The sequence below is a fragment of the Peromyscus californicus genome, unplaced genomic scaffold (assembly GCF_007827085.1).
Source record: "Peromyscus californicus insignis strain IS unplaced genomic scaffold, ASM782708v3 Scaffold_3__1_contigs__length_106647218, whole genome shotgun sequence".
Lineage (NCBI taxonomy): Eukaryota > Metazoa > Chordata > Mammalia > Rodentia > Cricetidae > Peromyscus > Peromyscus californicus.
The window spans coordinates 65,041,025-65,157,381 of record NW_026294551.1 but is presented as its reverse complement, the minus strand read 5'-3'; the positions used below and the strand labels follow the sequence as shown (position 1 = coordinate 65,157,381).

Sequence of the window (116,357 nt, the reverse complement as noted above, 5' to 3'; positions counted from 1 at the left end):
AGTATCTTAGTTTACTAGTTTATTCAGCCAATGAGCTTTCATTAAGTACCCTTTATCCACTCACTCTAGGAGATGTTGGGGTGAACAATAGAGGACACTGTCTCCCTCACTACAGGTAGAAGCCTACCTGTTACCAGACAGTAAATGATTTACACAAATACAACCTCAACTGTATAAGGTCACTGAGATTAAGGTTTAGGGAAAGGGAATTTTAGGAAAAAAATTTTAAAGCTGAGGTTAAGGGGTGAGTAACTCAGGCAAGATGGCAGCAGCTGAGCCAGATTTGATGCAGGGTGAGATGCTGAGAGGTAGGAAGTGAAGGTGCAGAAAGGGAGGGGATGGGCATAGGGAACAGGGAAAGCAGATCCAGTAAGAGGTGGAAGAGGGCCCAGTGGTGGCGCACACCTTTAGTCCCAGCACATGGGAGGCAGAGGCAGGCGGATCTCGGACTATGAGACCAGCCTGATCTACAGAGTAAGTTCCAGGACAACCAGGGCTACACAGAGAACCCAGTCTTGAAAAAACAAAATACAACCTCCACCCCCTTAAAAAAGAAAAAAGAAAAAAAAAAAAAAAAGACGGGAGAAGGTGCTGAGGAATATTATTTGAAGATGAGTTACATCTGTTTATGCTGTGGAACATTTGTTTGAATGATACAAAGATGTGTTATATTCTTTTATGTTGCATTTGTTTCATTCTGTGAAGCTGTTACTTTGCTTGTCTAAAACACCTGATTGGTCTGATAAAGAGCTGATTTGGCCAATAGCGAGGCAGGAGAAAGGACAGACAAGGCTGGCAGGAAGAGAGAATAAACAGGAGCAATCTGGGGAGAGAGATGGAGGCACAAGAAAGAGAGGAAGACTCCAGGGGCCAGCCATGCAGCTATACAGCCAGACATGGAATAAGAATGGAAAAGATGCCGGGCGGTGGTGGCGCACGCCTTTAATCCCAGCACTCGGGAGGCAGAGGCAGGCGGATCTCTGTGAGTTCGAGGCCAGCCTGGTCTACAGCGCGAGATCCAGGAAAGGCGCAAAGCTACACAGAGAAACCCTGTCTCGAAAAACCAAAAAAAAAAAAAAAAAAAAAAAAAAAAAAAAAAAAAAAAGAATGGAAAAGATATACAGGATAATTTGAGAAGCTGGCAAGAAACAAGCCAAGCTAAGGCCAGGCATTTATAAGAAAGAATAAGCATCTGTGTGTGATTATTTGGGAGCTGGGTGGCGGGCCCCCAAAGAGCAAAGAGCCAAAAGAGAAAAGGAGTTAAAAAAAAAAACAAACCAAAAAACCAACAGAAGGTAACTGGATGAGTCTAGACCAAATTACTTTAGATAAACACTGCCCCCTCCCCCCCAAAAAAAGGTTGCTTAGTAATACATGCTTTCTGCTAGAACCTTGAGTGAACACCTTTGCTTCTCTGGCTCTGTGGTTCTCATAACTAGGGATACAGAAATAATATTCAAGTGATAGCAAGTTGATAACATCATACATTATTTAAAAGAGCAGTTTAAGAGGAAAACAGCTGTCATTTTAATTTTCTATTGGGTAGTTCTATTTTAGGTTTCTTTTTGAATGTGTACATCTATGTACTATGTGCATGCCTGATGACTGTGGAGGCCAGAAAAGAGTGTTGGAGCCCCTGGAATGAAAGTAATAGATGTTTGTAAGCCACCATGTGGGGCTGAGATTGAACCCAGGTCCTGTGGAAAAGCAGCCAGTGCTCTTAAGCCATCGCTCTAGCCCACTGGATTATCATTACTATTTTTGAGACAAGGTCTTGCTTCATAGCCCAGGCTAGCCTTGAATTCAAATTCCTCCTGCCTCTGGTCTTTCCCAGTAGTAAGTGGCATGCACAGTGTGCAGGGTTGCTCCCAACGAGCACTGGTTTCAGTGAATCACAAGGGTGAGACTGTACTTTACCAGCTACTCTTTATTCAAGTGGAGGGAACCAACTTTTCCCATTCTGTAGATGAAGTCCTCTATGTAGTCAAGCCTACTCACATTTGTCAAGACTCTTGCCTTTAAGACCAATGTATCTTCCTAGAGTTCACACAATGGTACAGTAGTTCCCTTTTTTGGGTTTAGCATTTAGATTCCAAAGTTAAGCACACACAAATACCTCAAGATGCACGTCCCATGGAGTTCCAGTGGGGAATATTTCTTGCTGCCCACAGATGAAGCCTTCACATTGGACCTCAAGAGAGGCAAGAAGAAGGTCTGCTTGGCCCACCCAACCTGAGCATGTCTGCTTTTTCTGTTCTAGAAACCAGTGACAGTGGAGGCATCATCAGTCTCTGAGCTGTCTGGCTATGTGGTAACTAGCAGCAGGCCCAGAGCTGGGGAATAAATAGTACTGTAGGTTCCAGGGTGTCAAGTGAAGCCTAATGACCCGGGAGGCACTGTAAAATGAGGAAATACGCATTGTTCTCCAGGCTGGGTTTTAGTCGATCCTCAACCAAAGGGTTTTATGACCCCAAAGGATTAAAGACCCACCAGGAGTGATTTTTTTCCTGGGCTGTCTAATCACCCTCAGTCACGTTACACAGCCTGGAGGACAACATCAGCTCTGTTCTCAGATCGCCTGGGCCATCTGCCCACGGAGGCAACTCCATACAAATAAAATCACCGTTGACCTGATGTTCCGAGTCAACACGGTGGACGAGGCTAATTCCTTTACTCTTTGAGAGGTGGGAAAGCCCAGCTAACAAACCAATTAAGAAGCCCCGACCCAACAGTAATAAGCGTGTCAAGTGCCCCTCCCACAGAAGGAGACACTTCCGATGGTGGGGATTTATAAAGGCAGCTGCACCTAGGACAGACAGACTTGGGGTGAACAAAAGGCTTCTCTTTGGGGAAACCACGTAAGGCTTGAGACAGCAGTCTTGGTAAGGGCTAGTTCTGAGTGACCCTGCTGGCTTTTGGCTCCATTACAGGAAACCACTTGGGAGGCACCAGGCAGGCTCCATTGTGAGTGGATCAAGCTTCACCCTCAGCTGTCAGCTGGACCACAGCATCTTTCCAGTGGAGATGGGGTGGAGGCCTGGTGAGCTGTGACTGAGAAGAACGTTGTCACAGCCGTGTGACACAGCTTTATGGCCTCTGGAAGTTTATGTGCGCAGGCTCTGGCAGTGTCTTCTGTAAGTTCTAGTGTGGCCATACTTCTGAAGGAGCTTCTGGGCCTGTTGCTGCATCTCAGGGTTCACGGCGCCAGGACACTGGGACCCGATGTGAAGCAAGACAAGGCAGCACTCCAGCACATCTGGAAAGGGCCAGGCCTAAAACAACGACAAGACAAGGCAGTGTCTGCAAGGGCGTGTAGAAGGACAGACGGATGAAACTGGTATGTCTACTGGCATGTCCTCGTGGGTGAGTCTCCTAGTGTCCCCAAATCAACTCACACAGCTGCTCCTAGTACCAGTCACAGCCCAACACACTGCTCCTCCAGAGTACTGGCACCTGCTACCATCTCCCATCTGACTTGAATGGTTTCCCTCTCAACCATACCTAACTCTTGTTTGGTTTTCCCTAAGACCGAGCGGGAAACCTATGGTGTGGTCAGTCCTGCCACTGTCACAAATTACTACAGCTAGGCAGAGACAACTGCATCCCAAGTGCTTTCTTCTTCCTTTTTTTTTTTGGTCTCTGTATACCACTAGCTGTCCTGGAACTCGCTCTATGGACCAGGCAGCCCTAAAACTCAGAGATCCACCCGCCTCTGCCTCCCAAGTGCTGGGATTAAAGGTGTGCGCCACCACCTAACTCTTGTATCCTGAAACTTTAAGCACACACAATGACAGTGGATGTAGATGACCTTCAGGGGTTGGTGTGAAGCATCTTCAAACACCCTTACCTTTATACTCTCCGGAAACTCAGCTATTCTCTCATTGGCCTCCGTGAGTCTTCGGGTTAATTCAGGGAGAGAGACTGATGCATTCCCTTCTTCTCTGCTAGCGAGAGTAACAATACACTGAAGTCACATATGGTCACCTAACTTCTACCCCAAATGTTTCAGTTAAAGAAAACCTTTTGTCTATTGTACATACATATGTGCGATCATGGCTGCACTTGCATCCACAGTGTGTACACTTGGAGGTCAGAAGACATTTGGGAGTTGATTCCCTCCTTCCATATGTAGGTTTCAGGAATGAAACCCATATCATCAGGCTTGATGGCAAATGCCTTTACCCACTAAGCAACCTGCCAACCCCCACTGTTTTTATTGTGGTAAAATAATTGTTAAAACCATTTCAACCACCTACAAACATACTTCCACTCATCATGCTGTGCGATCATCACTACCATCCAGGACCACAGCTCTTTTTTTTTTTTTTTGAGACAGTGTCTCACTGTGTGACCCTGGCTGGCCTGGAACTTGCTTTGTAAACCAGGCTGCTCTCTTGGTTCTGGAATTAAAGGCATTCACTCCCACACCTGCTCAGGACCAGAGCTCTTGTGAAATGGGAACTTGCCTTGCCTATCTCTGCTGGTTGGCAGCCCACACTTCCTGTCTCATGGCACCATTATGCCACCTACCTTGTAGTAAATGTAGTACAGGCTAGTTTCCTTCGTTTTCAACATGGAAACACTGAGTAGTATTTCACTGAATGAATATACCATTTCTGCTAATCTACCCACCTGTCCTTGGATACTGGGCTGCTTCCCATTTTCAATGCTATCATGCACAGTGCTGCAGATGCTTACACAAACAGCGGGATTTCAATTATTTAATCATCCCTGCATTAATTTATTTAGACAGATTTTGCTGTGTAGCCCAGACTGGCTAACTTGGGGTGCTACGTGCTGGGATTAGAGGCATGCAGAACCATGCCAGGCTGCCCTGCTTTCAGTCCTCTTGACTGAGGAGTAGACCGGCTGGATCTGAGAGTGAAGCTCATTTTCTAATTCCTGAGGAACTCCATAGTGTTCCCACCTAGGACAAACACTCAAGCTGTGCTGCACCAATCTTGGCAGCAGCCACAGCACATTGGGTATGAAATAGTATTTCACTGTAGATTCATTTTATTTTTAAAGGCAGGGTCTCACATAGGCTGGCCTTGAACTAGACAATGTAATTGAGGATGACCTTGAACTCTCGATCCTCCTGCATCTACCCGACCAGTGCTGGGATTATAGGCATGCACCACCATGCCCATGATGGTGATGGAATCCAGGGTTTCCTCTTGTTGGGGACAGACTCTCCTTACTCAGTTCTGTACCTAGCCCTTCACTGTGTCATGGTTTGCATGTCTCCAGGGATGAGTGACTGGTCATTTGTCACATCCTTCGTACTTTCTTGAAGCCAGGCGCTTGTTATGCCTAAGTAACTCCAACTCAGAGATTGAGAAGGCAACAAAATGGGATGAGACGCACACCTATGAAGCTGTGGTGGTCACTTTTCTAATACCTGAGACAGGAGATAGGGCTTTAGAGGAAAGACTGCAGACAAGTGTGACAGCCTGGGGTCTCCAAGGAGTAGAGAGGCAGCCAGGATCGGTGTCTTAAGGTCCTCACAGGAATCTTGTGAGCCAAAGGTAGGAGCCGATCTGAGGGCTTTACAGCATTTTTTTTCTAAAAGCAAACCTGGCTGGGCACATCTATAATCCCAGCATTTGGAAGGCTCAGGTAGAACGGTTGCCACAGGGAAAGAGCATGTCTTACACAAATAAAACACAAACCTGAACTGCCTACAGCAGTGGCTGGGATTTCTTCTAATTCCTTTGGAGACAGTCCCACATTTCCTAGGTAGCCATACATTCAATGCGACCTTGAACTACTTCTGAGCCTCCTGCTTCCAGCTCTGGAGTGTTGGGATTACAGGCATATAGTTTTTAATTTTTTCAGATTACTTATGTGTATGAATGTGTTTCTATGAGTGGGTATGCACTTGAGTGCAGGCACCCATGAAAGTCAAAAGAGGGTGTTGGATCTTCTAGATCTAAGGTTAGAGGTAGTTGTGAGGCCCTGGGTAGGTGTTGGGAAAGGAACTTAGATCTTCAAAAAAAGCAGGCGCCTTTAATTATAATCTGTCTCTCGAGCCCCATAATTTTTTAAAGTTAATACAACCTCTGTAGATTTCTGAACTAACTGGTATTTCTTAGATTCTAGCCTGGGGAATGTAATCAAGGTGAAAGGTACTAGAAGCATACGTAGTAGCACACACCTGTAATCTCAGTCTGAGCGCTATTGTAGGTGTACATGGAGCACTGAGTGGCTTCAGAAGGGCTGGAATTAGCTGTCTGACCTAGGTCTGCTGCTTCCCAGCGGCCTAGTCAATGGTATCACATACTTATACTGGACACAGTTATAGGACAACAAGGCCATCCATGGTTCCAGACCTGAATTTACCTTGGGCTCTGAGGTTGCGAAGGGGCCTGCTCTGCTTCCTGGCCAGGGTCATCTCTGGTGGGGCCGTTGGCCGTGGCCTTGCAGAGCTGACTCTTTTGGTGCTGGCGGATCATTTCTGCCAGTGTCTCTTGGACTTCAGCAACAGTCCTCTGGGAGGTCTGGAGGCTGGCATGCCTTTCTGAGAAGAGCTCTCTGCAGGCACTAAGTAAACGCTCACTTTCTCCACTGAGCCTGAGGCCTGGGCCTGGAGGCTGACTTGACTGTGGCTGAGCAGTAGCCCCAGGCTCTGTGTCTTTATCACTGGCACTGTCATCTGGCTCCCTCTGCTCCGCAGAGACTGTGCTTTTCACCCAGATGCTGGACTCAGGGCCAGGCCCACAGAGTGACCACCAGACTTCATATAGTTGCCCATAAATAAAAAAGGCCTCTAAGCTTTTGAAAGCTGCAGTGGCAAGAGAGAGGTCTCCCAGTTTGTCTCGCAGGTGGTCACAGCCTAGAAGAAAAGGATCCTGGGATATGTTATACATTTCTCTATCTGTGAGAAACCTGGCTTCTCACCCATGTGTGGTCACCCCAGGAGAAGGGGCAGCAATGTAACTCTTGGGATTATATCCTCTGCCCAAAGCCAACGGAACCCATCATTTCCTTTCCCGCCTTGGGACAATGCAATCCTTGTCACAGGTGACATCACTCACAGCATGACAGAAGACTATTATTAGTAGCTCCAGGGACACACTAATGTGGTGGGGGTAGGGTATGAAGCACATTGTGCTCTGAAAACTGAGATGAATTGTAGGGACTAATCACATAGTCAATGCCTAGCCGGGTATGGTGGTGCACACCTTTAATCCCAGCACTCAGGAGACAGAGGCAGGCGGATTCAGGAGGCAGAGAGATCCAGGACAGCCAGGACTGTTTCACAGAGATGAAAGAAATGCCTAGCTTTCCTCATCTTTCCAGCTTGGAAAACCACATTTATTTATTTATTCACTCATTATTTATTTATTTTCAGTTTTTTGAGGCAGTGTTTCTGTGTAGTCTTAGCTGTCCTGGAACTTGCTCTGTAGACCAGGCTGGGCTTAAATTCACAGAGATCCACCTGCCTCTGCCTCCTGAGTGCTGGGATGAAAGGCGTGCACCACCACTCTGCTGGAAAGTCACATCCCCCGCCCCCCTTTTTGGGTGATGGTTCAACAGGGTCTACGTAGCCCAGGCTGGCCATAAACTCACCACATAGCCAAGATTACCCTGAACTGCTGCTCTGACCACCCCTCGCCCATGTTGGGATGGCAGGTGCATGCACCCCACACCAGCTCTTTTTCTTTCCCTCTCCAACTGGGCTTTAAGGAGAGAGCAGGCAGGTAAAGACACCGGTGCAGGTGCTTTGGTTTGGTCTGGCTCTCTCTGTAACCTATGCAGCTCAGAGTTTGTGGTGATCCTCCTGCCACAGCCCATCCCCTTTTAATGACGCTGCCACTCCCAGTACAGTACCATCGGAGGTGGTTATACTGAGCTGTAACGGGAGGACCCAGGCAGCGATGTGTGTGTGGGGTCACTTACCGCCTGGGAGAAAGGCTGAGTAGATTTCCTGCATGAGGGTGAAGTTCCCTGAGGTGTAGCTCCGAAGCACGGCCTGCAGCAGAGCTGGCACGGCCTCCTCCCAGGAGGCAGCCTGTTGGCTCAGCATTGCTAGGGTCAGGTCATGGCAGACATGAAGCAGCAGCTAGAAAGAGGCCAGAGTCTCACTCACCTGCTAACACCCTCCTGTGGCAGAGACTTGACAAGCCTGGTCCCATAGCTAGGAACTGTACCGGAAACCAGTCACATAGAACAGCTACTCTGGAAAGCCTTTACCTCCCACCCATCAATCACCCTCTGTCTGGTGGTAAAGTCTGAGCTTTCTGAGGAGATGCACTGACCACTGCGCTAACAGTGAAGGCAGCTGGCATGCCCAGGGAGCTAAGGAAGGAGGGTCATGAGATCAAAGGCAGACTGGGTTATACAACATCCTGTCTTTAGACTGCAAACAAAAACAAGTAAGTGAAGTTTCTGGATCTAAAAAGCCATAATTAGAAAAACAAAATGGGGGGTGGGTGTTATGCGTAATTGGCTGAGTGCCTGCTTAGGACGCACAAGGCCTTGGGTTCAGTCCTCAGCATCACATAAACTTGATGTGGTAACACACACCTGTAATCTTAGCACTGGAGAAGTGGAGGCAGGAGACCAGGACTTCAGGGTCATCCTCAGCTATCTAAGAAGTTTGGGGCCAGCCTGGGCTATATGAGACCAATCTCAAAACAAAACAAAAAGAAGGAAATCAACAGAAATAACGGGAATAGTTGGTACCAATCCATTTTAGCGTGTGGAGGTCTGAGGTACAATGTCAGTTGTCTTTCTCAATCACTCTCCATTTTATCTTTTTGTCTTCTTGAGACAAGGTTTCACTATGTAGCCCCGACTGTCCTGGATCCCGCTCTGTAGACCAGGCTGGCCTCAAACTCCAGACCTGCCTGCCTCTGGCTCCCGAGCGCTGGGATTAAAGGTGTGCGCCACCACCACTCGGCCCCATTTTCTCTTTTGAGACAGGACAGTCTCTTTTCTCACAGAACCTGAAGTTCACCAGCCGGGCTAGACTGTCTTGACAGCAAATCCTTGGGGTCTACCTGCTTCTGCCTCCCTAATCCTGGGACATGGGTGTCAATTGCCATGTTAGCGATTAAACCCAGGGCCTCACGCAAAGCAGTTTACCTACTTGACTGAACCGTCTCTCCAGCCCGGAGGTTACTAAGCAGCTTGAAGCATTCTGACAAGCAGTTTATGGCTACCACCAACATGAAAGCACAGAACACCTTTGTCACACAAGGCCGTCTGACAGCACCTTCCCAGCCACCCCCCTCACGTCACACTCTCAGAGCTCCTTGTTATGCTGCATGGTTTTTTCTAGAATCCATGTAAATGGAGTCACAGTTTCAGTGTTCTGGGTCTTGGTACTGTCAGCCTGTTGCTGGGGCTCACTGATCTGTGCAGAGGTCTATTCTCCCCTTGTGTGGCTGTTTGTTTGGGGCTGTTGTGGGCTAAATGTCTCCAAATATTTGTATGCAGGTCTTTGAGTGGCCTCCTGATTTCATTTCTTGTTGTGAACCACCCAGTCACTTGGCTGGCTGGGCAGGAGTATGCTATCTTTGTAAGAAACTGCAAACCTGCTTTCCATTTTGTATACCATTTGAGGAGGTCTCCTTACTCAAAAGTCAAATCTTTTCATTTAAAAATTTAAAAGCAGACAAACTGAGGCATGTTCCCAAGATGAACACAGTAGTTACCGTACTTCAGCTTGACCCCTCGGCATCAGCATGGGTAACCTGGAGGCAGGGACTCTCTCAGGTGAGTGAGGTAGGGGAAACAGCAGCAGGGAAGACAGGAGGACCTCAGCTTTGCTGTATGTAGTATTTTGCCTACATGTATGTCTGTGCATGATGTGTATGCCTGGTGCCCATGAAGGCCAGAAGAGGGTGCTGGATCCCCTGGAACTGGAATTCAGATGTGTATGGGTGCTGATAACCCACACTGACCCTTCTCCAAGAGCAGCCAGTACTCTTAGCCATGAGCCATCACTCCAGCCTCAAACTTCCTTGTATTTTAAAATTAAACAAATGAGAGTCTTGAATGAATACACAGCTCAAGGCTTTCATCTGAGGGGCCTTCCCAAGGCCTGGACTGCCTTGTCTTTTTCAGACACAAACTGTTTTACTTATTTTCCGAGCGATGAAGAACACTGTTAGGGCTGGGTCATGGCGCACCTGTCTGAAGGGGGTGTTACTTGTTGCAGACGGGTACTTGACATCCTGCAGCTTCTGCAAGGCGGCCCGACACTGCTCCGGGGTGTCCACACTGAAGGCACTGCGCCACACACTGGTCACTCTCTGCACCAAGGTTCCTTCAGAGCCCGTGGCCCACGGGTGGTAAACAGAAGAGGGGCTTCTGACCTCTGGGGGCTGCTTTTCCTCCAAGTGCCGGCACAGAAGCTCAAAGAGGGAGAAGACCAGTCTCTGGCCCTGGGTTCCAACAACACAGAGGTATGACACAGGGAAACGAAGATGACATGCACACCCATTTGAGCCTGCTGCTCCACTGGAGTCACGTGAAGGGGAATGTGCAGCAGCCACGAGGGGCCTCTGTAGTCCAGGGAACGGTTGTAACAAGGATCCTGACTGACATCCACAATCTCTATCCGGGAGCCACACCGAGGTCCACCCTTCAGCCCTATAGCATCAGGCCCTCTCCTGCCGACAGCGCAGTGGTGTTGGAACAGACAAGCTTGGCACTCAGGAGCTGGGCAGGCAGAGGCCATGTCTAAGCAGGTCTGACAGGGAATCCACCAACAACAAAAGTATCAAAAAAGCTCTAGAAAAATCTTTATTTGTTGGATTTCTCATTGCTACAAGATACCTAGCACACCCTGGGAAGTCCTCAGTTAAGCCTAGAGGGCATCTGCACACCCAGTCAAAATGACCCTCACCAGAGTGTGGACAGACCAAAAGGCTACAGCGCTATTTTATTTTTTGCTTTGTTGAGGATGTTGCGCCAGGGAGAAAATGAAGTGCTCAAGAACTACTTTTCTTAGCTGTAGATAATGACTCTGCCCAGACTTGGTCATTTTATAACTAACACACTCTGTGGCTCAATCTTCCAGTTCTCAGGAAGCTAACCACCTATGTATCTTCCTTGGGCTCTGAACACTCAGCTGGGCACTGTTTTTCGGCCTTATTCCTGTGCTAGGGAAAGAGGAGCTTAAACAGTCCAGAAATGTCAGAACTGGCAAGGTGACTCACACCCGGAATGCCAGCTCCAGGGAGACTGAGACAGTAGGATTTTGAGTTTGAGGCCAGCCTGGGCTGCAGAGTACATTTATTAAGCATGGACTACAGAGTGCACCTCAGTTCTCATGTGTCAGAAAAACACAGTGACGGCAGTGGGAGTCTGAGTATGGCCACGGCACTTGACACGCAAACACGAACATGTCAGTGAAATCTGCTGTTGGCACAACTGGTAGGGTTCTTTAACTGCCGTTATCTCCTGAAGTGCTGGGAATGGAACCTGGGACTCGTCGGGGAAGTGAGCGACCACTGAGCAAAGCTTTCCAGAAACCAGACATGCCTGCTACTTACACGATCTTTCTGTCAGAGGCTAACCATCTCCCCGGAGGGAGACAGTGCTAATGTAGGAACCCTGGGCACTGCCCAGGCGCTGCCATACCGGCGGCTGTTCAGATGGTTGGCACAAACTTGTAAGCAGCAGAAATCACCGAAGAACAGTGGTCTATCTCTTACCCCAAACACAGTAAGGAGCAGGTTGTAGTATTTCAGTGAGATAGGGTAGCCACCACGGCTTTTGGATACTTCCAAAGAACTTACTGAACTGGAGATTTGTCTACTGGGGGTTAGTTTGACCAGAGAGGGACCTAACCCACCCCCTGCCCCCCATCCTCAGGCTCCAGAGACTGACCTGCAAGCTTTCATGCAGCCCCAAGGCTTCCTGTGCGCCCACCCAGTTCTTCACCAGAAGCAGCTCTTGGGCACATCTGAGAGCCAGAGAAGCAGCCAGCTCACTTTCTCCTGCTATGGAAGCCAGCTCTGCAGCGGTCCTGAGCGAGGCTGCATCTCCTTTTCTGGCCAGAACTTTGGCTGCATCATAGGCGGAAGTGGCTCCTAAGTAGCTGTGGCAAGAATGAAACCCAGTCACCAGCCGTGCCGCCCTCACACACCTCTCCTGTCTCTGTGACTGCATGTGCGTCCTGGTGGCCCTGCTCTGGCTGTCTCTGTGGAGGCTGAGGTCGGGATGGCTACATGCTGTTGAGTTGTACACCGTGCTGAACCTCCACAGGTGCTGACTGACCCACACAGAGGACCCCCTCCCACATTCTGCTTATCTCATCAATGGAGACAGGTGTAACCTTCAAGTCTGCCCCTGAGATCGACTGCCTGCCTGCCTGTGCCAATTCAGGTAACTGGAGCATGCGGCTGGGCTGAATCTCTCCTTCTTTTTACATTTCCGGTCGCTGTACCCATTTCGACACTGAGCTCTTCCATTCTGTTGTGCTCCAAGCACACACTAAATTAGCCTCTCTGCTTACCACTTGGCTGCGATCGCATAGTGGCCATCTCTCTCCAGGATGGACCCCCAGCTGAGGTACAGGTCCTTCAGGACAGGGTCTTCAGGGCGTAGCCGAGCCTTGGCAACTGCAATAGCTTCTCTAAAGGCAAAAGCAGGTACTTCAGTCAATCTGCAAAGGTTCCTCCATGGGAGGCTACAAATGAAAACAGTGAGTGCCCTGGGGAGGCAGCCAAATGATTAATTTCCCTAATTCCCTCCATCAGCATTTTCGACCTTCACCATCACAAAATGGCAAGAATGCTTTGTTTCTGACATTATTCCAAACCATGTCAGTCATCTCTGGGGAAATATGTATGAGTACACTACAGGCTGACTAGCTGCCTTTACTTTCAATATTTGTGTATGTGTGTGTGTTGCACGTGAGTGTCTGTGCCTGTGTACATTGTACACACACTTCTTTAAAAAAATATTTATTTATTATGTATGCATACATTGTTCTGCCTGCATGTATGCCTGCATGCCAGAAGAGGGCACCAGATCTGATTATAGACAGTTGTGACCCACCATGTGGGTGCTGGGAGTTGAACCTAGGTCTTCTGGAAGAGCAGCCAGTGCTCTTAACCTCTGAGCCATCTCTTCAGCCCCAGACACTTTTTTTTAATCACTCTTCACTTTCCCTTTTAGACTCCGTGTGGCTGTGCGCGCATGTGCGTGTGCGTGTGTTTAGGCCAGGTAACCTACAGGAGGAGTTGGTTCTGTAAGGCTTTCCACTGCATGGGTTCTGGGTATCAAACCTGGGTCCATGGGCTGGGCAGTAAGAGGCCTTACCTGCTGAGCTACCCCATTTCTTTCAAGATAGGTTAGGCTGGTTGGTCAATGAGCTCCTGGGATCCTTCTATTCCCACCTGCTGACACTGGGGTCCCTGGCATAGGCAGCCATGCCCAGCTTTTCACTGCATCTCCTGCTTGCAGGGCAAACACTCTTACTCACCATGCCCACACAATCATTTCTCCAGCCCCAGCTAGCTGCTCTCTTCAAGAAAACTCACTTATTTCTTACAAAGCACCGGCAGTCTCAGTGGTGCTCACCATTAGTCCCAGCACACAGAAGCAGTAGCGGCCAGATCTCTGTGAATTTGGGGTTAGCCTGGTCTACACAGTGAGTTCCAGAAAAGCTCCAGCTAAAGTGAGACCCTGTCTCAAGACACAAATAAAACTAACAGATAAGCTATTTTGCTTTGAGTATTTTACAGATATTTTCTCAAAAATGGACAAAGTAAAGCACTTCACTTTATGTTTCCAATGATAAAGTTTACACATTCCTGAAAATTGGGATTTTCAGAAAAGTGTACCTGCCACTGGGGACTCAGAGCTTGAAAACCCAAAGTTGAAAACCGTTCCAGTGAAGGTGACCCGAGACTAAAGAGTATGACTCTTTGGGACTTCTAACAAAGCAACTCAGTATGTGTCACTTGGCAAATATCTTCCAAGTGCAGCTCAGCATGAGCTGCAGCCACTGTACAGCCTGGTCTACAGAGTGAGTTCCAGGATAGCCAGGAATGCATAGGAAACCCTATCTCGAAAGAAAATAAATAAATCAAAGAAAAAAGAAATACTTGGGGCTTTTACTTCTAGGCATAGTCCTTTAAAGCAAAAGAGGAGAAAGCAGTTCACACACAGAGAGGTGGCCAGGGTGAATCCTGCTGGGTCTCTGGCCATGCTGGAAACTCTGAGAGGCTGAACAAAGAACAATCAGGGAGCTTGGAGCTGAATGATGCCCAGAGCTTGTTGTGACTTGCTCACTAAGCAAAGCCTGCAGCAGGGATATCAGAAGGTAGGAGGCCCTCACCAGTCCACAGTGTGGACTTCTCTGAATCTGCCCTCCTGAAGTAAGGGGAAGGCTTACAATCCCAGCATTCCAGAGGCTGACAACACGGCCACAGATGTGAGGCTAGCACCATTAGACTTTGTTCCATTTCCACAAAGATCAAGGTGAGCCACAACGAAGCTTAGCACCCTTGAAGGAGGACAACAAAACCCAGACAAGGTAAACAAAAGGCCAACCTCACCACAGTATATCATCACATCACTGAAAATCAGTGATAATGGAAGGCGGCCTGGACAGAGAGAACTCCACTGTTTTCACGCAGCGCAGATGAAAATACAACCAGTGTGGAGAGCACGCCTGTAACTGAAGTCCCAGAAAACTGAGTGTGGAGAGCACACCTGTAACTGAAGTCCCGGGAAACTAAGTGTGGAGAGCACGCCTGTAACTGAAGTCCCGGGAAACTAAGTGTGGAGAGCACGCCTGTAACTGAAGTCCGGGAAACTAAGTGTGGAGAGCACGCCTGTAACTGAAGTCCGGGAAACTAAGTGTGGAGAGCACGCCTGTAACTGAAGTCCGGGAAACTAAGTGTGGAGAGCACGCCTGTAACTGAAGTACCCGGGAAACTAAGTGTGGAGAGCACGCCTGTAACTGAAGTACCCAGGAAACTAAGTGTGGAGAGCACGCCTGTAACTGAAGTCCTGGAAGACTAAGTGTGGAGAGCACGCCTGTAACTGAAGTCCTGGAAGACTAAGTGTGGAGAGCACGCCTGTAACTGAAGTCCCGGAAAACTGAGTGTGGAGAGCACGCCTGTAACTGAAGTACCCGGGAAACTAAGTGTGGAGAGCACGCCTGTAACTGAAGTCCCGGGAAACTAAGGCAGGAGTTTCAAGGCCAGCCTGGGTTACATAACCAAAAAGTATCGACATCAACAAAGATAGAAAGAAAAGATCTTTTCAGATGAGTGTGAAATTATAGGCTTTCACACTCAAAACAAGTTTTGGGAATTATCACCAGTAGAATATACTATTAAACAAACAAATCAAAAACTGTCAGCGGCTGGAGAGATGGCTCAGTGGTTAAGAGCACTGGCTGTTTTTTCCCCAGAGGATCTGGGTTCAATTCCCAGCATCCACACAGTGGCTCACAAACCATCTGTAACTCCAGCTCCAGGGGACACAATGCCCTCTTCTGGCCTCTTTAAGCACAAGGCACACACACTGTGCACAGACAAATATGTGGACAAAACATCCGTACACATTACAATGAATAAATAAACAAATAAATAAATTTAAGAGGACATAGCTAGAAAGTCAGTAATGGAACCTGACAAAAATAGTCAATCCAAAATAAAACAAAAAAGATATACTTGACAAATAAGAGAGAAACACCAAGGTGTGCAGATACAAGCCAAGGACAACAAACGAGTATTAAATGTCACTGATTCAAACACCCCACTAATGGCAGACATGATGAGACAGGGAACCAAAGGTCTAGCGCATGCCGCCTAGAATGGTCTTCCTCCACTGTGGCTGACATACAGGGTTACACTGGAAAGAGACCTCACCAGTCACCCCAAACAGAACGGAGGACGGCCCTTCATCTACACTGAGAACTGTGTTGGCTGGTTTTTACCAACTCGACACAAACCTAGACAAATCGGGGAAGAGGGGGTCTTAACTGAGAAAATGCCTCCAGAAGACTGGCCTGAAGAAGGTCTGTGGGGTACTGTCTTGATTAATGACTGACATAGGATAGCCCAGCCCATTTCGTGTGGTGTCACCCTGGGCAGCTGGTCCCGGGCTATGTAAGAAAACAACACGGTTTCTGCTCCAGTTCCTCCCTCCCAGTTCCTGCCCTGAGTTCTGGCCCCGACTTCCCTCAGCAGTTACAACTACAGCTGGAAGCTGAAATCAGCCCTTTCTTCCCCAAGTTGCTTTCGGCAACGGTGTTCACTACAGCAACAGAAACCCCAAGACAGGAATGTTGGATTTTCCCTAAAAAAAAAAAAAAAAAAGTGGTGGTGGTGGGGGAGCCCCAGAGAAACTGCTCAGCAGGTAAGAGCACTCACTGCTCTCCTGTAGAAGACCTAAGTTTGGTGCCAGCATGCTGGGTAGCTCAAAACCTCCTGTAATTTCAGCTCTAGGGGGATCCACTGTTCCTGGCCCCCATGGACAACTGTGATCATGTGCACATACCCACAACACACACATAAAGATAATCTTTAGGGGAGTCATCAGGCCCCCAACTATTTTCTCTGTTCCCACTGCGTCATCAACAAGTTTAGATCACAGTACGTCAGATGCTGGTTAAGGCCCAAACTGCACAGACCTGTAGAAATGATTTGACTTGAGGAGTTCCACAGCTTCATACACTTTGTGGATGGACAGCAGGTAGGAGGCAGCCTTGACATACTGATCCTGGAAACATAGCTGCTTGGCAAAGGCTTCCACGGCCCACAGCCACACATTATAGCCAGCTTAAAGAAAAAAAGGAAGGAGGAGGGTGTGTAAATGGAGGTACATTTGAGTTAAAATGCCGTTTTTATCCCTCCAGTAGGCAGAACAATCAGGCACTACTTCAGATGCGACCGTAGCCCTTCTGCTCCACTTCCCTCCCCACACCCATACCCTGAAACAGGATTTGTTCCTTTGACTTGCTCTATCACACAAAAGACGAAGTTCAGGGAACACTTCTGGGTAGGAGTGGACAGTGACAGCGAGACTGTGTGGCCATGCGTGCCTTCCGCTGAGGGTGTGGTCCAAAGAGAGCTTCTGTAAGAGCACTCACTGCTCTCCTGTAGAAGACCCAAGTTTGGTGCCAGCATGTTGGGTAGCTCAAAACCTCCTGTAATTTCAGCTCTAGAGGGATCCACTGTTCCTGGCCCCCATGGACAACTGTGGTCATGTGCACATACCCACACATGATGAGACCCGCCACGCATTCTGATCTATGTGACCCACTTACGTGTTCACCACAGCATCAATGGCTCCACTTTGTAGCCAAAGAGATGTGTCAATCATGGCGCCCCCACTCTAAGCTATTCATTCATAAGAAGATTTTAATATATGGTTGCTTTTTTGCTGTCATTTCTCAGCAGCTATTTCTTCTGAGACAGGGTCTGACTACACAGCCCTGGCTGGCCTGGAACTCACAGAGATCCACCTGCCTCTGCCTCCCCAGAGCTGGGATTAGTGTGCACCACCATGTCCAGCTGGCACCATCTGTTTTACAACATCTCCAATAGAGTCGGCCATGTTTGTGGGGGAGGAATGGTGGTCTTTTAAGGACATTTATGGGGACTTTTTCTTCTTGCTTCTTCATTTCCTAATCACGGTGTACTTTATCTACCTTTACCATTTCAACAAACTTCAATTTCTCCTGGCCTAGCTTTGTCTTTCACCTCTCGTAGCACTTAGAAAACTCTGCAAACTGACTAGGATGTCTAGATTTTCCTTATGTACTTTTCTGCACATCTGCATAAGGAAGGCGTAGACAGACATCTTGCCATTTGGTTTCTTAGGGTCACCTAGCCATCCGGACTGTATTGTTAGGCACAGCACGGACCAGTGTGCCCAGGCCTCTGTCAGCTGCCTCCACTGAGAACCCCCTTGATTCCTCTCCTATATTCCGGGGCTCGCTCGTGTTAGAGTGTACAAGGCTGCCTCAGTCTCTGGGTATTTGTAAGGGTTTCCACTCTGTGTACATGACTTCACAGGTCTCTTACTTATAGACATGCAGGTAGGTCCTTACAGTCTTTTGTTATGTCCACGAATATGAGTGTAGTTTAATTTCTATCATTAGAACTGCTGGGCCAAAGGCTTTAAGCATTTCAAATCACACAGTCCAACTGGCCTTCCAGATGTGCTTTGTCCATCAGTGGCTTACGTGCTAGAGGCATGGCCGAGCTGGGCCTGGGGACAGTAATTACAACACAGGGCAGCGGTCCTGAACAGACTAACTACTGCTGACCTATGGAGTCGACTAATTCCCAGGAGCTGTTAGAAAAAGAGCAAGCTTTGCTTGGTCTGCCTTACCCACGAAGCCAGCCTGTCCTGTCTTCCCTACATTCTGACCTCTGTGCTGCCCATGCCACCACTGAGCAATGTTGGCTCTGGCTCCCAAGCTCCAGAACTGTGAGCAGAATGAACCTGCTCCTTACAGAGCACAGGGCTGCAGCTACTCTGTCCTGACAAAACACAATGGTGCCGGGCGGTGGTGGTGCACGCCTTTAATCCCAGCACTCGGGAGGCAGAGGCAGGCGGATCTCTGTGAGTTCGAGGCCAGCCTGGTCTACAGCGCAAGATCCAGGAAAAGCGCAAAGCTACACAGAGAAACCCTGTCTTGGAAAACCAAAAAAAAAAAAAAAAAAAAACCACAATGGTGATGTGTCCCCAGCCTTTGCCACTGCTGCAGCGCCAGCTTCTGTAAAACTGTCTACTTGTAAGTGACTTTAAGCCCAAGGCAAGTGCTGCCACGTCATCTTTTCTCCTTTGTGCCCTGAACTGGTGAGTCCTCTGCCCTGCCTCCCAGCTGCTGGCTCTGCACCACCACACCAGTGCCCCAGCCACCACCACACCAGTGCTGGGCATCTTTAATGGCACATTCTGGAAGGCCACACACTTTTTCAGGAAGCACATACCTACTGGTGCCACAGCCACGAGGCTGTCTGTAAGCTCTCCTCTCTCTGCTGCCGCCTGGAGAACACCTTTCAGATCTCCTTTCCAGAGCATGAGCTGGTGAAAAAGCTCAGGGTGGCCACTTTCCAAGTGACCTTTTCCTGTGTAGAAGAGACAGTGTAGGAAAGCTGTTTTGACCTTTATAAAACAGGAGTCAAAGTAGAAGAGAATATATAGGCACCTACTAAAATGATTTTAAGATTTTTTTTTTGAGCTGAGGGTCGAACCCAGGGCCTAGCAAGCGCTCTACCACTCAGCTAAATCCCCAACCCTAAGATTTTTTTTTTTTAATTAAAAAAAATTTTATTTTATGTTCATTGGTGTTTTGCCTACATGTATGTCTGTGTCATAACCCCTGGAACTGGAGTTACAGACAGTTGGGAGCTGCCATGTGGGTGCTGGGAATTGAACCCGGGTCCTCTGGAAGAGCAGTCAGTGCTCTTAATTGCTGAGCCATCTCCCTGGCCCCAATTTTAAAATTTGAAATATGTCCTTTCACTTTACTTCAGAGACAAGGTTTCTGTCTGTGCACTATGACACCTGCTCCAGCTCATCCTCTTGTCTGTTTCCATTTTGTAGCTAGGTTAGGACTGCAGTGTGAGCTGTGTGTTCTGAGGATTGAACTCAGGTCAGGACTGCACTTCGACCTGCTGAGCCAGCACTCTGCTCCCTGGCTTTTTTTTTTAAAGACTAAGTCTCCTCATAGCTCAGGCTGCCCTAGAACTCACTGGATGGACATATAGGATGGCCTCAATCTTGTGATACTCCTGCTTTAGCCTCTAGAGTGCTGCGATTGTAGATGTGAACCACAGACCAAACCCAACATGGATGAATGGGTCTGGAGCCCAGCTGATCACTGCCACCAGAGGCCTTCAAGAGCATTCCACCAGTTAGTGGCTGCTGTTTGGAGTCTGACAACCACATAAAGGACATGTGGCAGTAGCCAAGATGGCAACACATCTGTAAGCAGAAAAGCTGCATAGAATGGCAATGCATAGGCTGGCAGCCACCCAGAGTGAGGAGAGACAGGGCTATGTAGACGGTGACGACGGAGCAGGCCTCACCTTCTGTTTCCATCATCCTGTACAGAGTAGCCCTGTCTGTGAAAAGGCCCAAGTGGAACCGTTCCTCAAGGTCGGCAGACACATCTTCATTTAGCTCTGTGAATTGAAAAGGTCAACAGGGAACTGACAGCTATTGCTTTCTGTCCAGTCGTTTCGGGATACATGCCCCAACACCTACTCCAGAGACAAAAAACACACTCCAGGTCCTCACTGACTCTACCTCCTGTTAGTTACAGACACAGTTTGGAATCTTTAAAACTCAGCTTGGGCAAAATCCAACGAGACAATACCGTTTTGTACTTTGTGCCGACAAAGGCTTGAGGGAAAAATATGATAAGAGGATTCCAAATGCAACATGTCTTTTAAATTTACTGCTAAAAAATTAACCAAAATTAACCAGAATGGCCTAAGAATTCCATAGGAGCAGGCATGGAGCTGAACACCTTTAATCCCAGCACTCAGGAGGCAGAGGCAGGAGGATCTCTGTGAGTTCGAGGCCAGCCTGGTCTACACAAAGGGTTCCAGGACAGCCAGGACTGTTACAGAGAAACCCTATCTCGAAAAACCAATCAACCAACCAAACCAAATCAAAACAAAAACAAACAAAACTGAAACAGTCAATGGTGTTTGTGTACGGCTCAATGGTAGAGGACTTGCCTAGCACGTGCAAGGCCCTGGGTTCCATCCAGAGTACACACCCCACCTGAGAATGTAAAAAATCCTGATTTCCAGTAAGTTTAACTGTTGTTAACCAAGGAGGCTCTAGGCCATCTCAAAATTCCAAAAACAAGCCATACCTATAAAAAGAACAGGAGAAAACAGTGGTAGCCAGTAGAGTGGGCAGTAGAGGGATTCACTCTCTTAGATTCTTTGAATTGTGCTTTACTGTGCTATTCTTTTTAACACATCAAATTCATAATAAAAACAACAAGTTGCTCAAATACCAAAATACTGGGCTGTGACGAACAAAACCAAAATCATTTAAAAAACAAAACCTCCATCAAATACATCAAAGTAACTGCCACACGTTATAGGGCATCTCTAGTGAGGATTTTTTGTTTTAACCTAAAGACACTGGTAGGGAAGAGTGGAAAGCAGATTTACACGGAGATGTGTAGAAGCCCTGCCTGATGTGGCACAAAGATGGCTGGCTGGGTAGCAGAGTGACAGATGGGATCCTGGGAGCAGGGACTGCAGGACAGGGGCACGGCAGTGGGGCAGGGGGCCAAGGATAAGGGAAGCTGGGAGAAAAGCACAGGCAGTGGTAATCTGAACATTTGCTCATTCACTTAACACACAGCACCATTATCAACTGCAAACGCATGGTGCAAGGCGCAGTGCTCAGTACCTTTGGCGTGAGTTGCAGTTGCCAGTACCAAACAGTCTCGATGGAGCTCCTCTTTGGACCTGTGGTCCAAGCTTGTGCTCAGGGGAAGCATGGAACGAGCCTTCCTCTTCTTGAGCAAGGCTTCTGAAATGCAACAACAGCGGCACATGGTTTCAGAAAAAGAGATCAGAGAGGGAGCCGAAGGAATGCCAACGTGGGCAGTGTGGATGTGGTCCACAGGAGGGCGGCACTGAGCAAGGGACTCTCAGAGGGCAGCTCTCACACCACGGTGGTCCATGCTCCTGCTGACACTCACAAGTGGTATCAACAACTACAAGACATTGCATGTGCTGAGCAATACATGAGAACAAAACAAAAACCCAAACAAAACTCAAACAGCCTAATCAGACCATCCCACACCCGGGCAAACGCTCTCTCGTGGGCACAGAGGGTCTCAGGAATACTTGGTAAAATGTGCTCATGAAAGATACTGACCTGGCTTCTCTTTGGGTGGCTCCTTTTTCAGTGAGGTGGCTTTGCTACTAACTGTAACTTTTGACTTTTCAAAACCTAAGGAAACGGCAGTGCAGGAAACAGCTTCACCAGAAACTACATCAAGGAAAAAAAAGAGACAAGGTTTGAGACAAGAACTATATAGAAAGGCAGTAAGTAGGCAAGGGAGCTCAGGCCTGTAACCTCAGCATTCTGGATGCTGAGGCAGGGTCACTACAGGTTGAGGCCAGCCTGAGCTACACTGTGAGTCCCAGGACAACCAACTGTGGCTACAGAGTGAGACCCTGTTTCAAAACCACTGTAGTCTAGCTGCTGTTTTCAGAGCAGCAACAGGCTCAGCAATGCAGGTCTAGCAACCGTGCCCTGGATGAGCCGAACAGGTGCTCTGACCCCACCCCACTTCACAGACTGGGCTTCCGGAGTCTCTAAGCTTATCATCCAGAACTCCAAGACATTTGATTTGGAAACTCTGCTCACATGGCAAGTCACTTGTCAGATAACTTACACTTCACTGTACAAAGAAGAAAGGGCTTCACTAACAAAAAACAACAGGTACACAGGACAGTCACAATGCTAGGCGCACAAACTGTTTTCTGACCTACAATGGCAAAGGATATTTTGTGTAGCCCTTATTGATACAAAGGCATTTACAATTACTATCATTACTGCATGTGTTCTGTTGTGTTCTGTGGAGGTCAGGACAATTCTCTAGAGTCAGGCTCTTCTTCCACCTTTCCATGGGTTCCAGAATCGAACCCAGGTGTAGACGAATTTCTAAACAGTCTAACTAAATAAGAACCACAGAGCCAAGGACACAGGACAACTTCAGCTACACCCAGGACTCTGTGGCAAGCGCTTGACCCACTCAGCCATCTCATCATCCCCCAAGATAAGAGCATTTTGATAAACCTAAAGAATAAGTCGGGGGGTAGTGGTGGAGCACACCTTTAATCCCAGCACTGGGAGGCAGAGCCAGGTGGATCTCTGTGAGTTCAAGGCCAGCCTGGGCTACCAGTTCCAGGAAAGGCGCAAAGCTACACAGAGAAACCCTGTCTCGAAAAACCAAAAAAAGAATAAAAGAATAAACATGGTAAGCTTTTACTAATTTATCTATCCAATCATGGGTCCACCAGACAGTCTAGGATGGAGGGTCAAGGGTACCTCTGCTTTGGCTATTTCAGTCACGCCACATCGAAATCCCGGAGTTCAGCATAAACCAGTTTCTCCCCTTTGGTATTTACTCATTCATTTTAACAGGTATAAATACAAGATACTTAAGGTATAAGAGAATAAAAGTGCTATTCTGATCTATAAACAACCAATTCTCTTCAAACATGCACAAGATTATAACATGAGAGCTAATGACACATGCGGTCCATGAGAATCTGAGATAGGATATAGCAGAACTGAGAGAAAGGACTGACCCTCTGTGGTGGTTTGAATAAGAATGGCCCCCATCGGCTCATAGAAGTGTGGCCTTGTTGGAGGAAGTGTGTTGCTGGGGGGGCTTTGAGGTTTCAAAAGCCCATGCCAGGCCCAGTCTCCCTCTCTCTCAGCCTTTGGATCAGGGTGTAGCTCTCAGCCATTGCTCCAGAGCCATGAGTGCTGCCATGATGACAATGGACTAAGCCTCTGAACCTGTAAGCAAGCTCCCAATTACATGTTTTGTTTTGTTTTTAATAAGACTTGCTTTGGTCATGGTGTCCCTTCATAGCAACACAACAGTGATGAAGACACCAGGCTGGGCAGGGGAGACTTGCTTGTCCCCATATAAGTCGGGGCAGTTAAGGCCAGCTGTTCAAGGGACGTGCTTTCCTTCCCAGATGTGTCCTCATCTCCACCCCTGCCTCCGCTCACACACTGCCCTGCTGTCTCACTGTGCCCCATGGGCCTACCCTGAACAGCTGAATCTTTCCTGTGTATTACTGACTCCACCCCAATCATGCACTACATCTCTTCTAACACTTCAAAGTGGCATTTAGACCTTCTAAAGATGGAGAGAGAGATGGCCCAAAGGTTGAGAGCACTGGCTCTTTTTGTAAAGGACCTCGGTTCAGTTCCCAACACCCATATGGCAGCTCACAACTGTGTCTAATGCCAGTTTTAGGGGACCCAGTGCTCTCTTCTGGCCTCCATGGGCACTGTACTCTTTGTGGTACATAGTTGCAGGCAAAACACTCATACACATGAAACAAAAATAAATATTAAAAATGGCACCAAACAAACCCCTTTCAACGATGGTAACACGGTCTGCAAAGTCTCGATTGACACAGAAGCTCCACACGGAGGAAGGACCTGCTACATCAAGACACCAGAGAGACGGGGTTTTCGAAGCACCTACCCACTGGGGACGGCGGCAGCTCCGGCTCCTGGGCTTCCTCCTCAGCATCCTGGTCCGACACACCGTTCTCAACAGGTCCCGAGTTCTCCCTCGCACTCTCCTCTTCATTGCCAATGGCGGAATCTTGCTTTGCAGGCAGTCGCAAGGTGGGCTTTTTCTTCTTTTTAAGCTTTGGCTTCGGTTGAGAGAGCCGTTTTTTCTCTAGTTCAATACACTTTTTCCCTACAAAGACCACAAGAAAAACAAGAATAGACTAAAGTACACACTGTGGGTCAGAAGCATCCTGGTGGAATCCTCCCAAACCACACACCACCTTCTGACAGTCTTCACACTCCCTCCTGCCTTCTCCACGACTCCACAGCTGCACCTCCATCAGCAGTCAACCCCCTGGAATTTCACTAACCCCACTCACGTCTGCCCACACTTTTCAAGGGATGCAACTGGTGAGACACTGCTCCTCTGGGGTACCTGGGAGATGTGATCAGAGGGTGTCCTGACAGTGTCTGCTGCTGTCCATTACCACACTTTTGGACTCCCTAGTTCCAGCACCAGACTCCTGACCGGAACTGTCACTATGCCACCAAGTGGGCACTTGTGACTTCCCTGGCTGGAATGCACTGCTGGGCAGAACCAGTTCTCAAGAGAGGCCCATGTGATTCTGGCACCTCAAGAGTACACTTCCCATGCACCTGGCACTTACTAGTTTGCAGCATCTAGCACTACCCTCTTCCTTCCTTAAAGCGTTTATCGTTTGCTTACAGTCATTTTTATCTTCTTCACATTTCAACTGCTTTTGACAGAGTCACAGTACCGGAACCCAGCACTCGCAGCACAGACCGGATATGAAGCGTCTTCTTGACCTGAGACCCCCACCTTGTAGATGCCCTGGATCTGTGGCTCCAAGTTTGAGTTTTAGCTGCTCTAGGGTTTCACAGAAACAGTACATACCCTGTGCAGTCCCCTGGGCCTGGCTGCATCTGCTCAGTGTGACCTGTCAGAAACGCACCCATTTTGCTGCATTCATAGTAGTTGCTCTTTGTTTCTGTTCTGGGGGCTGAAGCAGTTCTGTATACATGGGCAGTCTACACCTTCCTTCTGACGCCTATGACCATTTCCTCTGTAAGGATACACTCAGGTCCACTAGCATTTGAGCAGTTTCTGACCACAGACAAAGCTAATTTGAGCATTCCTTTATAATACGGTAGGAGGATGGGGAATGTCATAGGTGGGGGTATATTTCTTTATCTCCTGTTTCTAGTTGTTTATGGTAGGGAGACATCATGCTAGGCATCAGTTAATCTTTGGTAGCTGCAAATACAATTCCCTTGATTTTCTTTAAATAAAAAATATTTAAGATGGGTGGTGATGGCGCACGCCTTTAACCCCAGCACTCGGGAGGCAGAGACAGGCAGATCTCTGTGAGTTCAAGGCCAGCCTGGGCTACAGAGCGAGATCCAGGAAAGGCACAAAGCTACACAGAGAAACCCTGTCCTAAAAAAAAAAAATTAAATTTATAAAATTTACATTTATTTTTATAAATTTATGAAATTCACATGTAAATGATAAAAATTATTTTTATGAATGTGTATCTGAGGGAGAGATAGCTAGATAGATAAATAAACAGATAGATGGGGGAAGGAGGAGAGAGGTTAGAGGATAGCTTGTTAAGAGTTGGTTTTCTCCTTCCATTACGTGAATCTTGGCGATCCAACTCAGGTTGCCAGGCTTACCAGCAAGCACTCTATACCTAATGTTGTGTAGCAGCTTCCTCTAAGATTGATACACTCCATTCCACAGGGAAGCCCTTTAAACAGGAAGGTAAAGAACTCAAAAAAGCTTCAGAAGTCCCTGAAACCTGCAGGATTCACTAGGTTCCTCCCTGCCAGAGTAAACAATAAAGCTGAGAGTCCCCCTCAGAGCAGGAGAAGCTGTACTGCCAAGACTCTGGGATTAGCCCAGCTGCCTGGAACAAGCAGAAACTAGCCAAGCTGCCTGAAAGAGGTTCAGAAGAGTCACCTGGGAAAGACACCCTTCAACCTGTTGAGCTGCCTGCAGGCCATGCAGTGTGCTGCAGGTTCCAGCTTCTGTGAGCTGTCACCCATGCTGGGGTGGGCTTTGGTGATGCAGCTGTCTTTGAGTTATTTCTGCTCCTGTTAGTAACCCCTCACCCACATTCTTGTTAGTAACCCCAGTAAAACTCATGGTTCACCAAGTTGGATTTTGGTGGTATCCATACATTAGTCTGTTGTGGGCTCTATATACATATTACTAATTAGTGTGTACGCACATATATTACTATTATTATTGTTGTTGTTATTATTATTTGTTTGTTTTTTTCAAGACAAGGTTTCTGTCTAGTTTTGGTACCTGTCCTGGATCTCGCTCTGTAGAGCGTAAAGGCATAAGCCACCACCGCCTGGTGCACATATATATTATTAATTACTGTGAGTTTGAGAACTCATGACTACCACACATGCTGTCAAAGGACAGCTCTGGAGTCAGTCCCCACTTCCCACTTATATGTGGGTTCCAGAAACTGACCTCAGGTTGACCCAGTACTACCCAGACCACACTTGTTGGCAAGTCCCTTTACCCCTGTGACAACCAATCTAATTTTTTTTCCCTTTGTGTTTTTTTTTTTTTTTTTTTTTTAAACAGGGTTTCTCTGGGTAGTTTTGGTACCTGCCCTGGATCTCGCTCTGTAGACCAGGCTGGCCTCGAACTCAGGGATCCACAGGCTCTGCCTCCCGAGTGCTGGGATAAAAGGCATGCGCCACCACAGCTTGGCTGTGACAACCAATCTTGATTGCTAATTTGACCAGTCCATGAAGTGGAGACACACCTGTGAGCAATGTTCTCTTTCTATTTTCTTTTAATTTGTCTGAGTATGTAGTCCTGACTGTCCTGGAGCTTGCTATGTAGATCAGGCTGCCTCTGAAGTCACAAAGATCCTCATGCCTCTGCTTCCCAAGTGCTGAGATTAAAGGCTTGCACCTCCTCTAGGCTTTTTAAAGGGATTTTCTTGACTGGATCTGAGGTCAGAAGATCCATTAAAATCCAGGCCACACTTTCTAGTGGCACCCTATATAAAAGGACATGGAAAAAGGAGGCCTTTGCCTTTTGCCTGCCTGCCCTCACTCTTGTCAGTATTAGAACCTACTTCTTCAGGATTCCAACACAGACCGAAGACCAGCAATTCTCTAGGAATCTTTCCAGACTCCAGCACCAGATTTGAAACTTCTGAGACATCCAGTCTTGTGGACTGAATAACTACTGGATTTTTGTCCTTTCCATCTGGAGACAATCATTGCTGGACTACTCAGATCACAGCTTGTAAGCCACTCTAGTAAGTCCTGTGTGTGTGTGTGTGTTCCATTCTGTCAGTTCTGTTCCTTTAGAGAATCCTGACTAATCCCCCCATCTTAGACATCTTGCTGACCCCTCCTGTCAACAGCCCCCCTTTTGTTTGGCAGGGGCCCTTCAAGCTGCTCTTTGTACTTGGATTTGAGCACACCTTTCTTTCTGGCCTGAGATGTTGCAGGTGCCTTCATTCCCAATGTCCTCCTAGTGAGTCATGAGGTCTAACAGCCCTGATAAGAGCTCAGCCACGCTTGCTACAATTTGGAAGTGATGGGCGATGCTGGGTGGAGTCAGAGCCACAATTACTAAGGCAGAGTTGAAAGGGATTCAGAAAAAACAGTGTGGGTTCCATAACCTCAACCTGACCAACCTTGAGGAGGCCGGGAATGGTCCTGCATGGAGGTCAGCCATCTGTATACACAGAAGTCATCTGCACCTGAGTAGATGCATTCTGGGTCCACTGGGGACCACGCCACACATAACAGCCGGCCTCGATGTCCTCGGAAATTGAACAAAGGCTCTTCCCGGAGGGCGTCCCACACCTAGAACCAATAGTAGTATGACAGAACAACTGATATACTGTTCTGGAGCATAAGTTGCTCAATTAAAAATAAACTCATGACAGGCTTTTAATTTTCACATGATTTGCATTTATCTAAAGCAGTCATGTGACAATACTATCTCATGTGGCCCACACCTACAGTTCCAGCATGGAAGGGTGAATGAAGCAAGAGGATTAAAGCTTTGAGGACAGGACGGTGAGATGGCTCAGCAGAAAAGGCACTTGCTGTCAAGGCTGATGACCTGAGTTCAATCCCTAGGACCTACATGACGGGAGGAGAGCACCAACTCCTGTAAGTTTTCCTGGACACACACACACACACACACACACACACACACACACACACACACACACACACACACTGTTAATTTAAAAAAACAAACCAAATCAAATTACAAAGAGTTTGAGGACAGCCTGCCTTGCATAGCAAGACCCTGCAGCAAAAGCCCAAACAACAAGAAAAAGAATGCCTACAATTAGCTAAAATCTTTGTGTTCATTTGGTAGAAAGATATTTTTGGGGCCACTTGGGTCCACCACACTGAGAGTAATCAGAATTCCCCACACTGACAGTAAGTCACAAGTGACCTGCTAAGTGTCTTCTAGCTCAGACAGCCCTTCTGTAGATGACAGAAGAGGAATGAGACAACCCAAAACAGAGGGAAGAGGAGAAAGTGTAGGTTACAGCAAGCTGTTCCAGGACAGCTACCGCTGTTCCAGAGAAACCCTGTCTAGAAGCCCTCCCCCACAAAATAAGTCAAGACCTCAGGCTCAAGGACATACAGTACCTGAGCTGTGCCATCATAGCAAGCAGATACCAGCCTTCCATCATGATGAGGGCTCCACGCCAGACTGGTGACCTTGGCTGTGTGCCCCGAGAGGGTCCGGAAGGGCTCTGTGATGGTCACTGGGGACTCAGGATTGCTCTCTAGAAGGCAAGGGGAAGAAGTCACAAATAGCCACAGAAAGAATGTACAGATGACAGGACATCCCAAGAAGCAAGGAAGGCTCTGTGAGATCTCAGTGATTAAGAATGTAGTTTAGCCGGGGTTCAGAGGTTAAGAGCACTGGCTGCTCTTCCAGAGGTCCTGAGTTCAGTTCTCTGCAACCACATGGTGGCTCACAACCATCTGTAATGAGATCTAGTGCCCTCTTCTGGCCTGCAGGCATACATGCAGGCATAACACTGTATACATAATAAACAAATCTTTAAAAAAAAAAAAAAAAAGAATGTAGTTTAGCCGGACAGTGGTGGTGCATGCCTTTAATCCCAGCAGAGGCAGGCAGATCTCTGAGTTCAAGGCCAGCCTGGTCTACAGAGTGAGTTCCAGGACAGCCAAGGCTACACAGAGAAACCCTATCTCAAAACAAAATCAAAAACAAACAAAAAACCAAACAAAGAAATGTAGCTTACAGCTGGGCAGTGGTGGCGCATGCCTTTAGTCCTAGAACTCTGCAGGTAGAGGCAAGCAGATCTCTGTGAGTTCGAGGCCAGCTTGATCTACAAAGCGAGTTCCAGGATGCCAGAGCTGTTAAAACAAAGAAACCCTGTTTTGAAAAACAAAACAAACAAACAAAAAAGGGTGGGGTGGGGTGGAGAGATGGCTTAGTGGATAAGAGCATTGACTGAGTCTTCCAGAGGACCTGGGTTCAATTCCTAGTACCCACATGGCAGCTCAAGCTGTCTGTAACTCCAATTCCAGGGAATTTGATTCCTTCATGCACATAAAATAAAGTTAAATAAATGACTAAATAAGTAAATAAATAAATACTTTGGGGGGGGGTAAAGAAAAGAAAAGAATGTAGCTTACTAGATTATAAGAGCCAGAGGATTGGGGAATCTGCTGTGAGGTTGGGTCTCCTTGAAAAGACCATAAAGTCTCATCAATATGGCTACCTAAACATGACTGAACAAATACAACACCAATAACTAATGGAGAAGGGAGAAAGCTTATGAGGCCTCAACGCTAAACAACCACAGGCAACTAAGAACTACTGAGAAAGGGAGAGACAGTCTTCCCCAGGGAAGAATCCATCGATTGGTTATCTAACACTAAATCGTCAGCCCTAAAAACACAGGCACATAAATAATATTAAACGGACTGGGAAGAGTGCAATTATGTATTTAGGAATGTATATATAACAATAAAGAAAGACAAGTCCATGAATCTGAAAGAGTGAGGGGGTACACGGAAGGGTTTGGAGGGAGAAAACAGGAGAAAATGACACAAGCTCAGAAAATGATACAACAACAACAAGAATGTAGCTCACTAACAGGGCCTGACACACAGGCTACCACAGGAGGTGTGGAGCTAAAGGCCAACACAAAAGCACCTCTTTCTGGACATGCCTGCACTCACACAGTAGTAACAGTAGGTAGGGAACAGATCTGAAGCTACTCATGAGAAAATACCGGATAAAACCAAACTGCAGGACAGTGACCAACAACTGTTCTGTGTTTGAATCTCTACAGCTCAATGACAGTGTCTGACTACACTGTGCTGGCTGCTGGAGTCTCGCTGGGGTTTGTCCATTGTTCACTACAGTCACAGCCCTTTTTCTTCAGACATTAGTTCATCATTCTATCAATTTCTTTACCTGAAGAAATCCAACATAAATTCCCTCCTCTTTAAAAAAAAAATCTATTTGTGACGTCTATAATTCACCTTCACTTTAAAGGATCTCCCCCTAGGCACAGAATCCAGATTACTGTCGGACAGGGAACGCAAGGCTGCAACCCTGTGCTCAGCAGGCACAGGCAGGAGGGCAGGCTCATCTCAAAGCCTGCACCACCCCGCCCAGAAGTCAGTGTTACCTAGGACAGTTCTCAGGTTGTGCACGTAGATGACAGCGTTGTTGGAGCCCGAAGCTAGGAGGCAGCTCAGCTCTGGACGGCTGCCGTGCTCATGGTGCCAGACTATGGCGTTCACCAGCTTGTGGTGCTGCTGGATGGTGCAGAGCAGCTTCAAGTTGGGAACCTGGAATATTTCTATGGACCTGGAACAAGATGCAGCAGGATGAGAACGATGGCCAATCAAGTCACAAGCCCCGCGCCCCCCCCCCCCCCCTTCTCAGTCCAGGGAAGGAGACAGAAAGCATGGCACTCTACCCCTGGCAGAGGCCCTTCTCTCACAGCACCAGGAATTAGCTGAGGGTGGAGGTGGGGGTGAGAATGATGAACTAATGTCTGAAGAAAAAGGGCTGTGACTGTAGTGAACAATGGACAAACCCCAGCGAGACTCCAGCAGCCAGCACAGTGTAGTAGTCAGACACTGTCATTGAGCTGTAGAGATTCAAATAATTCTGTCTTCACAAAGACGGAGAGTCCAGATCAGCTGAAGCTATTCACAGTGAATCCTAACACAGAACACAATGGGACTGCCACTGGGCACTGCAGAAAGCCTTGGCCAGCCAGGGAATGCTACAGCAGTAGAACTTTTTGTAAAGGACACACTCACCCATCTTCATTGCCAAGAGCCATGACTTTGCCATCTCCTTTCCAGCTGATCTCTGTGTGCACAGGCAGCTTGTACTAGAAAGCAAAACAAGCCAGGCACGGGTATAAACATTTTCTTTCCACTCTTCATCTTATAAGTCAATGACATCATGAGGGGAAAAAAATCCCTGGGGTTAAAACATGTTCTAATTCCGAAGGGCAGTTTTCTAGACTAACACCACATTCAGCCAAAGAGTTACTGAGAACAAGTACTCCGACTAGAGCTTCTCCTTCCTTCTACCCTGACAGTCCCCTTAGCAAAAGGCAGACTCCCCAGCATTTCCCCACAAGTCTACTGCTCAAAATCAGATCAGCTGTTCCTCTGGGGCCTGTCAGAACCTTGTGCGCATGCTTCTTTTTCTTAAAAATGTGTGTGTGTGTGTGTGTGTGTGTGTGTGTGTGTGTGTGTGTGTGTGTGTCGTTCACGAGCACAGGGGTGTGTATGTAGAAGTCTAAAGACAACTTTAGGATTAGAGTCTCTCCTTCCACTTTTATGTAGGTTTCTGCACAAAACTCAGGTTTGGTGGCAACCACTTTTATCTGTTGAGCCATTTCATTGGCCCCATGACCCTATTTTTCTTACTTGTTTCTTATGTCTACTGCATATATGCCCACAGCTTTTTCAAAGTCATCTATGTGAAGGGATTTCAAATTTCTATTTCCTGTGCAGAATCCTCTGAACTCTAATACAGAAACTCAGTTGTCACTCAACTAAAATCTTGTCAGGACAGGAATTTTGTTCATTACTGGATGTTAACATACAAACAACATTGAAGAAAATGAAAGAATACAATCAAATATGATTTACGATTATGTTACCTTGTGGTAAGCATACAAAAATGAGAAGCAACAATTAAAACTGCTTATTTGCAAGGGTAAAGAAACCTCAACATTTCTGATTTGACTTAAGGACAATTGTGGAAGCCAGGCATTGTGGTGCACACCTGTAATCCTAGCACCTGGGAGGTGGAGGCAGGAACCAAGCTTGAGGCCAGCCTGGGTTATGTTTGATCCTGTCTCAAAAAAGAAAGAAAGAAAAATAGCTGAGTCATACAAATAAAGTGACACAAAGTTAAAGCAAATGTGATTAAATGTGAGATCCAGGCAAAGGACCCGAGAGACTTTTTGTATTGTTGTGCATGTGTGACTCTGCGTGCGTAATCCAGCACTTGGGAGGCTGAGGGGGAAGGTCAGGAACTTGAAGTTAGCCTGGACTAACAGGAAGTCATCCTGTCAAAAGAGAAGACCAAATGAGGCCTGAGCACAACCACAGGAAGTCATTGTCAACAGGGTTAGCTTCCAAAGGATGCACACCTTTACTCCCAGCACTTGGGAAGCAAAGGCAGGTGGCTCTCTGTGACTCAGAGGACAGCTTGGTCTACATACGGAGTTCCAGGCCAGTCAGGACTACATATGGTTCACCCTTTCTCAAAACAAAAACCCCCAAACAAAAAAGGATGCTTTACAGTGAAGATATGGAAGGTTTTTTTTTTTTTTTTTTTTTTTTGGTTTTTGAGACAGGGTTTCTCTGTAGCTTTAGAGCCTGTCCTGGACTAGCTCTGTAGACCAGGCTGGCCTCGAACTCACAGAGATCCACCTGCCTCTAGTTTTTTTTATCATTACCACTGCAATTAAGTCCCCACATCCTCCACACAGTTCTTTGCTTTACTCAATGATAAGTATCTCCAAGGTATAACAGGCAAGCCATAAATTCACCAATAGCTTTATCAACTATCTGAGAAGTCTGGCTAAGCATGATGGCATCTTTACAGACGGCCTGAATAAGGAGAAAAACCAAAGGAAGCGGAAAGGACTCCAGCCAACTGGAACTTACTCTGATAGAGTTGGTGTCCCTCACGAGCTTGTTGATGTCGAAGGCCTCTCCACTGAGCTTCCAGGGGTTATGCTGCAGCACAATGCCTTCCCCTCCACAGCTGTACAGGGTCAGGGAAGGCCTGTCTCCTTCCCCTCCTGGGAAAGAAAAACTCTTTTTGAGTGTCTCACTTCACCAGGGTAGCTGCTTCCTTCCATAGCAACATCATTAGCACACACACCATACTGTTAACATCCGCCTTCATGTCCCACCCAAAGGTGGGAAATGATCTAACATGTTGAGAAAAAGCCACTCACCCTCCTACCAACCTGGAAACTATGGGCAGAAAAAGGTATTGTTAACTTCTGAGAGACTGTGTTCACTGCAAAGGCTCTTCTGACATTCAAGAGCAGTGACATGTGATCAGAGAAAATGTTAAGGTCTCCAAAAAAAGCATGTGGTTTTTCTTCCAGAAACGAGAATCTTACTGCTGGTGCAAACACAGAGTTCAGGACCCCCATGACCAAGGAGGGTCCCAGGGCACAGCAATTGCTGTAAAGCTAGCCTCCTGTCTGTCACACAACTCTCTACTCTGGACACAAGGCTAGTGCTAGGGAATCCACGCACAACGAGTGTGGAAAACTTGTGACTCATTTGAAAAGATAGTAAGAAGACACATTACTTAAGGGAAAGCAGCAGCAGCCAGGGTAGGAAAGTGAGGAGAGGCAGGGCTACAGGAGAGACAGACCTTAGCAACCCAAGGCCAGCACCCAGCCTGCAGTTACTCTGTGCAATGGAAAATGAGCAATATTTCAGAGCTGGGGGAGGCGAGAGTCAAGGTTTTCCTTTATCCATCATGATCACCCACCTCTGCTGCTCTCACAGACTCCTGGAGGCATGGTGCACACATGCACACAAACAGACATACACCAGCTTTCAGACTCTAATTAGAATTAAAGGGGAAGAATATACTCATGTATGTTAAGAATGACTCACACTTACCAAGTGACATTGGGGGGACTGGTGGCCCCCAAGCCAACCTGTACACAGTCTTCTTATGATATGTGCTTGAAATCTGTGGAGGTCTGTGGATGGGGAAAACAGGATGACTTGAATAAAGAGGCCCATTAGAAAACAGACCATCTTTCTCTGAAAAGTGCTTCCTGTACATGTGGTTGTTGGTATCAGAGAAAAACAATTTAACTTTGCCTCAAATAGTTGGTTGTTAAAAAGCAAACACTTAACTTACTATGTAATAATGTCCACCACCAAAACAAGTCCTGAGTGCACTGCCCACCCACCTGGCCAGCTAGAATCATTTTTCTCTTCTGTTTCTCTAAAGAGCCCATAGTAAAGCAACGCCTAGCTATTTGGCAGTTCTGAAGCTACGAAGGAGTACAGAGGCTATGATAACCATAATCACTCAACCTGAGGGATGACAGGCCACCCCTCCCCCCTGCCCCCCCATAAGACAGGGCCTCACTACATGGCTCTGGCTGCCCTGGAACTTAGAGAGATCTATCTGCCTCTGTCTCCTGAATGCTGGGATTAGAGGTATGCAACACCAAGCCAATTCCAGCCAGCACCACATTCTTGTTTTGTGGATATTTTTTCTGCATGTATGTCTATTTATCATGTGCGTGCCTGCTGGCAGAGACCGGAAGAGGGTATAGGAACCCCTAGACTGGAGTTACAAAGTTTTAAGCTGTTGTGTAAGTGCTGGGACTTGAACATGGGTCCTCTTGAAGAGCTGCAAGTGCTCTTAACCACTAAGCTATCTCTCCAGCCCCCCAGCACCACATTCTTAAAGTGCAATAAAACCTGAAAGAAGACAGATCCCTAAAGCTTTTTACTGTATTCCAAGGGGCTCTTGCTCTTAGGGGCATCCAGGCTTGACTTCTTGGGAAAAAACATCACTATTAGGACTTTTAGAGTCAATCATAGTCTAGGTATGGATTTAGAACTCCAGAACCTGCGTGGAAGGAGGCATGGTACTGAAGTATCAGACACACTTACAGCACCCACAGTACAAATCCCTTTGGCTCAAAGCAACAAAATAAACCATCCTGACGCCTATCAGTGACACCTTCAGTCTTCCCTCACGGCTTAACTTCTGGTAGCATGACTACTCAGCTTATGGGATGACTTAGTGCTACTTATATCAACATCATTTTGTTTGGTTATATACTCCTTTGAAAGAGTATTTCAGCAAAAATGGAGAACTAGTCAAGCAGTTGCATATAGACTGGGGAATTGACTTGGATGATTTAGCATTCATGAGGCCTATGGTGGTTTGGATGAGAGTGGTCCCAATGGGTTCCTATGTTTGAATTCTTGGTCCTGTTTGGGAAGGTGTGTCCCTGATGAAGGTGTGTCTCTGGAGATGGGCTTTGAGGTTTCAAAAGCCAGCACCATTCCCAGGTTAGTTCTCCCTGCCTCAGCTACTGCTCCAGCGCCATGCCTGCCTGCTGCCATGCTGGTCATGAACTCACCCCCTGGAACTGTGAACCCCAAATTAAACTCTTTCTTTTGTAAGTGACCTTGGTCATGGTGTCTTATCACAGCAGTAGAAAAGTAACTAGGACAGATCCCTAGCACAGCAAAGAAAAGAAAGAGACAGAGAGGTATGGCAGAGGGAGGAAGGACACGCAGAGAGGGTAGCCCTGTAGTAGAAATGGCTCTTGTATCCTTTCCCAAGAGACACTGGCAGGTCAGGCGTGGCAGCCATGTGGGTGCTGTGGTGTGGAAGCAGTCAGCAGGATGTAATCAGTGAACATGGATAAATTCCTGCAGAATTTTATTTACACACATTGAGACCACCATCCAGCTTCTTCCTATGCCATGGAACACTGACTCTATCCCATTCCCACATTTAGAAAGGAACACCCTGAGCCATATGCTACTCTTGTGATTTGAAGTGCGGCCAGTGTAAATGAAGATTACAGCCGGGCAGTGGTGGCACAGGCCCGTAATCCCAGCACTCAGGAGTTTGAGGTCAGCCTGATCTACAAATCCGGTTCCATTACACAGAGAAACCCTGTCTCCAAAAACCAAAAGTTACTCATAAGCTACTTTATATTCTTTTTTAAAAAAGTTATTTTTGACTTTAAGAACATGGGCATTTTGTATCCATTTGTGTACCAAATATGTGCCTGGTTGCCCATGGAGGTCAGAAGACAGCATCAAATCCCCTGGGAATGGAGTTACAGACAGCTGTGAGCCACCATGTGGGTGCAGGGAACAGAACCCGGGTCCTCTGGAAGAGCAGCCAGCACTCTCAAGCCCTAAACCCTTTCTCCAGCTCTATTTTACACTCCTTAGAAATGCTGAGACCATATATGACACACACAGCATATCACACTTGGGCTCATGGCTCTTCCAGAATCCGGACACCATGCTAAGGATTACTCAGAGACAGGCAGCTTGTGCAGTAAGTAGTAGGGAACAGAAAAACTGGCATCAGGAGATGAATTCCAGCCAAAAAGAAACAGCCAGACAAGTACAAGATGAAGAGGTTAGAAAATGCGCTAAGATTTGGAAATGCACCCATACTATTGAAAGAAGTGGGTATTCCAGAGAAAAGGACAGCTAAGAGACAACCAAAACCCAACAGAAATGATCTCAGAAAACAGAAAATATCCAGAATATGTCTAATTCCAGATGTCAGCGTATCACCAAAGTCTGAAACTTTCTCAGTCATAACAGGACTTTACAACTATACAGAATGCCACCTTCACATTGTGTTTGCTTTTGGTTGTTTTTGTTTTGAGAAAAGTGTCTCCTTATACATACCAGGCTGGCCTCCAACTCAAGAGTTATATACACCTGCCTCAGCCTCCCAAGTGCTGGGATTAAAGGCGGGCACCACCATGCCCAGCCTCATCTTTGTTTTGTATTTTTTGGTGCTGGGCAGATGCTCTACAAGTCAACTATATCCCTATCTCTGAGACTGATCACAGGAGACATCAAAAACCACAGATAAAACAGAAAAGGCACATGTCCACTAGTCTTGCAGCTTTGTATGTATCTGGAAACTTTTGTACAAAAAGCCACTGGTTTATCTTGGTGGCTTTTTAAAAAAAATTATTTAATGGTTTTTGTTTATTTATTTTACTGATGTTTTGCTTGTACATATGTCTGTGTGAGTATCAGATCCCCTGGAAGTGGAGTTACAGACAGTTGTGAGCTGCCATGTGGGTGCTGGGAACGGAACCCAGGTCCTCTGAAGAGCAGCCAGTGCTCTTACCCGCTGAGCCATCTCTCCAGCCCACGTTGATAGTTCTTAAATACCAGTCAGGCTACACTGTCATCACCTGGAAAACTCATTTTTTCTCATTCTTTTTCTTCCTTTTTGAGACAGGGTTTCTTGTGTATATCACGCTGGTTTGTAACCCTTGATCTTTCTGCCTTTACCTCCCAAATGCTGGAAGTAATGATGTGCACCCCATCTCTCACTTTATGAGTCTTAGATATTAAATCCAGGACACTGGGCATGCTAGTCAAGGTCTCTCCCACTAAGCTACATCCTCAGCCTCTCAAATAAGTTTTTAAAGAAAATTCCGAGTTCTGAACCTCAGTATCAGAGCCAAAAGATTCTACTCTATAACAGCTTTATTGAGTGCCAGGTTTCTGACAATCTGACATCATAGGTGCCCTGCTCACTGAGCTGAGGGAGAGTCAAACTTACTTGTTGGAACAGGTGTCATACAATCCCACTTTCCCGTCATCAGTTCCGAACGCCAAGCAGCCCTCCTTGTTTGGGTGCCAGCATAGCTACAAGAGAAGTTTCCAGATGAGAGAGGAGTACCCATAAAGGAGTCAATCTGCAGTCCTGACCATTGCATGGAAAACTTTCTTGCTCTTCATTTAATTCTCATTGTTTAGTAAGAAAAAGAAGGATTAAAACAAGAAGGGCCAATAAGGACTCAGCAGGTAAAAGCACTTGCCTCCAAGCTTCACCACCTGAGTTCAACCTCCTAAGACCCACATGAAGAAGGAAGAACTGACCCCCAAAACACAAACTGTGGGAGCCCACAGAGGCTTCCTAGTGATTCTCAGGGTCAGAGAATCTGAGCTTGCTTTACCTAGCAGGGTTGTATAATGGATGATTTGACCACGGGCGTGGTTACCAGGTGTTTGGAAGGGTCTACATTTGGCTATGTGGTGTGCTTGCATGGGGGGAGGAAGTCTTTTGCCTCTCCCCTGGGCATATTATAAAAAGCCCTTTTCAATAAAGGACGAGGCTGGTGGGTATTGATCCAGGCCCTCCCAAAGCTATCCTTTGTTTCTGTCTTTCCTCACATCAGCTAGGTCTCCCTTTCTATCATTTCCTAATTCCTTTCTCCTCTACCTAAGAACTCTTCAAAAGGTGGGAGCTAGACTCCCACAACAAACAAACAAACAAATGCAGTAAGAAAAACAGCAACAGTTAAAATCACTGCATTCTGACTGTTCAACACAACCCAGGGCCAATCCCACACACCTCAAACATTTAAGCCATCTCACAGTACTCTGAGCTGACGAAAGAGTCTAGACCATTCAGAGCTTAGACAGTGAGAAGTTCTTACTTCATGACAGATACCTTTAAACATCCTTTGATTTCCAGCAGTATCTAAAAAGAATCTGAAAAAAAATCTCCAAGAAGTCTCCTTACCGCTGTAACCTTGGACTTGACTCCTTGCCAGAAGTTTTTCACATCATAGTTGTTCTTTATGGAGAGTGTATTCCACACCCGGATCATGCCGTCCCCAACACCTATGGCCAGGCAGCCCATGTCCACAGGAGAAAAAGCCAGGCTGTAGGCAAAACCTCCAAGAGAAGGCAATGTCCAGCAGCACTCCAGGGTGGCCATGTCCCAACATTTTACCTAAAAAAGAGTAAAGGTTCAAAAAAGCAAAGAAATGGGGGTTAAGAATTAAATATTTCAAATGAGATTTAATTCTTCCAGAGGGAACTGTAAGAAGCTTCTCTTATGAGCAAACAAATCTGCAATTTATCACAAAGCTCAAATCTCTCTAGGAGCACATCCACTCCCAGGCATGTTCAGTGAATCGGCACCCTGCAGCCCAGTCAGTAATGGAGAACCCAGGCTCGCCATCTCCCCAGGTCATGGTACTGCTAACCCCCTCTCTCACAACTCTGGAAGAACGTGCATGGCCTCCATCAAGAGCTGCTGACAAGTCATGCACTTCACACCTGGGGGCGTGCAGGAGAAAAATGATGCCTAAATCCAGGACTAGAGCCGCAGTTCAGCTCGTAGAGCATCTGCTTACCATGAAGCAGTGGCTCCAATCCCCACTACAACCAGGTGTGGTTACAGCACTTGGAAGGTGGAGGCCAAAGGATCAGAGGTTCAAATTAATGGGGAATTCAAAGCCAGACTAGGCTAGAGACCTGTCTCTAAAAAGCATCTCTAGCCGGGTGGTGGTGGCGCATGCCTTTAATCCCAGCACTGAGGCAGAGCCAGGCAGATCTCTATGAGTTCAAGGCCAGCCTACAGAGCAAGTTCTAGGACAGGCACCAAAGCTACACAGAGAAACCCTGTCTCAAAAAACCACACCAGTGCCTCTGGCTGCTCTTCACAGCCTCTGCTGTTGCCATATGCAGTGTACTTGATAGCAGGGGCTCTGAACTGGAATGTGGAGATGTGGGTGAGGACAGACACCTTCCAACCCCGGCCCTGTGACTCTGAACAAAAGCAGAAACGACTTCTTACATCTCTGTCCATGGATGTGGACAGTAGCAGCTGCTTGCCATCCTCAGTCTTCAGAGGACACAAATTGAACACAATTCTGGAGTGATTCTGCCCTTCTGCTGAGGTGCTGAAGAGCGTGTACTTCCGTCTCCATGACTGGGTGAGGTCCCACAGCAGCAGCTCGCCTCTGAAAGAACAAGAGCACACCTCTCACCAGCTGTCACACTGTGGTTGTCTAGCCAGCTCTGGAACCTCAGTGGTAGAAGAAAGTGATAAATGTTCCCTTGGTCACTTGCAAGTCCAAAAGGTTAGTATGGTTGAGGAAAGAGACTAAGTCCTTTTCTCAGCTCAAGAGGCTCCCTGACAGGAAGCTCTCACAAGGAAAATGGAGTCTGCCACAGGGAATACTCTTCCAGAATCTACAAATGGGCTGAGGAGTTTCTGACAGAGCTTACAACCAGCTTAAATTGTCGGACCCAACTGCTGGGCCTGCTGCATGCCCCCTCCCTTGGTGGCCACACTTCTGTTTTACAAGTTCAGTGTATGCCCAAACAGATCTGTGGTGGCAGTGGTGCATGCCTTGAATCTCAGCACTCAGGAGACAGATGTGGAGCCTTGTGAGTTCCTGGTCTATAGAGCAAGTTCCAAGACAGCCACAGCTACACAGAACCTGCCTATCCCCACCCCTGAAAAACAAAAACAACCAAACCAAAACCAAACTTTTTTGTGTTGGGTATGGTGGTGTGCACCTTTTTGAACTCAGTTATTGGGACAGCTGAGGCAGGAGGATCACAAGTTCAAGGACAGCTCTACCACAAAATGAGAACCTTCAAACATTAAACAAGGGCCAGGTGTGGTGGTGCATACTCTTGATGCCAGCACTTGGGAGGCAGAGGCGGTAGAGCCCTGAGTTTGAGACCCTCCTGATCTATATAGAGTTCCAGGCTAGCCACTACTACATAGTGATACCCTTTCCCAACAAACAAGTATCAACAACAAATATAAACAAAGGGCTGGTGATGTGGTTCCATGGGTAAAGCACTTCCAAGTCTGACCTGAGTCCTATCTCTGGAATCCACATGATGGAAAGAACGAACCAAGTCCTCAAAGTTGTCCCCTCAACTCCACACACATGCCACGGCATACATGTGCAAACACATACAATAAATAAGGAATTCTTTGAAATATTTAAAACGAAGCAGAGATACTGCAACATGCGCCCTTTACTCTTCTCTACAGGAGGAAAAAGAAGCCTCTGGAAGGTAGTGGAGGGAAGGACACAGGTGCTTTTACTCTTGAAATTTCAATGTACAGGACTACTTTTTTGAAAAATTTTTTGAGGGGCTGGAGAGATGGCTCAGTGGTTAAGAGCACTGGCTGCTCTTCCAGAGGACCCAGGTTCAATTCCCAACACCCACATGGCAGCTTACAACTGTCTGTAACTCCAGTTCTAGGAAACCTGGCACCCTCACACAGACATACAGACAATGCAGGCAAAATACCAATGCACATAAAAATAAATCTTTTTTTTTTTTTTGGAGAGAGAGTCTTGCTATATATCCCAGGCTAGCCTGAAGATGGTTCTGCCTCAGCCTCCAGAGGACTGATTATTTTAGGCATGGGCTACCATGTCCATGTACTATATTTTAAAGACATTTCTCTTCATATTTAGCTTTAATTTATAAAAGTCAACCAAAACTTGCAAACTTCAAGATTTATCATTTTTGAGGTGGTAGATGTAAGGAGGGGATGTGGCTAACATTCTGGGTAGTTTGCAAGTTTTTCTATATGTCTTATTTAAAATAAAGGAATTAGCCTGTGGAATTCTCTCAGTGTCTTTGGCACTGTGAAATATATAGTTCGTCTTTGCTCTTTTCCGGCCTGCATCTCTGAAGCAGTATCTTTTGCACATGAAGCTGATAGCTGCAGCCTCAATGTGGCTAAAAGATGTAGGCTGGTCACTCAGCAAACCCAGGCAGGATAAAGGAGTGACTTGCAGTCCCAGCCCAATGTTAAGAAAGGGGAGGGATCAAGATAAGCTGGTCACTAATGGCTTCATCAATTACATGTGTGTGCTGTGGATGGTCTGTATGGCAAATGTGTTGCTGATTAGTCAATAAATAAAACACTGATTGGCCATTGGCTAGGCAGGAAGTGTAGGCGGGACAAGGAGGAGAATAAAGCTGGGAAGTGGAAGGCTGAGTCAGAGAGACACTGCCAGCCGCCACGATGACAAACAGCATGTGAAGATGCCGGTAAGCCACGAGCCATGTGGCAAGGTATAGATTAATGGAAATGGATTAATTTAAGCTGTAAGAACAGTTAGCAAGAAGCCTGTCACGGCCATACAGTTTGTAACCAGTATAAGTCTCTGTGTTTACTTGGTCGGGTCTGAGCGGTTGTGGGACTGGCAGGTGAGAGAGATTTATCCTGACTGTGGGCCAGGCAGGAAAACTCCAGCTACATGTGTGTAACAATGATTCCATAAAAGTCAAAGGAGGACTGGAGAGGCCTCTTCTCTCCCACATGCTGCCCTGCGAATCTCAACTGTATCCTCTCGAATATCAATATAAATAGGTGAGTTTTATCAGTGGCTTACGCCAATGAACTGAACCAGGGAACACAGAGCAGCTCAAGTCAAACCACCTAGGGTTTTCAACTAGCACGTATGTGGTAGGAGGGGCGGCGGTAGGCAAGGCAAAGAGATGGCTCAGCCTGTAAAGACACCCCAGGGAGCCATGATTCTGTTAGTAAACAGCACAGGCCTCACAAATTTTCCCATCTATCATTTCATTTATTATGCCAAGATGGCTGGGCAAAGTGAGGCACTTGAGAAGCTGAGGCAGGAGGATCCTGAGTTCTAGGACAATCTGTGCCATAAGTAAGACCCTGTCTTTAAAAAAAAAGATGAATTGGGCTGGAGAGATGGCTCAGAGGTTAAGAACACTGGTTGGTCTTCCAGAGGTCCTGAGTTCAATTCCCAGCAACCACATGGTGGCTCACAGCCATCAGTAATGAGATCTGGCGCCCTCTTCTGACCTGCAGGCATACATGTAGGCAGAACACTGTATACATAATAAAATAAATCTTTAAAAAAAAAAAAAGATGAATTATAATGATAACATAAACCCTGGCTATTTCTCCATTTTCTTTTCTTTTTTCCAAGACAGAGTCTCTCTGTGTAACCCTGGCTGTCCTGGAACGCACTCTGTAGACCAGGCTGGCCTCGAACTTGAGATCTGCTTGCCTCTGCCTCCCCAAGCGCTGGGATTAAAGGTGTGGGCCACCTATTTCTCCATTTCCTGAATATACAATAAGCCTGGGGAATTTCCAAATCTGAACAGGAAAATAGTATTTACTAGAAAGCACAACCCCAAGACTTACCCAAAACAACTGGATACCAGCTGTGTTGGCTGGTTCTTAGGCCAATGAAGTGTCAACCAAAGACGTTCTTTAACTGTTGGGTCCACACCCCCTCCTCTTCTCTTCAGAAAGGGCAATTTCAAAACCATTATACCTGTCGATTAGAAGAGAGTCAATGCTCTCTCCAAACAGTGAAAAAGGAAACTCACCCTCCCAGAAATCCTCAATTCTATGGTCTACAAGCTGTTTGGTTAAGTTATAGTAAAACCCAGGGGCTAGGTGACTCAGCGAAGAGCTTGCCATGCAAGCTTGAGGACCTTAACTCAGGCCCCCAGCACCCATTAAAAAGAAATATGCTGCAGTGTGGGCGCAGACCCAGGCAGATCCCGGGAGCTTGCTGGCCAGCTGCTAGTCTAGCCTCATCACTGGGAGGTAGGTTCAGTGAGATCCTGTCTCAAAAAACAAGGCCAAGAGAAACAACAACAACCAAACATGAAGAACTGAGGAAGACACCTAACATCACCTCCAAACATGTGCGTACACAAGGAACACCTCCTTTTGTTATGGAGACACACTAGATAGAGGTTAATTCCAATCTAGCTATTTAGGCCAAATGAGCTTTTACAGGCTATTCGGAAACATGAAAAATCAAGAGTATCTTTGTCTGGGACAGCCTGGGGAGACAGCCCACTTCACAAAGTGATTGCCTTGCAAGCACTGAAACTTGACTTTGATCTCCAGGACCCATATCAAAACCAGGCATGGTAGCATATGCCTGTCCACATGCTAGGGAGGCAGAAGCCGAGCTCTCTGGCTAACCATCCAGCCTAGCCGACTTGTCAAGTTCCAACTCAGTGAGAAATCGTTTTTTTAAATGGCACCCGAGAAATAACACCGAAGGTTATCCTTTGGCCTGCAGATGCATGTGCACACACATAAACATACACACATGGGAACATTTTTGTGTGGAAAAATGAGTTCCTAATTAGAATGAGAACCTAACTGAGATTTTCAACAATTGCAGGACAGTGGAATTCTCCTAGAGCAGTGGTTCTCAACCTTCCTCATGCTGTGATGATCTCCAACCATAAAATTATTTTCATTGCTACTTCATAACTGTAATTTTGCTACTGCTATGAATCATAATGTAAATATCTGATATGAAGGATATCTGATATGCAACCCCTCTGAAAAGGTCATTTGCCCTTCAAAGGGGTTTGACCCCCAGGTTGAGAACCACAGTCCTGGTTGGCTATAACTCTAACGGGCAAATTTGGCAGTCGACACACGGTGTCAGGGAAACCTCCACCAGTACTGACCCAGAGACCTGTACTGTTCATCAGAACAAGCACAGTATTACAAACACACATGCCAGGGTCTGAGTTCAGAGATCCAATTCAGGAGATCTCAAGTGGAGTCCAGAAAACTGAACTTCCCAGTACTCTCCAGCAGGTCTGCTGTACAAGGGGAATCCAGGACCACTGTGCACAGCCATCATGTTCAGGGATCCTCAGACAGGTGTCCTGGGAGGTCCAGTCAGGGAGGTGTGTTTAGGTTCATTTGAATAAAGTGGTGATGCTGGCAGGATAGCTCAGTGGTCAGAGTGCTCGCCACACAAATCTGATGACCTGAGTCTGATCCCCAGAACCCACATAAAGGTATGAGGAGAGAACCGACTTCAGAGCTGCCTGACCCTCAAACACACATACCCTCTACCCAACAGCCATAAATAAAAATGTGAACGCAGCAAGCTTGTTCATGTGCACAGTGGGCATTCTGGGTCTGTACCACCTGCCCTGCATCTGTCTCTGGGAGTTACAACTCGGGTTTTTTCCATTCTTAAGAGTCAAGGAAAGCCCATTAGTCCTGTTCTTACAGTAAAGATCTTGCTCTCCGGTGGATCTCTGTGAGTCTGAGGTCACTTTGGTCTACATAGCAAGTTCTAGGACAGCCTTGCTTTGCATGGCAGGCAGGACTCCTTCAGCAAAGCAGGGGTCCTTGCCTTCTGGACGACACCAGAATACAAAAGAAACGAAAGCCAGATGTCCAGAACAGAGAGCTCTAACCAGGACACAAGAGACAACAACTTTCTGGTAACAGATCTTGGACAGATGATGTTCTTGGAATACGATGAACAAGCAGCTAACTCGACTGCAGCAGGACAGGCTTTCACACCGAAGGAAGAGACACCGAGACAGAACACAGAAGACCTGGGAGAGAGTCTCGACGAGGTATTATCTAGGTTAGTTTGGCCTCTGAGCATGTCTGTGGGGGACTGTCTAGATCGACAACAGATACAGGAGGGCCCAGCTGACTATGGGATGTATCCTTCGGTAGATGGTCCCAGGCTGTACAAGAAAGCCAGCTAAGCATAAGCCAGGGAGTGAGCCACCATGTGGCATTCCTCCACTGAATGGTTTCTGCCCCAAGTTCCTGCCTTGACTTCCCTCAATGACAGACTGCCACCTATAAGCTGAAATAAAATCGCCCCTTCCTTTTATCAGAGCAACAGAAAGGAAGCTAGAACACAGCCTACGATGGGCGGCACCATCCTTGGTTTAGGTCCTGAACTTCCTTACGGGCAGAGAAAGCTGAGCAGTAGGTGTGCAGGCATCTCCTCCCACCCCCAACTGTGGATGTAATGCTTCAAATTCATTCTGACTTCTCTAAAACAACAGAAGGTAGGTAAGGGAGCTGGAGAAAAATGGCTCATCAGTTAAGAGGACTTGCTGCTTTTCTAGAAACGCCACGCTGTTTCCAACACCCACATGGTGACCAAGAACAGTTTATAACTCCAGTTCCCAGAGGATCCAATGCCTTCTTCTGGTCTTCATGAGCACATACATAGTACACAGACATGTGCGTGCAAAACACCCATAGACATAAAATAAAAGCCAATCAATCTTTAAAATGAACGCAGGACAACACTGGGCATCAACCTTACCCCGTCCTCGGGAGCAGCTCCAGATTCGAATGGTCTGATCCTTGCTTCCCGTGGCTAAGTAGCAGCCTTTTGTAATGGGGGTTTCTGTTATCAGTTTCCCATTGGGAATGTTGGGTTCTTCTAGGAAAGAGATGGCAATTTTATTTTTAATTTACAGTGAACACACACTTGTGACAGAAAAAAGTTACTTCCCAAAACTCAGCTCTCCCCTTCCTAGTCTGATCTGTGCGGCTCGAGTTTTACATATAATTTAGAAGTTGCAATCCTACACTTAGTTGTTTAGGTCTAAAGAGAACAGAAGCTCCTTCGATCGTCTTACCGGAGTTTTCCTCTTGGTGTATGGATAAGCAGTCTTCACCAGACAGAGGACACCAGGCTATGGAGTGGATTTCATCATCATGACCTCGAAGCCTGTGAATGACTTCTCCTTTCTTACTGATGTCAATGATAACCACTATACCATCCTTGTAGCTGAAAAGTAAGGTAGAAATATTGCAGGGGCCTGCAGATTCACACTGCTAAGCCGCTCACCTTTCTGAGCTCTAACCCAAGCAGCAGAATCTTCCCTTTTCTTCCTTTCTGTCTCTTCAGATACCAGCTCAAATCCTACGCATGCTTGACCTGGGTCTAGATTCCGCTCTCTTCTCTGAAGACTCCTTCCCACCATGCCCTGCCTCCTTGTACAGCCATTTGCAGACCTCCAGGGCTGATGCTAACTCAAAAGACATGACTTTCCCCTCTTCTCCGCCCCTCCTCCCAGTACCCACTGGATTTACAGCTTGTATGTATTGCTGCTGCCCGGAAAGGTGAGACAAATTATTTAGAAATGTTACTAAAAAATAAAGACAGCTCACTAATCAACTTTTCTTCTTCTTTTTTTGAGATAGCCTCATACATCCCAGACTGGCCACAATCCCACGATGTGCCAAGGAACTTCTGATTTTCCTGTATCCACCTCCCAAGTGCTGAGATCACAGGCATGAGCCAACATATTTGCTTAATGCAGTACTGGGGACTGAACCCAGGACTTTGTACATGCTAGACAAGCACTCTACCAGAGGAGCTCCATCTTTAGCTCTACAATTGGTAATACTTTCCACTTACAAACCTAACAAGAACTGTTATACTATGTGGTGGTTTGAACAGAAATGGCCCCCATTGACTCAAGTGTTTGAATGCTTGGCCCACAGGGAATGGCACTATTAGGAGCTGTGGTCTTGTTGGAATAGATGTGGCCTTGGTGGAAGAAGTATGTCATTGGGGGTGGGCTTTGAGGTCTCAGATGCTCAAGCCACACCCAGTGTGGCAGTCTCTTCCTGCTGCCTCCAGATCAAGATGTAGAGTCCTCACCTCCTTTTCCAGCACCATGTCTGCCTGCACATTACCATGCTTCCTGCCATGAGGATAATGGACTAAACCTCTGAACTGTAAACCAGCCCCATTAAATGTTTTCTAAGAGGTGCTGTGGTCATGGTGTTTCTTCATACCAACAGAAGCCCTAAGACGTACTGTACTCTAGAGCTGTATTTGTCCTACACATTAATCTATGAATTGATAAGAAAATGAGAAATTCTAATAGCTTTTTAAAAAGTGAATTTTTTTGGACACATTAAAAAGTATCCACTGGGGGTTGGAGCAATAGCTCAGCAGTTGAGAGCACTGGCTGTTCTTCCTGAGGACCTGAAGTCCCAGCAACACAAGGGGGCTCACAATCATGTCTCTCATCCTAAAGGATCTGCTGCCCTCTTCTGGTCTCCTAGAGCACTGCAAGCACATGGTGCACAAACATGCAGGTAAAATATCCATCCATGTTAAAAACAAACAAAAACCAACCAGCAAACCTTACACCAGCAGTTCTCAATCTGAATCAAGAGCCTTTCACAGGGTAGCCTAAAACCTTCAGATATTTACATTATGATTCATTAACAGTGGCAAAATTAGTTACAAAGTAGCAACAAAAACAATTTTTGGTTGGGGGTCACCACAACACCAGGAAGTGTATTAAAGGGTAGCAGTATTAGGAAGGTTGAGAACCAATGCCTTAAAGTATCTACTCCTAGCTTAAAGAAAAAAAAAAAAATTAACCACCCAAACAGCTTATACCTCCTCCTACCAAATTTCTGCTTTGCTTTCTGAGAGGTAGCCAATGTTTCTGATTTGTAATCTATCATCCCTAGACTTTCTTTATCAATGTTTCCAACTAAGAGACAATTTTATTTTGTACATCCAAAAGCTTCATAAATGGTATCATAAAGCTGGCTTTCTTTGTCTGTTCTGTTTGTGAGGTGCATGTTAGGATACATGTATCCCTAGTTCAGGTTTGTGGTGCCAGACCCAGCACAGAGTCATGCGACACTCTGGAGTTAATGTCACATCCAAGGATAGTATAAGTTAGCCAAGAGAGAAAGAATATGCTCCTAACATTGGGAGGGTGACTGGAAAAATTAGATGGAAAGAGGGGAGAAAACATAGTATCATGGTAAGAGGGAGAAAAGCATGGATCTGGAGATCACATGACACCAGGACAGAAGGCTTCCTCTGAGGACTGAGGCATACAAGGCAAGGAGAATGAAAAGCATGACCATAAATTAAACCAAACCATCAACAGATAAACCATCAACAGACAGCACAGTACTTGGTACTCACCCAATGGCTACTAAATCTTCATGATGAGGCGAACACGTAAGACAGAAAATGGTCCTGGGCTCCGTGAAGAGGTGCTGGCTGTCATTTCTGTTAAGCCAGTAACAGAAAACAACTCCTTTTTCATCCCCAGAGACTATTAAGTCCTTAACCGTTGGAGACCAATGCAGTGCTGATATTGTATGCTTCAAACAAAGCAAAGCCAGATGAGTCTCACCTGTCAATGTAGTACTATAAACTAGCCCAATGTTAGGCACATTACAGGCACTTAGGAACTGTGCTAGAACTACCTGTAGAGTGATATATTGAATCCAAAGTGAGAACTTTTTGTGTGTTTTTGAGACACAGCCTCATTCTGTAGTCCAGGGTGGCCTGGAACTCAGAGTGATCCTCCTGCCTCAGTCTCCTGAGTACTAGGATTGCCATGCCTGGCTTTCTGGGCACACACGCACACTTTTATTTATGTGTGTTTCTGCAAACTCATGCGCCATGCATTTGTATGTGGAGGAGGCTGCCGGAGGGCACTGAGTTCCCTGGAGCTAGTTGTGAGTGATGAAAATCCAACTTGGGTCCTTTGGGAGAGCAGGAAGCTTTCACCCACGAGTCCCAAAGTTGCTGGGTTTTTTTTTTTGTTTTGTTTTGTTTTGTTTTTTAATGGGCTGTGGAGAGCGTGTGCCACAGCTGAGCACATGTCGGTACACTCATGGAGCTAGTAGTCTCTTTCTACTTTTATGTAGGTCCCAGAGATTAAACTACCTAGGGAGCTGGAGAGATGGCTCAGTGGCTAAGGGTACTTGTTGGTCCCAGCACCCAGATGGCGGCCAACAACCTTCAGTAACTTCAGTTCTCGCCTCTTCTCATCACCACAGACACCAGGCACACAGGCAAAATACTCACACACATACAAAATAAAATGAAAGAAAACAAAATATCAAAACTCAGGTCATCAGGCTTATGTGACAAGCACTTTGCCCTGGAAAGCCCTCTTATCTGCCCAGGTGTTTATGTTATATAAAACTATTGACTCTGTCAGACTTTGTAGGTCATGCTATAGGACTGTCACTGCTGAACTCTGTTATTCTATCATGAAAGCAGCTAGGGGCTAGAGAGATGGCTCAGCGGTTAAAGGCATTGGATGCTCTTTCAGAGGCCCTGGGTTTGATTTCCAGAACTCACAAGGTAGCTCACACCTGTCTATAATGGGATCTGAATGCCCTCTTCTGGTGTGCAGACATACACATAGAAAAAACTACCCATGCCAGGCAGTGGTCGTGCATGCCTTTAATCCCAGCACTCGGGAGGCAGAGTCAGGTGGATCTCTGAGAGTTCGAGGCCAGCCTGGTCTACAGAGTGAGCTCCAGGACAGGCTCCAAAGGCTACACAGAGAAACCCTGTCTCGAAAAACAAACAAACAAACAAAAAAAGAAAAAGAAAAACTACCCATATACATAAAAGATGTAGTGACTACATGTAGCCATACTTAGTATTAGCTTTATAAATAGGCAGCATAGTTAACTTGTGGTCTGTCTGCCCCCCTCACCCCCAGACAGGATCTCTCCTGTAGACCGGACAGGCCTTGAAATCCTCATCTTTCTGCCTCCATTTCCCAAGTGCTAGGATTACAGGTGTGCACCATCATGCCCACTTATGCAGTTCTAGGGGTTGAACCCAGGGCTCTGTGTATGCTAGGCAATCACTCTACTGACTGAGTTATATCCCCTACTTTAAGCTCTATTTTCAAAAGAAAAAAATGCATCTTTAAAAGGTTTTGGAAGACCTTCCAACATATCTAACTAATGAACACAAATTATTAACATTCCTTCACATGGATGAGACGTATTAAAACACTCTGAGGACTCAGGATGGACCGTTACCTGATGGAGTGAGTGCTCTGTCACCACTGCCTTAGTCTCTACATCCCAGATTTTCACTGTCCCATCATCTGAGCTGGTGGCACAGAGGTTGTATTGTCCAGGGTGATGAGAAAAAGTGAAGCCGGATACTCTTTCGGTGTGTCCCACCAACTCTCCTACAACTGGAAGTAAAACCAGACTTGTTTAACTAAACCACTATCCAGACAATCGGACAGCATGCTGCTGGATGAACAACACGCAGATGAATAGTTGGGCCAAGTTCGCAGGCTGAGGACTAGTCTCAGTCCACAGGTGAACGTGAAAGCTGTTTTTACTTAATCTTGCCATAGGTCATCAGGAATAGAACAAGCTGATATTTCATAACACAAGGCATTATCAAACCCTGATTTGTGTTTGCTTCATTTTCTTTTGCGTCAGGGTCTTGCCACGGTTGGCCTGGAACTCACTTATGTAGCCTAGGCTGGCTTTGAACGCGCGGCAATCCTCCAGCCTCAGCCTCCCATGTTGCTGGGAATCACAGGCAAGCATCACCGCATGTGGCGCAAATTCAGACTCACCCCATTCATCCTACAGAAATCAGCATCCTGTAATCACCCAGCGGGAGCAGGGAACCGAGAACAGACCCCAGCCTAAGGGGCGTCCTAGGGGCCGGCGGGGCCTTGGCAAGGGAGGAAGGCCAGGAGCGCGGTAAACGCCGGGTCTAGCCCGGGCCAGCCCCTCCGAGCGTAATGGTCCCACGTGCGCCCGTGGTACGAGCCGGCGACCTACAAACCCCGGAGAGCAAGGCAGAAAAGACGGCGCCGACCCGTGGGGGGCTCACCGCGAAACGGGGGTGCCCCTGGGCTCGCGCCCGCACCCGGACCCACGCGGACGAGGAATACGGAGGTCCGGGCAGCGAAGCCAAAGATGCCTCCGGGCGCCGCGTCGCTGCAGCGCGCGCAGTACCAGTTGGGGGACGGCGGTAGCGTCCGCGGCTCTGGTTTCATCTCCGCGGCCGCCGAGGCTCAGCGAGCAGCTCCGGTGGGGTGGTTCGCAACCGCGGCGTGTAGCGGGAGGGGGCGGGACCAAATTGAACCCCGCCCCTGAAGGTGGGCGCTACGGAGCGCGCCGAGGTCCAAGCTGCGCTCTCGCTCTGGTGCGCTGCCTGGGACTGAATTCAGGGCCCTGAGGTTAAGCATTTCCTTAATTAAGGGATTAGACCGGTGGAACCCGCCAACCAGCCACGGAGGTTTAGCCCTCAGGGCAGTTCAGTATCCCAATCCAGTATTTTTTTTTTTTTTTTTAAAGATACGTAGCGGCGTACTTTACCAGTTTTGGGAGTTGGGTTTTTTGTTGTTTTGTTTTCTTAATTCCAAGACATTGTTTCTTTGACAGTTGCAAGAATGTATTTAACTAAATATTAAAAGAATGAATCGGACTCTGGTGTAAATCCCAGCACTCGAGAAGCTGAGGCAGGAGGATTGCTGCGAGCTTCAGGCCAGGCAGCCTAGGTTATAGTGCGAGAGCCTGTCAAAAGAAATAAAATGAATTAGGAATCAGAAAGGGCAGGAAGAGTTTTGCAGTTGGGTGGAAATTCTGACTCTGGGTTCTTGGTATTCAAAGATTAAAGAACGGGGGTTCCAAGGGCCTCCTCCTGCTTGCTGGAGTGCCAATGCTGTGAAGAGAACTGAGTGTGGCTCGTGGTGTGGAAGTAAAAAAGAATGGGAGTCTCCTTACCACCCAAACAAGAGCAGCGTACTCAGATTCTGCCATACTTCTGTATGGCTATTTGCCCTGCCCGAATTCGGCATATGAAAACTTGCAATGCCTATCGTTAATAGAGAGCTCTTACATATGCTAGCATGGCCTACGGGCACTGAATTTGGAGGCACCCAGCTGCACATTGATCACTAGTTTTGCCAGTAGCTCAGATCAAATCTGTCTCAGATGTTTCTCACTTAATATTTGCCTTGCTGGATTGCTGGACGAATAAGGAGATGTAGTAAAATGCAGGTATATATGGCGGCAAGTGCACACAAACATATTGGCTCATCTCTTAGTCAGTCACCCTCTAGACGGGGTATTGTAAATCATGTTTGAAACACTGGTATTTATTGTGTGTGTGTGTCTGTGTGTGCATGCACACGCACTCACATGCCACAGTGTGTATGTATGGCGGTCAGAGGACAACTTCAGGCATTGGTTCTCTCCTTTTCACAATATGGGGCCTGCAGACTGAATTCAGAGTCAGGCTTCGCAGGAAGTTCCTTAACCCGCTGAGCCATCTCGCTGCCCCCATTTGTTCTTTTAGTTTTGTTTTGAGACAGGGTCTCACTATGCAGCTCTGTTTAGCCTGGAACTTGTTCTATGGACCAGACTGGCATTGAACTCATAGAGGTCCTCCTGCCTCTGCCCTCCTGAGTGCTGGGATTAAAGGTATGGGCCACCATGCCAGGCAGTTTGGTTTTTTGAGTTTTCTCAGTAATGTTCACAAACTTTGTGTAAAGAGAGTGATGTTTCTTTCTTCCCTTTCTCTGCTTTCTTTTTTTTCTTTCATTCTTTCTTGATAAGGTCTCATTATGTAGTTCTGAATGGTCTGGAATTTGAAGTCTAGGGTGACCTTGAACTTGTGATCTTCCTTATTCAGCCTCTCATATGCTGAGATTACAAACACGTGCCACCATGCCTGGCTTGAGTATCACAGTGTGTCCTTGCACCCACAACTCTTTAACACCAGTCTCCTACGTGCTGTTGTTACAGTCATTTCTAGCAAGAACAACGAGGCTCACTGGGGACAGAAGTTTGATGAACCAATCTGCCTCCATCTTGGGCTTAAAAGCCATTTTATAAGTAAAGACAAACTAGGTTCATTCCTATTTATGATTAAACCTCTGTTTCTCAAGGACTGGGCGGTGCCCCACCTGTAACCTTAACTACAAATGGTTCTGTGCTGCCTGTCCCAGGAAAGGGCAACCATGTCTTTGTTTCAAAACCATCTTGCACCCCTACCTTTGTTGAGAAAAAAGGTTGTTATGGCTACCTGTTGTTATGACTACCTTGTTATGACCACCTTGTAATCATGTCTTTGTTTCAGGAGTTTGTTATAACTAACTTATGCTTGTGTTCTGCTCCTGTAACCCCACCTATTTTGCCCACCAAATCACCCATTTGGAAACCCTCTACCTGAGCTATATCAACCTTGTCTTCCTCACATCGGAAGATGACCTCTCGAACCATGCCTTAGGGGGATGGTTCCCCCTTAGCTCGTGTACACAAATTAAAAAAAAGCTTGCTTTAATTAATTGCTTGCTTTAATTAATTTGGCCATGAAGAGTTGGATAGGTGGTCTTTCTCCTTGTATCTTTGGCCTCGAATCTTTGGGATTAACAGGTTCCCCTGCTGTTTCAGGCTGTTTATGGGTGAGAACACAATTTTTCTGAAAACAGGTGAATTTCCGAAAACCCACTGATTTTCAGTCTTTATGAGGTCATTTACTTACTCTAAAGCAAGACTTGTCTGACCAGACTTTAAGCCCGAACCACGCATTCTAGGTCTCCATGGCAACGCATTCAGACTTTCCGGGCGTGTGGGGGAGGGGCGCTGGCCTCGGACTGCGCATGCGTGGAGTCAGCCCGGCGTTTGAACTCCGGGGCTTCCGTACGGCCAGACATGGCGGCCGCAGTGCTTCGGCAGTTGGGTAAGGCTTAAGGCTTTCCTAGAATTTGGGGACGGGGAGACAGTGAGAATCAGAGTTGACAGCTCGTATTCATGTTGCAGGTGCGCTGTGGGTACCTAACCTGAGGACCCGGGCATCGCAGACGCCGCGGTAAGTCTCCTGCCGTGGAGATTCTCACGGCCCAGGCTGCGCCGCGTCTGCATCCCTGACAGGGCGCTTGTGTGCCAGGCTGTGCTTTGGGCCTCGGTGGAAGGGCCGCTCGGCCAGAGAATGAGCTTTGTAACCCTGTGAGGACTGTTATCCCCGAGGGCACCTCTCAGTGGTTTCTGAACAGCCTTTTCCTATTTTCTGGCCACGAGTCGACTCTTTATGTCGTGTGGTATACCAGCAAACGTCCTAGCTACTCCTGTGGTTACTTACGTGGGCAAGGACAGTTTGGAGGTTTGCCCGACATTGTGCTGAACGTACTCTCGGTGTTGTCTCTCAGCGCCTCAGGCAACTGGAGTTTTCAACCCTTTGCTCTGGAGCCTCTTGAGAAAAGCTTTTCATTTTTTTTGTTTGTTTGTGAGTCTCTCTACATAGGTCAGGCTGGCCTCCAGCTCCCAGTCTTAGGTTGGGATCCCAGGCCGTGCAACATCATGCCAGGAGGGCAAACGTTCTTGTGTAGAAGTTAAGGAATGCAATTGAGTTAGCACTGGTGTGGAGCCATAGGGTACTGAGGAAGTTTTGATTGCGTATATAGTACTTGTAAATTAATTGCTTTGTTTAGAGTAATATTTCCACTTAATTATGGTGGTTTGGTACTTGCTTGATTCAGCTGAAGACCCATTTGAGCCTTGAGAATGTTGTAAGTATTCGTAAAACTTTACCATTATTAATTCATGGCACACTTCACTTACCAAGCATTATATTTAATTTGCCAAATCTGTATTGAGGATTTGAGAAATGGAAGGCACTGCTGCATGAAGGGATGTCAGAGGGTGTGTTCCTCACTCTGAAGAAATCTTGTTCAATAGTTTATCATAGTGGCTTCTTAGAAGAAGGATTAAAGTCAGAGCCAAGCAGTTCATGGTTCTGTCAACCTGTTGTGAGCGATGATATTAAAAGAAATGTTAGCGGCCTTAGAGACATGGTCACATTCTTCTTTCTTACACATACGAAAACCGAGGCCCAAAGAAGTGACAGTGTACCCACCGATGTTAACGATGCAGAAATGTAAACACTCACAATTCAAACTGGATAAGGAAGTTTAAAGCTGGGTACTGTAAGGTCTAGAGATCTCAGGACAGATAACTGTTCAGCGGGCCTCATTTTCAAAACTCCTGGCCATCAGTACTATGCTGTGCTGGATACTGCCCAGTGTGATGCATTAATTAGTCATCCAGCAACAACAGAAGGAAGTTCATTTTACACTCCTATGACATAAAATTATATCTAAATTTACTGAGAGTCCTAAGTGCCAGGTTAACCATTTTACTGTGGTATCTCATTTGCACTGTTTCATTTTGGCTTGAAATATATTTGACGGTTTCAACACCCTAAAGATACTACCTTCACGAATACCAGGGTTGTCCCATGTTGGCCTGTGGGGTTGTCCAGAAGTGGCTCCCAGGCTCCTTTCATGTGTTTCTGTGGTCTGTGCTAGCTTGCTTGGCTTGTGATCTGGCAAACTATTTCTTACCTGTTTTGCATACTTTCTGCTTTAGGATCTTGTGACCAGCCACTTCCTCCAGAAGTTTGCTTCTTTTCAGTAGGAAATGATGTTTCAAGAACGTAGTCTGGGGTCTAGGGTACTCATGGCTTCTAGGTGGGTCATTTACTGTAGGAAATTTCAATCCTCTTCTTACATAGGGATCTGCTGGCTCGCACACCAAGACTCTCAGTTTTCAGTGACACTGGGGAAGACATAGAATAGAAAGATATAATCATGGGGGCCGGGTGGATGGCTCAGTGGTTACAGCACTGACTGCTCTTCCAGAGGACCTGGTTCCAATTCCCAGTACCACATGTTAGCTAACAACGTCTGTAATTCCAGAAGATCTGATGCCCTCTTTTGGCCTCCAAGAGTAATACATATTGTGATGAGGACTTACATACAGGCAAAATACTCATACCCATACAATAATAGTAAGTGTTTATAATGTATAAATACTAAACTGGGATGAGTGTGGTAGTGCAGGCCTTTAATCCCAGCACTTGGGAGGCAGAGGAATGTGGATCTCTGTGAGTTTGAGGCCAGCCTGGTCTCTATATAACAGCCAGGACAGCCAGGGCTGTTATATAGAGAAACCCTGTCACAAAAAACAAAACAAAACAAACAAACAAAAAAACCCAAAACAGCCAAACAAACAAAAACCTGGGCTTGGTGGTGAACACCTTTAATCCTAGTACTCAGAAGGCAGAGGCAAGTGGATGTCTGTGAGTTCAAGACCAACCTAGTCTATAGAGAGCTCCAGGACAGCCAAGACTACATGGAGAGATCCTGACTCAAAAAAGCCATACATACAAAATTAAAATATATAAATAATAAAATAGTTACTCATTTTTCTTACTTCAACAAAGAATTTTAAACTGAAGGAGGACATGAGCATTCTTGTTTCAGAAGGGGTTCCTTGTGGTGCTCAGGCATAGAAAGAGGGGTTGGAGCCAGGTGGTGGTGGTGGAGCCAGGTGGTGGTGGTGCACGCCTTTAATCACATGGCTGGGGAGGCAGAGGCAGGCAGATCTCTGAGTTTGAGGCCAGCCTGGTCTACATAGTGAGTTCCAGGACAGCCAGGGCTACACAGAGAAACCCTGTCTTGGGGAAAAAAGAGGGTTAGAAACTTGGTGAGGTGGTGGAAGCGCAGTGATCAAGAGACCACGGCTGTAGCTGTGGAAGATGGCAGTCCTGAGCTAGGGTGGTTGCAGCGTCTCCATCTATAGCAAACTGTGGGGTAGAGTTAGGCATTTTAGAAAAGATTCCTGATTACTAATTGTTTCCACTTTCTTATTATTGCATTGGGAGGTGGCTGCACCTTTCAGATGGGTCCTAGTGGGAAGAAGTTAGGTCACTGGGGGCCATGGCTTTGAAGATACCTTTCCTTCCTCTGTTTTCCCACTACCCTGAAGGGGAAGATCCTCTGCATTCTTGCAGTGCATTCTTGTCATGCGTCCTTGCCATGCATTTTTGCCGTGCATTCTTGCTGCAACAGAGTAGGCCACCTTAGGTCTAGAGCAACAGGGCCAAGTACCATGGATAAGAACCTTTATCTGGGAGCCAATAAACGAATACACTAAGCATCTGAAAGACAGTTCTTGGTAGTATCAATAAGACTTGGTGGCTAGCCCTGGCAGGGAAGTTGAAGATGTACTCCAGGACACTGCTTTCCAAGAAGGGTTTATTTAGTCATACAGAGTGACTGCTACTGGGGAAGACAGGAGGAAGAATGGACATTTGGGGTGTGAAGGCCACGGAATAGTGAATTTAAAGTTTTCATTACCAAGTCCCAATCTGCTAATCAGCATTAACAGAAATCTTTTGCACCCCCAATTGCCTCTCTGATGGTTTTCTCTCTCCCCCCTTCCCCAGAGTTTCTGGACCTCGCTTTATAAACCAGGCAGGTCTCGAACTCACAGAGATCCACCTGCCTCTGCTTCCCAAGTGCTGGGATTAAAGGAGTGTGCAACCACCACCTGGTTCAATACCTAACATTCACATCAGAACTCTCCTATTTTCAGGTCTGTCCCTTTGCACTGGTGATAAAGGCCTTTGCCATTTGTGACAGTCTGTGTCTTCTTCTCTGCTAGGTGAATCTTATTTAAGAGTTATCTTTCTGAGTGTGGTGGCACGCACCTTTAATCCTAGCACTTGGGAAGTAGAGTTAGGCAGATCTCTGTGAGTTTGAGGCCAGCCTGGTCTACAGAGTGAGTTCCAGGATAGCCAAGGCTACATAGTGAGACCCTGTCTCAAATAACCCCCACCAAAAAAAAAGTTGCCTGAAGCCACTCTGAAGTCCTCTGCTGTCTTCCCTGTGCTTTAGTTTTATATTGTCTAGTTGTTTCATTTATTTGTCTTGCATATTCAACAGAATATGGGGAACTCTACCGGTCAGATAAGGAATAAGTCCATTGTATCTTCTTCCAGTCTTTATTAGGACTAAATTGTTAGTATTCACCTATCAGGGCCAAGAATGGGTTAATACCTGCTCACCATTTGACTTACACAAACTGCAAGCTCTCATCTTAGTCTCCAGCTAAACGAGTTCTGTGGTGTCTGGATAAAGCCTTCTTTTAGATGAACTGGATGAACTTCCAGTTGTGAGCCTGAAATTGCCCAAATGGTGGTGATGTGTCTTCCAAAACTGCAGAAAAGTTCCAAGTTTTGATCGTCTTACAGATTTCTTTCCTTTCAGAGTTCTACCCCAATCATGTATCCACACAAGTGCTTCTCTTGACATTTCTCGAAGATGGGAGAAGAAGAATAAGATTGTTTACCCACCACAACTGCCTGATGAACCTCGGAGACCAGCAGTAAGTTTATGGGTAGAAGTAATCTCCTAATTTTTTTTTTCCTTTTGAGTCAGGTCTTACACTGTATAGACTGGTATTGAATTCAGCATTTAGCCCAGGATGGCTTTGAACTTACAGAAATCTGTCTGTCTCTGCCTCCCAAGTGCTGTGATTGAAGGTGTGCACCACTGTGTCCTGCCTGACAGTCCTTGTGTTCTTATGTGTCCAGCAGTGAGTTTTTTGTTCCGTGTTAAAGGGATATCGTGCAGTAATTTATATGTTCTAATGAACTGACTTAAGCATACCAGATTGCGTCTGTATCTTAGGTTGCCAGTTGCAATGGGCCAGGTCAAATTGATTAGGGAAATGAAATCAGTAAGATACACTCATGACACGGAACAAAGAAGACCCGCTGCTGATCCAGCTGTCCTTGTCCTGCCTTTCTGCCCAGGGCAATGGGAACCAGCTGCAAGTCATGCTTCCTTGTTGTTGCTCCTGCTCTGACCACCCGAGAGCACGTGCGACCCCTCCTGGTCTGAGATGTAAAGCAGCCTCCAGCTCTAAATGAGTTTGTGGTGGCATGCGTACACAGCTGCTAAAAAGTTTAGGAATTACACGAGAGCACTACCACATCCAGTGTGAGCACCTCCAGGGCTCAAGTCCAGCACTAGGCAAACATTCTCACAACTGAGCCACAACTCCAGCCATCTAATTAAAAAAATTTAGTTAAAAATATTTTTTTTTAATTTTTTTAAGTGGTAATAGGGCTAACAGTTGGAAGAAGGTAGACTTTAGAGTCTTCAGGGAAGTTAGGGAGTGCTTTGGTGTTTCTCTTGCTGTGAAAAGACACGATGGCCACAGCGACTCTTTTTTTTTTTTTTTTTCTCAAGACAGGGTTTCTCTGTGTAACAGTGCTAGCTGTCCTGGGACTCACTCTGTAGACCAGGCTGGCCTCAGACTCACAGAGATCCACTTGCCTCTGCCTCTGAAGTGCTGGGATTAAAGGTGTGCACCACCACTGCCCAGCATCAGCAACTCTTATAAAGGAAAACATTTAATTGGGGCTGGCTATAGGTTCAGAGATTTAGTCCATTATTGTCTTGGTGGAAGCGTGGTGTGCAGGCAGATGTGGTGCTGGTGAGGTAGCTGAGAGTTCTACATGCAGATGGGCAGGCAGCAGAAAGAGAGAAAGCCACTGGGCCTGGCTTGAGCTTCTGGAACCTCAAAGCCCACCCCCAGTGACACACTTCTTCCAACAAGGCCATACCTGCTCTAACAAGCTCACACATCCTAATCCTTTCAAATAATGACACTCCCCATGAGTCTTTGGGGGCCATTTCCCAGACCACCACAGGAGGCACCCATGCTAGACTTGGATTCCTCCATGCCTGGCTTTTCCCTGTGCTTGCTGGCTTTCAGGTCTTATGTAAACCACTTGGTTGTCGGTTTCAGTTTATAAAAGGATTATAAGATGGTTCCTCTCCCTACTCAACTTACTAAACCTGTGACTTGTTCAGTAGTTGCTTGGTTAAAGAATTACAGTTTCTGTTTCTGCCTTACTAATCTTTGAACATAATGAGACTTTGAAAAAAGCAAACTTTGTATAAAAAAGAGAATCTCTGGGGTCTTTGTAGTGTTTTATTTCCTGTGACAACAGTGTTGTCGTTGGGCATAGAGTATGGGAACTAATAGTTATGTCACTGTCACTTTGATAAACCTGCTACAACATGTTTTTCTTTTCTTCCCACTTGCAAGGAAATTTACCATTGTAGGAGACAAATAAAATACAGCAAGGACAAGATGTGGTATCTGGCAAAATTGGTAAGTTAACATGACTGCTCCCATGTAATACCCAGAAAAAGAAGCTGCGTGTTCTCTCTGAAGACTTGATGATTATTACCTCAACTTTCCCAAAGGATAGGGAATGTCATTTTGTGTTCAGTAATGAGCAGGTCATCAACAGAGACACTAACTCACAGTGGAAATAGACACTCAAACAAGGGTGGCAGAGTTTCCGACAACTGGAGGACCCAGGGCACCTGCTTGCTCGTCTGTAGTAGTTTTAATGCTGTGACTCTAGTTCTTAAGTGTTTATCTTGGAGAAGGAGAGAGACACCCCAGGACACTTGCTGGCTTACCTGTACAAACAGGTTTAACCTCATGATACTGTTGGTTCTTGCATATTCTCCTTGGTGAGGAGCAAAGAGAAATGCAGCAATTTATTTATAAATGCAGAACCATTTATCCCATGTGTGGAGGATGAGTGTGGTTGACATCAGCCTGTCTCAGTTGTGTCTGCCTTAATAGTTCTGAAACTGTTGTACATAAAACTGTTTTGTGCTTACAGCATGTAAGTTTAATTTTTAACTAAAAGATAGGATCCCTTTCAAACCTTTTTTTCTATTTTGCTTGGTTTTAACTCACAGTTTCTAGAATTCTAACTGATTGTTTAAGGTTCTTGCTGTCGTTGAAAGGAAACATTGCTTTTGAGAAGAAGTTTGTTCATTCATCTGTCCCCCTTTAGATACGAGGCATGTCTATTGATCAGGCTTTGGCTCAGTTGGAGTTCAATGATAAAAAGGGGGCTCAAATAATTAAAGAGGTAAGACTTGGTGGTTGGGAGGGATGGGTATGCAGCTGTCTTTAAGCCTAAATCTTGGATTCTTAAGATTTGTAGTATAAATGTATTTTTTTTATGAGATGCAGATTCAGGGCTCCCAGTTTTCTTAAGTCCCTTAAGTCCCTTATTCCTGAGAAATGGATGCTTTACATGCATTTTTCCTCGGATGCTTTTATATGCACCAGACACTTTTTTTAAATTGTTGATGAAATGATTGGAATCCTTTTTAACAAATGACTGGCCCTTATTTTGGAGTGATGCTAAAAATGAAACTCAGGGCCTAGCATATGCTAGGGACACACTCTGCCACTAAACTGCACTTCCAGCCAGAACTCAGTGTGGTTTTTGTTTCTCACAAGAGTCTTTTTTGAGGGTTGGGGAGCCAACTTCCACAATGAGAACTTAGAGTTTTGTCTAAGCAGTTGGACGGAAGAAGCCCTGGCGTGGCACTCAGGACACTTGGAAGCTTGTTGTCTCTGATGCTTCTCCTGTGGTCATCGGTTTGTATTTGTACATAGATGGTCCCTAGGGTCTCCAATGCCTCACTGGACACAGTCCTAATGTACTAGGCACATGGCTCTTCCCTTTAGCATGCTGGAGTCCCTGACTCAGATTCAGTGTTCCTTCCAATGGCATGACTTGGGGTATGGGCTCTCCTCCCTTCCCTTACAGAGCCTCAGCAGAGCCATGGGCCCTACGCTAGTTCTGAGAAAGGGATGTTTTCTGGTCTCTTTTCCTTGGTACAACCAGCATTTGATGCCTTAAAAAAGTTGACTGGGAATGGGAGACAGAGGTAGGCCAATCTCTGTGAGTTCCAGGGCAGCCAGAGCTGCAAAGTGAGCCCTTGTCTCAAAAAAACAAAACAAAAAACCCCACCAATAAATAAAAGTTCACTGTGAAGTGAAGGTTTGACTAGGCACATTTTAGACATAGCAAAAGATGAGATATTTAATCCCACTTTAGTTCAAAATCAGTATATGAGCAGGACTTTCTTGTTGTTTAAGGTACTCTTAGAAGCACAAGACATGGCGGTGAGAGACCATAATGTGGAATTCAGATCCAACTTATATGTAGGTAAGACTTTTTCTATCTTCAGCACTAGGGATGTCTTTCACTTGATGCCAAGTTTGGTGAAAATGGTCTTTGGTGTCTGAATACTTAGGCCAATTGCCTGTTCTGGTAAGTGTAGAGACCCACAGAGATTTCCTAGTGAGAACTTACTCAGGGTCTGAGAATCTGAGCTTGCTTTACCCAGCAGGGCTGCATAAGGGGATGATTTGACCACAGGTGTGGTTACCAGGTGTTTGGAAGGGTCTGTACTTGTCTGTGCAGTGTGCTTTGATCTAGCAAGGGGGAGGTCTTTTGCCTTGCCCCTTGGCATTGTTATAAAAAGCCCTTTTGAAGAGGCAGAAGGGACCATTGGGTTTTGATCCAGGTCCTCCTACAGCTATCCTGTGAAGTTTCTTATCCCTCTCTCCTCCTCATAGGAACTCTTTTAAAAGGTGGGAGCCGGCCTCCCACAGATGATGCCAGAACTAGGGACTTGGGTGCAGAGGGAGGAAGTAAGTGGATGAGGAGCACCGTGGAAGCATTGGACATGTCTGGTTTTGTATTAAGATTAAGGTGGTGGTATTTTATTCTTTGGGAGCAAAAACTGTATATAGAAAAGTTAGGCTGCAGCAAATCTCTCTCTCTCTCTAGGTTTCTTTCTTCCTTCCTTCCTTCCTTTCTTTCTTTCTTTCTTTCTTTCTTTCTTTCTTTCTTTCTTTCTCAATTTCTATCTATTAAATTAGGAAAAAATATAGGGTTTAGGTATAGGAATATTGTGTAGGAAGACACTTAGGGTAAGGGTAGAATTTCCCTAGTACCTGACCTGAAAACCGTGTAGAGGAACAAGCAGCCACTGCGGACTTAGCATTCTGAGAAAGAAAAGCCGCTATCGGGCAGGGAAATAGTTCACAGATTTATGTATATTCACTTGTAGAAAGTTTGAAAACTAGGGAAGTTAATGTAGAACAACAACAAGTGCAGAGGTTCTTGGAGTTTGTAGAGGAACTGTGTCCTTGGTTTTCTGACTATAGGACTCTGGACGCAGATTCCTGGGGGAGAATTGGAGTCAAACTGCAACAATATTATGAGAAACATGGGCCAGAAAAGATTCTCATGGAAGCTTTTGGCCTGTGGGCATTAATTTGGTACAGCTTAGATCTAAGTCTTGAGTAGCAGGGATAATTTTCCCTGACAGATATGAGTGGAATAAGAACCTCCATTCCGCTGGAGCTGCCGCTAGATGAGAACACTTTCACATCATTCAATCAGAGTCAGTTCCCTCTTGGCCATGAAGCCAAGTTTAAGGAACGGAAGTGTTGGGATGAGACAAGGGAGGAACTGAAGGACTTGAAAGAGTTAGTAATTTCTCTTTCCCCAAAACTGGAGGCTCTTCAGGTCTTTCTTTCTCATCTTCCTTCTGTAGGGGCAGAATTAGACTCACCTGGGGGGGGGGTCGTCTATCAGAATGGAAAATTCACCCATAATTGCTTGCCCTGGCACAAAGATCTCCTGGAACATGGCAAACCTTTGCTGCTAGTTCTGCATCTCCCCTTTAAGCTATTATTACAGAAGCAGCTAGCAGAGGGAAGGAGGTGCAAGGCTTTCAAATGTTCCCTGTAATTGAATAGCCAGGGTAATATAGTGCAAGTGAATGTAAAGGAGCCAGGGGTACAGCAGCTGCAACTGGCTGTGGTTAGGTTGCCTCCTGGACCCGGAAGGGCTGCTCAAGAACTGTAGCTTGTAGCACAGGGGTGGCATTCAGCCATGCAGCACAAGGCACAAGAGCGCCCTCTGGACCTCAGGATCCTGGGGTCTCTAGGTGGGCAGGCTCAGAGACAGGAGGTGCAGACAGACTGGGACAGTAAAAAAGCTGAATGGAGCTAGCAGCTAAAGTCACACAGTTTCTGTTTAGTGGCTGAGCAGAAAGCTTTCTGAAAGAAGCTCTGTAGCAGCTCAGTTATTATGGTAGCCACCTTCTCCCTGAGACAAGGTTCCTCTGGAAAGACTGCCATAAAAAGTTGCTGTAACTGAGAGTGGAGTTTCAGCAATGCTTGTTTGAATTGAACTGAGTTGTTGCATGCAGGGGAGCAGCAACAAATTTGGGACTTCTCATATTTGGAACCGTTTGCCTAAAAGTCATTACAACTTGGACTGCTAAAAGGGACTTCAGAGTGGCTGACAAGCCAGGCCCTGATCTTGGGCTGTCAGTGGAACTTTAAGACTGTTTTTAGAACTGAGTTTTTTGAACTTTTGCAGACCTCAGAAATGAAACAGTTTTGAGTTCACCTACAAGTTTAACTGTGGTGACTCATGATTCATGTACCCTCTGTCTTGTTGGAAGAAAATGTAAATAGCTCTGTTAAGAGATCTCTCTTAGATGTTTGCTAAAGTTGCAAAGTAGTCCTATAGAGAGTTTGCTTTTGAATGTAAATTTGTAAGAATTCTAAATATGTATAGTAATATTCATGCTAGTTGTAAATATGTATAGTAATATTTAAACTAGAATTATGTTAATTTGTTGATATTAACCAACTATGGTTTAGTGAAGCTAAGAGAGTCTTTTAAGTTTGATGTGGTTGCATCAGGAGTTTTTTGATTTATTTGATGTGTTTGCATCAAGAATTTATTGATTTATAAAAGGGCTTGGCACAGCTAAGGCTGTTATAGACATCTTAGACCCATTAAAAAAGGACATTCCATCTTGGTCATCCTCTACTCCTTTACTGGGGGTGTGGCTGCCATAGGGATTGCTGTGGTTGTTCCAGCTACTTGCAAGCTCTTGGTAGGGACCTGAGTCAGAGCCAAGTTAAGCTCTGTAATTCTCCCTGCCAGGTGCTGGTAGTCAGGGACAGGTAAAGTTCTTCCTAGCTGCCAACCTAAGACAGAATGTGCTTGATGGAAAATGCTTGATGGAAAGTGTATCTCCAGGACAGGTAAGGCTGATTAGGGAAGAAGGACGACCTATGACAGGCACAGTCTATCTGAGAGGTCTAAGGGGCCCTTTATTATATTAAGAAGGGGGAGATGTAGAGACCCACATAGGTTTCCTAGTGAGTGTTGAGGAATTTAGGGTCAAAGAATCTGAGCTTGCTTTACCCAGCAGGACTGCATAAGGGAATGATTTGACCATGGGTGTGTTTACCAGGTGTTTGGAAGGGTCTACACTTGGCTGTGTGGTGGTTTTTGGTCTAGCTAGGGGGAGGTCTTTTGCCCCACCCCTTGGCATTGTTATAAAAAGCCCTTTTGAAGAGGCAGAAGGGGCCATTGGGTTTTGATTCAGGTCTTCCTGAAGTTATCCTGTGTTTCTTTCTCCTCTTTGCCACTATCTTTCTATCTGAAAGTTTCTTATCCCTCTCTCCTCCTCATAGGAACCCTTTTAAAAGGTGGGAGCTGGCCTCCCATAGGTAAGGACTTTCTTTAGCCCTTAGGACCTCAGTGTTAATCTGTCATGAGTGATAGATGTGCTAACTTCTAGCTGCCTGTTCTGAATGGGACTCAGGGTGTGGATTCTCTTACTAGTGCTTATTACACAAGGATTTTAGGACTGGCTCATGCTGCCACCCTTTAGCCACAATAAAACTGAGAACAACCACAAATTATCTAAAAGATGGATTAATTGCTGGTCGTGGTGCACTCACCTTTAGTACCAACACCCAGGAGGCAGAGGCAGGTGGCTCTCTGAGTTCAAGGCCAGCCTGGTCTACATGATGATTTCCAAGACAGCTAGACCTACACAGAGAGACTATCTCAGAGTAGAGGTTGTTGTGGGGGAGAAAAGATACATGAATTGCTAGGTGGAAGGAGGTCAATAAAGGATTGCATGTGAACTTTAAAGGTCTTTTTATATTGTGCCTCTGCCATAAGAGTGACTGAAATGGAGCCTTCTAGTCATCAGAGTGAAAGACCTGCTGATCTATGAAAGACAGAGAGAAAAAACACAGACAGACCAAAACCACTGAATCATCTAATCAATGAGCAGGCAAATGAATTACACAGTTCTTAAGAGAAAAATGTAAAATACATGAACAAAGATTCAACATCCTCAGCCAGAGTGGGCAGTGAGAGCCTTAGACACCTCTGTGGGAATATGAACTAGTGTAGCCACTATGGAAATCACTATGAAGAGCTCTCTAAAACTGAAAACAGACCAACCACATGATGCAGCCACAGCACTCCTAAGCACACATCCAAATGACTTTGAGTCAGCATACCATAGACACTGCACACCATGTTTAGTGGTTCACTGTTCAGAATATCCAAGATAGTACATATGCACATGCCACAGTGTGCACCATAGCCTGCTTGTGGAGGTCAGAAGACAGTTCTGAGGAATCATGTACCTCTGTGTGGATTCCAAGGGCAAACTCAGGTTGTCAGGCCTGCATGACAAGTGCCTTACATAGAGTCATTTACCAGCCCCGTTCCTGCCCTGTTCACCTGAGTGCTGGGGATGGAATTTCCCTTCGCTTGCAGGACCATATACAGTCTGTCCCCATGTGCGTCTCTTATTTCCTCTTGTTTGTGTGCCTCTTACACATGGTTGGTGTCAGTGTGCCCTGTTGTCTTCCTAAACAAGCTGAGCGTGCTTGCATCAGGCAGGATGCGTTTACTGCCCTCTGACAGGAACAGGGATGGAGGGTGATTCTGGTCTCAGGTCAGGTTTCTCCTCAGGGATGCCTCTTTTATTTAAGACTGCTTTAATAGCCTGGTGTGGTGGTGCATGCTTTTAATCCCAGCACTCTGGAGGCAGAGGCAAGCAGATCTCTGTGAGTTTGAAGCCAGCCTGGTCTACAGAGTGAGTTCCAGGACAGCCAGGGCTACACAGAGAAACCCTGTCTTGAAAAACAAACAAAAGACTGGCCTTGAATTTGCTGTGTAGCTAAGGATGGCCTTGAAATCCTGATCTTCCTGCCGTTGCTTCCTGGATTACAGGCACCAGCACCATGCTTTTAGTGTATGTCACGTTAGTCAGATTTGTTTAATTCGTGAAACTTGCATTAATTGAAAGTGTTACCATATTTTCTGTCTTCCTCCAGCATAAACTGTGTGGCAGCAGGGTCCATGCTTCATCTCCTAGAGCAGTGCATGGTTCCTAGGTAGTGCTCCAGGGACTTGTGGTTGAGATGAGTGTGTTCTAGCCAACCAGCAACCTCTTGTAATCTTAGGATCTAGTGAAAGATGGGTCAGGGCTTGCTTAGCTGGTCCGGATGCCGTCCTATGGATAGCAGACATGTCCCATCATTCTCTCTTTCTTTCCTCCATAGCTGAGTCTACCTCAGGTCGAGGCCAGTGCCTGAAGCGCATCCGTTACCATGGCCGAGGTCGCTTTGGCATCATGGAGAAGGTCTATTGCCACTATTTTGTGAAGCTGGTGGAAGGACCCCCACCCCTCCCCGAAGCACCCAAGACAACAGTCGACCATGCCAAGGAGTATATTCAGCAGCTTCGAAACCGGACCATCATCCACACTCTGTGATGGCCATTCTGGCTCACAGTGTATATATTTTACATTTGTTTTTAAAAGTAAAAACAAATAGCTTTTATGCTTTGTCATTGAATTATTGAAGTGCAGTGTATGACTGCAGGGGTTTTTTTTGTGTGTGTGTACATTTGTTTTAAAAAGTAAAAACAAATAAGCCGGGCGGTGGTGGCGCACGCCTTTAATCCCAGCACTCGGGAGGCAGAGCCAGGCGGATCTCTGTGAGTTCGAGGCCAGCCTGGGACTACCAAGTGAGTTCCAGGAAAGGCGCAAAGCTACACAGAGAAACCCTGTCTCGAAAAACCAAAAAAAAAAAAAAAAGTAAAAACAAATAGTTTTTATGCTTTGTCATTGAATTATTGAAGTGCTGTGTATGACTGCAGGGTTTTTTTTTTTTTTTTTGTGTGTGTGTGTGTGTGTGTGTGTGTGTGTGTGTGTGTGTGTGTGTGTGTATGTGTGTGGGGGGGGTTCCTATGCAGGTGTGTGGGTGTACATATCCCTGTGTGCATGTGCAGAGCCAGAGGATGATTTTGTTCCATTTTTCAAGATGAAGAGGACTTGAACCAACCTTAGCATTGCAGTCTAAAACCAGACAGTAGGTGGCGCTCTCATAGCGGGAATTAATATCAAAGTAGTACTGTCTGGCTCTCATAAATCCCTCCCACCTCCTCCCTCTCTCCTTCCATCTTTTCCTCCCTTCCTCTGTCTGTCTGTCTGTCTGTCTGTGAAGAATGACATTAGTATTTTGATGTGATTGCTTGATCTGTATGTTACTCCTTATAGTAGGAACACTAGGAACACGAACCAAAATCCTCAATTTCAGGCTCTTTTTTTTTTTTTTTTTTAAACTTCAGCTTCTCTTCAGTGTAACTGCTAGCACAGCGCTTGGTAAATGACAAGATCCTCTTAAATACTAAGTTTGGGGCCAGGCTAGACAACATGGTACAGATAGCCACAGTAACAAAACCCGCATGCTATTGATATGTAAGAAACCTGAGACACACAGAGCAATTGGACAAGACAGACACCCCAGGATAAACTCACTTATCCACAGCACTGGGTCTCAGGCATGGTAGGCAAATGCTCTACCACTCAGCTACATCCCAGACACTGCTTAAAACTATTAAAACAGTGCATTATGAGCAGTTATTAAGAGCGCTTGCTGCTCTTGGAGGTGACCTGAGTTTGGTTCCTGGCATTCACATGAGTAGCTCACAACTGCTTGTAACTCCAGCTGTAGGGGTATCCCCACCCTGAAGGCCTCTGAAGGTGCTTACACTCGTGCACATACACATACTTAAAAATAAAATTCATCCTTAAAAAAATACAATACTCGGGCTGGAGGGCTGGCTCAGCGGTTAAGAACACTGACTGCTCTTCCAGAGGTCCTGAGTTCAATTCCCAGCAGCCACATGATGGCGTGCAGGCATATATGCAGGCAGAATACTGTACAAATAATAGATAAATCTTTTTAAAAAAATACAATACTTTATAAATTTCTCAATTTTAAACTATCTTTTCTAGCCAACATATTCTCTTTAAAACATTTTTTTAGGCCGGGTGGTGGTGGCGCACGCCTTTAATCCCAGCACTCGGGAGGCAGAGACAGGAGGATCTCTGTGAGTTCGAGGCCAGCCTGGGCTATCAAGTGAGTCCCAGGAAAGGCGCAAAGCTACACAGAGAAACCCTGTCTCGAAAAACCAAAAAAAAAAAAACACATTTTTTTAATTTTGTGTAGAGATGCTTTTACAGTGTGCATTATCTGTGCACCGTGTGTGTGCAGTGCCTGCAGAGGTGAGAAGAGGGCTTCGGATGGAGTTACAGACAGTTGGGAGCCGCCATGTGGGTGTGCTATCTCTCCAGCCTGCCCACATATTCTCAACAAAGGTGCCAGAAACAAGGAGAAATGACGGGTAAGGTATGGTGCTAGGGAAACAGGGTGTATACAAGCAGGATGATAAAATGTCCATCTCTCCGCCTGTGCAAAAAGCAACTCGGAATGGGTTAAAGACCCAAGCGCAGCTAGAAATGGAGTCAGAAAACAGAAAAAGACGCTGGGAAGATGATGCTGGAAAGCGGGTCCCCACATGGCTCCTGTCAGCCTAACAGCTTCCTGACAGCAGAGAGCCGCCAGGTGAGCAGGCTGCAGTGAGAACAGGGTGGGAGCCACATCCACAGAGAGCGGAACGGAATCCACTTTCAGCCCATGGAGCCGTCCTGCGCCTTTAATCCCTGCGCTCAGGAAGCAGGGGACGGGTGGATCTCTGAGTTTGAGGTCAGCCTGGTCTACATATTGAATTCTAGGCTAGCCAAGGCTACACAGTGAGACTCTGTTTTTAAAAAAAAAAAAAAAATCCCATGTTTAAAATAGGCAAATGATCTGAATATCCCTTTGTGAAAAATAAATACCAGCAGCGCAAAGGTAGATGAGAACCAGTGAGGTTAGAACCGCCCTCAGGTCCAGCCTTGTCACTCCTGGGGATACACAAAAGGGGTGTCTGCACACGATTAACACATACTCGTCATGCCTGCAGACAAGAGACAACTTTTCACATAGGAAGCCAAAGATACCCTGTTTACAGCCAAATGTGTGAAAGCCACAGGGCCTGTGTTTAGTCACGAGAGACCGACAACTGCACTTCCTCATGTGTGGAAACTGAGGAACTGAAAGTGATTACCGGGGTTCTGGGACCGGCAGGCAGGGTGCACTGGCCAGCACATCCTGTCAATAAACATGGAAACCGAACTCTGCGCAAATGAAGACCAAGGGGCAGAAGGGCTAAATATAATCCAAGTATACCACATGCATGCAGACAGTGTCTTGAAACCACTCAAATGACTAGAGTGGCAATTTACAGGAAAATGTGCAATGGATATGTGTCAATGAAAAGAGTCAGGTTCTTTCTACAACTCTTCAGTGGTGCTCCATGATGACATGCAGGGCTCTGGGGGCTGCAGAGAACCAGGCAGCTAGATGCTGAGCCAGGGTTAGGGAGCAGGGCTGCACTGTGGAGTGCTGGCCTGCAGCGTTCAAAGCTGTGAGTCCCTCCTAGTCTTTGTTCAAAATTCCCCATAACTGTTTTAAAACACGTTCCCTGGATCCGCAGGGGGGTTGGTCAGGAAAGCCGGACTATCAGGAATTTCCCACAGGATTGTTACGTTGGTAATGAAATAAATAAGGAAGTGAAACAGAGTGGGAAGACATCTACAAATTAGAGTCAGGAATCCACTGCCACTTCCTAGGTTAAGATAAGAAAAGAAAGAACTGCCAGAGCTGAGGGCTTGTGGCTTCCTGCCAAAAGCTAGAGCCAGGAAGAGTCCTGTTGTTCTGGAGCTCTCAGATGCAATCTCAGGGTGGGCTGGCCATTCTTGAGAGCACTCAGTGAAACCACTGGCCTTGTGTGAAGTCTGCCGCTTCCTTGGTAAAAAGGGTTTTTATAGTTTCAACATTATTTCTGTTGAAGAGAGACAGAACGAGCCAGAGCTATTAATAGCTCTCCCGGGTCCTGAGAGCTATTCTAGCAAGTGGTTGAGCCTGAGCCTGAGCAAACTTTCATTTTTTTCTTCTATGTGGGACCTCAAGATTTGCTGAGAGTCCAGAGTGAGTTAAGGAGGAAACTCAAGAGAGTTTTGGAAAGTCTGCCCCCAGGACAGGGGCTTAAAGTAAACACATTATTTTATCATCCCCACAGAGACTGGTTGTGCAGGGGGTGGAGCAAGGCCATGGGTGGTTTGTGGGCTCTGAGTTCTGGTTCAGCTCTTGGACAGCATAAATACAACCTGGGGTCTAGATGACATGACCCCTCCTCAGTCACAGCACCCTCCTGCCCGGATTCCTGCCCCTTCCCCTCCTCACCATGTCCAAAGCAGGCTGAGCCAACTCTATGGCCCTGTTGGCTTTCGGTTTCTATGCCTAGAAATTGTCACGTTATGGGAAGTTTACTTTCATTTTCACATTCCTCGAAGTTCCTGCTCTGCATTGTTGGTGGGGTTTCCTCCCTTTGTTGACTGGATTCCTGTGAGGGCAGGGCAGCAGCTAGGGGTAAACCTCAGCGCTCTTCATGCACAGCTCCGCCTCCTCCTCGGCAGCAGTCACACAAATGCAGCACACTGGGATCTCCGAGTGAAGTCCGATCTGTGCAGGTCTGGGTGCGCTTGGTGTGCCTGACGCTGTGGGACGCCCTTCCCTGGACCCACTCTCCTCGGCTCTGCTAGTGGGAAGGTTCGGAGCTCAACTCAGCCACCAGAGAGCTCTTTTTCTCAAGGGAGCTGGTGAGTGAGAAGGATATATTATTAATTATTGCAGGTCTACGAATAGGATTGTAGGCTGTAAGTCTGTGGGTAGAACAGCCTGCATGCCTGATGTGGTTGAGGTGCCACGGAGTTAGGCTGAGGGGCAGGACGGGTGGAAGACAGCTGAAAGTCATTCAGAGAACTGAATATCTGAAATATTTTCAGAGAGCATTCATATCCAGGCTATGGAAAAGACAGAGGTATTGAAGGATAGGGACTATATACTTGAGAACTGGCACCAGATATCTCCTGATCTCCTATCCAATATCTAAACACTGTTGACCTGGAAAACAAGGAACATTAGCTAACCACAAACTCAAGAGTTCATGTGTCTTCCTGAACTCTGATTTCTCCACCAAACTGTGGGCTTGGCCTTGGCCTCTGCAAAGAACTCTGTCTTCAGAACTTCCACCTTGAAACCCAGCTCTGATCTTGGGGAACAGTAGGACTCCCCTCCTTCATGTCTCTCAATGTCTGCTTCTTTGATGGTTAATCTTAAGGTGGAGGGGGCTGGGGATGCAGCTCAGTGGTAGCATACTTGCCTAACATGCACAAGGCCATGGTTTCAATCCTTAGAACCCTCCAAAAAAGTGCTTACTTTTAAGGTGGAAGGCATTACACTGTGTTTACAGGGTTGTTAGAACATAGTGCAAGAATGTGTACAGAGGCACACAAGCTTCATAGGACACGCCCCTTACATTCCCTCTCATTTTGCCCTGACTTGTTAGATGCACTCCCAACACTTAGAAGACTAGGTTCTGAGGGTTCACCTCTTTGGTCCTCAGACTTGCTCATCCTAACACTTAGTACATATTCTCAGAGATGCTGCTGAGTGGGACAGTTGCTGCTGTCTACACATGTTGGATGCTTAAGAATTCCCCATCTGGTGTGTGTGTGTGTGTGTGTGTGTGTGTGTGTGTGTGTGTGTCCCTGTGTCCACACAGGACTATGTGTGTGGATATTCACGCTGGACAGTCACACATACTCATAGTGGTTGATAGCTCCCTTACCTACCAGTGACAAGCCAGATGTCTCTAGTTCTGTCAAGGAGATTTCTTGCCATCTCTGGTCAGACACATACCAAGCCAGAACTCGTATACCTGCTCAGAGGAATTCTTCCCAAGCTCCACCCGCCCTTTCTAGCCCTCCTGTAACAAGCAGTCACCAGAGAGGCCCCAGTGGAAGGGCCTACGCCCTCACTGTAGCCAGAGGCCTTTCTTCAGCCTGCCTTCTGCCCCAACACCTGTCCTGAGTGGTGGTGGCTTGGTTTCCTGATCTAGCAATTTTACCCCTTCTCTTTGAGGTTCAGGGTAGAGGGTTTGCATCCCATTCATTAGGTTTAGTCCTGGACATTTGATTTCTTCTTGTGTCCTGGGTCAAAAGTCTTCTGTGACCTGAGAGGTCATGGCAGTTCCAAAGTGACAGGGGGATCTTCTTGGTGAGACTGACAATGGCCTCTTCAACCCCTATTCTTGTGTCATCCACACTGTCTCTGCTTCCTGTGACACACATTCTTCAGGAGTCAGTCCCCCAGGTGACTCTCTTCCTGGGATGTTTGGATTCTTTGCACACAAGGTGGAGATGGGTGAGGAGTGGGCTCAGCTCAGTGGACGGCCTCTTAGAAAATCCCCACAGAGGGGTGAGTTGACGCAGTAGGTAAAGGCACTGGACACCAAGCCTGATGACCTGAACTCTATCTCCCGGCCCTGCGTGGTAGAGAGAGAGAGAACTGGCTCTCATAAGTTACTTTACGAGTTACAACCTCTGCTTGTGCACCCCATCCACATGTAAAGGAATGGCATTGAATACCCCAGAGGGTTTTCTTCTTTTTTGTTTTCCTTTTTTTAAATTAAGATTTTACTTTTTTCTCTTTCTTTCTTTCTCTCTCTCTCTCTCTCTCTCTCTCTCTCTCTCTCTCTCTTTCTTTCTTTCTTTCTTTTTTTCCAGAGCTGAGGACCGATCCCAGGGCCTTGGGCTTGCTAGGCAAGTGCTCTACTACTGAGCTAAATCCCCAACCCCAAGATTTTACTTTTTAAGAGAAGTTTTAGCTCCACAGAGAAATCAAGAGACAGGTAGTGACTTCTCACAGGCTGCTGTCTCTACACATACATGGTCTGCCCCATAGATTGCTGTCCCAACACATGCATGGGCTCCCCCATCACCAGCATCCCCACCAGAATGGTGAACTGTCACTCATATGCTGTGGTCAGACAAGGTCCAGAGACTCTGTGAGAGTTGCCTCCAGGTTGTATTCATCCAAGATGCATCTCAGCACACACCCAGTTATGGTGTCACACTGAGTATTTTCACTGTCCACAACCCTTGGTGTTGACTTTTCACTCAGGCTCCCACAACAAGTGGCAACCACTGACTTGATTTTCCCATAACTTTGCCTTATCTGGAAGGTCACCAGGCATGTGTGATGTGCTGTAGAGTCATGTAGCCTTTAGAGGTGGCTTTTTCCACTTAGTCTTTTCATGGCTTCAGAGTTCAGCTCTTGAACTTCTGCATAGTACATCGTCGTCATGGGGATTCCACGTCTTATTAGTTCATTCACCTGCCAAAGGGCATCCTAGCTATTTCCAAGGTTTGTAATTATGATTAAACCCTCTAGAAACATCCATGTGCATGTTTTGGTGGGAACAAACATGAAAATGTACAGGAACACGCATGTTGACTGTGCGTAGTGCTAAAGAAACTGCCACGCTGTCTTCCAAAGTGAGTGTTCCATTTTACTTTTTACTTTACTTTTGGTGTTTTGAAACAGGGACTATACCTTGGAACTCATTATGTAGACCAGGCTGGTCTTGAACTTAAAGATCCTGCTTCTGCCTCTGAGTGCTGAGATTTAAAGGTGGGTGCCACCATGTCTAGCTTTTTTGGTGCATTTTTTAATGATGCTGTTTGTTCTTGTTGCTCAGTTTCAAGAGTTATGTATACATTTTTGGGTCACAATCTTTTATTGGCAGTGACTTTGTAAGTATTTTCTCTTATCTGTGATTATTTTGTCAGTCTCCTGATAATATTTGTCTTTTATAGAGAAGTAGTGGGGTTTATTGCTAGGATTTATTTTATTTTTATTTATGTATATGTGTGTTTGACTTCATGTGGGTATGTATGTACATGTGCATGCAGGTGCCCTCAGACTCCAGAAGAGGGCGCCTGACCTCCTGGTTATATGTTGTTCTGAGCCCCCTGATCTGGGTACTGGGAATTGAACTTGGTTCCATGTAAGAGCAGCAAGTGCCCTTAAGTGCTGTCATCTCTCCAACTGGACTCTATTTTACGTGGTTCTGTTTGTTTACTCTCAGCAAACCCATACTGTCTTACTGTCTTATAACTTTATGCTAAGTCTTGATTTTTGTGTGTATGTCGTAGAGGGGATTGAACCCAGGGCCAGGAGCAAGCTAGGCAAACATTATGCCTCTGTGTAACACTCTCGGTTTCCAGGGTGTCTCATAGTCAGGAACTGTCACACCACAAATGGTCTGCAGGGTGGGGGCCCTTTCTCCTTTTGCTTATTAGATGGTGTTGTGTCCAAACTTTTTTTCAAAATAATAAAAATAAAACAAGATGAAAAATAACATAGGCTAAAAAGTTTGGATTGAGAAATCAGATCTTGAAATTAATGAACAATCTCTCGGGGAAGCAAAGCAGCCAAGTCCTAGAAACATCCAAGAACAGAGCAGGGCAATGCTCCTCCCAGTCCTAGTGTGAGTTTGGAGAGCAGCTTCTGCCTGAATGGCAGAGTTGAGTCCTTCCGTGCTGTGCTGACCTTTGACCTTCTTTCCCACTTCTGCCTTCCCTCCAGTGTCTTTTGCTGCCCACAGCCATGGGTCAGTCTTCTTCCTCACCTGATGCAAAGGACCACAGTATGGCCTCCAGCTTTAACGCATTTTTCAAAACTTTCAAGATGGAAAGTAAGATCATTTCTGAGGAGACCATCAATTCAATTCAGTCGTTTCTGCAGGAAGGGGACATACAGAAGACAATTTCCACGATCAATGCTGCTTTGGCAGACATTGAGAAAGCCCCTCTGAGCATCGCAGTGACAGGGGAGACCGGGGCAGGAAAGTCCACATTCATCAATGCCCTGCGGGGCATAGGACACGAAGAGATTGAATCAGCTAGGATTGGCGTAGTGGAGATCACAATGAAAAGACAGCCTTATACCCACCCTAAGTTCCCTAATGTGACCATCTGGGATCTCCCTGGGGTGGGGACAACTACCTTTAAGCCAGAAAAATACCTGAAGGATATGGAGTTCCAGGAGTATGACTTTTTTGTTATCGTCTCAGCCACTCGCTTTAGAGAGAATGATGCCCAGCTGGCCAAAGCAATTGCAAAAATGAAAAAGAATTTCTATTTTGTTCGAACAAAAATTGATAGTGATTTGTGGAATGCGGAAAAATGTAGACCCAAGACCTTTAATAAGGAAAAAATCCTGGAGGATATCCGCAAAGACTGTGTGGAGAAGCTCCAGAAGGCCGATGTAGCCTCCTCTCGAGTCTTCTTAGTCTCCAGCACGGAGGTAGCACAGTTCGATTTTCCTCGCTTGGAGTCCACCCTTTTGAAAGAGCTGCCGGCACACAAGCGTCACATCTTCATGCAGTGCGTGCCTAACATAACCGAGGCTGCTATTGATCGCAGGAAAGATGTCCTGAAGCAGAAGATCTGGCTGGAGGCTCTGAAGTCTGGAGCATTGGCCACCATCCCTATGATGTCTTTCTTCAAGGAGGACATTGAGGAGCTGGAGAAGACCCTGAACTACTACAGGTCTTGCTTTGGGCTGGATGACAGGTCACTGGAAAACATGGCCAGCGATTTGTCCCTGCCTGTGGAGAAGCTGGTGTCCAGCATTCAGTCACCGCATTTGCTGTCAAGTGAGATGGACGAGCCTGTGGGGGAAAAACTGGTGAAATACCTGGAGAAAATTTTTGCTGTCACTGGCGGACTCATAGCCACTGGCCTTTACTTTAGAAAGAGTTACTACCTCCAAAATTATTTCCTTGACATAGTGACTGATGATGCTAAAACTCTACTTAAGAAAAGAGTTTTTTTGGAGGACTGTGGGGATTCTGATGAAGGCCATAAAGACGGGAAAAATGAGACAGCTGGCCTGTGACTTAGGTGACGTTAGTGTTTTCAGGACACTGGGGACTGGAAAGATGGCTTAGGGTGTTCCTGAAGCACCCTGGTGCAGGAAATCACAGCCAGGCCTAACATCAACTGAAGTCTCCAGGAAGAAGATAGGGCCCCCCAACAACAACAAATACACGTGGACAATAATAATATCACTAAGCTCACCAACATCTACAGATCAGCTTTGAACTACAAAGTGCTCAGAGCAATTTTGAGAAGGCTAGCTGAGATGATCCAGTCTCAAAGACTACTTGAATAAGGACTTGAGATAAACCCTGAACTTTGGCATTATATACAGACTGGATAATGAAGGATACAGTTACCTTTCCTAGATTTTGACAATTAACCTAAAATTTTTCTTTCAGGATAAAGATAACTTCGCCCATACCCAGCAGGAAGCAATTTTAAGAACACGACACCCACATTCCCAAAGAGGTGGTGTGGGGCGGGTGGCTTTTTGGTCTTTTTAATGGGTTTTGGGTCTGGGATAATTTTCATTGTTTACAGGGGTTGGTTACAAGTTGTTGTCAAGGATTAGGAAAAAGGCTAAGCAAAGGAGATTAGATTTAAGGTTCTTGTTTAAAAGAAGAAGAAGAAGAAGAAGAAGAAGAAGAAGAAGAAGAAGAAGAAGAAGAAGAAGAAGAAGAAGAAAAGAAAAAGACAATTGCTAGTTTTAAATACTTTACATTGGATTGGATTGTTTTATATTGTATACAAATTTGAAATTGATATTGTTAGAAAATGCTATATGTATATTTCTAATTGTACTTATACCGTTCATTTAACAATGTAATGCAATTTTCTGATCCTTGAATGCTATTTTTTTTTTTTTTTTTTTTTTTTTTTTGGTTTTTCGAGACAGGGTGTCTCTGTGTAGCTTTGCGCCTCTCCTGGAACTCACTTGGTAGCCCAGGCTGGCCTCGAACTCACAGAGATCCTCCTGGCTCTGCCTCCCGAGTGCTGGGATTAAAGGCGTGCGCCACCACCGCCCAGCTTAGCTGTGGGATTTTAAGATGGATTGAGTCTAGGGGCTGGAGAGATGGCGCAGAGGTTTCAGAGCATGTGCTATCCTTGTCCAGGACTTGAGTTTGGTTCCCAGAACCCATGTCAGGCAGCTCGCAAACCCCAATAACTTCAGCTCTAGGGGATCTGACACCTCTTCTGGCCTCTAAGGGCACCTGCCCTCACAAACACATACCCACACATAGACACATAATGAAACAGGAAACCAAATCTTCCGCAAAATGGGCAAGCCTATAAACAGCTCAAATGTTCCTTTAGTGGGGGTGGGGCAGCCAGACGGTTGCCTGGCAACCAGACAAAGATAAGGACTAGCACCCACGTCTCTCTAGTCGCCTTCCTAGACGCAAATCACTAGATGTAGCCACAGTGTGCACAGTGAGTCACTGTTGAGCTGTGTAAATTCAAGACAAGGGTGTATTTTCACACCTATCCTAAAGAATTCAGTTCATTTAGTTTAAGTAGAGGTATGACACTGTGTAGAGGAGCAGGATAAGTGCTCAACTGAGAATAAAATATGGTCATTTAGCTGGGCGGGAGGTGGTGGCACCCGTCTTTAATCCCACGAGGATCTCTGAGTTCAAGGCCAGCCTGGTCTACAGAGTGAGTTCCAGGACAGCCAGGGCTACACAGAGAAACCCTGTCTTGAAGAACCAAGGGAAAAGAGGGGGAAAAAAGGTCATCTAATAGCTGCTTAGTTAATACTTCAAGATAACATTTCTAGGAGTAGAGTAAGAAATGAAACGAATCGTGCTTGTTGGCATGAGCAAAGATTATATTTTAAAATTGAAAAAATACATTCCTACGAAAGTAAACATCTAGTGGAACATATCCCAAGGGCACAAATAAAACTAAGAAATCTTAAGCTTTTTATTAACAATACTGATCATAACAATAGCTGTCATAAAGCTGTTGCTTTACTGGGAGTGTGGTATACTATAACACAACAAGGCAAACAAGCCCATGTTAACGTCACAGAATAATAAGAATTCGGTATAATAGATGAGGCACAAAGTGGGGCCGGAGAGATGGCTCAGCAGTTAAGAGCAATTGCTGCTTTTTGCAGAGGATCCAAGTTCATTTTGAGCACTTAGGCTAGATGGCCCACAACGGCCTGCAACTGCAGCTCCAGGGAGAACACCCTGTGACCTCCACAGGTACTCACATGCACCCAGCCACACACAATTAAAAAAACATTCATAACACAGTTAAAAAAACAAAAACAAGAAAGAAAGCCGTGTTCTAACTTTGTGTACTAAACAGGCCCCTTAGCAGTTCCTGTTCTCTCCAGGAGCAATGGACATTCCTAGCACAATTCTTGGGCTTAGAGTTCTGCTCTGCAGCGATTAGTGGGGCAGCAAGTTGAGGCAGAGCTTTAGTGCAGCAGAGGAAAAGGAGACGCTACACCCTTTGGTTATTGTGGTGGTTTGACAGAAAATGACCCCCAAAGAAAGTGGCACTATTGGGAGGTGTGGTCTTATTGGAAGAAGTATGTCACTATGGACCCAGGCTTTGAGGTCTCATATATGCTCAAGCCATGCCCAGTGTCTCGGACCACTTCCTGTTGCCTGTGGGTCAAGATGTAAGAATTCTCAGCACCTTCTCCAGCACCATGTCTGCCTTGCTTCCCGCCATGACAATGATGGACTAAACCTCTGAAGTGTTAGCAAGCCACCTCAATTAAATGTGTTTTTTTGTTTTGTTTTGTTTTTTATAAGAGTTGCTATGGTCGAGGTGTCTCTTCACAGCCATAGAAACCCTAACTAAGATAGTTATGGACCCAAAGAACTGTCAAAGCTAAGGCTGTGTCAAAGGAAGTGAAACATAGCTTTCTGTTAAACAAACAAGGGTCTGTTTCGAGATCCATGTGTGTGACATGTGAGGGAAACTGGGATGTCAGATAAAACCAACAATGTCATAGTAAAACTAAGATTCGGCGGTCAACTCTGAAATGCACTAAGGAAACTGTATAAACTGCATGTTGCTTATTATCATCAAAGTGTTTAGCTTGCCTTACCTGTATAGATTGTACACTAAATAAAAGTTGAAGCGAGGGCTTTCTTTCTTTCTTTTCTTTCTTTTTTGTTTGTCTTTGAAACAGAGTCTCACTATGGACCCCTGGCTGTCCTGGAACTTACTATGTAGACCAGGCTGGCCTCAAACTCACAGGCCTACTTCTGCCTCCTGAGTGCTGGGATTAAAGGTGTGTGCCACTACCCTGGCAAAGGGAGTTTTTTCTTTGTATGAAATTTCCATCAATAATTTAGATTATTCTGATACTTAAACAGCTCCCTGAATGAAAAAAAAAATAAACAAAGGAGACATGACTGCTCCTAGGTATGATGGAAGAGAAAGTTTGTTGTAGATAGAAGGGAGAGCACAGCCCGAGGCAGAGACATCTGGGAGAGTCCAAAGTGAACATAACCCTGAGCTAGGCCATGTGAGGAGATGGGGGAGGGGAAAGCCAGGAGACCAAGGGCCAGGAGAGTAAAGGATAGACAAAAGGGCTGGGTAACCAAATGGCTGGACTATATAAGGAAGGGCAGCTGGGGGAAGGGCAGCCCAGCCCCTGGGCTGGAGAAGTTTAGGGTAGTGTTGGGCTGTGCCAGCCATACCATGTAACAGGTAAGGGCTGTGGGATGATGGGGGAACCTGGCAGTCAGGCCTGATTTAGTGTGTTAAATAGGGACCTCAGCCGTTTGTCCTGGCTTTGAGACCTAACACCCTGCCATGGAGAGCCAAGCACTATTCACCGTAAGTCAACTGGGTTCATGACTCTGCTTTCCATAACTAATCACAAAGCAAATACTGTTTCTTGAGATCTAGATGACCCCACCCTACAGAACTCCCACCCCTGCTGAACTCTAGTCTTGAGGACCTCACCCTTGATGAACCCTGGCCCAGAGGACCCCAGCCCTGAGGATTTCATCAATAGTTAGTTTTGCAGAAGGAAAGACTCAATTAAAATATTAGCATTTTGCAAAGCTTAAAGAAAAAAAACTTACTTAGGTGGGTATCTACCAAACCGTGTATTTTTTTTTCAAAGATTTTATTTTTTTATTATGTATACAGCATATATGACAGCATGCCAGAAGAGGGCACCAGATCTCATTACAGATGGTTGAGCCACCATGTGGTTGCTGGGAATTGAACTCAGGGCCTCTGGAAGAGCAGTCAGTGCTCTTAACCTCTGAGCCATCTCTCCAGCCCCAAACTGTGTATTTTTGTCTGTCAACTATGCCTCCATAAAGTCAGAGAAAAAGGAAATGGATCTAGACTGTGATTCTTATCCTGTGTGTTAGTTAGCATCCTGTGCTTTAACAGGTGGGGGCCTCAAGGTGGAGTCCTCGGAAGCAAGGGACACCAGAGGGTGGAGGTTGCCAGGGGTGGGGTCACCAAAAGTGGAGGTCCTCAGGAGTGTGGGGCATTTACCCACCAACCCCACAGTTCCCCAGAGTTTTCTTGAGTTCGAGCAGCAGGAAATATTAGATAGGAGGATTTAGATTGGGAGATAATCAGATAGAAAATAAAGGATAGCCTTGAGAGGGCCTGGAACCTATTCCAATGGGCCCCGACTATCTCTGCCTCAGGATATTTATAGAGACGCCAAGGGGTGGAGCAAAAGACCTCCTCCCCCAGCACAGCCAAGTGCAGACCATCCCAGACACCTGCACTCAGGCCCGTGGCCCTAATCATCCTCTATGAGGACCTGCTGGGCAAAGCCACAAGAAACTTGAAAACGGGCTTTCACACAGGAGTAAGGCTACCAGGCATGGGGGTACTCAAGGACAGAGATCACCAGGGGTGAAATTCTCAGGGTTGGAGGTTCTCAGGGATGGGGTACTCAGGAGTATGGTCCTTGTCATCACAAAAACTTCTGGCACCCAAGTGGGGGACCTGACCCAGCCCCTCAGGAGCTGTAGCACTTGGGAGAACAGCCCCAAGAGGGCCTGCCCTGAGGTCCTGAAAGTAGGAGAGCTGACCCGCCCTCCTGGTCTGCCATGTGGTGGTGAGGGCAAAGGAAAGATGCCCTCCCCTCTTGCCCTTTGTCCCTTGCATCAGGTGGGACAGCTGACCCAGCCCCTCACCAGCTGTAGCACTTGGGAAAGCAGGCTCTGTGCCTCACCTGGGCAGCACCGTAGAGCTGCCCTGTTGATAGGGACTTGGAGGCATGGGCATCAGCCCGAGAACAGCTGCAGCACTGAGCAGAGTGGCCCCTACGCCTCACCTGGGCAACACAATCGAGCTAGCCCTGGTGGTGTGTAGGTGTGGGTGAGCCGGCCCTGAGGGTGTGAAAACAGGAGAACCTGCCCAGCCCCTTGCTCAATGCTGCATAGAGTGAACTTGCCAGGGCAATGCTGGAGGATTCACCCTAGTGGTGAGGACAAGAGAGAGCTAGCTAGTGGGCTGACCAACCCTGCAACCCCCAGGCCCATAACCCAGGCTATGTGTTGGCCCACCCCCAAATCCACCCCATCTATGAATGGACTGGTTCTGCAGATCCAAAGCTGCAGAATCTCCACGACACAGGACAACAACAGGATATCCAAGAGGAGTCCCAGTGAGGGCCTCGTATAGATGGTGTAGCAGAAACCAGAGGCCTCAAACCAGACCTTTACAGTGAACACTTGCAAGTAAAGATGAATGAACTAAAGGGTACGCTGTGTGACTTCACTGTGTCACACTACAGCTTCAACAGCCAGATTTTTCCTTTTCTTTTTCCCCTCTTTTTTCTTTTCTCTTAAGTCAGTCTTATTTTGTGGGGGGAGGTTCCAAGGGCAGAGAGTAGATACTAAGGGACAGGGAGATGAATAGGATCAAGTTACATGATGTGTAAGCCACAAAGAACAAATAAAAAGTAAACAACAACAACAACAACAAAACCCAGAACTTCTGGCACCAACCAGAGCCACAATTTTCCCTGCAACAGTGGAAAATGCTGAGCCCCTTGAAGTGGCCGCCGCAGCACAGTGTTCCTCCACCATAAACACCCCACAGACATGTCCTCCCCAGAAAAGCACACACTCCTGCCCGGTGGTGGTGGTGGTGGTGGTGGTGGTGGTGGTGGTGGTGGCGCATGCCTTTAATCCCCACACTCAGGAGGCAGAGGCAGGCGGATCTCTGTGAGTTCGAGGCCAGCCTGGTCTACAAAGCGAGTTCCAGGAAAGGCGCAAAGCTACACAGAGAAACCCTGTCTCGGAAAAACCAAAAAAAAAAAAAAAGAAAAAAAAAAGAAAGCACACACTCCTGGGTCAACACTTGAAAGCAGGGGAGGAGAGGAAATGAGGTCCCTGGAGTGAGGCTGGAAGAAAGGCCTGGAACAGCTTCTGGCTTGTGTCCCTCTGTCAGGAGGGAGCTGGCTGGTTGCTGAGACTCATGTTCACAAACATCAAAAGTGAAACCAACCAGGCCAGCTTTAGTCTCTTGCTGGGCAGCACAAGCATTTCCAGGAAAAGGAAACTGTTCCCGTGGTTTTGGAACCCTGAGACTTAGAGGATGACCTGAACTTGGGATTCCTGAGCACCCAGGCCTGAAGTAAAATGCGATAGCAGGACATCAGAGGGAAAGGTTGCAGGTGAATTGCTGGTTACTTCCCGTGGGGGCTACAAAGCCCCGCTTGACCTCTGGGTTGAGAGTAATTATAAGAAGCCTGTGGACGAATAGCACCTGCGTAGCAGTGCAGGGAATGTGTCCCAAGGGGATGTACCTGCTGGTAGCTAGGTGCCTGCCCATCAGCCCTGTGCTCACCCTTCCTGACCCACAGTGTGTGTGGATGGTCCAGGCTTCACTGTGGATTAGGGAGAAATGAAGAAAGAATAGGTAGCTGTCGTAACTGCAGACTAGTTTGGGAGATACAGTTTTTATTTTCCTGTGAGATACACACACAGGGGCAGCCTGAGGTCAGTTGGCACAGCCATATCTGATGGGAACGACAAAAGTCATAAAGCCAGCACAGCTACTTGACAAAGACCCAGCAAAGCTGAGCTTCATGATGGCTGCCATGCCACCTTTGGTTTTGAACTCTGAGTGTTGGGTACTTGAGAGGGCTTTTAATATTTGTACAACTTGGGGATACTGGATTGATGGAAAATTTCTTATGAATCATTTATGCCCTCTCCCAGGAGTATTGCCTCTAAGCTTCCCCAGGAAAGTCCTGAACATACTACCCCTCACACTTTTATGGAGATATCCTTATTTACTTGAAGGTCTTCCTTATGCCTTGGAGGTTGTGACGCACATAAAGAAGCCATAGGTTGTTGTGCCCTGGGCGAGAGACCCCCAAAGAGACCACCAGAGACACGAACTCACTGAAATGTTTTTGAAGCAGTTCAAGCTGTGGCAGGGCCCTCATCAAGCCATCTAACACAGCAGAGGCTGGAGGAGGTGCCTGCCCCTCTGCAAGCTCAGGTTTTAAAGGCAAAACCCACAACGTTACATCATTTAGGGGCGCTAGCACGGGTACAGTTCTGATTGGCTCAAGTTTCAGGGGCTTTTCAGAATTTCTGTGTTATCTTACTTTGTAGTTTTAACCGGTCGTTTGTCAAACTTTATAGACTACATCCGGCTTTGGGGCATTCTGTGGTTAATCAATTGTTACCAGATGGCTCTTCAAACATCCTGACTTTGTCCTGGGACCTATGTCAGCAGCTCTGAGAAATCTGAAACTCAGGCCTGTTTCAAGCTAGGGTGAGGGGCTTGCTTGAAATGGGGGTGCTTTGGCTCTTCAGAGATCTCTTTATGATACAAGCCTCTTCCCACTCTACACTCAGGTGATTGATTATGTGGCATATACAGCAACAAAGTTAGATTAGCTGAAGTTACCTCTGCCCTACACAGGGACTTACATTGATGGGTAAAGAATGATGTGGAAAGATGATAAAAGAATGAGGTGTCAGGGCTCCCCTTTCTTAGAGAAGTTAACTCATACAGAGCCACCGTAATGTCTTATGACCAAGGAACAACAGAATGCCAGGATTTGACATATAAGCAATTCTATAAAGACACATAAATTCTATAAAGATATAAAATCTAAAACATTGTATTATGCCAGAATTTGAATAATAACTGTAGCAGCTTTGGCCTGAGGATTTTTCTTGGGCACTCTGACCATTAAGAGTTAATAATACATTGTTGGGGACATGGCACTCTGCCTGGGCTGGCTTGGAGATTTTCTTAGTATCTAGCATCCTTGAAGACACAAGAGCTGTCAGCCTGAGAATGGGCTGTCACATGTCTCTAGAGTCTTAAAAATTAGGTTATGGAGTTGAAGAGCAGAAATGATTGGAAAAGATAACTCTGTTCTGTCATGGCTTATCAATGATGACTAAAAGATACGCAAGAAAAAGTTAAACACGTGTCCGGAAGCAAAAATAATATTATCTATGTTTTGGAACAACATGAACCTGTCCCTGCTTACTGAATTCTGTATAAATAAAGAAGTATTCTGACTGCTAGTCAGTCAGGTTTCCAGATTCGCCGACAACCCCTGGTCTGACTCAATCCTCTCTAGCTGACTCCTTTCCTCCTCTCTGGGACCCCGGCCTTTGCTGGGGCTGCCAACCCCTCACCCCCACCCCCACCAGTCAGTGTTACACAATAAGCCTTTCTTTCTTGTGAGAAAGAGAAAGTGGTTGCCTCTTCACCTGGAAAACGTGGCTCTATTTGTGTAGCAGGGACAAAGAGCCTGAGTCACAATGAGATTTCCACATACGTCGGCGGCATAGGCTTGTAGAGGCAAATGTGTTTGCATCAGATAGCAGAGCACACCCAAAAGACCTTGTTTGTGGGTTGGTCTGTTGTTTTTTGTTTGACTTTCCTGTTCAGAAGCTTACATTGACTTTTAATGGGTACATTGTTTTATCTTGGATATTTGTATTAGCGAGTTGAATTATCTACCTTCTCACTCAAATTATTTTATTTTAAAGGCTTTATTTTATTTTTAATTATGTGTGTATGTGTGTGTGGTGGGGGTGGGGATTGTACCTGTGAATACATATGCCTATGGAGACCAGAACCATTGGATCCCTGGTTGTATGTGGTTGTAAACTGCCTGGTGTGGGTGCTGGGAACCAAACTCCAGTCCTGCTCAGGAGCCATATTAACAGCTGAGCCATCTATCTATCCATGATCCAATTATTTTAGAAGGTTTAAAAATACAGTGTGTCTAAATGACTTTTGGCGTGTGTAAGGCAAAAATGGAATGGAATGGATGGCAGCAAGAGCAGCTGACACACAAGTGAGCAAAATAGATTTTGGAAGCCGGCACTGTTTATCAGCAAAGGTAACACGGTCTCTTGATGTCTAAGAACTTTTTGTGTGGAAATTTGAAGTTTGCTTGTATAACATAAAAAGCCCACGCCCCAGATGTGAATCTTCAAGACACTCAGGAAAGGTAGAGGAGGGTTTAAAGATACAGCTGTGGCCAGGAGAAACCAAGAGATTGGACTAAAAGAATATCATGAGGGCTGGGGAGAAACCTTAGTGACGAACAGCTCTTATTGCTCTTATAGTGGACTTGGGTTTCATCCCCACCACCCAGAAGGTGGCTCCCAACTGCTTGTAATTCCAGGTCCAGGAGCTCTGACTCCTCTGGTTTCCTTGGGCACCTGCATGCACATTGTGCACATAAACTCACCCAGGCATACATGCGCATGCCTGTGAACACACACACACACACACACACACACACACACATACACACACACACGCACACACACACAAATAATAACAAAAGATCCTCTCAGCAACAACAAATACTCAGGAGACAAAGGACACAAACACAGTGCGACTCTCACATGGCGTCTAAGGACACAAACACAGTGCAACTCTCACATGGCGTCTAAGGAGATTTACCTCCTGGTAAAGTCTCCCCGACCCTGCACAGAGCTCCACGCCTGAGATCCAGCTGGTTCCCTTTCTTTTTCTGGCCTAGTGTCCCCTGCACTCAGGACACTTGCAGGATGTTCAGAGTGTGGCCTCACACCGTCAGTCAGACCTACTGCATCCAATCCTTCTGGATCGCAAGGAGTGTTCTCAGGCCAGGTGTGTGTGGGGGGAGTGTGGGGGTGGTGGTGGTGGGGGTGCAGATTTGAGATTATCACCAAAAAGGGCCAACTAAGAAGACACACTCCCTGGAAAACCAGCACAGCCCCTGCTTCTTCAGGTGAAATCCTACCAAACGGAACTCTACAGGGGCACTGTCCCCCAGCACAGAGCAGCCATCTAGAATAGGACCTAGACAGAGTAGAGCTGAGTGTAAAAATGGGTACACTGGAAGACGGAGCACACTTGGCAAACTTTTTATTTGAAATCGGGTTTTGCTCTTTAGACAAAGCTAACTCTTAGAGTCTGGGAAAGGGTTTGAAGCTGGGCTCAAAACAAAAACGAAACGAAAAACCCCACAAGGCCCAGCCAATGGCTCAACTTCTCTTTGGAGTGTGTGGCCTTGATCCCTTCCCCAACTTCTGGGAGAGCCTCTCACCTCAGGTGATGTGAGTCGATCATCTCTTTGTTACCTGAGCCCTGGCAGTCCTGGAGGGCCTGATCAGGAGAGTGAGGACCAGACTACCTCTGAGTGACTATCTGGAAGGGCTGGAAATCAAGGTCAGTCATCCAGAACAGGAGGGAGGAGACGAGACACAGGCAAGGAATAGTCCAGAGTTCTCAGGTTGGACTGTAGACAACTGACTTCTGGCCCAACTTGTGTAGAAAACCCTTCTAAGCAGTTACCTTATTGGGGTAACCTTGCTGAAATGTTGGGGTCCTTTTTGACCCTGTAAAGTTTGCTAAGATGTTAGGCGGGTATATTATATGTGTTGGGTAATAGCCTCAGGTCATGAAGAACTGAGTCAAGCTGTACTGGGCAATAGCCTCTACCCATAAAAACTGCCTTTGTCCCAGCCTGATCATTCTGCTCCATCTGCAGAAACAAAATGCCTGGGCCTCAAAAACAACCCACCTTGCTGTCAGTCAAATCACACACACACAAAAAGCTGTAACTTGCTGGTAGCTACCTCTATATACATGTCTATATATATATATATACACATCTACATATACATGTCTCCTAGCCCCTCTAAGTGTGGTGGACGTTCATCCCCCAGAAAGGTTGGGGCCCCTCACTGTTCACTAAGACAGCCTCAACCTGGTGAGGTTGACTGTCTGGTTTCTGCCTATTTTCACTTTTCTTACAAATCTGGCCATCTGGACAAACCTCTGAAAATGCAAATTCCCTTTCAGCAAGCATGCCAGCACTCCTGAAGATCATGCAGGTCAGCAGAGAATCCCTGGGTTTTAAGGGAAGGGAGGGCTCAGAAGGAAGTTGAATCTGTGTCCTCTAGCCCAATCCATGTCACTTCTAGCTTCTGGCAAGCCACCCGATCAGCACCACTTAGATCAACGGAGGGAGACCTAGTATTTTCAACAACAAGAACAACACATTTCTTTTTGGCCGAATCACACCCCAAGTTATTGGGAACAGGACTGACTCCTCCAAGGAGTTGTCCGGACACAGATGCTCTCTCCAGTTGCGGTAGACTTCTGGGGCTGTTAGCTGATCCGAGGGCAGAGGTAGGAGGCGAGCTTATCTCTGGACCCCACCATGAACTCCTCAGTTATTTTGAACTGGGGAGCAGCTGGTTTTATGATAACTGGGGCCCTGACTCAGGTGCCTTGTGAGGTGAGGTGGGACAGAGAGGACAACAGCCACCTTTGCCCCAGGACAGCCAGAGACCAGGAAGTCAGTTCCCTCAGAGCCACAGAGAGCCTCCATGTCACAGTGAGACAAGCATGGTATGACTTGGTGTCACCTGTGGGAACCATGTCAACGAGACACCAAATCTGCTCGATCTGGAGCTAGGGCTCCCCTCCCCCACCACCTCTGAGAGGGATGCCAGGGTCCTTTATTTAGCTTCAAAGTAAATGAAAAGTGACTTGATCAACCTGGGCCACCAGAAGGGGAGAGCTCTGTGTCTGCCTGCCTCTAGGCACATGTGTTCGTGTATACATGTGTTGAACGTTTTCATGTGCGACACATGCCCCAGAGCATGTAGCTCCAGGCAAACACCCCCATTTAACGCCTGCGAGTGGGTACAGGTCCCACATCCCTGAGAAGTGTCGGCGATGTTCACGCACAGTACAGAAGAGCACACAGCAGGTCTGACCAGCCAGACTTCTCAGTGTAAGACAGGAATTCACGCCCGAGCCTTTTCACAGCTTGCTGAGTGAAGGGAGCAAGAAGGAGGTGATGGTTTCGAGGTGACTAGCTCCCATACTCATTCCACGGGGAGATGATCTACAGACACAGCTTCTATGTGGGTAGCCATGTGAGGGGTTACAAAGCCCTGGTCCCAGGATGCAGCCCTAACTCCATACTGCCCCAGCTGGAAGGAGATTCTGGGTAAATGGCTTCAAGAGCAGGCTTCCTGTGCTCTGCATATCCTGTGTCCACACACTGCATCTAACTGCCAAGTCACTTTCCTGAACTTCTGTCTGGTGCCCAGTCTATAAATAGACCCTGCTGTGCCAGCCAGGGTCCCTCCCAGAGAACACCAGCTGTACTCATTCTTGGGAGGAATGCTTGACTGACCAAAGCTCCTAAGTTGGAATGCTGGGATCATTAAAATGGAAGAATCTAAAGCATTCTTCCAAACTTCTTGGGGACCCACTTTATTTGAGAACGGGACATGGAAACTGCTGGTGCCAGGATGAGTGTATAACTGTTTACAGCAGCCACGCCTCCTTAGGCTTCCTGGGAGAGCTGGCTCCCCAGGCAGAGGAGGGAGTGCCTCTAGCTGTTACTGAAAAAAAAATCAATCACTTATATCCCAGCAGTGAGAGCAGGGGATGTCTCTGACCCTGCTGCCTGATTTTGGGACCCATTCCTCCTGCTGAATTGTGTCATCCGACCTTGGAGGAAGCGTGGGTGCCTGGTCTCAGTGCAGCTTGATACACCGTGGCTGGCTGATATCCATGGGATGGATGTCTGCCTACATCTGAGTGGAGGAGGAGGGAGTGGGGCAGGGAAGGGGGGAAGACGGGAGCTGGGAGGAGGGGAGATGAAGGGGCTGGGAAGATGGGAAGGGGAAGCTTTTGTTAGAATGCAAAAACAAGAAAAAAATCCATATATACAAGAATTGGGATGTGAAAGCGGGACACAGCTCTTCTTTTTATTTTTTGTTTGCTTGGTTTTTTTGTTTTTGTTTTATTTGTTTATTTATTTATTTATTTATTTATTTATTTATTTATTTATTTATTTATTTATTTATTCAAGACAGGGCTCCCCTGTGTAGTCCTGGCTGCCCTGGAACTCATTCTGTAGACCAGGCTGGCCTCAAACTACCAGAGATCCACCTGCCTTTGCCTCCTGAGTGCTGGGATGAAAGGCGTGTGCCACCACCACCCGGCACCTTCAGCTTCTTATGAAATGGAAATCACCTGTGGCCCAGCAGGGACAGGAGTCTGCTTCTTGTTCTTGCTCCTATGGCAGTGGGGAGGCAGAGGCCAGCTATAAGGGCAAAGAGCAGAGAAGAACACAAGTGGACAGTGGCAGTCCTGCTGATGTCCCCTGGTGTAGCGAATGCTCCTCACACAGGAGAGAGCATGGGGAAGTTCCCATGCACAGCGTCTCCTTTGGGTCTCAGGGCTAGAGACAGCCTGGACCTAGGGGCCTTTTATACTTTCATTATAAGTCAGTGCGTGTGTGTGTGTGTGTGTGTGTGTGTGTGTGTGTGTGTGTGTGCACCAATGTGGAGGCTAAAGGGCTACTTGGGCCATGTTCCTCGGATATTCTCCACCTGGTTTCTTGAGGCACGGTCCCTCCCTATAACTGGGCTTACAACATGGGCCATCAGCCTGTCTCCATCTCGCCGGCACTGAAATCACTCACACATATCACCATGCCTAGCTTTTGAGACCTGGAAGACTGAGCTCAGGGCCCTGAGGCTTACACAGTGAGCACCTCACTGACTTCATCTCCCTGGCCTGTCAATCATCTAGTGACTGAGCTCATCAGTCAGGAATACTCCAGCTCAAGGGGGCCAGCCTGCCTGCTGTCCTTTTTGGAGTGACAGAAGTCAAGGGTGACAAAGACACTTAAAAAAACTCTTTTAGTCACCTCTCCCTCCGTCACTGCATGGCAAAGCCCTTGCCCCCAGGGGCCTCCTTTTCTTGACCCCAGGGAGGTTTCCCTACAGATTCCCACAGTAGAGCAAGGCTTTGACGGGCTGGAGAGATGACTCAGTGGTGAGAGCCCAAGTTCTTTCAGAGGACCCGGGTTTAATTCACAGCAACCCTATTGTGGCTCATAAACCACTCATCACTCCAGCTCTGGGGGATCCAACACCCTCTTCTGATCTCTGTGGGCACTAGGTACACACATGATACACAGATATATATGCAAGCAAAACATTCATACACATGAAATGAGAAAATCTTAAAAAAGTGTTTTATTATTATAAAAAAGAATGGGGCCGTGACATACCTGGACAGGTGGCCAGTGGTGCCCACTTTGGGGACTCAAGCCCTCCTTTGCTCCTAGAGTCAGGTGGCCTAGTCAGCACAGTGCAGCTCTTAGCCCCAGGACAGAGGTAAGCACTGGGCCCTGCGGGGATTTCTGAGGTTGCAACTTGCATCATAGACCCTGAGAAAGCTACTGAAGTGAGAGTGTGGGCGGCCAGAATCCTGTTCTGTGAAGGGGACAGGAAGGACAGAGAATCAACAAGCGGCTGGGGCATGGAGGCTTTGCCTCGCCGTGCTCCATTGGGCCTGTGGGAAGGGGCAGCCTGGAGGACCCTTGCTCTTCCTGCAGTGGAACTGGTATGCCTAACAAGAGTTGTGATTCAGAAACAAGGAGGAGGGGCTGAGGCTTTTGCTCTTACTGAAGCCTCAAGGTCGGTTCCCAGCATCCACATGGCCTGGCCTCCACATCTCACAACTGCCTATAACTCTAGTTCCAGGGCCCCCCACTGACCTCTGAGGCTCATGCATGCATGTGGTTCACACACATACACTTCAGTACACATATTGAAAGAAGGGATGGGGGACAAGGGAAGTCAAGAGACAGTGAGTGACATTGAAAGCTGGGGCCAGTAGGAGACATCAGGACACTCCAGGGCGCATGAACTGTGCTGACAGTTGCGAAGTCCTCCTCAGTCACTATGTCTTGTCCTGCTAACCAGCCCATTCCCCTCAGCCTGGGCATATCAGTGGTCCAGTGTGTGGCCCTGAACAAAGATGTTGCCCAGGAAGTGGTAACTGAGCATACAGAGGAGAGTGATGTTTTTTTTGTGAAACTTTCTTGAACTCAGAGAGATGCATGGACAGAAGATCAGTTAAAGGTGACATATTCTCTTGGGACCACATGCCTTGATCCTGGCTAGATGACAAGACTGGAGCGGGACAGAGAAGTTTCCTGTTAGGTGGAATTTTCTGGCACTGAGCTGAGTGGGGTAAGAGGGAGCCAGTAAACTACCGAGCAGGGACAGCAGCTGTGAGGGGCAGTCTTATGAAGGGTCTGCAGCTCTCTAAGCACTAGGGCTCACAGGGTCTGAAGGGGTTAGGTGCCATCATCTGAGCAAGAAGGGGGCTCCAGGAAGGGAGGCAGCAGGGTCACACCAGAAGGCTCTGACTGCAATCGGATGTCACTGTTCCTGGGCAGACTTCCCACCCTCAAGCCTGGCCCTCTGGCAGAAACCTGCCCCCACTCTCTGAAGGAGAGTGGAACTTGTGCAGCTGAATCCTGAAAACGAACCATTTCCAGGAACAGAAACTGAAAGCTACTCTGGCTGCAGGCCCCTCCCTCTGGGGAGGCAGGCAGGGCTCCTGCCTACAAGTGAGGAGTGGAGCAGGGTCCAGAGTGGAGCAGAGTACGGCATGGAGCAGGGTCTGAGAGGAGCAGAGTACAGCGTGGACCAGAGTCCAGAGTGGAGCAGGGTCTGAGAGGAGCCGAGTACAGCCTGGAGCAGAGTACAAAGTGGAGCAGGGTCTGAGAGGAGCAGAGTACAGCGTGGAGCAGAGTACAAAGTGGAGCACGGTCTGAGAGGAAGCCCAGGAGCTCAGGCTTCCCTTCAGCTGCTGCCCTCCTCTATCGTTCATCCCAGGAGAACCCCAGCCCTCCACTGCTCGACTGTCTCCTCCTGAACATCCTGGGCCTGGATTCCAGTTTTACAAGGCTTCTGAGCAGGTAGGTGAGAGGCTCCTAACTGCAGCTTGGCCTATAAACTGCTCAGGGCAGGAGAGTCTGGAGTCTGGTGTTCCTCTCAGGGATTGTGTGCAGCAGGCACCTGCCCTGATCTTCTTCAGGACCACACAGTCCCTTGTGTTTTGGCTGAAAAGAGTCTTTCCACCCCACCAGCAGAGAGGCAATGTGCCCCTTTCTTACCTCATATCCCTGGATTGTGGGTCTTCTGATGAGGCCTAGTTTAGAGAAAGCAGATGGGGTTTCACTAATATTACCTTAACCACTCTATTGATGTTCCCTTTGGGATCAGAATCCAGCATCAGAACTTCCCACTGGCAATATTGGGATGTCCGGGATTATGTAAAGTGTATGTGTACTTCATGTGGAACACTCAGGGACTAGGGCTTCTGGCTTGGAGGCTAGCTTCTTAAGTGAACTTTTTGTCTAAGTCAGTTGAGTGTTTTTATCTGCATTGGAGAAGCTGGCTCTTCACCGGGGTGCTAGCGTTCATCTTTAATCTTTGAGAGAACACAACGAAACCCAGTTTGACAGAACACAATGATGTAGAGCAGACCAAAGTGCAGCCACGTAAACTGTGTATATGACCTTCTCCTGAGGTGTGAGAGTGTGAGGCTTGTTTGTGTGCACACATATGAGTGTGAGTGTGCACACATGTGAGTGTGAGTGTGCACACATGTGAGTGTGCTTGCTAGTGTCTTTCTTTTTCTTTTTTCTTTCTTCCCTCCCTCTCTCCTTCCCTCCCTCACTTTCTTCCTTCTTTAGAACAGTTCACAGAGGCTTTTTATTTATGTATTTTACACTTCTAGAAAAAGAATCCCAGTATTTTCCCTCCTGTGTGTTTTTGTCTTGCTTCTTTGTGGTCTGTGAAGGCTGAGGTTGTCAGCACAATGAAGCCAAGCTGACAGGATGGGAGCAGACAGTTCTGCCATTTTTTTCTAGGCCTTTGAGTTGTACATCAAATCTAGGGTTGATCACTTCACACTTGGTCAACCTGCCTGTAAGGTTCACAACAATTTTCCCAGCTCTGTGATTATCAGTGATTTAAAATTTACCAGTGTGTCCACGCTTCATCCTCACAGTAGGAACCGAATGATGACTTGGAGCATGGCCTGATGAGGACCTGGCATTTGCCTCTTCCCTCAGCACTATTGATGCTCTTGAGAATCTCTGCCGGGACATCCATGAGCATGACGTTGTCAGCATGGAAACATGGCACAAAGACCTCCGTATTTATTTCTAACAATATATCTCTCCATCTGTACTCAGGTGTTGTAATATCATTTTTCTAATAGGTTCTGAAGAAGATTAATGATCATAAGGCTTGTGAGAGCCCCGCGAAGTTCAGGCCCACGGACGTAGACCTTCATACTGCATAAAGTTGAAGGGAGAAGGAAGAACCAGAGGAACACCAGCCTAGAGATCTGAGTTGAGACTAAGGAGCCTTCACCCAGACAGTAGAGAGCTGTGTAGAGAACATCCCATGTATTCAGTCATCATGTGTGTACACAAGGTCTGGAAGGTGGGTAGCATGGCTTTCCCAGACAGTAGAGAGCTGTGTAGAGAACATCCCATGTATTCAGTCATCATGTGTGTACACACGGTCTGGAAGGTGGGTAGCATGGCTTTCCCAGACAGTAGAGAGCTGTGTAGAGAGCATCCCATGTATTCAGTCATCATGTGTGTACACACGGTCTGGAAGGTGGGTAGCATGGCTTACCCAGTGCTGGGTCAGAAAACTGAGACTTTAGAAACTTGTCTGCATTTCAAGGAGCAGAGTGAGTCTTCAAACACTGGTGTGGGCTCTTGGCTTATTCCTTCCATGTAGAGGTCATGCCCAGGCCCAAGGACTGTGTAAGGAGCAGCAGGAAGGGTTTGGGGAGCAGAAGTGGACCCACCCCAGGAGGGGAACAAAAGGAGGAAGCATCCCAGGAAAGGACTGAGAGGACACTCCAGGAGAGATCTGGATAGGGCCATCACAGGAAACTACCAACTCTCAGAAGTTGAACCCTGGAAGTGGTCCCGCAGATGGAATAGTAGGCCTTATGGGGCAGACACCCGACACTTCAGTGTGAGGACAGGACAAGAGTTCAGTTGCTTCATGGGATCCAGAGGTGGGATCCAGGGGTGGGTCTGGCTAGGAGCTCTTCATGGAACTGATACACACTGTGTGGATTAAAGAGATGGTCTTGAGTTTTGAAGTTTTTGTTTTTGTTTGCTTGCTTGCTCGCTTGTTTAATTTTGAGACAGAGTTTCTCTGTGTAGCCCTGGCTGTCCAGGAACTCGCTCTGTAGACCAGGCTGGCCTGGAACTCAAGATATCTGCCTGCCTCTGCTGGGATGAAGGGCATTTACCACTACATCTTACTGAGATTTGGAGTTGTTGTTTTTCTTGTTTTTTTTTTTTTTTTTTTTTTTTTTTTTGAAACAGGGTTTCTCTTTGTAGCTTTGGCAACTTTTCCTAGAACTCACATTGTAGCCCAGGCTTGCATCGAACTCACAGAGATCCGCCTGTCTCTGCCTGCAGAGTGCTGGGATTAAAGGCAGGTGCCACCACTGCCCAGGGGGATTTGAAAATTTTTAAAGAGGTTGATGGTGATACACACAGAAAGTGTTAGATTTTTCTTTCTTTTCTTTCTTTCTTTTATTTTCTTTGAGTCAGGGTCTCATGTAGTCCAGACTAGCTTCAAACTTACTGTGTAGTTGAGGATACCCTTAATTTTCTTATCCTCCTGCCTCCAACTCCCAAATGCTGGGAATCCGAGTATATGGCATCATGCCCAGTTTACTGTGGCCTTAGGGATTGACCCCAAGGCTGCATGAGTGCTAGGCAAGCACTCTATCAATTGAGTTCCACACCCCAGCCTCTTGGGTTTAATTTTTTTAAACATTGGTAGTGATGTACAAATAAGAACTTTGATTTCCAAGCAATCTCTCTCTCTTTTTTCTTTTTTCTTTTTTTTAAAAAGGAAATAAGAGGTAGTTTATTCTGGAGCCATTTTGAGTTACCATGGTCCAGGAATAGAGATGTAGGTTACCCCACATTCATGTTCTAACATGGAAGCTTCATGAAGTTTTTATAGTTTTACAGAATAAAAAAAAAGCCATAAATCAAGATAAATTTAAAACACATTGGTGGGTACGTCAGAGAGGCAGTCATAGCAAGATGGGCAAGTTTTCTACTGACCCAACTGCCATCTGATCATCTTAATAGATAGAGTTTTTCTTCTGTTAAGGACATAAGAGATAGTTTGTTCTGGAGCCATTTTGGTCCTGACCCTGGGACACAGATTTATGTTTCCCCCAAATCCATGTTCCAACAATCCCTGTTGATAGTGTCATTGTGAAGAAGGCCCATCACCTAGGAACAATGTGGGGAGTTGTGATCTTAAATACAACCCACTAGGTCACCAAAACCAATTCTCATTACAACCTTGGCTCACAAATGTTTCAATCTTACTGTAAGGATTTAGCCAAGCCCTGTTTGCAGAATAGTCTGAATCCTTGTATTAGTTCCAATGCCAACACACAGGGACACACAAATCTTACTGCTTATTAATAATTAGTAGGTTAGGAGAGGTGGTTCAGCAGTTAAGCACACTGGCTGTTCTTGTATAAGACTTGAGTTCTAATCCCAGCACCCACGTTGTGGCTCACAACTGTAACTCCCCTCTTAGGGGATCTGACACTCTCTTCCACTTTCTGAGGAAAGGAGGAACACACATGGTATGCAGACATACATCCAGGCAAAACATGCATACCTACAAATAAATCTAAAAATCAAATGAACAAAAAACCTCAGGCTCATTAGACTATTTGGGAAGTTGGTTTGAGCTGTCTGCTGAAGTTGATGGGTTACAGGTGCTTCTGTGCAGGTAGTTACTGGTGAATAGTATCCCAATTTTCATAGTGCAGACACACAGAAACGGAAATTTAATCTTTTCTTCTGGAGACAGGGTCTCTCTACGTAGTCCTGGTTGACCTGGAACTGGCTGTGTAGGCCAGACTTTCCTGGAACTCAGAGAGATCCACCTGCCTCTGCCTCCTGAGAGCTGGGATCAAAGGCATGGGCCACCACACCTGGCTGATTATTTGACTCTTAAGGAGAAGCACAGTGAAAGTCTGGGTGTGGAGAGCTGGCTTTTGCAGTGGTCAGACCTGCCCACCCATTTTCCCGCTGAAGGACCCAGCTGACGTTCTGCAGCTCGGGTTCAAACCTCCCCAGTGCGGCTGTGAAGTGTGCACTGTGAAGGGCCGTGTATCTGCAGAGCAGCCCCATCGCAGAGGAGGTGGCCCACTGTTCAAGTGAGGTGCCCTGGCTGTCCCTGGTGGCAGATCTGAACCCATGGCTGGGGAACGTGACTTCTGTGGATTCCTGTGTCATCCTGTGTCTGACTCTGTCTCGTTTCTTCTGCAGGCTTTTATACATTTAGTAAACATGGCAAAATCTCTCATCAGTGGATGGCTTATTCTCAAGAGTGATAGTGAGCCATCCTATTCCAGCCAGATCATTTTCTCTCAAGAAGTCAGTGAGAAAATTGATAAAGCTGTGAAAGAGGGGAACCTGTTGAATGTGATCCATGTGGTCAATGATATAATGCAGAGAATGTGTGGATACCAAGTAAGGATTGCTGTGACTGGGGACTCTGGCAATGGCATGTCATCCTTCATCAATGCCCTTAGGCTCATTGGACATGAGGAAGAGGATTCAGCTCCCACTGGGGTGGTGAGGACCACCCAGAAACCAGCCTGTTACTCCTCCTCCAGCTTATCCAATGTGGACCTGTGGGACCTGCCTGGCACAGGGGTCACAGCCCAGAGCATGGAGAACTACCTGGAGGAGATGGAGTTTGACAAATATGACCTTATCATCATCATCGCTTCTGAGCAGTTCAGTTCAAACCATGTGAAGCTGGCCAAAGCCATGCAGAGGATGAGAAAGAGGTTCTACGTCGTCTGGACAAAGCTGGACAGGGACCTCGGTACAAGTGCCCACTCAGAACCCCAGCTTATGCGGAGTATCCAGGAGAGTATTCAGGAGAACCTCCAGAAGGAGAGGGTGAAGGTGCCACCAATATTCCTGGTATCCAGCTTTGAGCCTTCATCACATGACTTCCCGAAGCTTAGAGACACACTGAAAAAAGACCTCTCAAACATCAGGTATGCAGATTCCTTAGAGATCCTCTCTGAAATCTGTGACAAGAGCATCGACAGGAAGGCGTTCTCTCTGAAAGAAGGTGTGCCCACAAATCACCTGGAGACACCCGTGAGCCGAATGTGTGACGCTGCTGACCTCGAGGAGAGTCTTGAGACCTACCAGAAGTCCTTTGGTGTGGATGATTGGTCACTTCAGCAGGTGGCTCAGAGGACAGGGACACTGGAGATGGGCTACAGGGCCATGAGGTTCCAGGACTTGCACAAGATGGACTGGAGACTGAGACTCATGATGTGTTTTCCCGTGACCATGTTCCTCAAGTGTCTAGCATTCTCATTGTGGTATGGCTTGTGGAACTCTGTCGTCCGTGGCTTCAGACACCGGAGACTTCAGATTGTCATTGAACTAGTTGCTCGGGACACCAAGATCTTCTTGAGGAGAGTCCTGAAGGACAGGACCCTCTCTCCTTAAGTCCACTGGGGAGGGTCTGGCTTACCATCAAGTCAAATTCAGGCTGCCTCAGGGTCTTCTTTTGGCTTAAGAACCTAGCTATCCACTAGAAATCAAAAACTACAGCCATACATTGTCATAAGGCTTAATATTGTTAGAGGAGTTAAGAAAATCGCACACCTTCCCACACTCAACTGTATTATCATCTTCCTTCAAAGAACAAGTATCCACCAAGATAATCAGCCTCGCTTTCCTGGTTCAGCACGTAGCTTTCATGCTTTCGGTTTTCATTGTCATGCATGTTTAAATCAAATGGTCTCCCTCCTGAGCCATTAAAGTTGCCTTCATTGCTAGTTTTCTTCTTATTTTCTCCTTCCCTAGATACCCCTGGTGGTGGCTCAACTGGCCAAGAATGGCACTTACAGATCTGGAGGGTGCAGAGGGAGGTGGAAACTGTCCCTTAAAATCTGGGTGTTGGGGCTGTGTGTGTACCCGTGTGACTGCATGTGTGTGTTTGAGTGCTTACGGCAGCACGTGGAGTCCATTTTCTCCTTCTCCCTTGTAGGTTCTAGGGACTGAAGTCAGCTCATCAGGTTGGTGGCAAGCACCTTTTCCTGCTGAGCCGTATCGATGGCCTGCTGAAGATGTCTTTGTGTCTAGTTAAACATGTGACCAGTTTTCAAGACCACCAAGGGTGTTGAGCCCCTGTGCCAGCATAGGGAAGAGTGGTTTCCTCAAGCCTAGACGTCAAAGTCTTCGTATATTTTCTGGAGCTACAACAAAGTACCTGAGTTTAAGCAATATAAAAGGAAATAAGGTTTATTAACTCATAGTCCTGGAGTCTGGGAGTTCCCAGTGGCTGACCCATCAAGTTGGCCTCTGGTGAGGTCATCACAATGGCAGGAGCTCCTGTGGGAGAGGCCATAGCACAAGAGATCCAGGGTCCGGGCTCCTTTTTTTCTGTCAAAGGCCCATTCTTAAGGGAAACAGCTGAATCCAGAACATGATTTATGTCTTCCTAGAGCAATGACACTATTACCTATGACCTGATTATCTCCCACTCGGCCACACCTCTGTGTGTGTGTGTGTGTGTGTGTGTGTGTGTGTGTGTGTGTGTGTGTGTGTGTGTATGAGAGAGAGAGAGAGAGAAACAGAAAGAGAGAGAGAGAGTTGTATGTGGGGTGAAGGCTGTAACAGGCCCCCAGGCCTTAGCAGAACCGATTCCATGATGGAAGTACCATTCAGGTCACAAAACTTAGCACACAGTACCATCTGCCAAAACAAACAGAGACCTCATCCATCAAAGTCCTAGTTCTGGGAAAGTCTCTAAATGACTTCTCCTCAATGTTTGGCTTCTGTAGTTCCACTTCTGGCTATTTTTTATTTTTTATTTTTTTCCCCAGAGACAGGATTTCTCTGTGTAACAGCTCTGGCTGTCCTGAAACTTGCTTTGTAGACCAGGCTAGCCTCGAACTCAGAGATCTGCCTGCCTCTGCCTCCCGAGTGCTGGTATTAAAGGCAAATGCCACCATGCCCTGCCTGGGTTTCTATTCTTATTACCCTAAGTATGTCAAGCAAGTATTTTGTGCTTAAAAATTTACCCTGAGAAGGGCTCCTGGCTACTCTGGAATGGATCCCAGCACTCAGTATACTCAGCATCTGGCTATTTGAGTACAGAAGACACAGAGGATGGATATAGGTTTCAGCTCTGCTTCCATGTGTCCTCATCTAGGCCATGCTAGATAGGTTCTTCAGTAAGAAGCATTCAGAAGTTACTTTGCTTCTTGCTGCTGCTCCTGTTTTGAGGCAGGGTCTTATGTATCATAGGATATATCAGAGGATGACCTTGAATCTCTGATCCTCCTGCCTCCACCTCTCAAATGTAGGATTATAAGTCTGTGCCATCATGGTCAGTTTTTTTGCAGTACCAAGAATGGAATCCTGGGCTTTGTGCGTGCCAGGGAGAGCACATTGCCAATTGGGCCAGACCCCCACCTTCCCAAGGCTCTTTACAGGACACATTGTTTATCTGCAAAGTAGGTGTCTTGGGGGTAATTACATTCTTTTTTGTTTGTTTGTCATTTGAGACAGGGTCTCACTCTGTAGCCCTTGCTGTCCTGGAAGTCACTATATAGACCAGGTGTATGGTGATATTTTATTTGTATTAAAATGTTATTTGTATGTTAATAAATAAAGTTGCCCCAGGGTCAGAGCTATTAGCAAGCCATAGGAAAGCAGGGCAGTGGTGGCGTACGCTTGTAATCCCAGCACTTGGTAGGCAGAGCTAGGTAAGTCTCTGTGTGTTCAGGGATATAGCCATTATTGGATACACATGCCTTTAATCTCAATACCAATCATGGAAAACCTGGAGGTCTATACAGACAGGCCGTGACAAGGCGGTCATGTGGGTTGGGTTTACAACCAATGAGAAGGCAGAACAGAAATTCTATATAAGGACTTTAACACAGAAAGTAGCTCTGGTTCGGAGAGGCAGGACCACCGCAGGAGGAAGGGTAAGGTTTTAGCTCTTAGCTCTGACCTCTTGGCTTCTTTGCATTGGTTCTGTGTTTCTTATTGAGTAAGAAGGTTGGTTACATCTACACAGGTGGGTCTTGAACTAAACAAGATCTACCTGCCTCTGCCTCCCAAGTGCTGGGATTAAAGGTGTATACCACCACATCCAGCCAGTAACTACATTCCTTTTTTTTTTAGTTTGGGCATCATCAGTTTATTATAAAAGGGAGGCATGGAAATGATTTACATGATGAATAGTTCAGACCGTCAGTGGAATGGGCAGCTTCATGTGACACATCTCTAAATAAGAAGTAATCCTTGTCGTCTAGAACTACTCCGTATTCTGGGAGAAGAACCTTGTCTCCGACTTTCACACTGACCGGCTGACTCCACCCTTGCCTTTGGCGCCCGATCCCACAGCCACTACTGTGGCTTGCGAGACTTTTCCTTGAGACTTTTCAGGAAGCATGATGCCACCTTTGGTCACGGTTTCGGCGGCACTCCTTTCAACCAACGCTCTGTCGAAGAGCGGGAGAAACTTTCTGAAAGCCTGTCCAGCCATGACTCGTGCTGCCGCAGCTCAGACTCTGCACCTGCGGCCGCCGCTGCAGGGAGACCAGTAGTTACACCCTTAACACCCCTACTTGAGGACAGGTGTGGTGCTCTTGGAGGAGGTTCCATTCTGTCCAGGTTGACAGGAGACACCTCTGCCCTGCAGCCCATGTCCATACCTGCATCCTGTCAACCAGACACTCTTCTCCTGTTGCTGATGGGTGCCTGGAGCTGACTCTGATGAAAGGAAACTCATTCAGAGAGCATGTGCATTCCCCTGCCACCAAGGTCCTGAGAGTCTCTGCTAGTGTTTAATTCTGGTACTGGTGCTTGGTATGGGTTAGATCTGCTCTTTTAGACAGTAACAAAAACTCCCTCTCTTGCCAGGTGGCGGTGGTGCATGCCTGTAATCCCAGCACTTGGGAGGCAGAGGCAGGTGGATCTGTGAGTTTGAGGCCAGCCTAGTCTACAGAGATAGTCTAGGAAAGAAAGGCTCCAAAGCTACAGAGAAACCCTGTCTCGAAAAACCAAAAAAGAAAAGAAAAAAGCCCCAAACAAAACAAAATCTCTCTCTCTCTCTCTCTCTCTCTCTCTCTCTCTCTCTCTCTCTCTCTCTCTCTCTCTCTCTGTGTGTGTGTGTGTGTGTGTGTGTGTGTGCAGGTACCCACAGAGGCCAGAAGAAGGTGCTGAACCCCTTAGAGCTGGAGATCAGACAGTTGTGAGCGGCTGCTGTGGGTGCTGGGAACTGAACACTAGTCTTCTGGAAGAGCAGCAAATGACATTAACCCTGCGCCATCCCTCCAGTTCTGTGGACGTTGTCTTCTGATTTTCTCAATTTTTCCTGAAGAGAGTGCCATTGAGTCACAGACTATTGTGGCTTGAGTCAGTGAGAGTACTGGGAAATCTGAGTCCAGTGTGTCCCAGGACAAGGCAGGGGAACCCTTAACCCACCCTGTGATCCCAGCCCTCACTGCATGTCCATGCTCACACAGAGGAGCAAGGATGGGTCCTCCAGATGTACCCTGAGGTTCAGGGACAGGCACAGCCCTACTTGCAGGTCTAGGCTGCCTGGCTGCCTGGCTGCCTGGGAAGAGAGCTGCAGCACTCCCTGGACTGAGCTGACTTCCCTGGGAGGATCTCTGGCCATCCCGCACTGTTGCCCAATATCAACGCATAAAGCACACTTTGTCCCTTTCTACCTCTGTCCCTCAGCTGTTTGGTCACACAGGGTTTCCTAACTCCGTGTTGACATCTGCAGCATCTCTGCGAAGCAGCAGACAATAAACGGCTGCGTCACTCTGTGTCCTTCTGTTTGCTTTCTGTGTGTCACCCCCCTGTCACTACTGTCCTGCCCTTTTTCTGGGCTGCAAATGCCCTACATAGATTTTTTAAAGGAGATGTATTTTATTTATGCACATATGTCTGTGGAAGCCACGTGTGTATGGGTGACTTCAGAGGCCATCTGGAGTTACAGGCAGTTGTCAGCTGCCTGACGTGGTTGCTGAGAACTGAGCTCATGTTCTCTGGAAGAGCAAATAAGTGTCCTCACTGCTGAGCCATTTCTCCAGGTACCTCAACCCCCAAGCAGAGAAGTGTGTGTGTGTGTGTGTGTGCGCGTGTGTGCGTGTATGTGTGTGTGTGTGTGTGTGTGTGTGTGTGTGTGTGTATACTAGGGTCTCTTGTATCCCAGGCTGGCTTCCAACTATGTAGTCATAGATGGCCTTGAACTCCTGATCCTTTTACCTCTACCTCTTTCTGTGTGCTGAGATGAGAGACATGCAGCCCCCTCTCCAGTGGATTTTGTTGTTGTTGTTGTTGTTGTTGTTGTTTTGAGATAAGGCCTTCTATGTAGCCCTGTCTATGTAGACCAGGCTGTCCTGGAACTCACAGAGACTTGCCTGCCTCAGCCTCCAGAGTGCTAGGACTAAAGGCATGCACTACCATGCCCGGTTCATACCCAGTATTATGTGGTGCTGGGGATGGAACCTGTGACCTGTGCATGCTAGCTAAATTCATTGCCACCTAAGGCAAATCAACTCCCTAATATTTAATACATATTAGTTGTATAAATTAATGAGATTTCCATGAAGTATCCCCAGGGGTATGTTCGTGCCCATCTCTGCTCCCAGATTAGAATGAAGACATGAGATCTGTGGAGAGGTTAATGGGCTCTTCAGGACCTCACAGACAGTAGTAATCATGGCAGAGCCTGGAGCCTATGCTTTTAATATTTCCTGGAGACTCAGTTGACCTCCTCTGGGTCCAAGACACGGACACAAGGTGAACTATTCATGTTGGTGTGAGGTAGGAGTTGCTGGCCTGCGGTAGCATGAGATCACAGGCCCTAAAGTTCTGGGCTGGGTGCTCCAGGGGCTGTGCTATTCTGGGAAGGAGAATCAGGCATCTGGGGAGTTGCTAACAGGGTCCTGGGACAGCCCGGCTGTCTCATGGAGGCCATCCCAGGCTGAGGCCTGGAGGGGAGGATGAGGTTGTGTGGCTGTGGGAAACACTTCTCCATCTGCTGGAACAGCAAGACAGGGGCTTGAAAGAGCTCAGAACAGCCCAGAGACTGAGAGGGAACTAGAAGCCAGGGACTGTGAGAAGGTAACCACACGACCCATGGTCCACAGGATAACCTCTGGATCTGGCATTTATCTGTTCACACTGCCTTGCCCTGAGATCTCCAAACTTGTTCTGGCTGTGGTGTAAACTACGGACGGAGGCGCAATAGTTCCATTCCTCTACTCCCAGGGTCATCAAGAACCCAGGGTACAGTTTCTGAAGAAAGACATTGCCTATTGTCATGTGATCAGAGCAAGTGTGACCCAGGTCCTGTGTCTCCTGAACTCTGGGACGGCAGTGGAGGCACGAGATTCTGGTTTAGGGTAGACTGACTTAGGGTGGGCTAGAGGGGCCTCCCTGGTGGAGGGAGTCCTGTATCTGAGCTGAGTGGGGTGAGAGGGCGCCAGTAAACTACCGAGCAGGGACAGCAGCTGTGAGGGGCAGTCTTATGAAGGGTCTGCAGCTCTCTAAGCACTAGGGCTCACAGAGTCTGAAGGGGTTAGGTGCCATCATCTGAGCAAGAGGGAGCACAAGGAAGGGAGGCAGCAGGGTCACACCAGAAGGCTCTGACTGCAATTGGATGTCACTGTTCCTGGGCAGACTTCCCACCCTCAAGCCTGGTCCTCTGACAGAACCCTGCCCCCACTCTCTGAAGGAGAGTGTGGAACTTGTGCAGCTGAATCCTGAAAACGAACCATTTCCAGGAACAGAAACTGAAAGCTACTCTGGCTGCAGGCCCCTCCCTCTGGGGAGGCAGGCAGGGCTCCTGCCTACAAGTGAGGAGTGGAGCAGGGTCCAGAGTGGAGAAGAGTCTGAGAGTAGCAGGGTCCAGAGTGGAGCAGGTTCTGAGAAAGCCCAGGAGCTCAGGCTTCCCTTCAGCTGCTCCCCTCCTTTATCGCTCTTCCCAGGAGGACCCCAGCCCTTCACACCTCGACGGTTTCCTCCTGAACATCCTGGGCCTGGATTCCAGTTTTACAAGGCTTCTGAGCAGGTAGGTGAGAGGCTCCTAAGTGCAGCTTGGCCTATAAACTGCTCAGAGCAGGAGAGTCTGGAGTCTGGTGTTCCTCTCAGGGATTGTGTGCAGCAGGCACCTGCCCTGATCTTCTTCAGGACCACACAGTCCCTTGTGTTTTGGCTGAAAAGAGTCTTCCACCAGCAGAGAGGCAATGTGCCCCTTTCTTACCTCATATCCCTGGATTGTGGGTCTTCTTAGGAGGCCTAGTTTAGAAAAGGCAGATGGGGTTTCACACACTCTCTCAGCCACTGGCCAGGGTCCAGCATCAGAACTTCCCACTGGCAATATTGGGATGTCCCAGGATTATGTAAACACATTGGTTCTCTTTTCAGAGCTCACAGAGACTGGAACTTGAAAGAGTGAGGTCCTAAGCAAACCTTCTATATATTATAATATATAAATTTAATAATTCCGTTCAGTTATTTTAAAAATTATTTATTCAGTGTGTGTCTTTGTATGTCTGTGTCTGTGTGCATGTGGATGTCAGGGGATAACCTGTGGGGCTGATTCTTTCTGCAACTGACTCGTGTTGTCAGACTTCCTGGCAAGTATGTTTACTTGCTAAGCCATCTCACTGGCCCCTTTAAAACACACAGCCGAAACATCGAAACAAGGCAAAAACCAGTTCAAGTATTTCATCTGCATTAGAGAAACTGGCACACCACAGTCACTAGCTCAGTCCTTCATGGAGCATTAGAGTGTGTATCCGTGTTGCACACTTTAAATACATCCCAGAGCATGCTCGCAGGGTCCAAGGCTGTTCCCGAGGACCCTGGGGTGGATCCCCTGGGGTGGACCTAATGGTGAAGAGTGTAGGAACAAAGGAGGGGTTGAGGGTGCGATAGGATCTATGTTCACAAAAGCCCCTGACAGCTCAGAACCGTGGCTAGTCTAGGCTGGTTCCCCCATCTCTGCAGCACCTTTGATGGAGGCTCAGGCTGGGTGAGGTGGCCCACACGTGTCAGCATAGCACTGGGGAAGTGCGGCAGAAGATTCAGGTCAAGGTTACACAGGGAGTTCTAGACTAGCACAGCGGATGTGAGACTGCGATTTGCATTTTAAAATGTACACTCTTTATTAGTCTATAATAATTGCGTAAAATAATGGGTTGTGGGCCAGTGAGCTTGCTTAGTGGGTAGAAGTGATTGCTCCCAAGCCTGATGACCTGAGATTGATCCCAAGGACCCACATGGGAGAAGGAGAGAACTGACTCCCACAGGCTGTCCTCTGACTTCTACGTGCGCATTTGCCATGCTCAACACACCTTCCACACATATAAATAAATAAATGCAAAAACGGAGACATTTCTTAAAGTATCAGGTTTCATGATGGCATTTTCACATATGGATAAGGTCAGTCTTCATTAGGGTCCTGGGCTCTGACAACACAGCTGACAGGAAGCATCTTAAGGGAGGAAGGCTTATGTGGCTCCTGTTAAGAGGATGCAGCCCAGCAGGGTGGGGAAGGTGTGGCCACAGGGGCGCGAGTCAGCTGATCTCAGGATTCCACAGTCTGGACATAGAGAGAGGTGCATGCTGGGGCTCAGCTTCATTTCACCCCTTTGTCTTTTTACCCAGTTCCGGACCCCAATCCGTGATGGCAATGTCTCCATCCAAGGTGAGTCTGGCTCCCTCAGGTAACCCTCTGTGGAAACTGTCTCAGGGATCTACATAAAGGTGGGCCTCACTAATGCCTCAGGTGTTTTCAATCCAATCAGGCAGGCAACTGAAATTGACCCTCACAGGGGCTTCGAGCATCTTGCACCCCCTATTACCCATAGTTTTTATTTTGTTTTACTTAAGTCACAACATATTGGTGGGTCATCAGGAACTTTTTAGTAAAGTTGTGCAGTTGGAATAAGTATAATAAAACACAAGTCTCTGGATATTATTGCACATGTCTTTAGTTCCAGTCTCAGGAGGCAGAGGTAGATGGATCCCTGTGAGTTCGAGGCCAGCCTGGTCTACATAATGTGTTCCAGTAGAATCACATGTAGCCTATGTGAACCACACGGCACAACCCCTCATTCAGTTGTGTGTGTGTGTGTGTGTGTGTGTGTGTGTGTGTGTGTGTGTGTACCTGTGCATTCATGCATGCATGCATGTGTGTGAGAGCATGCCCTGGCTTCTATGAAGTGCACCTCTTCCTGTGAGTATGTTAGGAGATCCCTGAGTCATGGCTCACAGGGTCTGATTCTCCTCTCAGGCCTGGCTGTCTCTCTCCAGTGAATTTGCTTGTCGGGCTCCCTTCAGAGGCCAGGAGGGCCTGTTCCTCATCCTCCACATGGATCTCTGACCCATGTGCCCAGGGGTGAACCAGAGACATCAGAGGTATAAATTGAACAGGGCCCTCAAATAGGGAAGTGTGGGCACTTGAACTCCAGACTGACCTCTTGAGGGTTCCCTCTTGGCAAAGCCTGGTCACTGTCTGAGCCACGGTTCCTGTAGCTGTCCACATGAACAGCTCTACAGGACTCCTCCTGGTATTTTGTCACAGGAGTGAAAAAGGCAGCTACTCCAGTTATCTGCAGAAAACTAGGGATTTAGGAATTTGCCCACAATTCACCAAGCCAGCAGCTTTGGGGACTCAGGATGGGGTGTCAGCCTACTCTTTCCATGTGGAGACTAAAGCCAGTCCCTCAGGCTGATGAACAGAGGTTTGTGGGGAGCAGTGGTGTGCTGCAGGCAGGAGAGCCCATCCCAGAAGATGAGCAAGAGAGACAGAGGATGCTCCCACTGGGAGTATGGAGAAGAAACCAGTACCAAAAACTTAAGGGTGCCTGAGAAGCACCTTCCACAGACAAGAGCCCTGGATTTCGAGGGAAAACACCTGGGCACACTCTGGTTATTTCATGGGACTCAGGAGTAATTCTGGAAGAGAGATTTTTTTCTTCTTTCTTTTTTTTCTCTTCTCTTCTCCTCTCTTTCTTCCTTCCTTCCTTCCTTCTTTCCTTCCTTCCTTCCTTCCTTTCTCCCTTCCTTCCTTCCTTCTTTCCTTCCTTCCTTCCTTCCTCCTTCCTTCCTTCCTTTCTTTCTTTCTTCTTTCTTTCAACAGGGTTTCTCTGTGTAGTCCTGGCTATACTGGAACTCACTCTGTAGCCCATGCTGGCCTAGAACTCACAGAGATTTGCCTGCCTCTGCCTCCCTTGCTCAGTGCTGGGATTAAAGGCATGCTCTCCCACCACCTAGCTGGCAGGGAGCTTCTTAAAGGACAGAAAAGCTATGTGAGACTCACAGGAAATTTCCCAAATATATAGTGCTGAGTTTCAAATGCTTTTAGTCTTTTACACACACAAAACAGGAAAATAAAATTTCAAGAGGAAGAGTCCCATCAATCACTCCAAATTGTGGAAGAGCACATGCCTGTCCCATGTAGGGCCTTTATCTAAGAACAGTGGTTAAGGTATATGCTGCTGTCTTGCATCTCAAGATTTGGTGTGGTCCTGTGAAATGGTTGGAGTCCTGTCCTCAAACTGATATGTCCCAGTGTCCACTCCAGAAGGCCAACACTCTAGTGCTTACCTGTGCCGGGTATGGGTTTATGCATCCTACATCTTCCATCTTTTAAAAATTAATTTCCTTTTTTTGGGGGGAGGGGAAGTGTCTCACTATGTAGCCCTCATTGTTTGGCCTAGAACTCACAGACACTCTCCTGCCTCTGCCTCCCAGTGCTGGGATTAAAGACATGCACCACCATGCCCAGCTTGGTATCATTTTTAATCATGTGCATATGTGTGTCTGTGTGGAGCATAGGCACATTTGTACAGTGCCTCAGGAACCCAGAAGAGGGCGTCAGATCCTCTGGAATTGGAGTTCCAGGAGGATGTGGATCACCTGATATAGATGCTGGGAATGGAGCCTACATCCTATGGAAAGGCAATAAGTGCTCTTAACCCCTGAGCCATCTCTCCAACCCCCAAACCTCCATCCTTGATGTTGGAAATTATGTTTCCCAACCTGCCCCACAAAATACTTCAGTGCCGTGGCACGGATTTAGTCAAGAACAGAAACATGATTGAATGGCCCACCCTAAGAAGGTCATCTGTATCTCTGTATCAGTGTCCCCATGGCTCAAAGAATAGCTTAGAAGAGGACATGGGAAGTATGTAAAAACTGTAGAGAGCCGGGCGGTGGTGGCGCACGCCTTTAATCCCAGCACTCGGGAGGCAGAGGCAGGTGGATCTTTGTGAGTTCGAGGCCAGCCTGGTCTACAGAGCGAGATCCAGGAAAAGGCGCAAAGCTACACAGAGAAACCCTGTCTCGAAAAACCAAAAAAAAAAAAAAAAAAAACTGTAGAGAGCATGCTCGTGTGTGTGTCAGTGGTTTGTGTGTGTGTGTGTGTGTGTGTGTGTGTGTGTGTGTGTGTGTAAAATGTTAACTTCTGAACTAGCTTAGCGGTGGCACTTTTGAACCCACTGCAGCTGTGGTTACTTGTACAAGATCACCACAGGACGGGGCCTGTTGACATCCTGTTATGGAAAGGGGAGGGTATGGTGAGTCCCCACCCCTCCCTGAGGATTTACACACAGTAAATAGTTGATGAAGGAAGGAGGGACATTTTCTTCAGTCCCTAGCCACTGAGAAAATGCACATGCTGCTGTAAGACAATTCTCACTCCTGCTTTTGTAAACACTCAAATGAGACTCACTGGGCCAAAAAGAAGAAAAAAAAAAACCCCACAAAACCCAAAAAACAACCATGAATGTAGAAGGGGGACAGGCTGGGAAGAGGACAGACATCACTGGGAACAGGGGGAGGGCTAGAAAAATGAACGGGTGGGCATGAATACAATAAAAAACACATGATGTTCATGTGTGCAAATGTCATACTAAAACCCAGTATTATATCATTAATGTATACGAAAATTGCTGAGTGTGGTAGTGCATGCTTTAATCACAGCATTGAGGAGGTAGAGGCAGGCAGATCTGAGTGCAAGGCTAGCCTGGTCTACAGAGCAAGTTCCAGATCAGCCAGGGCTACACTGTCTCAAAACAAAAACAGCCAAAATTATATGTGCTAATCAAAACATTAAAAAGAAACCTGTTCACAGAAGAATTTCAGTCTGTATGTTAATAAGAATAGCTACAGTGATAATAGACAGCCCACATGCTGTCTTAAAATTGATGGAATTTTTATTCTTTTTTAAAGATTTAGATTTATGTGTATGTGTGCCTGAGTGTCTGTATATGCACATGTACAGGCAGGAATTCTTGGAGTCCAGAAGAGGGTTTTGGAATCCCTGGAACTGTAGTCAGAGGTGCTTAGAGCCACCCAGTGGGGTGGGAACCAAGCCCAGGTCCTCTGCAAGAGCAGCCAGTGCGCTTAACCACTGAGTGGTCTCTCCAGACCCAGATGAGATTATTTGGAAACCGGGAGGCTTTGCTGTTGAACCTGACATATAGCAGTGTGTTTATTCTGCCTCAACTACTGAAGCCACAGGGGAGAGGAAAGCACTTTTCAGAGTGCAACAGGGATGACCAGCCTCTGAAGCACAAGGCTGAGTCAAGTGAAGACTTGTGGGTCCTCCAGACAGGGAGCTGCCACAGGCTGTTCCCTGCTCTGCATGCTCTTCCTCGGTGGTCCTGGCAACCAGGAAGGGGTGAGTATGGACATTTGTACCCAGTAAGAGAACTGCCTGACATTGCAGTGCTTAGCTTTGGGGTTCAGTGTTGCAGTAACAGCTACAGAACTATCCTTGCACTCCAAGAATGTGCTCATGCACAGGAGGGCTCAGCTAGTTCTGTCTGTAATCAGCAGGTCTTGATGTCGACTGGCTGTGGATCTGAAATCCTGGACAAGGAACAGTGTTTTCCTGTGGGTGCCTGTGTTCACAGCCCTCCTAACTCCCTTCCTAATGTATCTACAGGTTGCTCCATTGCTCACCAACATGGAAGAGACAGTTGGGTCTGTCGAAAATAAAGAATTTACATGCTTCTCCGATGCTATACCCATTCACAAAAACAGCAGTATTTTATCTGTAGAAGTGGTCAAGAATATTGAGGCTGCTGTGAAAGATGGAAAGTTGGGAGAAGTGGTCTCCATAGTCAAAGATATCAATCAGGAAGTATCAAGAAGCACAGTGAAAATTGCCGTGACTGGGGACTCTGGCAATGGCATGTCATCCTTCATCAATGCCCTTAGGCTCACTGGACATGAGGAAGAGGATTCAGCTCCCACTGGGGTGGTGAGGACAACCCAGAAGCCAACCTGTTACTTCTCCTCCAGCTTTCCCAATGTGGACCTGTGGGACCTGCCTGGCACAGGGGTCACAGCCCAGAGCATGGAGAACTACCTGGAGGAGATGGAGTTTGACAAATATGACCTTATCATCATCATCGCTTCTGAGCAGTTCAGTTCAAACCATGTGAGGCTGGCCAAAGCCATGCAGAGGTTGAGAAAGAGGTTCTATGTCGTCTGGACAAAGCTGGACAGGGACCTCGGTACAAGTGCCCACTCAGAACCCCAGCTACTGCGGAGTATCCAGGAGAGTATTCAGGAGAACCTCCAGAAGGAGGGGGTTAAGGTGCCACCCATATTTCTCGTATCCAGCATTGATCCTTCATCACATGACTTCCTGAAGCTCAGAGACACACTGAAAAAAGACATCTCCAGCATCAGACATGATGGTCTCTTAGGAACCCTTTTCCAAATCTGCGAGAAGACTATTAATGAGAAAGTAGAATCCATTAGTAGGAGCATAGATGAGGATAATCTAAAAGGTTTTGGAATCTCAAATCCAGATAATCTGGGAGAATGTCAGAAGGTCTTCCAAGAAATGTTTGGTGTGGATGAGAGATCTCTCCACCAGGTGGCTCTGAATATGAGCCAGCCTGATGCTTGTCCCAGGGATGCCAAGCCATCCCAGGTTACACAGAGAGACCAACAAGATGGCTGGACAGTGTCTGAGCTGTGTCGTTCCGGAATTCAATATGTGTTTACAAGTGTTTACTCCATTACTTGCTGTTTTGACTCTCGCCGTCTTAGATGCTTTCAACTGAAACAAGCGCTTGATGAAGATGCTAAGCAAACCAAGAAAATTCTGTGGAAAATCCTGAGAGTCCATTATCCTTCCTCAGAAGGGCTAGACAACTGAGGTCCTCTCCCCAGCTCTGTCTACCCGAAGTTGAGCTTACCTGAGCTATGGATTCCAAGTTCCTTGAGGTTAATGGTCCACCTTCCTTGATGTGTGTACCCCTCAGGAAACTCCATAATGGATTTTGCTTTGTACCTTTTGTTTAATTTTATTAGCTGAACTATCTGGGATCCCAATATAGAAGAAATTTCCTTATTTTGACTGTACAGAATCTCACGTTTGACACACAGTTATCTTTGCACCTCTGATAGATATTGTTTCTCTAAGAGGCCTCCTGGTTTTCCCATCTCTCTTTCCCCTCTCTTCTTCTTCCCTGTCTTGGGTGGCAGTGCATCCCTGGGGGAATGAAGAAGAGCTTGCTTTTGTCCAAGGTCTGAAAGCATGGCTGGTAGAGGCCTGGTCTCTGACCTCTCCTCTGATGTGTAAAGAGAAGGGAATGAACTCTGCACCACTGGAAATGGGATTCACCAAGTGCTGAAAGGAAGAATTCTAAGTACCCAACACTGCCCCCAATGGCGTCATGTCTAGTCATGGCCCCTCCCACTCTGTGCATTCCCAGTCCCCTATTGGATCTGAACTTCTTCAGCCACCCCTAACTCTACAGGCCAGACACGCGGACCCTCCTCTCTTCCACATGGAGCTTTCCCATTTCCCTCAGTTTGTGTGTGTGTGTGTGTGTGTGTGTGTGTGTGTGCTTATCTAAGACAGAGGCTGTCCGGCATTCTGTCACCTCTCTTTCCGTCAGGCCATCCTTTAACTGTCTCAGCCCTGTGCCCTCCACTTCTTTCAGGACACTAATTACTCCCCCACTTCCCACCATTACGGTGTCACATCCCAGCACACCTGCTTTCATGTCAGTTGTTCCAGGAAGGGTATGTTGGCCTCGTAGTTTGACAGTCCAGCCATCGTTGCTGAAAGTCATCACAGCAGGAGCACAGGGCAGCTGGCCACATTGTGTCCACAGTCAGGAAGCAGAGAGAGAAAGATGGATACCGTTCCTTGGCACACTCTTCCTTTCTTTCAGCCCAAGACCCCAGCCCATAGAACGATTCCATCCACGTTCAGAGTGGATCTTCCAACCGCACTGAACCAAGTTGAGAAACTCCCTCATAAATGTGCCCAAAGGCCTGTTTGCATTCTAGATCGTGCCAAATTGACATTCAATATTAACAGGAAAGGTACTGTGATAGCAGAGGGGTGTATTGGAGTTTTATTGATTAATAGTGTGAAGAAGATTGGGTGTGGCTCAGTAGTCCAGTGCTTGCCTAGCACACAGGAGGCTATGGTTTTGAGACCCAGAAAGAAAGAAACAAAACCTGTTTTGAGACAGGAAGACAGTGCCAATTGTATTTGTTGAGAAAAATGCATCAACTGTATCATCTTGCTGGCACAACTTTGTGAAAGAGCATCATGTAAATGTAAAAGGTAGGTCTACTTTATATGCTGGGTAAGGATGGGATGGACTAAGACCTGTCAGTGGTGGTGGGATTGGGGTTGAGGGGATAAAGCTCTGGCTAGCCTCACTTTCCACCTGCTCAAATCTGTTCGTGTAAATCGATAGACTCCCAGGAAAGGTCTGCAAAGAAGTCAGAGAAGTTTTGTTTGTCATCCTCATGATGCTCAGAAATAATTTCTGATGCCGAGTTTATAGCGTGGATTTCGCTGCAGTGTGCTCAGTGTTAAAGTGAGGGGGCTTGCTCTTTGAAAGTTGTGGGTGTTACTGCTGAGGTTGTGTGTGTTTGTCATGGGGAATCTAACCTGGCCCCAGTACTGAGGAAACTGACATGCTGACTGTGATTTCACTCTTAGCCCGCTGCAAAAGCAGGATGTAAATTCTCTCTATGTCTTAGAACATATGTGTAGATTTTCTTTTTGCTAGTTGTATATACAGACCTATTTATGTACAGATACAGAAATATATGTACACATTATAAATTCATCACACACATGTATGATGTATGGCATGTAACATACATGGTGTTAATCCTTATCATAAATAACTAATAAGAGTATACAATATAAATATGTGTTGGTTTTTGTTCTTTTTTATTTTTGATAACTTCCCATGAGTCCTGTATCTATATCACTCCCACTCCTTCCTTCCTCCACATACTCCTCCTGAGCTCCCAAATGTATCTTTTGGAGGGTGACTGAGACAGAGTTTCTCTGTTTAACAGCCCTGGCTGTCCTGGAACTCACTTTGTAGACCAGGCTGGCCTCCTACTCACAGAGATCCACCTGCCTCTGCCTCCTGAGTGCTGGGATTAAAGGTGTGAGCCACCACTGCCTGCCCACTCCCCAAATGTTTTTAATAATACATTTATTTTTGGTGTTCTTCACTAAAAAAATAATTTATTTTATTTTATGTGCATTGGCATTTGCCTGCATGTACGTCTGTGTGAAGGTGTCAGATTTTGGAGTTAGAGACAGTTGTTAGCTGCCATGTGGATGTTTGGAACTGAACCTGAGTTCGGCGCTCTTAACCATTGAGCCATCTCTCCAGCCCCTTTTTTTGGTTTTCCGAGAGAGGATTTCTCTGTGTAGCCCTGGCTGTCCTGGAACTTGCTCTGTAGACCAGGCTGGTCTTGAACTCACAGAAATCTGCCTGCCTCTGCCTCCCAAGTAGTAGGATTGAAGGAGTGTGCCATCACTGCCCAGCAATAATGGATTTTTTAAAAAGATATAATTTGTGTGTGTGTGTGTGTGTGTGTGTGTGTGTGTGTGTGTGTGTGTGTGTGTGTGTGTGTGGTGTTTGTATAAATAGGGATATCCAGGGGAGCCAAAGGCATTGGATTCCCTTCAGCTAGAGTTGAGAGGTAGTTGGGATCCTGAGGTAGGTGCTGGGAACAGAACTTGGGTCCTCTGCAAGAGCAGTATACACTCTTGATCTCTGAGATCTCTCTCCAGTCCCTTATGGTGGCTTTTTAAGAATAAAGTTTAGCCTTGCGGTGGTGACACATGCCTTAAATCCAGCACTCCGGAGGCAGAGCCAGGCAGATCTCTGTGAATTGGAGGACAGCCTGAGCTACAGAGTGAGATCGGGGACAGGTACCAAAACTACACAGAGAAACCCTATCTTGGAAAGAAAAAAAAAAGAATAAAGTTTCAGGGCTGGAGAGATGTCTC

General features: G+C 46.8%; 5 protein-coding genes and 1 pseudogene across 9 annotated transcripts; 4 read left to right on the top strand and 2 right to left on the bottom strand.

Annotated features, from left to right (window-relative positions):
* Positions 1–1,907: 1,907 nt before the first annotated feature.
* Gemin5 (gem nuclear organelle associated protein 5) lies at positions 1,908–52,011 on the bottom strand. Of its 4 annotated transcripts, none has more exons than XM_052757544.1 (28): positions 51,771–52,011; positions 50,951–51,111; positions 49,080–49,261; positions 46,753–46,904; positions 46,434–46,553; positions 43,511–43,643; positions 40,148–40,313; positions 39,086–39,298; positions 38,120–38,205; positions 34,435–34,517; positions 33,454–33,590; positions 31,582–31,655; positions 30,939–31,120; positions 28,912–29,051; positions 27,933–28,104; positions 24,203–24,424; positions 21,844–21,957; positions 21,370–21,492; positions 20,022–20,117; positions 18,921–19,058; positions 16,610–16,757; positions 12,473–12,592; positions 11,845–12,055; positions 10,140–10,394; positions 7,903–8,065; positions 6,343–6,835; positions 3,848–3,944; positions 1,908–3,272 (listed from the first exon to the last, which is right to left on the bottom strand). In XM_052757544.1, exons 1-28 carry the CDS (start codon positions 51,934–51,936, stop codon positions 3,105–3,107), a joined length of 4,515 nt encoding a protein of 1,504 aa, XP_052613504.1. In that variant the 5' UTR covers positions 51,937–52,011; the 3' UTR covers positions 1,908–3,104. The 4 variants fall into 4 exon arrangements, with proteins under 4 accessions (XP_052613504.1, XP_052613505.1, XP_052613506.1 ...); XM_052757545.1 differs by having other exon boundaries at positions 3,848–3,941; XM_052757546.1 differs by having other exon boundaries at positions 46,434–46,550.
* A 2,531-nt stretch (positions 52,012–54,542) lies between these two features.
* On the top strand, positions 54,543–68,305 carry Mrpl22 (mitochondrial ribosomal protein L22). Its single transcript, XM_052757548.1, has 7 exons — positions 54,543–54,626; positions 54,707–54,755; positions 58,996–59,113; positions 60,848–60,913; positions 61,617–61,694; positions 62,717–62,786; positions 68,027–68,305. The coding sequence occupies exons 1-7, from the start codon at positions 54,599–54,601 to the stop codon at positions 68,236–68,238; spliced, it is 621 nt and encodes a 206-aa protein (XP_052613508.1). The 5' UTR covers positions 54,543–54,598; the 3' UTR covers positions 68,239–68,305.
* A 3,725-nt stretch (positions 68,306–72,030) lies between these two features.
* Positions 72,031–78,517, top strand: LOC128122945 (T-cell-specific guanine nucleotide triphosphate-binding protein 2-like). The gene is made up of 2 exons (XM_052758824.1): positions 72,031–72,513; positions 76,346–78,517. Exon 2 carries the CDS (start codon positions 76,367–76,369, stop codon positions 77,657–77,659), a length of 1,293 nt encoding a protein of 430 aa, XP_052614784.1. The 5' UTR covers positions 72,031–72,513; positions 76,346–76,366; the 3' UTR covers positions 77,660–78,517.
* Positions 78,518–93,463: 14,946 nt separating this feature from the next.
* Positions 93,464–99,849, top strand: LOC128122800 (immunity-related GTPase family M protein 1-like). Its single transcript, XM_052758546.1, has 3 exons — positions 93,464–93,877; positions 95,188–95,414; positions 98,309–99,849. Exons 2-3 carry the CDS (start codon positions 95,376–95,378, stop codon positions 99,515–99,517), a joined length of 1,248 nt encoding a protein of 415 aa, XP_052614506.1. The 5' UTR covers positions 93,464–93,877; positions 95,188–95,375; the 3' UTR covers positions 99,518–99,849.
* LOC128122801 (40S ribosomal protein S15a-like) lies at positions 93,898–95,169 on the bottom strand (annotated as a pseudogene).
* Positions 99,850–105,676: 5,827 nt separating the features above from the next.
* On the top strand, positions 105,677–115,487 carry LOC128122905 (immunity-related GTPase family M protein 1-like). 2 transcript variants are annotated; one of them, XM_052758743.1, is made up of 3 exons: positions 106,010–106,115; positions 107,717–107,756; positions 112,005–115,487. In XM_052758743.1, the coding sequence occupies exons 2-3, from the start codon at positions 107,736–107,738 to the stop codon at positions 113,229–113,231; spliced, it is 1,248 nt and encodes a 415-aa protein (XP_052614703.1). In that variant the 5' UTR covers positions 106,010–106,115; positions 107,717–107,735; the 3' UTR covers positions 113,232–115,487. The 2 variants fall into 2 exon arrangements, with proteins under 2 accessions (XP_052614702.1, XP_052614703.1); XM_052758742.1 differs by lacking the exon at positions 107,717–107,756 and having other exon boundaries at positions 105,677–106,115.
* The last annotated feature ends 870 nt before the right edge of the window (positions 115,488–116,357 follow it).

Coding starts and splice junctions, on each gene's coding strand:
- Gemin5 (XM_052757544.1), bottom strand. CDS start 51,936: ATGAAACCAGAGCCGCGGACGCTACCGCCGTCCCCCAACTGGTACTGC. Junction 51,112..51,770: donor AGGGGCACCCCCGTTTCGCG/GTGAGCCCCCCA, acceptor TTTTACTTCCAG/TTGTAGGAGAGTTGGTGGGA. Junction 21,958..24,202: donor GCTGCCGCCGTCCCCAGTGG/GTAGGTGCTTCG, acceptor TCCTTGATGTAG/TTTCTGGTGAAGCTGTTTCC.
- Mrpl22 (XM_052757548.1), top strand. CDS start 54,599: ATGGCGGCCGCAGTGCTTCGGCAGTTGG. Junction 59,114..60,847: donor ATGAACCTCGGAGACCAGCA/GTAAGTTTATGG, acceptor CCCACTTGCAAG/GAAATTTACCATTGTAGGAG. Junction 60,914..61,616: donor TGTGGTATCTGGCAAAATTG/GTAAGTTAACAT, acceptor GTCCCCCTTTAG/ATACGAGGCATGTCTATTGA.
- LOC128122945 (XM_052758824.1), top strand. CDS start 76,367: ATGGGTCAGTCTTCTTCCTCACCTGATGCAAAGGACCACAGTATGGCC.
- LOC128122800 (XM_052758546.1), top strand. CDS start 95,376: ATGTATTCAGTCATCATGTGTGTACACAAGGTCTGGAAG. Junction 95,415..98,308: donor GTGTACACAAGGTCTGGAAG/GTGGGTAGCATG, acceptor TTTCTTCTGCAG/GCTTTTATACATTTAGTAAA.
- LOC128122905 (XM_052758742.1), top strand. CDS start 105,705: ATGTCACTGTTCCTGGGCAGACTTCCCACCCTCAAGCCTGGTCCTCTG. Junction 106,116..112,004: donor TTTACAAGGCTTCTGAGCAG/GTAGGTGAGAGG, acceptor ATGTATCTACAG/GTTGCTCCATTGCTCACCAA.